Below are 137,109 nucleotides of genomic sequence, written 5' to 3' on the forward strand. Positions count from 1 at the left end.
ACGAATCAAAATGAAATTTCTTTTGCTACAAAGCATCATTGACTCTTCACATGCTATGGCAGGTCACCACAGGCCATTCTCATCTCTCCTGTCTTTAATGGTCCTGGCTTCTCGACGTATTGGACAGAGATTCTGCTTCCTCCTGGTTTAGGTTAAGTTTATCCTGCCACTCATTCATACTCTTGTTAGACTACACATTTGTAATCTCTCAGGAATTATAATACAGGCTCGTAACGCATTTGGCTTTCCACAGAAGGCCTAGAACGAGAAATGGAAGGGTGCAAATTTCTCATTTAGGCTGTCAATGCTGAAGGTACGAGCTGGGGTTCAGCTGTGCAAGATACAGCAAGCGAAGGAAATGTGGGAGAAAGATATCAAGTATGGCAGCTGTCTGTGCTGGAATAAAAAGACGACAGACTGGGGCTGTTATGTTGCTCAGTAAAGCCATTCAGTAGTCCCCAGATTGACCTGAGAGGCATGTTCCCACCCTGTGGCAAACCCCAATATAAGCCTTGCAGTTGCTTGCAGTGTGGTACTAAGGAGCCACAGAGAATGTTGCACCAGCAGCCTGAGTCTAGAAGAGAGGCAGAGGTTCTCCTTTTCTGGAAAAAATGATATATTGTTTGATCCACATTAAAATGTGTTTGTCAGGAGTAAAAATATAATTGTAAGGAACCAGAAAAAATGGAGTTGCAGTGCACTAGCCTTCACAAATCTCCTTGCCGTTTGTCCAGAAGTCTTTGGCCTCTTCCACTACCGCTGTGCATTCCAGAAATGCCGTGGTTCTGATTCAGCATTGGAAATGGAGCATTTTTTTGCTTTTCACCTGTGCCTCTCAAAGACAAAACAGAAAGAGGAGACTTTTGTAATTCCTAGGTATGCAGCCCTGTTGGGCTCTTTTAATAAAATCTAATGCACAACAGGTTTCTGTAACCTGCTACCACTAGCCAAGAGGCAAGTATTACGTACTTCAGTGTATGAAATGTGTGTGAACTATGTGTACTGCAGGTAAAGTTGATTGTTTTCAGACTAGACCAGTGCACGAGCTTCATACCAGGTCAGTCCAGCTGCATAGGAAGAAATGGTTACTGTTGCACTGTACAAATTCTGCTGTTATTATGTGGACCTTGTTGGGAAGTGAAAGAAAGAAAGTGAAAGAAAAGTCATAGGAACAGGATTAAACCATTTTTTTCCAGTATACTTGCAGCTTGTTCCTCTTAAGTTCCTTTTTGATCTAAAACAAAAGGTGGACAAGGTCCATTTCCAGATTAGCAATCTAAAATAAAATCTCAGCTGAGATTAATTTTCATGAATAAGGAAAGCTATTTTCAAGTGTGGCATTATATATATATATATTAATTTTTTAAGTAAATACTTACATTTAAAATTTTTTCTGGGGCATTACCTATGGCACTCGTCTTGGTTTTGTTCTTTGAAGTTAAAACTAGTGACCAGTTGGAAATGGGTTTAGAGCTCCCTGACTGCTGTGGAAGCAACTGGGGCAGATACTTAGGACTGAGAATTATTTAGTCTGACAAGCAATCAGGAGGATATTTTCAGAATCAAACACACTCCTAGACAGAAGGGACAGAGAGATCTAGAGAGCACATTTTTGTGGCCCTGCCCTGGTGAGCAGAGGTACCACAGCCTGATGGTGACTTTTCACCTGTCTCAGAGGCTAAATGGCCATTGTCCAGATTTCCCTGGACCACTTTATAATCAACCAGGGCAACAGAAAACCCAATTTTACATTTCTACAACAAAACAGGTTTTCAGTGAAATCCAGAGAAGGTGGGCCTGCCTCTCAGCCGCCTGAAAGCACCATCCGAATGCCACCGGGCAGACAAGGACCTGCACTATAAGTTATTCAGCAGCATCCTCATTCCTGTGGGGTTTGCTGCATGACAAAATGGGGGTGCCTTGTTCCTCCAGCTGGCTGGGAGCCTGCTCAGCAGCAGCTCACTTGCCCTAACAGAAACAGGGAAGGTTCCCTAGGGTGAGGTTGTAATGTTTCCATCTGCAAACTGCCTTGAAAAACATCCAGAAGAAAATAAGTTTGTTTTGGGCTTTTTTTTTTTTTTTTAGATGCTTCTAGGGCACAATCTGGGGCACAAAAAACAAGGGCATCCAGCCAGCTCTAAGCGCAGGCCCTCCCGAGGCCGCTGGGCAGAAGCGGTCTGGCAGCTGGACAGCTTTTGGCAGGGGGAGCAGGTAGCAGCATCTTCGTGCCATGGGGCAGCATTTTGGCTTCCACGTGGGCTTTAAAAAATAACCAGCTCTGCCACGGCATCCACGCGTGGTACGGTGCTCCAGGCTGCAGCTGGCTTTCAAGTGTTTCAAGGGTAGGGATGGAAAACGGGTCCCGCGGGTGGGTGCGCACGCCGCGCCGCCCCCCGGGGCACAGGCCGGCGCCGGGCCCGGGGCCGCGCTGCCGCCCGGGGCCGGTGTGGGGAGCGGCACCAGCGCCGTGGGGCCGCGGGCGCCAGAACCGGCAGGCGCTCACCTGTCCCCGCGCTCCCCTCCCGCTCGGGGCAGGGTGCGTGTTAAATTTCTTTTTTTTATTTTTTTTTAAAAATTATTTTTAATTCCCCCTGAGGACCGGAACAGGCGTTTTTCTCCACAAGATCTTAAGAGTCTCCCCCGCTCCTTGCCCCCGCCTCCCAGCCAGCTCCCCCCTCCCCTGAAGGGAGGCGGGGGCCGCCGTACCTGGCGCCCTCTGCCCAGGGAGGAGCGCGCCGCGCCGCCCCGGCCCCGACGCACCGACACCGGCACCGGCCGCCGAGCAGGTGGGCGCGGAGGGGGCGCAGCGCTGCGGCTGCTGGGGTTGGGGGGTGCCCGGTGCCTCCCTCCCGCCCGGCAGCCCCGGTCAGCCGGAGGCGGCGGGGAGGGCTGGGCTGGCCGACCCCGAGGGCGAGGCGTCCGCTTCCCCTCGCCGCTCGGGCCGGGGGCCGCGGTGGGAGAGGTGGCCCGAAGGCAGGAGCTGCCGCGGGGGACGGGAGGACTCCGCGGACAAACTCGCTGCCGCGGCTCCTCACCGACCCCACGGCAGCGCCCGGGCACCGCCGCGCCCAAGCCCCGCTCCCCGCGGGGGGCTCCGGCAGCGCTCCCGGCAGCGCCCGGCCCCGCTCAGCGCCCGGGCGCCGGGCCAGGGAGGGCACGGCGGCGGCGGGGATACCCAAGCCCTTGGGATGCGGTTCCTCACAGCGGCGGAGGACGCGTGGCTGCGTGTTCGGGGCAGGGTTTGCCGAGTGCTGCTCTTCTCTTTTGCCAAGTAAAGGAAAACGCGCTGTTTTCAGGCGGCGGAGGATAGGAAGAACTTTTTTTTCCTTGTTTTTGCCCTTGAAATAGATATGTTGGAATAGGTCAGCTAAGGAAAGGGAGGCTGGGTAACCATCAGAGCTACCGTGCATTAAATGCTTATGTACCTGTTACAGGGGGAAAGCTGGAGAAGAAGCTCTTAAAGGTTTAATAATAATAAACAAGGGTAAAAATTAGACTAAAATCTTGTTACTTGCGCGTCAGCCTGTTTGCACTAATACAGAGCGACAGGAGGTGTGTTGGTAGTGGGTAGCAAGAGTGGTTTTTGTTACTATTCTTAGGATGTGCTTGGGGTTTGCAAAGGCGTAACAGCGGCAGGGAATGTCACAGCCCGTGTCGCTGCCCGCGCAGGGAGGGGCGGAGGAAGGGTGTGTTTGTGTTGTTCAAGGAGTCCGGGAGTTCTAGGAATAGGAAGGACACATTAGGCCAATATGCTTTTTTTTTCATTTGTTACTGAAAGTGGAATATTACTAAGTGAGTTTTCTGAAAGGTAGCAAAATAAATCTGATTTAGGAGAGAAGACACTGAGATATACATAAAGGTTGATCATTTCAACACAGAATGGTCTTGGGACAGTCTGAATTTATGGGCTAAAATCTGCAAGTGCTTCTGCTGATTCAGACAGCGAAATATTGCTGAAATTGTGATAACAGTGATACCTGTTATTGCGCATGCTACATCAACAGAATTGTTGAACTGCTTCCTGATACAATCAGTATTTTCAGTTTCTCCATCCATATAACCAGTACAAACTCCTGTTTATTTAACAACCTGTGTTTGTATAATCATTGTTAAAAGTCTTCAGTTCACATCCTTTGCACTGAAAGGCAAACCACGGGCAAGATGATGAAGGAAACGAATACAACTTTATTCTGTGATGGCAGTCCGAGCCGGGACAGTTGTTAGGTATGTGTGCCTGGGGGTGGTTCCTGTTCATTGCTTGCACCTGTGACCCAAAACAGTGTCCCAGCTGGAATGTGCAGGTGGTGCAGATGCAGCTGCCACCCACGGCTCAGCTAGTGAGGGACATTGCCCAACGTGAGGTGGAAAGATTGAGTCTGCTTTGCCTTCAGTCACAAGCTCCCTTGTACAAGGTAATATACAAGAAGCTCAGTGTGGGACCCTTAGAAAGGTTTGTGTAAGTGTGTTTTGTTTTGCTTTGGATGTTTTGCTGGTGGTGATGGTGACAAAATGTGGATTAGATGCATAACCAGAAAGAAATTCCATGGGAGTTGATTCTTCTCCTGTAGAATATCAGGGAAAGGAGTGGGGCTTAGCAACCAACATGCAACCACTATTGATGTTACGGTGACCTTGCTCTTAAATGTTTTTAAGTATTATCTATAACATTTTATTGAGGTTGAGCCTCCACTAGGCTAAGTGGCATATGAAATAGCACGAAAGTGCAGGTGCCTGTACCAGCTTGCAATATAAGTATGAAACTTAATTTTTTTAAAAAATCAAGGATATATGTTCTATGAAGACAGGAGTGTATAAATAGTTTGATTGGCTTTGTATACAGACTTTGGTTGCTTAGGGGCAGATGCAGAGCTGAATTCATAATGTGCAATGTTAAAGTCATTACTAGTTTGGATTTATTCCTGAAAATGGTTGAGGTGCACTTGAGATTCTGATTCTATGGTTGTACTGCACTGGAAAGAGCGATGACTGTATTTATCAGACCATATAGTATAATATAAAGCAACTCTCTCTTTTTCTTCTGTTACTTCTCTCCATCATCCTCCCCAAAAGAAAATATAAATAAAGGTCATGTAGCTTTTCAGTTTCTGTTACTCTGCATCAGGAAGGGCCATGCTAGGATTCCGTATGTAATGACTACCAAATATGAATTCACAGAAAGTATTTAGGGTTTTTATTCTAAAACAGTAAATCAAAACATAGCAGTGTTGCATCTCAGTAATCATACCATAACAGTCAAGATTGTTTGTTGGATGTTGTAACAGAACGTAGCATAGATGCTAATAGATGCTCTCTATATAATACTTTAAAAGAATTTATTTAGTTTGTTTGTTTGTTTGTTGAGGTCACTATTTGGGGAAATTAATTGTCCTCTGGAAAGAAGCTCTTGAAGTGAAAGCAACATCTTAGTCATAATAATTAGAAAAATATTTGCATATTTTAAGAGGCAGATGTTAAAACCTCTAATTTACTATTGTGTATTATATCTAAAATCAATATTAGCTGATATTACATATTAAATAGTTTTAGAATATTCTATCTCCAAAAAGAAGCAGGGCAGTGAAAGGATTTGTGTTATATTTCTTTGTCTGTTTGTTAGTCATAACTCACCTAGAAGAATTGCATGATTTTTCAGAAGTATTTGCTTCTGTGGAAGCTTTTCTGTACTCAGTGACTGGGACAAGTTCTGTTCAGTTATCAAAAGTAGGTGAGATTGAGCTAGCTCAGTTTAGCTCTCTTAACCTTGACTTCCATTAAGTTACTGATCTGGGATGTGTGTGAGCATCTTCTGGGGTATTTTGTAGATTATTTTTTACCATTTTATTTTATATTATGTGGGTATTTTGTGCCATTCATTTTAAGGTCTAATAAATGAGATCACAGGTGAAAACATGAAGCAGATAATTGCTTTAGGAAAATCATACAAGGCTCTGTTGTGCCAGAATAAAGATTCCTGGATTCTTCAGAGTATATGTAAAATTAATATCTAAATAAACATCATAATTGGATAAAATAATTTACTGGATATTATAGTCAAAAAGTCTTCAGTACTCTCCTTACACTGAGTTACTAGTGACTGCTATGCAGTTTTGAGGTATAGCTTTCTGGAATTCCTTTACCACTGTTCTTATAGATATTCCTTGATTAGTCTGTGCTCTTATGCAGAGTAGTTGCTCTCTTTGAGAGTCTGAAGCTTTCTGAAAATTGGCTTGTGGTAGCAAAACCTTAAAGGGACTTCACAGTTGCTTTTTCATCTGTGGGCATTCTGTGTCAGGATTGTCTAGTGGCTTCATTGTCAGGATGAACTGTGGTGCAAACAGTGCTGTATTTGCAAACAGTAAAAATGTTCCCTGAGGCATCCAAATCAGAGAGAAAAGTGTGTTTCTAGACAAAAAGTATTATTTTGAATATGCCCACCTTAATTTGACTTGTGAGTATCGTTGAGTGGACTCGTTCAGTATTACATATGTGACAGCTGTAAAGCTGCCTTTGGATTGCTTTGAAAGTGTGTGTAACAACTAAAGAATTTTCAGAAGGTGTGAAAGGCGTGTTTTCATGCCTTGGTTATTCAGACAACAGCTGAAATGGATTTCCTTTAGACTACCAGAAATAACCTCTCTCTCAAATAAGATCATGCACAGGGAGCCTGATACTTCTTTGCATTGACCCTGTGTCATCTTTCACCACTGTTATGAGTCAATCTATATAACCCACTGTGATGAGAAGAGGATAATTTTGTAGCCAGCCCAGGCAAAGGAGAGCAACTAAGCAGCTGTACTATAGCTACAGTGTAAGTGATAATACCAAGTGAAAAGCAGAGGAAAGCTGGACCAAGATAAAGTTCACTAAACATAAGAACAGAAAATTCAGCCTGAAAGCACTTGCTGAATCTTGATGCTGCTCTTTCAAATACCTAAGAAAACGACCTGCAGCTTCTATGTAATGGATATGCTATATCCTTCATTGACACTGTTGGCAAGTGCAATGTCTGCCTTGATAAATTAAAGCGGTGGCTAGAAATTACAGTGCTTCTGCTTGATTCGTAAGACAAGGGTAGAACGCTCCCCTTTAGATGAACAAAGTGAATGAATGGGTTTAGAGATAGCAACCCCTTTGTGGTGTTCTTTCAGGAACTAAATGCAGGTCTGTAAATGACTGCTGTACCATTTAACTTTTTCTAGTTACTGTATCATGTTTTACTCTCTTCATTGTAAGTAACAAAAAAGGAAAAAAAGAGGAGGGCAGAATATGATACCGGATCACAAGGGAGGTCTTGGGATCTTTTTTTCCTCCTTCATATCCTCTTGTTTGAAAAGGTATTATGTTATTGCTGTCCTCACTGGCATAGTTTTATGCAGTGAAAAACGTACATGCACCAGCGCTGCTGGCTGCCTATAAAACTGGCAAGTTTGAGGCTTTTGTCCGAGTCAGTCACACTTTTGTTTTATGTTCAGAAAAAAAGAAATAACACCGTATCTGTACAAAATCTATAGATCTGCTTTGTTAGTTCAGTAGACACATAAAGAAAATAGCAGAAAAGGCAAGCCAGGCTTACATATCAGGAAAATGGAGCATTTTTTAGTAAGTTACTTTCAGAGGGAATGTTTGCTCCTCTTGAGGATGTGTGAATCACTGCAGAAATATCTGTCAAATTCTGCCTAGGATTTGGACGGAAAGTTGCTTCAATCAATCAGTTGTGTGAGTGCAAACAGCTTAACACACATTAGTGATGTTACTTGTGTTACTACTTGAGTATTTTCAGAATAAAACCCTGAAGAACTGACCTCGCTTCTACTTGAAAAAAAATGAAAAATTAGTATAAAAAATAAGAGATGGATTAGTCCTTAAATTAGTAAATTGACTGAGGGAGTGGAGACTATCCCTGTAGTGTACTGCATGAGTGACAGATGTGGGGCCCGACAGGGCATCTAATGCAGGATGAAAGCCTTTTTTAGCCTTGAAATGACTAAGTAGCAAGGAAATTATGCAAAAGCGGATTGTACAAAGTATTCTTGGATCAAGTGATCATGAGTTTACATTGACTTAGCAGTAGGCGAAATGCTGCAGTGCCATGTGGGGATACCAGAGCTTGCTCTGAACAAGCTGTACCAGGAGCTGCAGAGGCCCATATAGCTGCAGGATGTGTTTACTGTGGTTGCTTTGCTGCTTTCCTCTGCCCAGACTGGTGTTTTTTCTCCAAAATTTCAGTCTGGTATCCAGCCCATCATGTGAGAGTTTGTATGCTGGCGCTAATGCTTACCAGCTCTAGTCAGGATGTATCTCCTGGTACCTCCTAGAATCACATTTCCTTTTTTTCAGAGCCGAATTGGCCTAGTTCTGCATTTCTTTTGATTTCTCTCAGTCCTAGCAACCTGTGCTGAACCCTGTGGTATCATCACACAGAGTTATTTACTTTTGCACCATGTGCAGTGTGTCTTCTCCAGGACAGACAACTCTACCTTGTAAATGAATTGTCCATTGACCAAAAACAAAGATGAAAGTGGAGAGGGGGGATGGCGAGACTGGTGAACAACTAGAAGAGAAATTTTCACAGAGGCAAGTAAAGAAAGAGAAGGGCCCAATCCAGAGTAGTAGAAGTGAAAGGCGAAATCCAAAACCAGCATAAAACTTGCCGCCAGTGTTGGTGGAAATGAGCGAGTCCTCATCTTTCTCCTGCTTATTCTGATGGTAGCTCATACTGGCTGCATTGGAAGTATTCTTGGGAGCAGACTCTAGTCTCGTTTGAAGAAAGGAAATTGCAGGAAACCACTTTGCTTCTTTGTGTCTATGATAGACACATCTCCACAAAAATCTTCTGTTGCCAGTTAGTCCCTAAAATTACCTTCCTTCTTCAGCAGGCAGCACAGTTAACTGGTTTTGGATTCCTAATGTCGGTTGCTTATTCTGTGTGTATGGGTGGGTGTCAGTCACGTTGTCCTCTTTGAATATTATGACTTTCACAAAGAATTGCAACTGAAGTGCTTTAATAGGTCAAAGGGCTGAATCTTCAATTTAGTAAAACTCGTATTGTTTCTTCTGAGAACTTTGTTTTACCAGCAATGCAGACATAGGCCTACAAATCAAAACATCTTTTGTCAGGGATTTTTAAGGGAATTAACAGTTACAAATGACTTTGTGATTTGTTGTTCTTTGTACAAAGTGAAATCATTGTCCTGTAAACAGATGTAGGTTTGGAGCTAGATATTTTGTCCATTGCCTTTAAAAACAGCTAACAATTTTATGTACAAGAAAACATATTTACACTTTGCACATAGGAATTTTTATAAATACATCAGCTATGACACTTAAGGTGCAATAAGAGCATTTTGCACTTTATTTCAGAACACGGAATTAGTTAAAATACTAAAAATGCAACATTGTGGTAGTGTAGTGAGGCTTCCTTAATAACATGGGGTCTTATATACCTTTTACTTTTAAGTATGGAAGCTTTACTCTTCAGTAAAGAACATCTAAGATGAGGTTACCAACTATGTCATTGAAATGGAGCAGCAGTTTCAACCAGATTGACAAATAAGAGCGTGGAAGTAAGGATGTATAAGCACGTTCAGAAGTTGTAGTTTAATTTGTTGGAACATCAGGGCCAGTATTTTTACCACTTGAAATAGATTTGGAAGGAATATTAAGTACTCACAGCTTACTGAAAACCAGGATCAAAGCTTCCCTTTCTTTATTTGAGGTGAGGATTTCCCTGGCGACTTATTCCTGCAGGTGACCAGACCATCACATTTTACATCCCTTGTGAAAGACAATTCTCCTTACAGCGTACAGTGACCACAATCCCTGCTGGGCCATGATACTGATAACTGTGTTGCAGGGAAAAAACAGCTTGTGTTAGATTGCCAGATTTATTTTCCTTGCATTGTCAGTATTTAACTGTGTTCCTTAAGCTGGTAGATATCAGCCCGACATGGCATGCATACAAGTTTCTGTAAATTTATATTTCCAAGATGGAAAGCTGTGAATGTTTAAAATAGGATCTCTGATGAAACATCATGTGGTTGAGAGTGAAAATTTTAGAATTATTTGAGACGCGGATTTTGAAAGTCTTGGAATCTTCTCATACCCACGTTTGCAAATTCTTTTCACTGGATTCGCATTTGAAAACAGACATTTGTTGAGCTGTGTATAGCAAATATAAAAAGCAAGTTGCTCAATACTGGCTTGTTTGAGTTTTCTATTTCGATGCTAGCTACTTAATTGGAAAGGAAAACTTTCTTCTCTTAGGGGAATTGATTAAACAACTTCAGGAATTTCTTCGGTAGAAACCATTCTCTGTACCAGTATACTTTTCAAATATGTCTCTTTATATTATATGAATGATAGTAAATAAATAAATGCGAAAACATACAATACTCTGCAGAGGCCACAAAACTTGCAAGTGTTAGCCTGAAACATCAGATTGCCTCTACTAAGAGAGCTCAAGTGCTGTTCACAGTGAAACTCTTGAGGAGTGTAAAACAGTCATCTTCAGGATGTGGCAGTGACCTTGAACTTCCACTGAGCTGCACTTTATTTATTTAGCTTAGGCAAATGATTAACTTTGCAAATGACTGTGTATCGAATTCACTATTGTTTATATATCTGGCAGTGAAATAGGCCATGTCTGACTTTGTGTGGATGATACATTTAAAGGAAACTCTTTTTATAAATTGATTCATTTGCAAAGTTATGTCTTTGTGCAAGTCCTAATTTCTTCTAACTTACCTCATTTGTCTTTGGGCTCTTTAACTTCAGGTTAGCACTATGGTCGGCATAATATATTTCTTCTTCTTCTTAGATGTTGTTCTTTTCTCTTGCCCCTTATTTAAAAGAGGATAACAAATTCTCTTATTCTACTTCCTTACAGCAATTAGTCTTCTATGGCAGATCCCCACGGAACAGAGGAAGCTACACCCTGAAACAGTCATGTGTAGGGACATGAAGTCATCTGCACAGCTTTGCCTCTGAAGGGAGGTTTGTCAAGACCTAGCACTTCGATTTCCAGCCTCAGCACTGTAGGGAACCTGGGGAGAACTCTGCCCACGGCACACATGGAAGCAAGGCGTCTTCAGATCCCTGTAATCTGTGCTAGGTCAGCCCTGGCTGGTTTGTGGTGTTATCAGGCTCCTGACAGAACAAGAGTCATGCTGGTTTTTGTAGGCAGAAAGGGGGTGCAGCCCTTAGCTGGATCAAGCCTGGTGGAAATAGTCCAAACTGGGGAGAATTTATGTTCCTTGGCTTAAATGCAGGATACTGTTACATGCTGTGAGATAATTCCACAGACTCTGTGTAGACAAATGCTGCTTAAGAGTGTTTCATCGGATATTTAATGGAGGAGAAGCCCCTGAGGTTTGTACATTTCAATGGAAAATAAAAAGCCAGATTCTGCCTTTAGTTGCAGTGACGTGAATGGTGACTGAGAGCAGAAATTTGTCTCATAAGTTGTATGCAAGCTGGGTACTGTCTGTTGGGAAATGGTGAAAGGCTGGAGTTTTCTTAGTCAGCTGTAGGGCTACACCTGTGAATGTGTTAAACTATATCTAGTAAAATAGGTATGTATATGAATGCTTCCATTTCTCATGAGCTGCAAAAGGAGGTAACAGTTTCACAGTTCTGCACTGCTCTTAAATCTCTTAAATACAGCAGAGACTGTCAAGTATTTTGTGGAGTGGTTATTTTGCAGAGAGGAAGCTGTGAGGATACTTGTAGGCTCTACCATGATTCCTCTTTGCTCTGTTTTCTAAACACAAAAAGTGATTCACACTAAAAATGGTAGAAAGAAATGTATCAGCTGGTGCTTTAAAATTACGTAGTTTGATTCTGTTATTCTTAAAATCTAAAGTGATTCATTCCAAACAGCAGCTTTTTCCAAGTCATTTCCAGTTTTATGGTAGTGACAAAAGAAAAATTGATCTGTGTAACACACATCCACTACTCTCTGTTTTTTCTCTTCTCTGATTCTTCATGTGTTGTACTGTCTTCGAAAGACCTGTGGTGTGCTTGTACCAGTGATTTCAGATGCTCTTTGGAGATGTTTGACAGGAGCAAACGGGGGCACAATTAGGCTCATTGTCTACTTTTCACATTGTGAAAGGTGAGCTTATTGATGCTGTTTCTCCTGTGTGACTTTGAAATTCTTTTAGATTGCTCTTAAAATATAAGGCTTTAAAAGCTGTAACTCAGAACAGTAGAGTTAATGGGGAAATCATATTTCATTAACTTTTAATCAGCTTTTATGTAAAAACAGAGTTTGTGTTCTACATTTTCTTTAGTTTTTAATCAGGAAATAAGACCAAGATTTCAGACAAGTTTTCCTGCACACCTATTAAATATCTACCCCAGTCTTCATTTTGAAGCAAAAAAAATATCTGTACATCTGCCCAAAGCTGAGTTACCTACCTCAGAGTGTACAGTTGCAAATGATTGCAAATCCAGTAATAACAAACCAGTTATTTTGCAGTCCTTTCTCCAAATTCATTAAAAGGGTTGCATTTTAAATTCCAGCTGTGTTGTTACATGAGTATACCACCTAAAGACATAAGGACTGTAGCCATATAAAAGAAAAAAAAATGCTACTAGCTAAGAAATAAATTTGCATATAAATGCATAATATGTGCATTTAAATAGTTGTTTTCTTCTGTCCTTTCCCCTTCCAGACATTGTTCCAAATGGAAGGCAGACCGTTCCCTGCCTTGCCTTTCCATGCCGGTTGAAGGTACTTCAGCACAGCCTTTGCAGACAGACCTGTGGTGGTTCTGCTGGGCATCAGTGTGGCAGGAGACGTGCCAGCTGCTGCCCAAAACCCACCTTGTTCCTTAGTGTGGCTCTGTGCTCCCAGCAGGACTTTGCGGTGTGTGCCCAGCACTGTGTCAGTGGCACTTTAGAAGGAGACCTTTGGGAAGCTTTTGGATCAGAGCTTGTGTCCATCTCGTGGCTGGGCAAGGTGAGACCAGATCTACATAAAAGCTTAGTCTGAGTTTACCACAGGTGAATTCAGACACAGGGCTGAGACCACTTCATGAAGAAGAAACATCTGCTTCTTCTCTGTCTTGTCTGACACTTCAAAATGAAGGTCTAGGTGAAGACTTTATTTGGGCCTTCAGAAATTTGGAGCTTGAGTTCTGTGTTGAGGACTGCACTTGCTGTTCTTACTTAAACCCAGCTGCTGTTTGAGCAAGCACTGTGAGAAGAAGCAAGGAACAGTCTGTGACACCTGAAATTACCAGTCTTAGAATTACCCTTACCAAGGGGACAAAAAAAGACCAATTGTTTTGAGACCCGAGAACAGTAATCAGTTCACTGACTGATGGGATGATTTGTAAGAAGTAAAACAGCTCAAAAAGTATAATTAGATCTTGTAAATGTACTTCTGAATTAGAATTCTTATATTTCAGAAAGCTGATGCTGAGGGGTAGGAGAAACTATTTTGCTTGGTACAAGGCAGAGTAATCTGCAGTAGAGTGCAAATGGGATCAAATGGAGAAAAGGAGAAATTAGGCTGATTTTTTTTCAGGCAATCTGAACAATGAGAACTGACTGTTAAAGAGCTTCCCAAGGGAAATAATACAAGCCACATTATTTGGGACACCTAAAATTAGACTTCAGAAAGCACTAAAAATAGATGTACAACCTTGCTTTGGTAGGGAGGTGGACTGGATTTGGGATTTTCCTTTTTTTGCAATAAATTCTGCGATTGTTGGGCCTGATTATGTTCTGTGATGTAGAAGTCAAGGGAAGATTTACATTATTTTTTGCCTGAGAAAACTGAGGCTAAACACATGGACTTCTCCCCTCCACCTCTTGACAACTTTTAAAACTATATCTTTATATTTCTGTCCCTCAGGGGTAATTCAGGCCCTGCTCTTCCAATTAGAAATATGTATATTTGGAGGAGAGGAGAAAGGGCACATGTGCCTTAAGGACCCTTCATGGCATTTCCCTCTTGTCTGGCTCTTAACAGACACTAGAACTGATCAACGTGATACTCCTTTTTTGTTTTTAATTCAGAATTTATTTAGCTTATAATGTGCAAATCCATAACTCCGGCATGTTCTGAAGCTATTGTCTGAAATTGCCAGCCATATTTTGAGTAGCAACTTGATGGGGGAGGAAGAGGCAAATGAAATACAGCCTAAATACGACCTTTAACAAAGGAATAGAGGCTTCCAAATAACGTGTTTATATATTAAAGTGTTGCAGTTGTCTTCTTTGTTTTTATTTAAATACCAACCACATAACTGAGATAGGTGCAGTGATACAAAAGAGGTTCTCGTACCGAGTTTGACATATTAAAATGTGTAGATTGTGCAGTTATGACCAAATTTTAAGAGCTAATTTTTTTATTGAAGATGCCTACCTTTATCTACATCCAGTCTTTCTTTGCTATCAGTGTCTCCTTGTGTTAATGACAGCACTCCTTCTTCCAAAGCTCGCTTGAACAGATAGAACCCTTACATGGAAAATGTTTATTCACTGTGTAGGTATTAGATGTGATCACCTTGACACTGTAACAGTACCGGTATAAAAAACCATAAGAATTCGTCTGTGTGCACAAAAGCATGCCAAGGTTGGGACACTTAGCTTCTGAATTTGTGATAGGAGACAAACGAAGGCAGAATTTTCTGAAAGATAGTTCATTTGTAGAGGATTCAAAACAGCATGGGAAGAAAGCTATAGGGCGTCTCCAATGTTTAATTCAAAGGTTGTGGATTATAGCCCCCCAAAGTACATTCTTCTCCTGTGTCACTGGACCAGAGGATTCTGGATGAGGGAATGGGATACATGGTGAACACTGCCTATGCATGGAATTTTGGGTTGTAGGTGGCCACAAGTGGTCTCAAGTTGTGCCAGGGAGGTTCAGATTAGATATTAGGGAAAAATTCTTCATGGAAAGGGTTGTCAAACACTGGAACAGGCTGCCCAGGGAAGTGGTGGAGTCACCATCCCTGGAGGTGTTTAAAAGATGTACAGATGTGGTTCTTAGGGATGTGACTTAGTGCCAGAGTAAGGTTATGGTTGGATTTGATGATCTTGAGGTCTCTTCCAACAAAAATGATTCTATGATTCTGGTCCTGGGACTTAGGCTGCATCACTTGGAGGAATAGATGCTGGGGCTGGGACTAGTGAGAGAGGCAGACAGAAAAGAGGAGACTGAGGGTGACCTCATCATGGTCTACAATTTCCTCACAAAGGGAGGAGGGGCAGGTGCTGATCTCTTCTCTCTGGCATCCAGTGATAGGACCCGAGGGAATGGCAGGAAAATGTGCCAGAGGAGGTTTAGGTTGGACATCAGGGAAAGGTTCTTCCCCCAGAGGGTGGTGGAGCACTGGAACAGACTCCCCAGGGAGGTGTCACGGCCCCAAGCCTGACAGTGTTCAAGAAGAGACTGGACAACACCCTCAGACACATGGTGTGAACTGTGGGGTTGTCATATGCACGGACAGGAGTTGGACTCGATGATCCTTGTGGGTCCCTTCCAGCTCAGGACATTCTATGATTCCGTGAATGGTCTGCATTTCAGATGCAAGACTGACTTCTAAATACCAAGAGCTGATCCCATTTCCTTTCTCCCGCTGCCGCTCGCCCCCAGTGTGCTTCACCTCCTGCTGCCGTGCATATGATCTGCCACAGATGCGTGGGTTGCATTTTTTTTTTTTTTTCTAATTTGACTAAAGGCATATTTTTCCAATCTAAATCCTTAATGAAGACAAAAGGCCTGTATTGCAGGGTAGGAAGATACTAACCCGAAACATATTATTAGCAGGGAAGACTCATTCTCCTTATGTCCAGGTTTTTTAATGACTTAATTGAGGAAAAGAGAGAGCTTGAGATAACAGCTTTTTGCACAGGGAACACTGAGGGTGGAATGGTGGAGATGCTGTAATGCCAGCTTTCTTGGAAAGCTTCATTAAGCCGTTATTGAAGTGATTGTGACCAATTCTGTCACAGATCCAGAGTGCTTTGATGTGGTAGGCCTTTGCATAGCAATCTCTCAGGGGAGAAAGCAAATGTTGCAGAAGCTCTGCGTAGTTAATTTTTTGATCGGTCTCCCATAAAGTGTTTTACAAGATACAGCTGAAGGAAAATACTCAGATATTATCTGGATATTGTTCACTGACACTTGGTATGAAGTGGACAAAGCTGTATGTACCTTTTAACTTCATTGCCTCTTCTAATCTACCCCATCTAAGTATTCCCCCAAAGATTGTAACTTGCCACATTTCTGTCTTGTCCTCTCTCCTGAAGCCTTCCAGATTGAATAGTCTCATTTCTTCTGCTTACACAGGTGATTCTTAAATTATTTGACCAAAAGGTTTCAGGCAGTTGGAAAAGCATAAACAGGGTAACTGCTTTTAAAAAAGAAGGAAAGAATTAGGGGACTAGGGCCTGGGAACTGTGGTCCTTTCAACTTAACATAAATGTCTAGAAAAACATCAAAATGAGTAAGATGTTTCTAAATGCTTAGAGGAGAAACGAAAATAAATTATCATCTACAGAGATGTATAAAGAGCAAATGTGTCAAATCAGGGTAATTTCCTGCTAAGATAAAGCCTTATAGAAAAGAAAGAAATAGCAGATGACGTTTTGTGTTATGGTAGGGCTTTTGACGCCATTTTGCATGACATTGTAAAGAGTCTCTGAAGACAGTCATGATGCGATGGACCTAAAACTAGATGTAAACCCATGTTTAGAGCATTTCTTCAATACATGAAATGCTTGGTCCTTATATGCTGCCCTTTGGTAACAGAACTATGTTTAATGAAACTTTAATTTGTAGAATGATTTCTTCATTTATTCAATCTTTTTTTTTTTTTTTTTCCTTTGGTAGCATTGGAGCAAGTCCAGTGAATGTTAGAGAGTCCCTTACTCCGTCTTTAGAGCAGCAAAACTCTGGCTTAAAGTCAATGGAGTTTTTGTCCCAGCAGGAGTGTGTGTACCTGTGGTTGCCTGTGAATTGCATTTCAGGGCTATGGGGCTGGACTGAGGCAAGGCATAATAGTTAAAGCTGGCCTGGCTGGCATCGATGCATTCGGTATTCATGGCATTTGGCCAGATCTGTGAGCTTGCTCTTTAGATGAATGTTGTCATCGGAGAACTATAATGAGGCTGCTCGTTCTGCAGTTTTGGAAGCAGCACAGTATAAAAGTCTTCAGTCTGCTGAGAGCTAGAAATTTGGCTGATCTTCAGCTCACAGTGTATAAACACGTTCCTCCTTTTCTTTTTTTTCCCCAGTTTTCTTTCTCCTCCCTTCCTTCTCCTCAAGGACATAGACTTTGGTTATATTTTTGATAACTGCGTGGAGCTAGAAATCGGAACGGATGCCTGTGCCACCGCCGCCAGCACCACCTCCTCCTCCACCGCCTCCTCTGCCTTCTGGAGGGCCCCCTCCACCACCACCTCTGGTAAGATTGACTTTTCATCTCCATTAGCAAAAGCTTAGCTATAGTAGCCAGCTCAGTCCCCCAGAATTTTGGTGTGGATATTCATAGCGAATATCTACTTGTTTTGCTGGCTTTTGTCCTTCTGTTCATTAGATCTGTCATCTCCAAAGTGGGATGTGTGTGATCATCCTTTGGGTTGCAAGAAGAAAATACTAGAACTTTGGTCATACATGCGTATTATTTATAAATAAGTAAATATAAGTATATTGGGATGCATGCTCAAAATTTTTTTTATTGCTAGGGGTGCAGGATCAGAAGGTTTGGAGATAATTGCATTAGGGTGCATGTGGTGAGAATTTAGCATTTGTGAATATTTCTCCAGCCACAGGGAACTCATTTTTGTATTGGTAATGTGCAGGTGGTAAGTGTTAATTTCTTCATCCTCTTTCTTACAGCTTCTGTTAAGACGCACAGTGTTCAGTGGTAGGTGTTGCTCTTTCTAGCATATGCTGTCTTCCTGGGGATACAGCACAATGTGCTTTTATACATGTGCAGGAACAACTACGGCTTCTAACAGATGATTACTCTGTGTGTCATGAAGCAGAACGTGCGCCCTGCCAGTATGTTTGCAAGAAGAGGAGGATGCTCTGAGTGAAGTTCAGGGTATTGCGTTTTCATACCTTCACAATCAATTATTGTACTTATGGTAAAACATGTGTAAGTCATTCCTTGTGTTCTGCAATTATTTGTTCATAGCCTGTTTCTGCACTGAAACTCTTAGACTGTTTTTGAAATAGTGAAACCTGGCAGGGTTGTGTTCAAAACATAAAATCTCTCCTGACTTTTTTTTTTCTGTCACTGCTGTAATTATTTGCAGTGTATGTTAGTCCCTGTAGTAAAACAGTATGTGGTACTTTAAATGTACTTCAGATTATTATTCTTTTTAAGAACTTTATTTCTCCCTTGCATTCTCTGGCATCTTTGCCTGTTTTGTTCCCATGTATGTCTGTAGATTTTGTTTGATAATGTTCTTATATTATCTTCCTTGAGGAGAAGGCTTCCTTGCCTGTTTCTCTCTGCTACTTTGCAGGCTGAACCATTTTGTAAAACTCCCTGTGAACTGTGGAGATGAAGAAGAGGAAGACACAGACAGCACATTAAATCAGCAGTGCTTCATTCCTTTTTTCATTCTGTTTTACCTTTGGGCACCATGAGCACTGTTTTCAATTAGCAGCTCTTCTGGATTGGTGCACAATTGGTGAGATACTATAATTAATGGGCTGAATTTTGTGAGCAACTTAATGCCCACAATGGCAGTTCAAGTCAACAGAAGCTGCAAGTGTTCTTATCCTAATACATTTAGTTCAGTAAATATCTAGAGATATTTTTAGACTTCTCTAATGTACGTCAATTGTAAAAGACTTGAGAAAGCTAAGAGTACCCCAAAAGACCAGTATGAACAAGTTCGGCTTTTTGTTTCCCCTCCTTTTCTGATGACTAGAACCACTACTATGACAGGGTTTTGATGCAAGGGGGCATATGCTGTATTTCTTTATTTTAGTTAGATCATTCTATTTCAAATGTCATCTTCTGTGTGTAAGACATAGAGAATTTAGGGTCAGTTTTATCTTGGTGATAGGATACAAACTAAGCATACTTCTAATTTAATGTCTGATATTACAGCCTTACTTTTAAAGAGCGTTGACACTGAAAAGAGCACATGAACCAGCATAAAGAAAATAATGTGACAGAACACTGAGGTTTTTTGTAACAGCAAAAGGATCTTTCCCTGTCCAAACTGAATCAGAGAGGGCCAGCTTTGAGAGATCTGTAGTCTCCCTGGTGAGTTCAGCAGAAATGCAATGTAAGAGTCAGCTCTCCAGTTGGTGCCAAGTTGCAGAGTAAAATCTTATAATTGGGGAACCCATGGAAACTTGCTACAGACCCCGTTTTCTTTTTCTAGGAAGCTATTTTCTGGTACTTGGCATCTGTCTTTTACAGCTGCTAAACTGCCCAGCTGTTGTTACAGCTGCTAAATCTGCAGTTGGAGGATGGAAGAAGAAAAATTCTAACAGGCACGTAGGTTTAAGGAAAACCTTTAAAGCAAATAAGTTTTATTTGAGCAACACCTGGAAACATTCCAAAGTAAACAGCACTGTGATTTTTATTATACTGATATAATTAAATCAGAGTAACATTTACATGTTAGCAATTAAAAGTTGGGTTTTAATTTTGCTATTGATGTGCAGGCAATCCACTAGTTTAATTTACTTGATTTATGTTAGAAGAGAAATGTCTGTGCGTAGGTTGAGGTTTTAGAATCCTGTCATTTTGCATTATGCCATTGCATGGGTACCATGGACTTCTCTTTCTTTTCTAATTATATGCAAAATAGCTGTATTTTCCTCTTGTTTTCATTGTTAAGAGATTTTTGGCAGAAGTATTCACCACATTATCTTTTTTTTGGCAAATTTTCTTAGTGAATATGATGAGCCATGGTCCCAAATGATTTTGAGCTCCTTACTTCATTGAAATCCTGAGTACAGTTAGCACCTGACTCTTTTGTACTGTGAACTCCCTCTTAAGGCAGAAGAAATGTAGGTTCTTTCCTACTGTTTTCAAAGATTTTGGATTTGCAGATATTCTGTAAGTATTTGTACTGAATTCTGCTCACAAAAGTTGTTGCAAGGCAATAGTAAAGTGATTTGGAGATGGTACTTCAGACATGTTAGGAGCCACCTGTGCCCAACAGCTGAAAAGCTACTGGCTGTTAGAGCTTACTTAAAAGAAAACAAAGTGGATTTTTCAGGAGGGAATGGTAGGGTATCTGTGATAGCAGATGTAGGTGGCTGAGTCAAAATGTAAATATAGTTAATTGGATGAATTGAGCATGTCTTCCAGTGCCTGCCTTCTGGGGATCTAGAGAAAGATGAGACGGATGAGTAGGCAGCATAAAACTGTGCCCCAATCTATTTCCTGGTACTGGCTTACGGAATTCAAATCTTTTTCTCTTTCCCCCTCCACCATCGTAGAGGAAACTTAGCAAGGTGGCATTAGTTTGTTTGTCCTAAAGCTCTTTCAGTTTTATAGGCATATGTGCATCACATGGGTAGGTTTTTTCATAGGTCTTTGTTGGTTTGTGGGGGTTCTGGGAGGGGCTGGGATGGTGGTGGTTTTGTATTTGGTTTTTTTTAAAGCTTTCTGGTCCTGAAAAATTTCTTTTTATTCCCCCTCTACTTCTTTTATCTCTTTTGCCCTTTAATTTATCATATGAGGTATTCTGGTTAGTTTTGGTTGTCATATTTCCAGGAGTAGATACCACCACTGAGAGTGACTGAAAGTTTCTCTGCTTAATCTCCCAAGAGAGGTTCAAGAGAAAATTTGGCTTTGATAAACCATGTTCACTTTTTACATGCAACGGAGGTTGTTCACTGCTGTGCAGCCTTTGTCTGTATATTTGAATTCCTAATGTTATGATCAGTCATCACCTATTAAAAATGTTAACATTGAAGGAAGTGTGGATGTGTAGCAGCCCTGCTGGGTTGTGCCTTATTCAGAGAAGATGTTTGTTTAATGATTCATATGTTTTTGGAGTTTAAGGAAATACTTCTATTCTCTTTAGACTTGTTCTTATTAAAGTCTTAGCATAGAAATTAACCCCCCAAAACCATAATGGATCAAATTACTAAAGCCAGTAGAGTAGCACCAGGAGTTTATTTTTCCTTATTGGTGTACTGAAAACTAGGAGAGCAGGAGAAGAAAGAAATATCCTTATTTTGGTGTGGAAAAATGTGAAACTTGAAATAATGCTCAATGCTGGACTGGCATGTAGATTAACCTTACTGATCACTGCATTATTATTTGGTTTAAAAAATATAATTTGTTGTAGATAAACAAATTTATGTGTTTACTAAGTTTGTTATTCTGACTGGATTTCCTTTTTGTAACAAAAATTCAGAAGAGCAATTCCTCATGGAATAACACTGTGATAAACGCATAATTTACACAGAGGGAGGATTTCCAATGTCAAGGAAAACATCAGCTGATAGTTTTCTTTGGGGGGATGTTTTTTTTTTCCCCTCCTTCATACAGTTCTCAGAGTGAAAACCTTGTGGAGCTGTTTTCCCCAACCTTCCCAAGAAATTCAGAGCGCTACAGTGCTTATCTGAAGTTGTGTGGGAGTTGGTTTTTCTCCTGTGACATTTAGTACTACTGTTCTTCGGCAAGAGAAAAAAAAACGTATATACAACAGCTTGCTGAAAATCCTGATGATTTATGGTATTTTGATTTGGTCTTAACCAGATATAATATGAGAAAGAGAATGTGTGCATATAAGTGTGTTTATGCATTAATGTGTGTACATCTGCTAATTATTTATTGTAAAAATGAAGGTAATTTCTTGGGTGAGCAATAGGCTGACAGGCCAGGCTTAAAGGGTTCTAGTAAATGGGGTTATGTCAGGCTGGCAACCAGTCGCTAGTGGGGTTCCACTGGGATCCATCTTAGGGCCAACGCTCTTCGATGTCTTTATAAATGACTTAAACTCAGGACTTGCGGGGTTGCTTAGTAAGTTCACTGATGACACAAAACTGGGAAGAGCTGTCGACACCCTGGAGGGCAGAGAGGCCCTGCAGAGAGATCTGGACAAATTGGAGAAGAGGGCAATCACCAACCGCATGAAGTTTAACATGGCAAGTGCCGGATTTTGCACCTGGGACATGCTGACCCTGGCTGTACATACAGACTGGGGGGTGAGATGCTGGAAAGCAGCTCTTGCGCAGAGGGATCTGGGGGTTCTGCTCGACAGCAAGTTGAACGTGAGCCAACAGTGTCCTGGCAGCCAAGAGGGCAACCGTGTCCTGGGTACATCAAGCACAGCATCGCCGGCCGGGCGAGGGAGGTGATTGTCCCGCTCTGCTCTGCACTGGTGCAGCCTCACCTGGAGCACTGGGTGCAGGTCTGGGCACCACAGGGTAAAAAAGATATAAAGCTACTGGAGAGTGTCCAGAAGATGGCTACGAAATTGGTAAAGGGTCTGGGGGTCATCGTGGCTACAGCTTCCTCACAAGGGGAACTTTTCTCTTTAGCGACCAGTGATAGAACCCAAGGGAATGGCAGGAAGATGTGCCAGGGGAGGTTTAGGTTGGACATTAGGGAAAGGTTCTTCCCGCAGTGGGTGGTGGAGCACTGGAACAGGCTCCCCAGGGAGGTGTCACAGCCCCAAGCCTGACAGTGTTCAAGAAGTGACTGGACAACGCCCTCAGACACATGGTGTGAACTGTGGGGTTGTCCTGTGCAGGGACAGGAGTTGGACTCAATGATCCTTATGGGTTCCTTCCAACTCAGGATATTCTACGATTCTAAGTTTCCATTCAGGCCCCTAGGCATGCATGCATAACACTGAAAGCTTAACAGGATCATGCATAGTGCCAATTACAAGATATTTAGGAATGTGTTTACTAAAATTTTAGGCGAGCTGTGAGTAAGATCAGATATAATACTTTGTCATGAAGTTCCTAGGTCAGGAGATACTAAATCATAGTATTTATTGCAGCTAGGGAAAACATTTTGGAGCCGAGTGTAGGCTTGGTTACCTTGTTGATGACTGGCCATCATCCAGACTGTGCTGAGGGCTGGGCAAGATGCAGCTGAAATTTTGGAGAATACTTTGTTCCAGCCAAAATAAAGGAACTGATTTTTAGTGTTTTAATAATGTATCACATCTCATACCTGTGTGCTTTCATAAAGAAGTGAGCAGCAATTATGTAGAGAAGATGCTGTGTCTTTGTGTGGTTTATTTGTCTTCATTTTCAGATAGTGGAAAATGTGGGATTGCACAGCTATAGCATCTCAAAGCATCGCTGCTGCAGTCTTATGTTCATGTAGTCAACAAATACAGAAAGGGTAAGTGGGAGCTATGAAAAGTGGGGAAGGTGTAAAGAAAGCATAGTACTAGGTTGGCATTGCTCCATGTGTTTAATGTGGACAGGGGCATGTACTGCAGATATTCATATGTGCTAATCTTGAATTCTTTACTTGAGATCTCTTAGGTCACCACTTCTAATGTATTTGGGTGGCAAGTTCTGTTTTGCAGGTTTCTTCATAATGTTGTGTGTCGTCTGAATGGAACACAAAGCATTTAATTTTTTTTTCTTGCTGTCTATTTTTCATCTGTATAATGTATAAAGTATGGAGACTGCAGCATGTCGCAGAGGTACCAGATGTAAAGATCAAGCCCAGGTACTAGAAGCAGCCTAGCTGCAGAGAGCTCAGAGGTTAATCTACCATTCTAATCAGAAGCTAATACTGCCCTGAAAATCACTACGCCATCTGTAGTGTATGCAGTGGCTACATATTAAATTCCATCCCTCAGTTAATCTTACACTTGTAGCCTTTTAATCAAAAGAGAACTCAGAATTATAGCAATACTTGAGTTGGACTTCTCTGCGTGGCTGGAAGGTGACATTGCAAGAAATGTTAGTTTCTTACTATCCTCCTATGTTGGGCTGACCATAATTTTCATGGATGCTAAAATGCATAACAGGTAACTGGGTAGGAGAAATGGCACAGCATTCTTAGAACAGGGCAAGATTAAATTGTGATACACATAGGTTGCCATATGTTGAATATTTTGTTATCACTACTCATAGTAGCCCTCGTCATTCTGGGAACCCTGCTGTGGTAGAGAGAGAGAACAAACAGCAGTGGTGTCACTGGCTCCCATGGCAGCACTTTCAGCCTTGGGCCGTTTGACACTTTCATTGCAATGCCACGGCCTCAAGTTTTCTTCTTTATGTAAGAATTTTCACTTATGTTTTCACCGATGCAGAGGAAATCCTGGGAATTTGAATCCCCAAAATTTAGAAATCAGAATGTGAAGTTCAAAATTATGTTTGAATGTAGTCTCAGGGTATTTTGGTATCTGACTTTTGATCTTTCTGAACTGCTGAGAAAAAAATTTTAGAGCAGTTTTGATTTTATACTCCCTCCATTTTGGTGGCTACTGTTACTGCATATTTTCTTTTAGTGAAAGAACAGCCAGAATTTATGTTGAAAATGTGGATGTCAGTAAGCTAAATACACACAGAAAAGCTAAATGGCTCAGCAGGTATAAATCACCATATTGATTCCCTTGCATTTTTGCATTCAGGTACAGAAATGTAGGAACCCACACTGGAAAAATTTAAGTATAGCCTTTTGAATGAGCCCACTGCTCCGTTTGTAGCAGGAGCAATTGAACCTTTAAGTATAGAAGATTTTACATTGTCTGATGGAGTGGTGCTAACACAAAATGAAGAGGGTTTTATTGGGTGCAGTGGCGTTGATCACTGGTGGTGTTTGGAATGAGCACTGCAATAGAGACGTAGAAAACAATAACTCCTGCTGTGCTATTTTTTCTCTTTTGTTCCCTGCTGCTGTGTCTGCTGGTACACTTCGAGTGGGTAGATGCTCGTGCAGAGCAGGCACCATCTCTGCTAATGCTGAAACGCCTCATTATTTGGGACTAAGGCCAGGACAAGGCGGTGGCTGAAAGGCCGGGAAGAAATCTGTAACAATAGATCAGCCTTGCTAGAAGCTGAGCAACAAGGCTGGTGTGGACAAGGCCTATCTAAGGACACACATTGCTCGATGACCTTCTCAACCCGGCAGGTTCAGATTGCAGAACTTTGTGCGATGGAGACTGAGATCATGGTTAATCATTATTGAGCTGGGTGTAGATGGAATCGTGAAATGCTGGTCCTGTCATTCTCTTGAAACAATGACTTTGTTAGTTGCCAGGAAGCTATTTGGCATGTCCCCTTATGTGAGTTCCCTCAAAAAAAGAAAAAAGAAAAAAAAAAAAAAGGTTGGCTGGAGAGTGACCCCCTCACATGGGAAGCGTTTGCAGCTCAGCTTGCTAGAAGGCTGAGAGATTGCTGTGTAAACCAAGTGCCAGGAGTTAATTCATTTCATCCTGTGCTACACAGCAGAAACACGAGAAGCGGCCCTGATCTTGCAATTGACTGTGCAGGTGGAGTCTTGCACCGTGGCAAGGTTTCCCATTATTAAAAAGCTTTAAATCAGAGATCAGGGCTCTATTGTGAATAGATGAACCAAAACTCATACATACCAGATCTCACAAGCTTCTGTATAACCGAACTGTTTAGAATACTTAAAATAAGTCATGTGCTTTGCTGTTGAGACTAGTTGGATTTTTTTCCTTAAGCTGGAAGGGGAGTTTGTTTTGTTTTATTTTGCATTTGACCATGCATGAGTGAAACCACACCTGATGCACATTTAAATGCAAGAATGATGACAATTGTACTTCTATTTGTGACTTGCTGGAAACTGGATTTATTTTATTATTTTAATAAGCTCCTGGTTTTTGTTGCAATTGCATTTCTTGGCACAGTCACAGGAGAGACTTTAGCTGCCTGTCTGAGAATTCTTTGTAAGAGCAATGCTCCTGCCTGCTGGGCAAACTGCTTCTGCTGCAAATACACAATTGTGAATTCTTGGCATAATTCTAAACTAGTAAAAGTGGATTGTTCTTGGGAAAACAAGTTCCTCTGGCATTTCATATTTCATGTGAGGCTACAAATGCATAGATGACTTTTATACTCCTCTACTATGTCAAGGAAGCTATACTTGTTAGCTTACACTGAGGTTTCTGGTCATCTTCCTTATTCTACCTTGTTCCAAAACAACCTCATTCTTTTAGTTAAAAATTATGACATTGTAGTCTGTTTGAACATTCTGGCATCTTACTGGCAATATTTCTTTTTCTGTTAGTTTCTGGTTTTGAAAAGGATGCAGAGTTGAATTCGTGTAAATACAGTAGTCCTGATGCTTAACAGGGATCTCCTTAGGGAACCCTTGTGGTCAGCAGCTCGCAGTTGAGCGGAAGGATGCTATGGAGTAAGTTGCTTGTGAGCAGGTCTCCTCTGTTCTTAGTCCACTCTTTTTCATCAGCAGTGTTCCCAGAAGGGTATGTTAGCAGGACGTTGCCCCTTATGGCCCCTTACTCCGTGTCTGTGCCCTTCAAGACTGCTGTAAGCACCAAGCCCGTGCCTGGCATTCCTTCAAGAGAGCAGGAGCTTTATGGCTGGATGAGCACCCAGTCGTCGTCTCTCCCTCTGTGCCCTCCTACTTGGAGAGCCTTGCTATGCCATATGGGCAATGAGAACACCCATCATCCTTCCTCAGATGATTTACCAACCCCAAACAAGCTGTGTCTTCCTCTCGATATTCTTAGCTATCTCTGGCATGACGCACATACAGCATTACACAGCTCTCCTCACCTTTATTGTCCTCTTCCCCGAACAATCCATATTTGTCTACACCAGAATCCCAGTTATTGTTAATATAGTGTTTGGGGGGGTTGTTATATTTCCAGTTGTTCTGGCTCTTCCTTGATGCTTTGCGTGTCCTTGAAGTAAGGTTTAGATATCTCAGTTGTCTCTCACTGTTGACGGACTGTTTCTTTGGCCAGACTTGGCACTGCCACGTCACTGACTGCGTTGCGTATGTACCTATTACTGCTTTTGCCATGTCTGCTGTTCTACATGCTGGTTTGAATTGTCCATTGCCATGCTTGTAGACTTCTGCATTTCTTAATTTACGTTTAGTCTCTGAACCATGTCAAATTGAATGTCAGAGAAGGCCAGGACTGGCTCGGGAACTCTTGTTTTCATTAATGTGTGTCTCTGTGACCAAGCGTCCCTTTTTCTAGAGCTCTCTGTTCATCTTTCCTTATCTTGCTGCGACATCTTCCCTTTCCTTCAAAGCCAAAGCTGAAATGTTGCACGCTGCAGTGGTGAAGATCCCCGGCCTCGGCCCTTCTCTGTGCAGGTTTGGCTGAGCATGGCAGAGAAAAATAATAAAAAAAATCAAGGACTTGTTAAGGGGTGTCCTCAAACTCTTCTTTTACTAAAATATATGCCGTGTCTGCCTTCTGCCAGTATCTGTGCTTGGTCTCTGCCTTGAATAATTTTTTTTTAATCTAGGGGGAAAAAATGGGGCATGGGAGAGTGGAAGGGTGATTGACATCAGATTCACAGAAATAAATGAAACTGTCAGCAAAAGAGAGAGCTCTCTTTCTGCCCATAATAAAATACTGCATGTCGAATTGATTGGTGGATTTTTATTTTTATTGTTATTTGTCTCGCCAAATAGCTAATTAGGGATAAGCTAAATGTATTTTGACTTCTTTTTTGTTTTATTTTTTTAATCTAGTTCAGATAAATACATTTTTCTACAGTGCTGTATTTCCTATAAAAAGTGACCAGGAAAGGGAATCCACTGTGATGACACAATTCATTACATGTTAGGAATATAAATACTCAATACTATGAGTTTTCTGAAATAAAATAGAATGTAGTGCCTTTGGATGGAATTGTGCTTTATTTTATCTTTCTTATGGCTCCTACCTATTGCAAAGCTGCAGTACTGGATCCTCTTTTCCCATCAGCTGATGGGTTTATTGTGAAACAAAGGTCTGTGACTGCCTGGCTACTGGGATTGTGCAGGCAGCTGGAGGTACATTTTTGCTACAAGAAGATCTACACTATCCTGAAGTAGTTTGCAAATTCAGTAAAGAGTATATTTAAAAATCAGAGTAAATATAACCCATTTATGGGACAGTGTCTGCATCCACTATGATCTGAACTAGCTGCCCAGAGTCCAAAGGATTTCTCCTTTTCTGTGCTACTATGAACTTTTTCAAATGCCTGGTGCTTTCTGCATTTACATCATTTTGATCTCTGAGCACATACACCTCGTAAATATTTTAAGTATCATAGGAGCCCAGAGGGTAGGTTGATGCTCCCATCTGTCTTGCAAGATGTAAAGTGACTTTCCCAAGGTGATGCAAGTATTGCAGCAGTCATGCTCCCAGAAACAAAGCTCATTGCCGTGGATATCAATCGACTTTCTTTAAAAAAAGTCCCTCTGATCTTAATTTGTCTGATACAACTCAGTTTAGGGTGTTACGATTGTGATTATTCAGGGATGAAACTTGCGTGGTCCATATGTTCAGTGTACACAGAGTTGTTCTGTCAAACAAAACTATTCACAGAACTCAGAACTGGAAGAAATTGTTAGGAACCACTGGCTGCCTCCCCGCTGCAAGGTGTGCTGCTGTCAGCAAGTAGCTCTGTAGGGGCTCAACCACTTGTGCTTCACAAAAAGCACCAGAGAGGATCCAGCCTTGATCTGAAAACCAAGAAGTCGATGATGTGCTGCTGTCCGCAGCCCTTTGCAGGGGAGACTGGTCACTCTGGCTGCTCCTATACTTGCTGCTTTCCAGTCGGAGCTTGTCTGGCTGTGTCTTACATTAACTCACCAAATGGCTATCTCTGCTGGATCAACAGATCCCAAGTCCTCACCATCATGTCCCTTTGAAGTTTCGCGCTTTGGGGCTGATGGACCAGCCTGAGCCGCTAAAGTCTGGACTGTTTCCTCCAGCTTTCTGAATACCACTTTGGCTCTCTTCCTGTGCATCTCCAGTTTTTCGATATCATTTTAAAGATCTGAAGACAAGAACTGAACTTGTAACTCCATTTTTGCTAATATTATTTTTTCTGAAAGGATAAAATATATCAGAGGGGTGTGTTATCCTTCCTTGCCACGGCACTGTGTTAGGAGGTCTGGCACACTTGCCCATGCACTGTCACTGCTGAGGCCCATGGCTGGCCAGGCTTGTGGCATTCCGGATGCAGGCTTTCATTTCAGAGGTGTGGCCAGAACTTTTCATCTGGTCATTTTCGGTTTTACATTTGACATTTGTATATTGTGCATATTTTTTTTTTCCCTCCACCCAGCTGTAGGGGAGTGTGTTTTAGTTTGTTGTCCTTTCCAAATGGCTTCAAGCTGCAGTGATTTGGATCTCTCTGTGTAACCGTGCTGTCCTCATTCATTTCTCTGCCAGTCTGAGTTATCACCTGCAGATTTTGAAATGTTTATTTCCACCACTGATGATTTACACTCTGGAACATCACTCTAAATATTGTGATTTGATGGTATTTTCCTGTTTACAGGTACTTTGGAGACCTGTCAGGCAGCTCAAACAGTGACCTATACCTTACTGAATGGCATAGCTGAGGATGTAATTTAGGATGCTGAAAACAAAAGTAGTAGAGTTTGGTGAGATGAAAAGGGAGTAGATCTCTTATGTACAGGCCGTTTACATGTGTGGTTTGTTCCGTTCTGTTTCCAAGTATGCATTGAATGTGCTATTCTTTATGTCCAAAATAGTAGCAGAATAGCCTGATGGTTACTAAGGTAATGAGAACCTACTGTTCTCTTACCGATGCATGTAAATAAAGTATGGAATTTAATTTCACTCTGTGTTACCTGAGGCAGTTCTGGCATCTGATAAATGATCTTCACATTCTTCTCCGCTTCCCTTCTGATTTTCATTGAAAAATTGAGATGTTTCTCTTTTTGTAAATAAATGAGGCTGCCCTGCAAATAGAGAGAAGAAGGTAGCCCAAGAATTACATCCTTTGTCATGCAGCCTTTTTTCCTCCATGACTCAAAATATATTTGCTTTTCTGCTTAAATGCTTCTACTTCATGTGATCGGAATTGAAGATTTAACACCCACATGACTTCCTCTTTTCTTTTTCCCTTGATATGCAACTTATGTTCATTATCTGTTCTTGTGCTATGGATCACAGGCATAGCATGCAGGCAAATGCCAGATTAATTTCTTAAACAAAGGAAGGAAACTTCCTTTTTGATTGTGTATTGAAAAGCAATATGGTAAAAATACAAATTTGCGAACACAGTAACACCAGTAGATGAGTGAGTGAGATACTTACCAGATGACATGATCCTTGACAAGAATTGTCACCGCCTTGGGAGTGCAGGCAACAAACAAGAAATCCGAAGGAGCTCTGACCACTGTGCAACCAGGCAACACTACACCCCAGACCATCTTGACTTTGTAATGGAAAAAGAGAATCCGTATCAAGCTACTCAGCAGCTCATCAATCACCTGAATCCACCAGGCTGGGCATGGGAAATCGTATCTGTCTCTTACATACAGGAGGAGGAAGGAGAAACAGCTGGGGCACGGGATGGAGTTGTGCTTGAAGTAAGGGGATCTATCGCAGGAGAAAGGCAGCAGGTTATGCTGAATTATGGGCCTGCAGAATAATGTTCCTGATTTTTTTTGTTTTTTTTTTTTTGCTATAAATTGTGAACAAATTAATATCTTAGCCATGTTAAAGCGATATCAAATCATGGGTACTACCAAATGTAAGTTGCCATGAGTGGGATATTTTAGTGTAACAGCCATTTGGATATCAAGACTTTATATTCCAGTAGCCTACCTGCTCAGAGAAGGAGGTGGGGGGGATGAAGTGGACAGCTGGCATAATATACGGATATTTGAACCCGGAAACGAAAAGACAGCTGCTGGATCTAATTTTAAACATAGTCTTGATCAGATCCCTCTAGATCCTGGTTGTCCTGCTACAGCAAAGTCATTAGTGGGAGTAGAGAGGAGTGAAATTCAAGATACTGTTAAAAAGCTTTCCTGAGAAGGGGAGTCATCCTTGTTCCAGTTATGGTATTTCCATTTCTCACAGTAAGTATTTAAAGAAAATGTGAGTGGAAGCAGCGTCTGGCTGGTACATGGTCTAACGCTGCTCCCACAGGCGGCTTTTCTGCGTTGTCCTAATGCTGTCCTGAAAGCACAGGGGCAGGCAGCGCTGTTTCCAGTTAGGAAACCGTGTATTCAAAGTGGGGTTTTTGTAATATTTAAAATAATATGTGGCTATAGTATCGGTCACCAGATGATAATTCCGAGGTTTTACATCAGGTGTCAGGAATGCATTAGAAGGGATCGGGAGTGCCACCTAGTGAGGCTCTGCAAATTTAGCTTGCCTTTTTTGTTGTTGTTTTTGTTTGTTTGTTGGTTTGGTTTTTAGCAAGTACAAAAATAACAAGTAGTATGGCACCAGTGTAATTCTTCATTTAGGATTAGCAAGCTAAGATATTTTATTAATTCAGCAGCTGGTTAAGTATTTTCAAGCGTCTGTTTTGCTTTCAGAATGCTATTACCAAGTTGAGAATTTTTGGTTCAAAGTGTGACAGTATTGTTCTGCTTTATTTTAACTATGATGCTAAACTTAAGGGCTGTGGAAACATTCCTGTATTTATTCTCTTTAGGAACTTAGCTAACCCACTGGAATTTGCAGTAGCTGTGGACACATGCAGCACACTGCTCCTCTGATGTGAAGATTCCCCTCTGCTAGACCGCTCCATTAACCACATGACAAGTTTAGAAATAACAGCTTTGCTGGTTTTTATCCACTTCAGGAAAGAGAAACGTCCAGACTTTTTAAAGATTTTTTTTTTTTTTAATAATAGGAAACTTGATGAAATAAGAATAAAAAATTAAGATATAGGGTTTTTTGTTTTGTTACAAAACTTTAAACAACAACCTGACTTTACATTTACAGACCTTGAATAGGCTAGAAAAGTTACTAAAATATAATTGTATTCTTCTAAAAACAGCCTCCTGTGATCACATTCAAATATAAGTGCAGTATGTAATTAACTGTCTTCTTTTCCTAAGGCAACGTGGGTAAAACAGAAATACGTTTATTCTAAGGTGGGATATAAGATCTGTGTTGTAAAGCATTGCAAATAGCATGAAAACAGAGAGGCGGTCGGAGCTGGAGTTGTGGGGCAGAGAAATGGCCAAGCAAGAGGTCATGTTTCATTTAAGCGTGTCTCCTGATTTCCTTTCAAAAGTATTAGCACAGCCAGTGTTAGATTTGTGTTATATTTAAACTTTCAGCTTTCCTTCCTCCTATGCAACTGAACGTTGTTCTTGCTGATTCAACTCAAAGGCTTTGAAATGACAGCTGCCAAGGATGGTTTCTTTCAAGTCTTCTATCTCATGTTTGCTTATGTGTCCTTTCTAAGCATGTATTTTTATCCGTAGCTTCCATCTAATATTCTTATTGTCAACAGGGAAGTTCAGAGCTGCCAAAGTTGCGAAAGGAAGACCAAAAAGCACGGAACGCGCTGTTAGCTGATATCCAGCAGGGAACTCGCTTAAGAAAAGTGACTCAAATCAATGACCGCAGCGCACCACAGATCGAAAGTGAGTGTGTGCTCCTGGGCCCTGAGTGAGCTGTGCTGAAGCCTCAGTTGCAAGGATCAGCTGGACAGTTTTCAAGCTGAAGGGCAGGTTTAAAGTTCAGCAAAGGTCTGCACCTTCATACAGCTTTAGGATGTGGAGAGGAGACACTTTCTAAACTTGCATCCTGCTGTAAGATCAGTAACTATTAACACTTCACTATTATTAACACTATTAAGTCTATAACTGGATAGCACCTTAACAGGCATTTCCTTGTCCAAAAAAAAAAATCACAACTGAGACTCCTTGAGAGTTTCTCAATGAAATAATTGTTTAAGTGGAAATTGTTGGCTCTGGCAGAAGAATTGTTCTTTACTAGATAAAAAGAACAAAAAATGCCAAAACCATCTGGAAGCATAAATTTCCTGTTGTCTAACACAACTTGTGGTTGGTGTCATTATGGATGTGAGATTAAGAAGCACCAGAGGGTGCTGTGCTCCAAGATCTGGATCAGAAATTGTGTGAACGGTAACTTCCCTTGCTGAGCCTGCCTAAAGAGGGAAAAGTCTGCTCTTGGCTATGTTTGTTGGTGCCAGGTCTTAGCAGTCTGAGTGCAAGAATGAAATTACTTTCTGATATACCCTGGTTTTTTGTTCTTTTTAACAGAACCCAAGGAAACTAACAGAGATGGAGTTAATCAAGCCATTAATAAAGGCAGCTCTCAGCAGTCTCTGGGAGGTTTATTTGCTGGTGGCTTCCCTGTTCTCAGACCAGCGGGCCAGAGGGACGTACCGGGTAAGGGCTTCGTTTCTATGGAAGAATCACTGGAGGGAACTGTGGTTTGGGATAAACGCACTTTTGGTTTAGCTTTAGTGTTTCAGTTTTTTAATTGCTTTTTACCGGACCCTTAGTTCATCATGTGACCATGGAGGGCTCAATTAATAATGTGCTTGAAGTAATCTTTCTAGATGTCAGGTGCCTTATTCGTTAAAATATAAATAACAAGCTATCTCTACACTGGATAGGAATGAGATTGAATAGATTGTGCAGAGTTTTAATGGAGACTTTTTGCATTAGTTTAATGAAAACTTTTAATTGTGCCTTGAATATTGAAATCTGAGCTTATCAACTTCAGCATAAATGGCATAGAAGTCATATTTCCTTCCCTCCGTTAGTGTGCATTTCTGCAGTATTACAGGCTTGTGTGTTACTTTTAAAGATTCATATTTAAGATTTTTGCTCTCTGGATTTGATAAGTACGGTTTTGATCCAGAAAGGTAATTTATTGACCTGAAAAAGAAGGCTATTGTTGCTTCACAAAGACAGGAGGAAGGCATGTGTGGGAGCCCCTGCTGCTGCTTTCACCTCACGAAGGGCCACCATCAGTGAGGGGTGACTATTTTAGAGTCACAGCAATGCCCTCCGGTGCTGTTGGGCAGCTGGTGACTGCTCAGGCAGCACAGAGCAAAGTGGGCATTTGCAGGGAAAGATGCAACTTGGCTCGACCCGCAGGGTTTTTTCGTGGAAGACGAGCCCATAATGCACAACTCGGCTCTTGATAGGGCTGCCTCACAGCTTCCGCTGCGGTAGCTACTTTGGGTTGTTCTAAAACTATGACTATGTGAATACAGAATGAGATGCCTTTTTTTGACATCTTGCTTTGTGAAAAATCCTTGACATTTGCTCAGGAAAATACATTTTGTAAGGTCAAGCATCTGAGCATTTGCAGTTGAAAAGGAAACATTTGAACCTGTACCTTCGGGAAAGCCTTTGAGGCGCTACTTTTAAGAACTTGGCTTTTATCCATGGGATTGAGCTTTATGTAATGTTGTGTGAATTTTTTAGTCTTAAACAAGTCCTTAACTTCAAGGATGCAAGTTGATGCGTGTCCATCTACTTGTGTTCTTCGAGGCCTTTTCACTAGGACTCTCGATTCCTCCAAGCAGACAGCTCATCGACGTTCAGCGGGCTGTACTAGGCAGGTGGGGCTGGTATGAAGGACCTCAGGCCTTTGCAGAAAAGCGCTTTCTCCTTGAACTGTTTCATTTCAACTGAGGAACAGGGATCAGGGTCTCTCAGCGGGTCATCATGTAACTAATCAGTCCCCAGTGCCCACTGCAACACATCACCTCCCAAGCCCTGTTACACCAGGGGGAACCTGTTGGATATGAGATGGTTTTGGAGAGTTAATCACTCAGAGTAACCACTGGGGAGGGGACAATGAAGAGCTGGCTCCTTGCGCTCTTCTGTCTGATGAGCGGGAACCAAACCCTGACGTATAACGTGTGATACCTGTTTTTCAGCTGGGAGGCCTGGGCAGCTTCCAGGGGTCCGAGCAGCAGGTCCCAAGCCCTCAGCCCCACCGACCTCCAGCGCCGCCAAGGCGAGCAGTAACCCCTCGCACCCGGCCGAAGGCCCAAGGGCAGCGGCCCCACCGGAGCCCCCCAGCACCTCCCGAGCCGGAGCCAGCCCGGGGCGGCCCAGCCTGCCCGCCCCCCCGCCGCCGCCTCCGGCCCCCAGCAAACCTTCCCTCGCCTTCCCCCCTCCTCCCCCTCTCCCCCCTGCAGCCGAGCGCCCTCCCAAGGGGGTGTCCCCCAGCGCTGCTCCTCCGCCCCCGCTCCCTCCTCCTCAGGCTGACAAACCCACCAAGTTTCAAGCAGGAGCTTCACACTCGCCCCCTCCTCCTCCTCCCCCTCCCCTGCCCCTCGCCCCCCCCTGCGCGTTTCCCGGCAGGACAGCGGATTTCCCTGCTGCTGCCTCTCCCTCTGAAGGAAGGGACTGTCCCCCTCCCACGCCGCCACCCCCACCTCCTCCTCCGCCACACATACGTCCCCTGACCTTCCCCAGCAGGCTCTTCTTGCCGCCCTCCCTAGCCTTCGGCAGTGCCGACGTGCCCCCTCCGCTGCCCCCCAAGTCCCCCCACTTGCTGTCGCAGCTCCACAAGCCCAGCAGTATCCAGTCCCTGCCGCTGCCCCCCACCCCCGGCCTCCCCCAGCCCACGGCAGCGGTGGCGGAGACCAGGAGGAAGAGAGCCGGCCGAGGGGCAGGTGAGAGCCGCACCTGGAAGGAGGGATGGTTTCTTCTCCCTTTGGCTAGCGGGGAAATAGCACTGGTGGCCAGAGAGTGTGGAGGGGTGGGGATGGAGAGGGCAAGTAGCAGCAGGGTGAAGTCCATCATCTGGAGTACCTGTAGGTCGCGTGGCACATAAGGGGCATGCGAGACGTCAGGCTCTTCGTAGCACTGGACACGCACACCATATAGTTTAATCTGTGATTCTGGGAAGCAACATGCTGATCAGCAACATTTTAGGACCGCTGGGCTGTTGCTTTTATGTTGGCATTGACTGAGCTCAGGAGCCGTTTCCTACCAGTCTCAGGTAGGGCAGCCGAGTCTGCCAGATCTGCAGCTGCTCGAGTTCCAATGACAGAACCCAAGGGAATGGCAGGAAAATGTGGCAGGGGAGGTTTAGGTTGGACATTAGGAGAAGGTTCTTCCCCGAGGGGGTGGTGGAGCACTGGAACAGGCTCCCCGGGGAGGTGTCACGGCCCCAAGCCTGACAGTGTTCAAGAAGAGACTGGACAAGGCCCTCAGACACAGGTGTGAACTGTGGGGTTGTCATATGCACGGACAGGAGTTGGACTCAATGATCCTTGTGGGTCCCTTCCAACTTAGGACATTCTATGATTCTAAGTGTCAGCCTACCCATGACATCCCTCCACTGCTGCACCCGTGCAGTCTGGAGCAATATTGGCAATGGCTGGAAATGTTACAGGAGAGACTAAAGCAAAGATGGGGCAGTGAGCAAAGGCAAGTATGGATGCAGCCCTCTGCTTTTCCACAGAGTGGCCAGCACCTCCTGCGATCGAGGTGGTAGGGTCAAAAAAGGCTTCTCTGACTGCTTGGGAAATGGGGATATTAGCTAGTGTTTCCTTGAGCAGATGGTAGAAGGAACTTTTTTCTGACTGATATAATGAAGTTGTTAAAAAAAATCTGTGTGGGTTTGAGAAATGGAGACAGCTACTTAATAAGGAGCATCTGAAGAGAATGTTCTGTACCCTGTATTTTAGCAGCCACATGTCAAGAGAAAGATTAGTGGTTCCCTTTGACAGCCATGGGAAAGGCCATATAAGTACAGCACATCAGGTGCTTTGTGATGGTGATTAGTGCTGCTCAGGAACTGTCTGATTCAGAGTGGCTCAGCTTTTGAGGTTTCCATAAAATTAGCCTGCCTTTCTCTTGGTTATCCAGGGGGAGAAGCAGTTTTGAGAGGCTGGTAACTTGGAGACCTTGGGCTCCCTGTGCTTCACACAGTTCCTGTGGTAGGTCTGCCCACATGTAAACTTCAAAGGCTCTTGCAGCTCCTCAGTGAAATGCACAAGAATGATGGTAATTCCACTGCATAGCTGCCAAAGTGTCAGGAAATTAATTTCTTTTAGCAATGATACCATCTAGCATGGTCGTTTCTGGTTTTTTCTTAAACAAAATGCTTGTTCTTGTGAAAGTGGAAGGATAGTCTCCCCCTCCAGACTGGGCCAAAGCCATGCTTCAGAATGTCAGACTTCCCTAGAACTAGAAATAGCAAGCCCCAGCGAACACCAATAGTGACTTAAAAGTAATACTTAATGCTATAAATCCATGGTCAGGCTTGATGAACAGCAGCTGTGAAGTACTCCAAAGTAGCAAAGTTTGCCCTAAATCCTGCATTCCTTCTACACTCCCACTTTTGTGCAAAGCGTACTGTTGAGTTTGGCAAGTCACGATGTTTATCTTTTTAAGGACCCGGTGCTGGGAAGCTCGTCACTCCTCCACAGCCACCAGCAAGATCACCAACAACTGAGCTTACGAGCAAGTCTGGAGTCTCAGCCTGGGCTACAGCTCATGACCCCTACCCACCACTTAAAAATGGAAACATGCACATCATTGGTAAAATAACCTAAATTAGGTCTCTCAGCCTTAGTTAATGATTTTAGTACAAAAGCCTGTGTGTGTCTCAGACCTCAAAAAGTCATTTGAGACCTTATCATGGCAATAACATGGTAGTATAACTAGACCCATTAGAAACATTTTTTGTTCAACCTTATATAATGATAGAAAATTAAGGCATTTTCACAAAAGTGTTGAATCATCCAGTAGACAAAAGAGCATGCACTACCTGCAAAATTATTTAAGGATGTGAAAATTTGCTATAGGGTGTTTAAATCACTGTTCTTAAAACCAGTTTATGGACATTTAGTAGCTTTAGTCCTATAAAGCAAAGATTGGTAAGAATTACTTCTGTGGTCTGATGAATTGGCCATTCATTCTTGCTTATAGCTAAATGGCTTGAAAACCACCCAGGAATACCTCCATTACCACAACTTCATCAATGCAGAAAACTGGAACGGCAGCCAGAAGCTTCACTTCAGTTAGCAGCAGGCAGTGTTTGCAATTAAGCCAGAAAACTTGGATGGCTCACAGAAGTACTCATCAAGATTGTTTATATGGAGTGAGCCGCTATCAATTCCAGGGGAAAACAAGTCAGCATTTTTAATTGAAATTACTTGCGGCAATCTTTACTTTTTTTTTTTTCTCTCTCTCTAGTAGTGACAAATGTTTTTCTTTTAAGTATCTCTCTGACAAATGTTTATTTCCCTGAAACTTCCCAGATGACTTTGAATCTAAATTTACTTTCCATTCTGTGGAAGATTTCCCCCCACCTGATGAATTCAAGCCATTTCAGAAAATATATCCCAGCAAGATAGCTAGAGGTAAGTGTGTAAACAGGAGAAGCTCTGATAATGATCCAATAGGATTAAAAACAGAGAGTGAAAATAAAGAACAGAAACCTGCATTAATGTGAAGAACTAGGCTGCAGGAATAAGCAGAGAGGGATGGGATTTGTTACAGTGGTTGCAGGGACCAAAGATACAGTGAAAAGCACTTAATTACTGTTAAGTCTTAGTAGCTAAAAATAAAACTATGTGGTTTAACATGCAGTCTGTGTTCTTCAGATTGTTGAATTTGCAGAGCTCTTGATGTTAAAAACAGACAGGCAGCTACTGAGTTGTTTTCTTGTTCATGAACTTGTGAAATCACAAAAGAGGGGTGATTCGATCCATGTCTTCCATCATGTGTTTTGACTTAAATCCTATGCTTGGTGTTTTACAGATCCCTCTAAAAATCCTCCATTAAGAACACATGTAAGATGAGAAGAGTCTTCTGATGCTCTGTGGATTTGGTATTAAAAAAGAAGAACATCAAGATAATGTATAAACCAGAAGAGGTCCCTAATACAGTGATAAGAGATTATATTTGAATTGCAAGTGCTGCAATGTTAACATTTTTATAAACTGGGAAAGTGCTGTAAATGATACTTTTTGAATTGGCCTACAAACCACAGGAATGCTAGCACAGGCCTTTAAATTATTGTATGTAGGTGGATAATTTTTAAGCAAAGCAGCATAAAATCTGAATTCTTTGTAGTGTTGAAACAATGCTCATTCATCATGCTGACAGATGTTACCTCAGAATACTTTTTGCATTACATGCCTATAGTTCATTTTTCCCCTTCCATCATCATTTTCAAGTATTTTGGAAATACTCCACTTGTTATTCAGAAATTTTTCAATTAACTACGAGAAACTAACATGATACCTTTAGTCTCTCTGTATGTTTCTTCACTTCTATTCTGCCTCTCCTCAGATTGCAACAGAATGGCACTTTCATGAACAGATGGGCCCACAATCATTTTCTCATTAAGCATGAAGAGGAAAGACCTGACAAGGAGCTGCATCTGCTGTTGAGCCCACCTCCTATTGATTACAGATCCTTATAGGATAGTGTCTGAAGAAGCTCAGCTGGGTAGAATGGTCATGGACTTGACAAAAGGCAACAGAACTTTTCCAGACTGGAGGAAAACACAGTTGTTCTACTGTAAGAAAAAAAAATTGTGTGTGAATGCACATGCCACAAATTATGTATGTAAGGGCATGTGTCCTGTATTTTTTTGCTGGCAGAGTGGATATTCACCACTTGTGTGACAGACTGTCTTTACCTAGCAATTAGGAGGCTTCTGGATGAGGGGTCCAACACCTATACTCTAAACAGGCAACTACAGCTACAATTGTTAACTCATAGCAACAGGGAAGATTCATTGTCCAAAACACACCATGTGGAACAAGCAGTCCCCAAAGTTGTTGTTCCCTTTAATAGAGATGGTTGAAAAAAAGTAACAACCTAGCGGCAAACAAGACTTGAGATTCTGCTTTTAATATGCAGCCTAGAGTAATGTCTTCAGATCACAGATGTTCAGATCTGTTCATAAGATGTCCATTTTCCACCAAGAATTACCCTTATTTTTGTGCATTTCACAGCATGAGAAGGAATGCTGCCAGCAAGATTGAGGGAGGGGATCCTTCCCCTCTGCTCTGTACTGATGAGGCCACACCTGGGGTACTGTGTCCAGTTCTGGGCTTCCCGGAACAAGAGAGACACGGACATGCTGGAGAGGGTCCAACAAAGATCCAACAAGATGATGAAGGGACTGCAGCATCTCTCCTATGAGGAAAGGCTGAGAGAGCTGGGACTGTTCAGCCTGGAGAAGAGAAGGCTCAGAGAGAATCTCATCAATGTGCATAAATACCTGAAGGGAGGGTATAAAGATGGAGCCAGGGTCTTTTCAGCAGTATTCAGTGACATGACCAGTGGCAATGGGCACCAACTGAAACAGAGGAGGCTCTGTCTGAACATCAGGAAGCACCTTTTTCCTGTGAGGGTGACCAAGCACTGGCACAGGTTGCCCAGGGTCATTGTGGAGTCTCACTCCTTAGAGATACTAAAAAGCCATCTGACATAGTCCTGGGCGACTGGTTCTAGGTGGCCCTGCTTGAGTGGTGAGGTTGGACTTTCAGCCATCCCTTCCAATCTCAATCACTCTCTGGTTCCCCTTCTCACAGCTCTCCTGGGTTCCTGCACTTGGGTCACAACAATCCCATGCAATGCTACAGGCTTGGGGAAGAGTAGCTGGAAAGCTGCTTAGTGGAAAAGAATCTGAGGGTGCTGATCAACAGCCAGCTGAATATGAGCCAGCAGTGTGCCCAGGTGGCCAAAAAGGCCAACAGCATCCTGGCTTATATCAGCAATAGTGTGGCCAGCAGGACTAGGGAAGTGATCATCCGCCTGTACTTGGCACTGGTGAGGCCACAACTTGAATTCAATTCAGTTTTGAGCTCCTCGCTGTAAGAAAGACATTGATGTGGTGGAGTGTCCAAAGAAAAGCAACAAAGCTGGTGAAGGGGTCTAGAGAACAAGTCTGATGAGGAGCGGCTGAGCAAACTGGGGCTGTTTAGCCTGGAGAAAAGGAGGCTGAGGGGAGACCTGATCGCTGCCTACAGCTACCTGAAAGGAGGTTGTAACAAGGTGGATGTGGGTCTCTTCTCCCAAGTAACAAGTGATAGAACAAGAAGAAATGGCCTCAAGTTGCACCAGGGGAGGTTTAGATTAGATATTAGGAAAAATTTCTTCCCCAAAAGGCTTGTCAAATATTGGAACAGGCAGCTCAGGGAACTGGTTAAGTCAACATCTTTGAAGATGTTTAAAAGACGTGTTGAAGTAGCACTTAGGGACATGGTTCAGGGGTGGACTCGACAGTGTTAGGTTAACAGTTGAACACAATGACCTTAAAGGTCTTTTCCAACCTAAATAATTCTATGATTCTTGAAAAAGGACAGTGGTGTTCCAGGGTGAGTCTGGTTCTAACAGCCAGGCTATTTACAGTTACAGCATTAATTTATATAATTGCCATAAATTCCCCTCAGCTGCAGCTATAGTAACAGTATAGATCACAGGTGAAGACCTTTCCCCACGGCCATGCCTTTGAACAAAACTATTTGGAAAAGACAGGTAACTGCATCTTTACATATCTCTGCTTTTCTCTTAGTTCTTGCAACAGCTCGGTTACACTGCAAGTCCTGCTCCTACACACATGCTCATGGTGTGGCGTGGTGTAAGGGTAAGAAGCTCGTCACCAGGAGGACTCTAAGAAAGCGTCAGTCCTTTTCTAGCCTATTATGATACCTTGCTGTACACCATGTGAAAAGAAAAAAATGAGTGATACTTTGAACAGTAATTATTGTCACTGTCATTATTATAGTTACTTGATAAATATGCATGAATATAGTAATAAGCAGGGGTCAGCATATACATTGCATCACAAACACCTGGAAAAGTTTAATACTGCTTTGAAGAATATTTTGCTATAGTACTATTAAAGGTGACTTATTGTTGGTTCTTATGTGTTCTGGAACTTGTGTACTGCTCTCTAATATGTACCTTCATAAGGATTTTAAACCTACTTAATGATAGACTACCTGCCAGAAGATATCTGAAGGAGAAAAAAAAATACTCCTGTTTTTTATGATGATTGGAGGTATTTTAGAAGCAAATGACATCTTTCAGAGATTAAATTAGAAAGCCTGTGCGTATTTGCAAGCGTTGGTGAAATGCTGTCTCCCTATGTACTGGATTATTGTTCAAGATCCATTGAGGCTTCTGATATTTCCATTACCTGGAAATACAGAATCACACTGGCTGTCACTCAGGGGCAGCTGGTCCCACTATGTCCTTCCACTCAGCCACAGCTGCACTCAAGACCACTGGAACTTTTAAGGCCATAGAGGATTCATGATTACACTCCAGCATGTTGCTGTACCACAGCATTATTTTTTTCTAAATGCACTACACAGCTGAAGCAAAAGCAACATCCTATTAGAAAATTACTACCTGGATCACTGCGCTCAAAACAATTTATTAGTTCTGTCATATAAACAGTTCCAAATAAGGACATAAATTCCCACAAGATAATTGCAAATGTTGGTTTGCTCTTTCTTAAGAAACAGGCAAATAAGATATATTATGGTTTCAGCAGGAACACTCTCTTCTTTCATCTTGCCTCCCTCCCAACTCAAAGGTTAGAGATCCAAGTTGTGCAAAAGAGCTGTGTTAAGTGGTATATCCTAATTTTGGCCCTCTCGATGGGGCAATCATTTTATCCCCGTTCTGCCCTTGTTCACAAATATCCAGCTACTCCTATCAGGATGCAAAGTGCTCAGCAAGCAACAGCTTGCAGAAGCAGTTCAACACGGTACGCGTTAAGTGTACTCTGACTAGGAGTATTTTCATTCGAAGTACCCTTTCATTCCAAAAGTGGATTTTATGGGAAATCTTCAGTTGTGGGCAGTCAGCAAAAGCACACTGCTGCTTCAGCTGGCTTCATCCAACACAATACCCTCTGAAATGAAGTGGGCTCCTAGGCTAGGTAGGCAGAAGCTAAGTTTTAGGGTTTACTTGCCTACTTTCTCCTTCCCTTGTCTCCATTTTCAGGATACCCATGCACAGGAGCTGTTTCTGTAGTAGAGAGCATGGGAGGAGTTTGTTGTGAACAGGAAGATGATTAGGTAGGCCATAAGAAAAAATACTTTCACAATTTCATAAAAAAAATTCTGAGGATGCAGTGTGCCAACATGGCAATGACTACTTCCCTAATGCACAACTCTTACCGTTTCTAGGTGAGGTGTTGCTGACTTCTAAGGAGCTTTTATTTCCTCAATAGAAAAGCCCATGGTTCTTCACCATGCCCTTCCCTAAGCAGCGAAGGATTTTAAGTCCATATGCTAACTTCTAATTATTAAAACCAGGGACTTCTTGTCTGAACCTCCTGTTAAAAAAACCTCAGCCATCTTCACATGACGCAGGAAGCAGTGTTTACTGGTTTAATTCTTGAAGGGCTTGCCCCATCTCACTTCTGCAAGAAGAAAGTACATGAAAAGCAGGTCTGTCTGTAAAGACTGTCAAGGAAGGGAAGCATGCTGCAGAACTGCACTTAGTATCAGGAAGCATAAGACAACCATTTCTAAGCCTAACCAGTTGGATTGCCACACCCACCAGTAACTCACTGGTACATGATTCATCAGCCACGTATGCTCACCACGGAGTACTAGGAAGTGTTCAGCAGTACAAAGGCAGGAAGATGGTGAATAGTCAGTACTGATCAATGTCCAGCATCTATTCTCTCCAAAAAAAAAAAAAAATCCAAATTTGTAGCTTGTATATAAACATGGCACCTCATTGCATCTTAAGAGCCAATAGGTTATGTACAGATGCCTTAGGCTTCCAGGCTGGCTCTGTGTTTTAGCAGTCAGTACTAGAGCGGCAGCCACCTGCATCACAAACACACAAGCATCCGTAAGTTGGGTGCAGGTGAAAGCAAAACTTAACTTGGAGGACCTAGTTTCTGGTCTTTTGTACAGGTGTGAGGTCAGATGCTGAGTGACTGTAACCAAATATGCCAGTTTGAGGTCAGTACAGCAAGATCAAGAACCAGGACTTACCTTCCTGCCCCCCCCAAAAAGTGGGATTTCAACTCTACTTTCTTTGTATGAATTAGCTAGAAGAGAAAAATGTGAGTCAGCCTTGCTGTGAGCCTAGTCCTGAGCAATAGAGGAAAAAACAGATTGTTTTCAATGAAGATATGGCGGTTATCCTGATGAAGTTAATCTTTAATTGGTTGCCCAACATACATATTTAAACATTCTGTACTAAATTAGCCAGCATGCACACAGTAATCGGACCAGTCAGTGACTTTCTCCTTTCACTATATACATACACAAACAGAAACACCACAAGATTGGACAAAAGAAAGCAATTTGTTAACCTGATACAGCTAGCAAGTAACCTTTTTTTTCCTCTAGAAATGTTTCTCCTGCAAATTCACAAGTGTGAAGACTTTCGTTCAAGGCTTGAAGAACTTTGCAGTCTTCCAGTGAAAAGGCTAACAAGAGCCACTGTAGCTGAAACGAGATAAAATTAGTTTAAAATCCATTCCAAGCAACAGTGAAATTGTGAAATTAAAAAAAAAAAAAGCTTGCAATGGAGCATAGGGGAAAAGGGACCTTGGAGACAATCTGAGTAGATGCACTGAGGTAGAAAGGTGGCTTTGGACATGATTCTGAACACCCTTAGCTTGGTGTAAAAGAGAAGGAGGAAGATCAGAATCAGATCAACATTTCACATTCACTGATCCACGATACCAGAAACCCAGTATCTAAAGAACCGAAGTGCTTGCTTACTTTATTTGAAGAACTTCAGTTCTGTGTCAACACAGTCATAGAAAAGATCCACTACTTCAGCAGGATCCAGAACCTCTGTACGAGAAAGGATATCTTCCATTGCTTCTAAGCCTTGTTTTTCAAGGTCTAACATAATCCTCATCAGTTTCTGGCCTTTATCCTAAAGGCATGAAACAACCAAACTGAATTAATCAGCAAACAGGCTCATTAAAGCATTTTACTGTTCTCTTCTGTTATGGAGCTCTTTTAAAGTATTTTTAAAAATGAGAAAGCCTTTGACCATCGAAAAAACTATAATATTAACAGAAGTAGTTTGTACGTAAAAAGGCTAAAAGGAACAGTGCTGGACACTTTATGCATTAAGAAAAATAACCAAGAGGAGTTGCTAAGTTTAAAGCAGAGAAGGAAGATGGAGTGAAAGATGGACCGAGGAAAACAGTATAAGGCAACAAATAGGAAAGAGGTCAAGCAACTTCTTATGCCTGTAAACCCACAAACAGAACTGTATGAGAAGACCAGAAGCCCTGGAGATTGTACAGATCATGGTATGTACACATGTATCCCTCGGATCATCACCTGCAAGATGATGATTAGATCTGAAGTGAAATGTAATATAACAGCAGTAAGACTCCAGATCCCAGGGAAGGCTTTGAGTGTCATTTTGACTGACTTTTATTCATGTTTCTGGGCAGGAAATTCACTCTTGAAGAAGCTTTTTTTTTTTTTTTTTTAATCCAGATGTAATTTAGAGTTTCCTATAATTGTGTTGGGGTTTGTTTGTTTGTTTGTGGTTTTGTGTTATTTGTTTGGTTTTTAATGGAGAAGTGTTGCTTGGTTTCTTTGCAGCTACCAAAATTGAATTCCAGAAGGAAAGACATTTTGAATGAGTGAGGGTTCTGAGCTTTGCAGGATTTGTATAAGCATTTGTGCAGAAAGAGCAGAGCACCTGCACATTGAGTCAATGTTACCACAGAGGCGACAGATTTTAAATTAAACCATTCCGAAGGATTAAAACCCACACCTAGCCAAAACTGCATTTAAAGAAAGCTTGTACTAGCAAAGGTTACCATGGTTTCCTTAATCACTAAAGGATAAGTCTGAATGCCGTTATGATCTTCTCAAGACTGACCTATGCAAACACGCACAGAGGAAAACGCAGAAAAGCAAGTCCTTTGTGGAAGCTCAATGTGACTATGTGAGTCTTCCACAAATTGCCAAAAATAGCCATGCCAGCATGACTGGCATGCCCTGTTGATCTCTCCCCTTCTGTCTTTCTTCCTTTTAACCAGTTGTCTAGTTTACTGCTGTAGTTGTAATTACAAATGTCAAAGAACACTTGTTGAACTACTTGCACTATTACAGCGGAAGTTATATCTCCATCAGTTGGAAAAGCTATGTAGAATAATCCTCTTTCTACCTTTACTTATTCCAAAATTTATTCCCATTCAACACTTCAGGTTTTTACACTGGAAGTTTTTCAGCTCTCAAATACTTGTTGCATAGCATTGGAAAATGTCCTTTCTTCTCTCCTGGCATTTTCAGTTATTTCTTATGAATTAATAGAAATGCAATAAACTGAGACTTGCAAAACTGTCATGTGCAAATTATTCCTTAAAAAAACCCCAACCCTCAAACTCTGCAGTTCTCAGTCCAGCACTTAATTTAAAGTACAACATTCCTGCCACCATCCTATCATATAATTCTGATACCACATTGCACTAGCATCTAGTGTTCAATAATCACTTTAAAAGATTATATACACAATGAGGATTGAACAAGCTAAACAGCTTGTTGGTTTGACTTTTAAACTTTGTAAAAGTCATGAAGCAGAGCAACACACTCAGGATCACCAAAAAAACCTATGCAGAATAGTTTGCCCTTCAGAGGGCACCATTATTCAAGCTAAACTTGCAAGAATTCTAAGGACACTCAGCAAATGCCTATTAAAAATTATTATTCTGATAGCATAGAGAAATGTTAAGCCAGAACAGGCTGTATGGTTTTTGGGTTTTTTTTTCAGTGAGTGACTCTGAGGTCCATTATGGAGATAGGAATCTACATTTACCTCTTGAATTCCCAGTCCCATGGCTCTCACCTGATCATTCTCAAGGAGAGATCGGGCCCATTCATGTGCCTTGTACAATTCATGCCTGCGATCAGGTTTCTCCTGGAATCGAGGTATCTTTTTAGCAGGATCATCATTGCCGAAAGAAGGAGACTGTACTTTTGGTACTAATTTTACATCCTCAACAAAAATAAAGGGTTTAAATATGGACCTGAAAGAAATGAGAATTACTGCTTGCAGTAATACAAGATTTTTTAATATGTTATTCAAATGTTCACCAGGCTATTTTAAAATGACAGATACAGAACAGCATAGGTGGTTCATCTACACTAGGCACAGACTGGGTCAGAGAGTTGGTACTGGTCACAAGCAAAACAAATCTATGTGCTTTAAAAGAGTTGGATTTGCCAGTTATCATAAAACTTCATCACCCTTTTTACATCTAGGCTTCTTTGGTCTCCTTAATGCCCATTCTGCCACTTCTTCAGAAAAGTAGCACTGTATTTTCCTAAGTTTCTTTTTTTTTTTTTTTTTTTTTTAACAAACCTGAGCATTCAGCCTCACATCAGTTTTTTCTCCTCTGTTCACACTGCCATCTCTCCTCCTCCTCCCAGATTTAATATTCATTAAAATCACAAACAGACACTTGTGTGGAGCAGGGAAGATTACACACCTTGCTCAATATAGGAGAATTTGGCACATAACCAGCAGCACTTTAAAATTTTATATCAAGTGGAAGAAAAAAAGACATAACTACCAATATTGTGACACTTCTCAATTTCAACACTTGAGTTTGGATCTAAACTCCAGAGAGAGAGAGAGAGAACAAAACCCCAGCAAACCAGGATCTTAATTCCTGGAAATCTGAGAGCAGGTATTGGCAAGTGCATGGAGAAACCACCTTCTTTCCCTTCAGCTACACAACAAAATAGCACCCTTCATTCTGCAGTAAAGAGGCTGCCAGAAGTGCAAGACTTCTGCAAAATGTGATTAATAACCACTGTCTGCAGACAGTCAGCAGGTTCATTGCTGCTACCCTTTCCATCACTGTCATGAAGTCTTGGTAAGAGTTTATGTGACTCACTAGCTTAAAATAATGTTTTTTTAATGCCTTAGAGTATAAAATAGAGCAAGAAAGGCCTCTAAACAAGGGGGTTTACAGCTAGACTTTCCACCTTTAAAAAGAATAGAAATCCCACCAAAACAATTTGAAGCTTTGCTCCTTTTTATCTCAAAGGATTTGCAACAAGTCAAATAAAAGCTTTGGGGAGCAAGCTCAAACTCCATACTTAACCCTGAAGGTTTGAGCTGCATAATGCAAGGTAGGTGGAAAGTCCCTTTGGCATGGAAGACTTCTGTAGCCCTTGGCAGAACCTAATGCTGACTACTACTCTTCTTACAGGAATGACTATCAGCTGTTTTCTTCTCCCCATAACCTCTTTACCTCAATGCAAGTGGCAGATCTCCTGAATAACTGCAAGTGGTTTAGTTTAATTTCTGTGAATCCCAGGTGGATTCTGTTTAAAACACAAGATAATTAATTAGTTCTTTGATGATTTGGCTCATGAGTTCCCTTATCTCCTCTGCTGCTTTCAACTAGGGAAAACATCATTTAAACCAACTAGAAATTGTCCCTCCAATAAAAAAAAACAATACTTGGGATACCTGGGAGTGGCAGATGTTTTGGTCTGTTAACATTTTGATGTCATATAAGGCTACCTATAGTACACGCCCCCTCTTTGCTAGTTAGACACTTCATTTGTTTCAGTTTTGCACCCACCTGTTCAAGAGAAGCTACTAAAATGGTCCACAACCTCATTATCTCAACAAGAACCAACAAGAACCCACGGGAGAGCAACTACGCTGGAGTAGTAGTTCCTGGGTCCTCCCCAAACTGCATTTACTCTGAAGCTCTGAATTTAGGCAAAGTTCCAGATCTGGCCTTTCAGCCCAGTGGTGCCCATTTAGAATTGCAGCGAGACAGTTCAGTAACACAGGATTGTCAGACTGCACACCAACAACTACTGATTGCATTTCTGGTTAGAACATGCTCTTGAAGCACGTTCCAACTTGGGTAGCAGGGTTTATTTGATATCTTTTGACCCATCATCTACTCTGCACCCAGGGAACTCCAATGCTGTGGCTTACCTTGAAGGGTCTGGCGTGCCAGTGAAGTAATGAATGCAGGGAAAACTAGAGTCCTGAGGAAGAACAGACACTATGCTAGCTGTAGTAAGGAAAGATTCAGAGTCCACGCAGACACCGCTATCCTTGTCACGCAGGACATCAATCATCACTTGTGCAGAAATGTCACCTACATGGAGTGGGGGGAAAAAATTTCTGAGTGTTCAATGGCTTGGACCCCAAGGTAAGGATTTTAGCCTGAATGGGCTTTGGCCTAATATGATCAGTGACACTCAGTACGGGCATGTCACAAATCCCAGTTAACACTTTCTATTTAAACAATGTAAACCCAGAATGAATTTTCCTAGCTAGTAAAAGAGAACAGCAAGAAGCATTAATTAGGCATCACAATTGCTAGGTGGGGAGAAGTGTCATTAAAAAGGCATTATTCAGGAAGAAAGCCATCATGTCTGTAATACTGCTTTAGCAACCACTACGAACAGACTACTTACATAAACCCACCCATTTTCCTCCAAGAAGCTGCCTCTACCAAAGTCTGGGCAGATTGGGAGCACCCTGATCTCCCACTTCTCATCGATTTCCATTAGCTCTCAGTCGAAAACCTGAAACATCATCTCAAGTTCACAGGGTGTCACAGCAGCAGACACTGAGATATTTCTCCAAACCGGTGTCCACAAGAATCCCTGGTTCTTAGTCTGTTTCTTGCCTGTGTCTTATCACAGCTTTCACCCCACAGCACCCCGTGTTTTCTTGCATTACTCCCTTGGCAGGTAGGGCTTCTTCCCCACCAACTTCTCAAACACTTCTATGCACAGGTGCCTCAATACACCAGGAGACATGGAAAGATCCAGCAGTCTGAAAGATTTGCTGCCACAGCCATCTGACTGTAGGGGCCTTGAGGCTTTTTACCCTGTTTCCTCCAAAATAAAACCTACCCTGAAAATAAGCCCTAGCACGATTTTTCAGGATTTTTGAGGATGCTCAAAATATAATTCCTACTCCAAAAAAAAAAGCCCTAGTTACAGTTCATTAAAAAGTCAATTTAAATAGTGTCCAGGCAGCTATGTAAAAAAGTAAAATTAATTGGCAATAGAATGCAGCAGGACAGATGTGACAGAATGTGATGATATGACTATATTTGAATAAATGTTGATTTTTTTGTTCAAGAATAAATGTAGATTGTTGTTCATGGAAAAATAAGACATGCCCTGAAAACTAGCCCTAACGCATCTGTTGGAGCAAAAATTAATATAAGACCCTGTCTTATTTTCAGGGAAGCAAGCTAGTGCTATAATCCAGGTTTATTAAGACCTTTCACCTATGGTCCTCAAGGATTACTGTATCTGCCTCTCAGACACATACCACACTTCATGTAATTCTATACCCTTAGCAGGAACTCTGCATTGCAATAAATATTTCACCTCTACACTCTTCTTGACATTTGCCAACATGTGAAAATGCTAACATCCTAGTAAATTCATATCTGTGGTAAAGGGCTTTTTATAAAAGGATAATTTGTACCATTTTTCACACATGAAAGAGCAGATACGTGTCAGCCATGCGCTGCTGCAAGCTGGTAATTTCAGAGCTATTTTGGCCAGCTGCTGTGAACTTAAGTCATTAATCAATTTTGGACTGGAAATAAACCTTCCTTTGACTGAAGGCAATTGGCATGTTGTCTGTCCTGTTAACTGTGTTTGGCTGGACAATGAAAAAGGGACTTCAGTTTGCAACTGACTATCATTGCTCCTCCTTAAACTATGGTCTCAATTCCTTCCCCAAAAGCCTAAGCGAACCTCCCAAAATGTAGAATCCATTGAGCTCAAACTTTCCTATGTAAATCCATTTTTTTTAATACTGTAATTTTAGTATTAGGCCACTATAATTACACCAAAGCACAAATGTAGCAGCACATCATGCACATCAGAACAACAGTGAAGAAAGTCTTTTTTTTTTTTTTTTTTGCAATCCTGTTTCAAAACCTTAAACTTGAGGGGGACATTAAGGGATTCATCCTTAGTTGTGGCAAGTTTAGGGACAGTCTTCAGTTCTGGTCTTCCTTTCCACACTGTTTACATGTAGAGGCATTCTCCTCAGTCACATGTAGTTCTGGACAGAATGCCTGAAAGGAAGCAGTAATGACCAAAAATCCCACTGCATACACAGAAAGATGGTTCAACACTTACCACCTTGTTTTTCTAGGCTCTCCCTGCCAGAACAGCAGGCTAAATGGTCATCAGCAAGAGAGAACACTTCAGAAAAATTGAAGTCTGAGTCTCCGTTCCACCAGCCTTGACTTCTCACGTAATTCCTTAATTCAGGATGCTCAGCATCAATTTTTGTAGTTAATGAAAGCTGATTGCAAATGCATTTCACTCCCTCTGTAGAAAAAGCCACATATTAGAAGCAAGCATTAATACAGTTTTTCTGGGAGAAGCCAGAAGGACAATGTAATTTCAATTAGGAAACAAATTAAACCGTTGGTTAGGATGTACATTTGGCATGACTCCCTAACCACACTTGCACAGAATCACCAGTCACTGCAGGCTGCAGAGCTCAATTCTCTGTGCCCTACTTAGGTTTTTACACTGCCTTGTGATTAATAGTGTTATTTAGTCAGAATACCAGTTTCACAATCCATACCTCATACATTCTGACCATGAAATAACAGTGGTCTCCATGGCACCTGCCACATCTTTTCTCCAGTGGTGTATTCCAAGGTCTGACTTGATTTCAAAACACAGGGTGTTTCAAAAAGATGGACCTGATTTGAAATCACTGTCTCCCTGCAATTGGGTCCATCTTTCTGAAACACCCTGTATATTTCAGCAAAGCTGCATTTAATTTAATGACCCTTCTTTGCCCATCAAAACTGAAAATTTATTTTGGAAAATGTTTTTAAAAGCTTACCAATTGCTTTAAGCTTTTCAGTCGAAAAACAGTTTTATTGTAAGCTGCCAGATAGGCTTAAATTTAACTTCATTTTTAATTTTAAATTCTAAAATGGCATGAAGTAAAAAGAAAGCATAAGTAACCTTCAAAGAATATGAAAGAGTTTTTAAATTTGCTTTTCTCAAAAATACCGCAGTGCTTATATCCATATATCTACAGCATGACTAACAGTGGCTGCTGCAGATACTCCTCAGAGAGAATAAAGCTAATGCATTGGAAGCCAGATAAGAGCCGATAAAATAAATCTCTACACAGGTTCTGGAATTTGGCACAGACTCTTTCTTAAACAGAAACCAAAGCAGTATTTGTGAAAATTATCAACACTGCCTTCCATAAAAGTAACCTGGCTTTTGTAATGCCTCGTGTGCAATTTAAATGAGTAACAACTTACAGGAGGAAGTTCTGTGCATCAGTCTGCAGAAGAGTCACTGTCATTCAGTTCTGACTTACACTGGGTCACTGACAGCTTGTTCTGATTCACACTTTCAAACAGCATATCTTTTAGGGAATTTTCTTGGGTGTTACAAATATTTATGTTCGTATCAAGCCAGGTAAGCCACTGTCTAAGAGTTCTTTAAATATTACTATTTTACACGAGTTACTAAATGTATTTCATGGCTTTGATCCCCCTCAAAAAATGAAAATTTATCAAGAAAATAAATTTTTCCACTCAGACTGAAGAACAGTAACAAGGATTTTAAAGTGTTTATTCTTAAATTACTGTCAAAGAGTTGCTTGATAAACACTCACTATAAGCTTTACAGAACTGCAGCAGGAATATTAGGAACAGAAAAACTCTGAAAACAGAGTCGAGAAACAAAAATTGCCTTCGCACGGGGGAATGCCACATTTTTCCTGTTTTAGCAGCATTTGTGCATACATTTGAAGCTGAAGAGGCATGCTTATGGTTGTAAAAAAAGAAAATAACTCCCTGAACAAAGTATGATATAGTTCTTGCACAGCCAGCAGCCTCTCCTCCTGGCAGCCTCGGCAGGCTGCAGGAGATGGAAACTGCTCTATCTGCGGCTCACAGCGACCTCCTGAAGAGAAATGCGCTGCAGTATCATTTCAAAGAGCTGCAAGCAGCAGATGAAGGCAACAGTTTATTTGCTGGGAAGAAGGGCATGAAGGTTACGTATTGCTGATGCAGCTAAAAAGCCTAAAAACCACTGTTCTTCAACTATCAGCCAGGTAGGGCAAGAGAAGAAGGCAGGCTGGCACTCCATAATTCTAAGGACCTCAGAAGCCAGCTGCTTTCCAGAACTTGGGTTTTATCAGGACAGCAGGATCAGTCTTCCCTCCTCTCTATTTGGTATCTGATTGTGCTAGAAAATGTCCTCCATCTTGTAGGTATCCTTTAAAATGCAAGCTTTGCTTGGGCAAACACCATCCCTGCTAAGGTAAGCTGATTCACATTTGATGGCGTGAACTGACAATAGGCCGGCACACAGCCTTGCACAGCCTGGTGTCATTTCTTTGCTTTGGTATTTTCAACAAAGTTAAACCTCCCTCATCCCCATATCTGCTCTCTACTTCCTTTCAGTAAAAGCAAAATCAAAAGAATTAAATGGATCTATCATAGCTCAAAGCATGGATGATAAAAATCCTCATAGATTATCTGTATTTTTAATTCATTCAAATGGGAGTAAAATTTTAAAGCTCTACTCTTATGAAAATTAAAAAAAATCTTCAAAAATAAAAAAACAACAGAGAAGAAATAAAATATATGCCTTTGTCTATTGTATTATATTAAGGCAGCACATATTTGCCAGCCAAGTTTTAACTAAGTTCAGCCACCAAGCCAGTGAAATCTAGAAGTTAGTTTGGCAGCTCTGGCTTCACACATACAGAAAAAGAAACCATCAACAAGTTTCAAGAGCAGTACTGTTTTGCAAAGTCAGACAAGAAATGGGGATACGAGGGGACTGTATCTATTGCAGTAAAGCAACCAGCAGCAGCCCATTCAATTTACCACCTAACACAAGCCCTTTTCTCAAAGCTATCAATTCTTATCCTTCCCTCTTCATATTTTAGATCTGTAAGTAACAATTTGGGCATTAACTCCATCAAAAAGATACTTGGCACATTCCAAACAGTAAATAAATCTGGGAAAATACAGCATTTACCAAAGATAAAAATTCAAGCATGATGGTTATTACATAGTTTATGTATACTGGTCACAATCTCCTGCTTCACAGAAAATGCTAAGTTACATCTGCCAATGCAAATCAACATTTTTAAAAAATAAGAGTAGTACAAATATAGAAGTAGGTGAAAAATCAATGATTTCATCAAACACTTGCATAAACTAGTCATTTATCTAAACTCAGTAACTTTAAGAGCAATTCTTCCAAGACAATTATTTACAGCTGTTTATAATAAGAGAGGTTTGCTGTGAGCAATAAACTGACCTGTGATTTTTTCTGCTGCCCAGTACTTTCCAGAAGTCTCCAGTATCCAGGCTTCACTTCTATCCACAATCAAAAATGCACTTTGGAAAGTATGGCAGGAGCTCCCATCTTCATAATAATTTCCACCTTGTCCATGCTTTTCCAACAGAGCCACTATCACATCCAATGCTTCCTTAGCTGTTGCACCTCTTTCTAGGCCAAGTCTATCAGAAAAGGGCAAAACACAGATTCAGACAGACATGTAGCGGTGAGGTCTCCATAAGTTATTCATTTTAAACATCAGCACTGATCTGGTTTTCAAATACCAAAGTGTGAGGTATGCCAAGCATAAGAATTCTTGCTTTTAAGAGTTATTAGAATTACAGGATGAGATATTAAATTATTTCATTTGTTTTAAGTCTTTATTCTCTACACAGGTTCTCTACTCTCAAGCTTATAATAGCTGGTTTTGAGTTTTTTTTTTTTTAAAAAAAAATAATCCAATTACCAACCAATGGCCTCAACTGCACTGTAAATGTGTAATAGTCTCAGGCAGAATAAATTTGAAGAACAACTTGCAAGGGTCTTTTAAAAGTTACAGCTGTATGTAAGTTCACTTTTCTGTACAGAAGAGTGGGAAATTGCAAATTAATATTACCAGAGATCAAAAAAAGGAAGGAGCATTCAGTATTTCAATTGAGTATTCAGTATTTCCATCTCTCTACAACCTCTCTTTCCCAATGCTTCCAACATTTAATTGGCCATGGAAGTCAGATGTATGTTATTCTTTGATGCATATTGCCTGCTGTAGATAGAAGCATTTGTGCAGAGTCATGCTTCAGTGTTTCTGCAGAGGCTTGCCCCCCAAAAACATTTAACAATTAAACACCAGATACAGCTTTGTCTGCACTAAGAGTAACGACATGATTTTAAAAGAAGGTTTGAGCAAAGCAAGGGTATTTTAGGGAAAAGAAAACTGAGGCACAAGAAGAGGTTTTACAAAGCTCTAGAGAATGACAGCATCCTGCCTTGAATAAATGAGATGAGAGAATCCCTTGCCATAATTTACAGCCCTAACCAAGTCAACAATGAAAGCAGTAACCACAAGAGTCCCAATCAGACCTGCAAATGATTCCGCTGGTTCCAAAATTCAGTTACTGGTAATGATGAAATGCAGTATTTCAAACAACAGCATATCCATGCCTCCATCCTTTGAGAGAGCTATCTGGATCAGCCCTAAATTTCTCGGTTATGTCACCTTAATATTTTCCTATGTATTTATCTTTCTCTAATAGCTCTACAGACAAAGTCATTTTGACTGACGGATAGTTCCAAGAAATTCACCTTTTTAAATCTAAGTACTATGCTAGCTCTTTCCATTTCCCTGGAAATCTCATGACAAGAAAACACTAATATGTCTTTTCTAAAAGTACAGTACATAAATCAGGTTCTAATTATTTGAATACAAATTTGCTGATCTAAATATTTTTCAACCTAATCTCTGCACTGGGCCTGCTTCCTTAAATGGCTGGCCACTATTAGTCTTGCTTTAGGTTGAATTTTCAAAAGCAGTGTTTCCATCTCTCTCAGCAGCATCCATTTATCACTTAATGACAAAAGGAGAGCCAACTAGAATTTTAGTTAGTTACTATTTTGGGAGACTGTTTGTCCCCCATCACCTTCTAGCTTTGCATTTATAAAGTCTTTCCTTCTCATATGTTTCTCTTATTAGCTGAAACTTGTTTTGCATTGTTGTCTCCATTTATAGTCCCTAGGCATTTGTGTTATTCCTTCATTATTTTCATCACTGGTACAATTACTTTTTCAGAGCAATACAGAGATGCCAGTCTTCGCACATACCATAGACATCATCTAAAAGCCAGTCCAAGAGCACATTTTATTTATTCCCTAAGAACAACCCCAAGAGCTGTCACAATGAATGAGCTGACTACTACCTTGGTGAACATTTAGTCACTAGATTCAGTGATTATCCACCCCTTGTCTCCAGTTTATGACCATTAGCTTGTGATTAGATCAAAACCTGCCATAACATCACACTAAAACTTTTAGTAACATCTCCCTGAAATTCTCCTTCTGAGATGGATATAGTCTCAGCTTTCTCTATCAAAACTACAGCAGAGATTCAGGCCAAAGAAGCATCTTTTAGATCATTGTTTTGCACATCTCCAATGTTACATTTACTTCCATCTAACAAAGGGCTAGGCACTGGTTTTTGTTTGGATGCTCCTGTCAGTCACAAGGGGCAGCAAAAAGCAAAGCAAAAATTCCACCCTACACAACAACCACACAGCTCATCTCCACAGAACTGTAAGTCTTGCCAGTTATCTCGGCATCAACGTCCTGGGCAACTGCAGCATAACCCTCCCACTAACACATTTCAGAGTTCCTTGCAAGGAAAGCTGTAAGAAAAGTTTTGAGTAATTTGACCCCCAGATGAGAGCTTGAATTATTCATTAAGGAAATTTCAGTGACTTAGTACAATCCACTGCCTCAGTACCTCCAATATGCTATCGCAGCATAATATAACCTTGTCAAAACAACATTATCTTAAGCTTTTCAACTTCACGTATCAGTTAAAGATGCGGACTTTCCGAATGAAATAACTAACAAACATGATCATGACATTCTACTTTATTCAGTTTTGATGTCTCCAAGGAAAGAAATCGTTAAACAAATTAATACCATTTTAAAGAGCATTCTTGACTCCTGGCCAAGATTGGTGTCTCTGTGTGGCTCTGAAAAAGTGGTTGCACCAGCGATGAAAAGAATGAAGAAATAATACAAACATATAGGGATTAAAAGACAACAATGCAAAAATAATTGCATATTTTACAAGTTTCTTCATATATGCCTTTTGCATTATATTATTCCAATAAATCCTGAGTGATAGAATTAGTCTGTCCTGCAGATAGGTAAAAACAGGCAGAGCTGGTGCCAGCTACTTCATTGCTGCTATATGATGGATCTTGTACTTGATGGCTCTCTATTCTGTGAGGTGATCCAAAACATACGCTTAATGCAACTGGCCAAGTCTTCACCGTAAGAGAAAGAATCATTTTGGCTGGAACAAGAGAGGTTGTCTTCAACACATTCCTAGTTCTCCTTGCCTCAGGCACTCTCTGCATTCAAAATAAGGAGAATTTCTTCTGTAGATAAGAAGGAAGAGATGGAAGGTAATATCTACAGGTGATGATCACTGGTACTTTATGACGAGTTTCTTGTTACATTGATATCTCCCGATTTGCTAGTCTGGGTAAATCAGTATTTTGAGACTGCAGTAACAGTGACCAAAATCAGTAGAGCACTGCATCTAAACCAATGGTTTGTTAAAGTTTCAAAAGAATGCTAGTAGGAGGAAAAAAATAAAGGTGGAGCTTGGAAAGTCACTTAACGTATTGTTTTCTTGACGAAAGCTTGTCCTACATTGTCTTAAAAGAGCTCCCAAGTCTATACAGTCTCCCTTGATGCAATTAAAGTTACTAGTCCTCCTAGGTACAGCTTCTCCACAGATTCCTTCAGTAATACAGTGTTTAGAGAAAATACCAAACAGAAACATAACCCAGACTCCCTCATGATTTCCTCATTGGTCAGATTCTACAGATCTCTGATCATATTTCTCATTTCTACTGCATTGTCTCCAACTGGCTCATATTCCTCTTGATTTATGGTAGCTAGAACCAGATACTGTGTTTCTGTAGAGACATCATGAGAGAACATTTACAATTACAGTTTCAGGCAGCTATACACCTAACAACAATTTCTTCTCATGCTTCCTAGCTTGCTTATGAGAATAACTCCTTAGGTTTTAATGTCCTCTTAAGAAACAAGGTATCCATTTCCTATCCTCTATCCATAAAATTTGTTAACACGCTACAGGAGTAAAGTAGAAAGGTTGGACAGGATTTTTCTTGAATAACAGTTACTATTACACATTTATCAACTCCTTCATATTTAAGTGGGGTTTTTTCCCCTTCAGGAGCTGAGGTTGAGCTGATCTATCACCACAACTCTTTATAATTCAATTAAGCATAGCCACAACATTTTACCTTTTCCAGTCACCCAGAACCTCTCCCATCTTTCACTAGTTCTCAAGAAAAATGAGAATTCACCTGAAATTGGTTTAGCCTGCTCAGTAAGTATACTAGGGCAAATTCCAGCAGGATCACTTGGTCTAATATTGATGTGCTTAAATAAGCAGTTGTTGTCCTGTTCCATCTTCAACTAAATTGAGTACTTTTGCTGCCTGTCTCTTTGCAAGAAGTTTGCACCATTTTCTCTTGTTCTTTCATTTTCAGCTTTCTTCCCCCACCCAACTCTCCTTTAAATTCTCTTCACTACAAGATCAGCCTGCAGGTTGAGATTTACAGTGCAGCACAAGCCTTTTAGGCAGTCAGCCTTCAATGAACAGACTTACAGGAGTTTGTTTGTCAGCATTTAAATAAGGGCAATGGTTTGCATTGGAATGCATGGGCTGAAGTGAGGCATAGTAGACTGTTTATGCCTACAGTTGGCTATAAGCCCAGGATAAGCTTTTTAGGTCAGAGTAGGCTGTTCTAAAGTGGGGTAGAATGAAGGGCACAACAGCCATCTGATGTTACAAATTAGCAGTTCCTTACTAAAAATGTAATCATTTCTCTTATTCTGTCAGAATAGTCACTGCTAGACCATGGGGTAGGTAGACGAGGTTTAGTGAACCCACCTTATATTGGTACATACTTGGTAGCCAAATTCAGATTCCAAATGTTGTGTTAACTCAGCTGTGTCTGGAGATCTGCCTAGACAGATCTCCTAATTCAAACACCACAAAGCTGTTACCCAGGACCACCATCATCTAAACCTTTGGTGTTTGAAAGGCTGGTCACAGCTCGGCAAGGCACCCACCTCACAAGATCCATTCCAAGCAAGGCTTCAGATTCAGAAGCTGGTTCTCTAGTCACGATGGCTTCATTAGCTACACAGACTCCGTGCTCGTTAGCTCCCATTTCTGCCCCCCAAAGCCAGGAGGGCCTGCTCAGCACAACAGCATGAGTCTTCGGCACCTGATCAATCTCAATATATGTGCACTGCAGAGAGAGCAGGAAGAGAAAAAGCAAAACAATTGCAAGCACTTTATCTAATGCTTCAATGTACAGATAGGACACGTTATTTTTTAAAAAGTCCATGTCTTGCTTATGAGATGGGAATTTTTTTAAACATTTCACTGTCATGTTTGAACTTTTACATCCTTATATTGCAAAGGTCTGGGAAAACACATCTTTCTTGATAGTTGCAGGCTTCAAAGAGTCAAGCAGAACTCAAGTGCTAGAATCAGTGGAAAGCAGCAGTAGACAGACTGTACTTTCCAGTAAAGAAACACAGATTATGTTTGTACATAGTAACAACATCAAACCATTCCACCATCTCACCAAAGCACAATCTCCAGTACTTCATTAAGTACATGGTGTAACAATGGTAACTGGACAAAGTACATTAGGAGGCTTCTCCCTCTGCCTTGCTGCCTCCCGTGCAGCTGCTACCAGGACTGAGACTGCTGGTAGGGGGGGGAAAAAAAAAAAAAAAAAAATATCAAGACTTGAAGAGATTTAGTGGAATGCTTTGATGAACAGTCACAAGAAATAAAAAACCCCAGACATTGTTTTTGCTTAAACCTGACATTTCTGCTATTTAAAATGGTCTACTGTAATCAGAGGTTTGTGGATGTATTCTGACAAGTCAAAAATACAAAGGCAGGCTGCAGAGGAGTCATTGAAACTGCAAGAAAGAAAGAAATTATATGTTATCTTTCAAATATTCTTACTTTTCTCTTGCTCTAGGACTTAAAAACAAGCACTGTTTTCCCAGACAGCATGGAAGAGAGCTTGATCCCTCATTAGATCATTGGCTTGTACAAGCCAAAGGAACGGGCTTTACATTTTGCTACTGAGGTCATGGTAAGTTCTTCAAGGATCTAACTCCACAGAATTTTCTTTTGAAGAAACTGAAGCTTTCTGTGGTATTTACGAAACAGTTCTTAGTGTCCAACATTCCTCTCGTAACATCTTCCTTGCAGGAAGTAATCTGCAACATTTTTCTGGAGGAATATTTGGTCAGCGAGCAGGATGAGCAGAATAGACTTGGAAACTGAAAGTTATTTGCCATGAAAATAAATGCTGTGTCTACATTAAAGGCTAAAGCCAAATGAATCAGTCCAAGATTATTAGCGGTAAGAAATTATTTTTTTCCTAACCTGTCTTTCCCCCTCTAAGGATTACACAGCATGATCATCTTGAGTCTCCAGTCTTGAGCAATGATTTCTACAGTGCTAGTTAGTCTAGCATGCAATGAAAATGTATAACAGACCGTCTTTAACTAGAAATGACATTTTTAGAGTCCTTCACTCTGACCATGCAAGGACACAAGAAATGAGCTTTCCACCTTCATTAGGAATCATGTGCGAACAGGTCAAACTGTCATCTTTCTATAAAACCAGGCAAATTATAGGTGAAGTAAGATGATTTCTCATGAAGGACACATGATAAAAAAAGGGAGCAGTAGGGAACTCATTCATTCTAAGGAATTAAAAATAAAGTAGGAAAATGCTTCGCTTTTCCCTTCTACTGTGTGCTTAATTTTGATTTTTGGCTTAGGCAATAAGACCCCATCAGGGACTTATCTGCTGTATTTGTTGGAGAAAATCCCTAATATTTGACCAAGCTGTTCGACCAAATCACTGATACAGTGATTCTGCAGAGGCAGATTCCTCATCTATTGAGGTGCAATGACATCTGGCACTGGCCAGGAGCTAAGATCTGACTAATAAAAACACTTTATACAGTTCACCCTTTGTTTTGTTTTCTAACCAAGCCACGTCAGAGCAGACATTTCTTAGCAAGACTCCCCCTTCTCCATCTGAGCTGTCAGAAAGCAAATATCATTTTTGACATTCTGTGCAAATTTTTTTCAGAGCTTTAGGTCAGTGCTGTTTGGATAAGCACTTAATGCATGTGTGTGAGTGAACAGAGAATAACTGTATTTCCTGGATGTGCAAAGGAGAAGCTGCTGCTGCTGCAGCAGCAAAAGGCGAAGCACCTTCCAACGTTACATGTGAAGACGTGACCAGAGCAGCTGTCAGGAGACAGGTCTGCAGCCAGGCAGACACCAAGCCCTGCACAGCACAAGTCTTGGCTCCCTGCCTCTCACAGGTACTCAACTATCTGGATCCATCCTGCAGTCAGCCTGGACACAAACCTTCTCAATTCTGCAGCAGAAAGCAAAACCTAGATGCAGTGTGAAGGAGACTCAGTACTTGATAAACCCCCACTTGCACAGCATTCCCTGGCTGAATAGCCCTATTATACAAGCTTGCTTACACTGACACTTTGATTTTCTAGAAGGAAAAATGATGAAAACACTCTGAAAAGTGATAGTTAGGCTAAAAAAAATGCTGACTGCATTTTCTCTGCAAAACATATTCTGGCTATCCTTGCTACCAAACACTTATTACTTGGGGCCTCATTCCAAAATCAAGCATTTCCAGAGCTGCTATTCACTATAAAGATTTCGTTGTCAACGGCAGCAGTTGAGAAAGGGGAAAGAGGAAATTTTTTGCTCCTGCTTGAAAGATCCAGAGCATTCTGGGGAAAAAAAAAAAAAGTGCTTTTGCTTTCTAACTATGCAATCAGAGGCCAGAAAACATCCAGAGGTCTCTCTATGCACCTCAGACTACAGCTGCCACCTTCTCTATTGCTTCTTTACATTCTCCAACCTAACAAGTGAACATGGACCATATTTTCACATGGTTATTTTCAGCTTCAATACAGTAACTCACATGCATAGACAATGTTCAAGCTTTATTTAAATAAATTGCCTTAGAAGACCAAAGTAACAGAAAACCATTCCAATCTGATAGTAGCTCACAGGCCTGGTAAAGCTACCACTGACTTGATTATCATTCAACAATCCTTTGCCATGGTTATTGATAACGATGAAGAAATCTTGATGAGATTTTACCTTCCCATTAGAATTATTTATTCCAGTAAGCAGAAAAGTAGGCACTCAATAGGACTGATTTATTAAGGCCATAGGTTATTAATTTTAAACATAAACCTCTTGCTCTTCATAACACACACACACACTTAACATCAGAAAACTCTTTTCCAGTTAAAATAACATCCTCATACAGAAAACAGAGTAACTGGGCTATCCACCTGTAACCAAGACGTATCAATCTTAAAGGTAGGTCAACTAAATCCAGTCATTGAATTTGCATTGCTACCTGTTCCACAGAAATCAGAATGTATGTTTATGACAGCTCAGACATAGAAGGAAATAGTGGGGGAAAGACAATACCATCCACCAAAAAAACTCAGTGGCCACTAGATCTCAAGAGACAAGGGCTCAGATGATGACAAGATTTCAAAAGCAAGCAAAACCCACAAAACTCTCTGTCTCCTCTCCTGCACCCCACTGATCTGGCAAATCCCTCCAGCACAACAGCATAGCAGCCTGTTCTACCAAGAGCCGTGCCAAACCAGGCAATGACAAATAAAATAGACATAAGGCAGTGCTGAGATTCTGCTCGCTACTGATCCTGTCTTTAAAATTCCTGAAGCATCCAGCCTCAGCATTTCCTAACACTAACATTTTTCTTTTGAGTATGAATGCTAAAAAAAGAATACTGATACATTTGGTGGCAAAGGCTGCGAGTGAGTGGTGTCAGGCTCCATTGATTTGCCAGAACTCAGCCCTGAAAGCAGCATAACTGGCACCATGCCCTGTGACAGTAAATTCCCATCAGGAAATATAAAAGGAAAGAACATAGATTTCACATACAAGAGAGGGAGCCAACAACTTTAAAGAGAATTGAGCAGGCTGGAAACTAATGACGTTTCTTTTATTTCACTTACAGCATCAAGAAAAGAATCTTATCAAGACAGTTCTAAGTATAGCACAAAGCACAAATGTACCTCCCACCCTAGCTAGGGCATGCAGCTATGTTGGAGGTATTCCAAAACCAGACACGACAGTCATAAGCACAAGAGATTTCTTCTTTCATTAATGAAAAGAAACTATTGTGCAGCCTCTACTGTAGTCAAGTCATTATGAAATATCAATGAAATCACATAGGCTTCAGCCCTGGATAACAAATGCAATAGTCAGGGAATGCTTTAGAAAGAAATTATATTTGAAGAAGGGCCATAAGATTCTAGATTACAGAAGAGATTCCCCCACACCACCCCCTCATCATATCTGGGCTCTAACTTGGCATTAACTCTTTGCTTAACTGCTTCAAGCACTGTCATAGCACATATTTGAAAATGGGCAAAATATCTGTACTACTGTGGTAACTTGAGAAGTTGTACCATGGCTGCTTTTAACCCCTTCTAAATGAGAGGATGGCAAAAAATGTGATGAGGCAGTCTCACAGACTGCTGCCTCTCTGTCCATCAATACGAGACTGACAGCCTGGTTGGAACTGTCTGGAGAAGCAATTGCACAGGTGACAAGGGCTACCTGAGTCCTCTCACCATGGTGGAGGACTGGAAAGCTAGAACATGGTTGTTCAAGAAAGCACTTCAGACCATCTCCTGTGGATCTGTCTAGTAGAATGTGTTTTACAGATAATTCTTCTGCTGCTTAGGAACAAATGCAATAGAGCTCAAAGGAGCGGAAATAAACATTCTCTGAAAAGTATGAAAGCAGTAGCACGCAATACAGAAGATATGGCAAGCTGATGCTGTACCACTGCTTGCTTATGCACTAAGCAGCACTAAGTATACAGTGAAAGACACCTGGACAACTTTACAACACCCATTAAGCAGGGTCATGGTATCTTCTATGAGCAGCAGAGAGGACAACTGTGCACCAGGATAAATCTAGCCTAGGTACATCTCCAGTAGTCAGCCCTAGTTCTGGCAGTCCCGTACTCAAACCAGAATGGTGAACAGAAGTCTCTCCAGTGGTAGGATGAACCCTCAGGTGGCTGGCTTTCAAAAGTACACTATGCTATCAATAGTACTTGTATCCCTATGTTGTAGCCAGATATAAGCAGCAGCATTACTAAGTATACGCATACAGAACAAAACCAATTTCTGCCACAGGAGAATGCTGCTTCTTCATATGAAGAACAGGCTTTTTTCCATAGTGCACTTTACATGAGCTTCTGTATTTGCATATTGTTCCTAGCTGTTTCTATTCATTGAAACCAATAACTGTAAAATTCGAATCTGTATGCCACTGATCTCTAGCAGTGTCATTTATCTTGAAGACCAAGGATGATAAGATTTTATTCTAGAAATCAATTAGAGAAGCTAGAAAAAGCCAAACAGTTCCCCTGTCAAAAAGCAGAACTACTCATCCTCTGACCTACTCTATCAAGCCACAAAGGAGATTCAGGCATGTGAGCCACAGTATGGAGATGTGCTCAACAAAATGAAATATAAAATTCTTTAAACAAATGAAATATCACAAAGTGCAGCAAGGCACCCAAGGCTGAGAACACTCTCTGGAGACACTATATGTCAGAGTTGACTTGGCAGTCAAGAATTCACCTCTTGTTTTTTAAGTTACAAATCAAGCAGTCTCCCAGGTGATGAGCAAAAGTAAAACTGAAATTCAATTTTTTTAAATGGTAAGAATCAGGTTTCAAAGAAGTTACAAAAACCCCATCATGGAGATATCCTTGGAACTCCCAGATATCCTAGGACAGATTTCTTTGCTTGGTCACTTTGAAATGCCTGCTCATACATCTGTTTTGTCACAAGTAAACAGCTTGGGTCAAGACAGGACAGCTTGCAGTTTTTTGCCCCACATAATTCCACACTCTCCCTCCTTTTCCTCTCTGTTCCAACTGAAAAAAAAAAAAAGAAAAAAAGAAAAAAAAAAAGAAAAGAGATTAAGGAAAAAAATAGTTCAAGCTAACCAGGTTCGTTTTGGTAGCAGAAGGAACAAACAAACAGTAGTCCTGCAGTGAAAACAGAGGCTCTGAGAGGGCAGAAACATCCAGGAGATTATGGCTTCTACCTCTAAACTGCTGCTGGCTCGTGCATTGTGTTGGAAAGCAAAGTCAAACACATTTGTTCTGCAATGGAGCAGAACAGAGAAAAAGCTCACACTAGCCAGGCAATAAACTCTGTTGAAGGCAGAAACCACTTTCTCTCTTTATTAGTTGCTGTCTGCCTGCAGAGTGCCTCTCCTCCATCTCTGTGCAAAGTCTAAAGGTCAACTTAAACAAGGTGGCTTGAGGTGAGCCATCGGACTGCCCCATCATGAGACAGGCTGCTTACACAGCCAGGTATCAGGTCTCAGTTGAGAGGCAAGAAAAAGCAACTTCCTAAACTATCTCAGAATTGCAAGCCTTTAGACTACAACCTTTTTTATCTACATAGAGTAAACGAAAAGTTTCATCATGGGCACAAACACTAGTGTTTCATCAAGGTTTCCTGCCAGTCAGCACTTACCCATGGAGTGGGAGTGCCCAGGTCCCAGCTCCCAGCTGCAGTAAAATGACTGTAAGTTTGGCACTGTCAGTCTAATCTGGAGGCTTCCCAGAGAGCAAGTTGTCAGCAGATTCAGCTACCGCTTGGCTTCTCTTACCAGCTCCCAAACATCTTAGCCCCAGATATAATGCAGATGACCCAAACCACAGGCATAAGAAGGAATCAAAATACACCAGAACTAAACTGCATCACTGGCATAATGCCTGGCGATTGCGTTACAAATACCAGAATGAAGATACCTCCAGGTAATACAAAGCCAATTTTAATACAGTCAAAGTCTACCTTCCAAGCTTTATAGGTATCTTGCAAAACCAGAGAGCCCTCAGTTCGATCCAGACGAATTTTTGTGCCTGCAGTGCCCAGACCAATGCACAGCAAAAAATCTTACCACTCCTCTCAAAACTCAGAGCAGGAGGAGGTGGGGCAGTATCTTTAAAAAAAAAAAAAAAGGAAAAAAAAAAAGAGAGAGAAAAACAAACAAGAAAAACAACTAAGGCATAACTGTGGCACAAAGTTTTAGAGAACACAAAATTCCTCCTACCCCACAGAGGGCTGGCTTTAAGCCCAGAAGAGTGTTTAATACTAACATATTAGAAAAATTGTGCACATTCCATAATTTGATAGACTTTGTTGTAGACCATCCTTTCTGTTTTCCCCCTTTCACTTTTCCCTTCATAAGAAGTTGCATGCGATTAAGATAAAAGAGCTTTTACAGCTCTACACTGAAGCAAGCAACCATGACTATTTTCAAATCACAGAAAACAGATCAAATTAGAAGAAATGGAGGCTGATTTGAAAAAAAAAATCCACCTGGAAATCTATCTTAAAAATAAGACAGAGAAGCTTGCATCTTAAAACTCATTTGACAAGAATTCTCACTAACACATGAAAAATTCTTAAAATCCACAGTGGGGGGGGAAAAGAACACACTTTTAGTAGAGGAATTCAAAAAAGAACCCTATTTATGCTTAAGGCAGCAGTATTTCCCTTGCACGCACAAGCTTATGAGACTGACCACTACAACAAGGAGGAGATGCTGATTAGCATCTGCCGCTGCAAAATTACAATGCAAGACAAGGACAAACTTTAGAGAAAGTTGTCACACAGAGAACAGACCTTTATGAAAAGCCCCATTGTTCAGGGTCTTGGGAACCTGCTGACACAGAGGGAAGGAATTATGTTGATGAGTTAGCTGCAGGGTTACTTGTCTGGTAGATTGAACCACAAAGATCAAGCTCCAAATGGCTTGCAGTATTTGCTGAATTCCCTTGTTTAAGGCCCTGCCACAAACTAGCTGATAGCTATATAGCACAGCCTGCCTGATTCCTGTAGGGCGATAATCTACCTGAACTTCTGCACCATTTTTGGCAACACTGTGCATTACCACATTTGCACAAGCACCACAGAACATAGTAGGATACAGACTTTCTGAGAGAGTCTTATAAAACAACCCATGTCGTTAGTGTGTTGAAAATCACCTCTTAACAGAAGTTTGGAATGTGAGTGACAGTCACACAGGAGTAATCAAAATTGGATACACACTGGATTACGTTACCTGCAAAGAATACATTATAAAGAAAAGCAAGTCCACCATCACTGCCCAGTGAAGGTAACAAATCATGTATCTAATATAAGAAACCAATGCAAATGTACAATACGGAATGGAGAGAAAAGCTGTTTGTTTGGCAAAAAAAGAAACACCACTAGAATGATAAAATGGAATATTTAGTCTCAGGCACAAAGGATTACTGACTTAGAAAAGCAGTAGCATGAAATTGGTGAACCATATTTTTCTATTTGCAAAATATCATACGTTTAATTTTCTCAGACCTCTTTAGTTAGTTTTCTAAAATGCAACAGAAGGAAAGCTGTAGCAAAAAAAACCCCACCTAACGATAACTGAACTGTTGGCATTTTCCACAACTTTTAAAGAAAAAAGTAATAACCCTGAATATGTCAAAGGCTACATCTAGAAGCTTTGACATTCCTCTTCACTCCCCCTATTACCTAAACATCTCTGATAACTCAGTAAGTTTGCTTAAAAGGTGGATATCGTGTTGCATGCCTGCTACTTTAAAAACACAAAGCAGATGAACTCAAGCCCTTCCTTAAAGCTTTTATTAACTTTTAGAGGTACCACTAACAGTTCACAAGGAATCAACACAATTTGCTCAAGCTCTGCCTTTAGGTAAGTACGCATTTGTTGTAAAACAAGAGTAGTCTTAGACACATCCCTACAGTAGGAGAAATACATACAATTCAGCTTATTAGCAAAAACGGAAGATCTTACTTCTCTTCTTCTATCCCAGAGAGTTAGCATGTTCGAAATTGCAAACTTCTTATTCACTAGTGTCTTTAAGTTCATAAAACATGAAAATCTAGAAGCAAATTTAGCAGCCTAAAACATGGATTGTAGAGATTTTATTGATTCAGTTAATCTTTCACAATTCTCATAGAAAAGGGTCTTATTATGATACTTTTTAAAGACCTTTGAAGTGGCCAGTTTGTAAAGAAAATGTTTTAAAAGCGTTGTTTCTAACGAGAATTATTCTAGAACATTGATATTTTCTAGACTTGTCTGAACACATGCTCTCTCTCTCTGGAGATGGAAAAAAACCCTTGAACTTTAAAGAAAAACTAACAACTAAATCTATGGTTAGGTCTGTCCAAAGGAGAGCAGATAAAGGGCTGTGAGAAGCTGCCAGACAGCCTTAAGACCCAAAAAACCAATTATCTTGTTTTAACCAGCTTAGTGCCGAGTGTGACAAAGATACAGTGATAAGTGATTGCTTGCACTACACCCAAAGTAACTGAAGATGTTTTTATTGTGGGCTGGGAGGAAAGAGGAAGAATTTCAGTAAACATCTAAACATCTGGAGCCTGTATGTTTCTGTACACCACTGTAGTTGTAAAACCTCAGGCTAGCTAATGAAGAGTTATGCAGTAGCACAGACTAGCAGAAACCAAAGTGCCCATCTAATTAGGGCTTAAGCCTCTCAGCCCACTCCAATCCCTTGTCTAAAAGTGCACCTTCACCACATTGCAACAAACTTTAATTCAAAAAAAAAAAGATTCAGCATTTAAAGGGCAGGCTTGCAGATACTGGTTAGCAGAATAAATCTACAAACTGTAGTGTGCTACGCAAAGGGACTGTGCTCCCTGCTTCCAGAAGGACTGGCAAAAGAGACCAATTTATTACTGAATTCTACAAAAGGCATTAAACTGGTTAATCATGGGATGGGAGAGGGATCATAATAGATTATATATGGCTTAATTATACCCTTGAACAAATTAGAACAATCTTATAAAAGAATAAGATACAAGGCAAAGAGACCAAAAGAATCAACTGCTCTAATATTAAGTTCTTACAAAGTATTCTCCTTTCAGGACACAAACACTCCAGAGCAGCTTTTGGAAGTTCTTCTTCCACAATAACAGAACTTTTTTTTTTTTTTTTTCATTTCCAGTTCTATGAATAGAAGCTTATTTAAAAAAACCCCACCTGCTCTTAAGTTTTCTTCTTGTCTTATTGTCACACTTGCATTCTGTATACTAGTACAGGTCTACAACAGTGCTCCCAATACAGCATTGCAACTGTCAGCAATTAGTGGTTTTGGACAGGGGAAGAGCACTTCTTTATACCCAAGATTAAACCATTTAATAATGTATGAGTTGTACCAGATATTGGTAGCAACAGGAATCAAGAGAACATTAACCGTTAGGAAGAACAGCAACAAATCCTCCAAAACGTCGAAATTGTCCTACTTAAAAGACAGAATTAAAACCAGCACTGGCCTTAGGATCTCTTCTGGAGAAGCGACAATTATATCTATAAAGGACCAGCCTGGTGCAGAACATCTAGTGTCCTCAGCCTTCTGCACAGCCACAGGGACAGGAGGAAGCTGAATGCAGGGAACCTCACAGCTCCTGCTTTACAGTTCCCAGCCAGAGCAAGAAACTGTGGACTCTAAAAGCTCCTGACAGTGCAGATCAGGCTCTCTGTCCTCTGCTAAAAAGGCTATCCCCACCAGCCCTTGTCTTTCCTTCTGCTGTCTCACACTCTTCATTCTACCTTTGCTGCACACTTTCCCTTCTTCCTGTCTTCTTGTTTCACTTGTCCCCTTGTTTCACCCTTCCACATCTCCTTATCCTTTCATTTGTCCTGTCATTCAAGTGAAGCTGCAGTTAACAGACTATAACTAAAGTTACTTCCAGCAGGGTTCCTTTCAACCTGCATCCATGGCATCAACATCTAGCTTCAGGACTCCACATCCGGCCTGGATTCAGAGAGAAGCCACAGCACTGAAAACTGACCATGATGCAGGTGCCTCAGCTGCAGAACATGTCATCAAAGCCAACTGTAGGTACAAGAGCTATGCTTGGCTTACAAAGCTTATGCTCTTGCTTTCCTCATCTCACATTCCCTTATTAAAGCACAAGTTCTTTGAGGCAGAGATTTCTGGGTACCTGTTTTGCAACATGCCTAGCATAGTCAGGCCCCCCTACAACTGTCAACAACCATGAATGAAAACAATTCATATGGCAAATGACAAACCCTGAAAAATTGCTTCTAGTTCCAGTTAGCCAGGATATTTTTCCCTTAAAAGGAAAACGAAAGTGACAGGCTACACAGTGCGGGAATCCGAGATGTGAACAGTTCAGCCTGTCTGCTGGAGAAAGTACAGATCACAGATTTTTTTTCTCAATTAAACAAAAAAGTTACATTCTGAGTTTCACTTTTAGAACTTTCGAAAATCTTGTCTCCTCTCTGCTCAAGAAATATTTGAGTGAGGGGAACAAGAACTCTACAATCTGACAAGAAAACAAGACAGCATTCATTACTTCCAATAATTGTTATTTCTCACAGTTTGAATGTAACAATTCACCCTTACCTCAACTTTGCTTCCCGGTTCATGATCTGCGGCAGCAAAGTAGACCACTTCCTGCACTTCATCCCTTGGCCGTGCAGAGTTCTTTCCAAACACCACCAGGCCATCTTTAGAACATGGAGGAAAGGCTACAAAACAGTAACTTGGGGGAGCTGCAGCCATCCTGGAAAGAAGGAGTAAAAAAAAATAGAAGCAGGGTTTGCTGAACTCCTGATTGTGTGCATTAGACAATCATTCAGTCTACCGCTATTTGTTGTAGCTAAGAGACAATGCATTCCCACTATCAGTTGATTGTGCAGTGATAATGGAAGAACAGGTCAGCTTACCTGGATTTAATAAAAAGAATTACAATCATTTTCAGACATTTTTCACCCAAGCCTTGTGAGGCCATAAAGAAGAGGAATAAAGGCAAGATGACTGTACCTTTATGACTCTACTTAGTCCCCACAGAAAGGAAAAAAAATATATATTCTGCACCAGAGTTGTTCGGGAACATATGACCTAGATGTATTCTGCTGACTCAGACAAGTGCAGAGACAGAATAATTTTAAATCATTTACTCTCTCTGCTCCCATGCAGTTTAAAATCTTTCAAAAGGAAAGAGAAAACATGTCTGAGGGATTTCAAAGTGAAGACAATGGTGTAACTAGAAACAGAACAAAGATAGATACAATTATATAAAAAACTGTCCATCAATTTATCTACTCAGATTAGAGGGAGACTGAAGCACTAATTGCACTTTATTTCCTCTGTGGTTTGTCTGCATTGCTGCTCTTGCTTAAAGTTAATTGATTGCAGTTTATTTGTTTATGCAGGCTAATGTGAATAGTCTTTAAAGTAAGTGTTTGCAATGACGATATATTAATAAAAAATGTAAACGGTTTCAGGACTATGACACTACTATAGGTGGTCTTCTGTACATGCCATATCTGACATTTTTCCCACCATTCAGAGAAACTTCTGTCACATACACCTACGAAAGAAAAAGGAAGTTTATTGCTTCTTAAAATAGCACTCAACACAAATGTTTGAGATTTCTTCATAGATCTTATTGTTGCATCACAAATTCCAGCCCCACAAATGAACAAATATGTTCCCTTTCTCCCTTCATGATATCCTGAAAACCTAAAAATATCTGCACACATTTGGACTCCTTAGAAACAACCACTACAATCAAAAGTTTTCCCTCAAAAGCTGCTAGTTTATTTGAAAGACAATGCTGTGGGTGGGGGGGTGTGCAAGGCTGGTTTTGATCATTAACTTGGACATCTTTCAAACCATTCAAATTTGACTTTTTATTTTTTTTTTAAAGCAGTACCATTTGAGCACACGCTTCTCACACAATAGCAGGCTTTGAATATTAAACCAAAGAAAGAATGCCTTTTGGATAAAGGCTATAACCCATAAAGTGATAATTGTTTGTGAAGAAAATCCTTAAGGGTTTGCCTATAGATTATGAACAGGTCACACTGATGCTCGACCTTGCAAAAAAACTTCAAGAGAACGTGTATTAAAGGTGTCCTCTACCAACAAAATGTGCAGTGATGAATTGTCTAGGGAACTCATACGACCTTTTAATTTAGGCAAGATTATACACAAGAATAATCAGCCAGTTGAGTTGTGTATGCCTTAGGAAACAAACCAACCCCTTTATACAAGCCCGGGTTTGACCAGTGAGAAAGGTGTAAGCTGGAATGACTTCAGCTGATAAAATACACCCAGCAGAGGACACCTACCTGCAGACTTGCATATTGTGCCAGTAAGTCTCTGTACATTACTGGTTCTAGATGAGTGTTTTGCAGACAGACACCAAGACAAAGCCCCACTTCAATTGCCAATTATCACTTGCAAGTCACGAGAGCATTAGTGATTAAACTGAAATACACCATGCAGAGCATTGCCCAAGCTTCATCACTAATGAAACCATTTAGTATTTTGTTATGAATTATTCTGACTACGTACATTTATTTTGCCTTGTTGGTGATGTCAACATAACTGCTTTCCAGCACCCTAAGAGTTCATATCTACCTTCGGGTAAGTCATCATTTAGTGCTCTAAATTTGTCTTCTGATGCCTTGCCAGACCAGCCAAAATCTTGAATAACTTGTAAGCTTACTGTGGATCTCAGTGTTCAAAATAAATATTTTCTTTATCCTAAACACAAACTAAATGGATTTATTTAAAATACATAAGGCAGCAGAAAGATCCTAGACATCCAACAGCCTAGAAAGAAAGGTTGAAGTGATACACAGTACTAATTTCTTCACATCAAGTTCTTCAACTTGCATACCAAACATATTGACAGGTGGGCTTAAAAAGATGGGAAGGAATGCTTCAGCACTGTGCTACTGAATGAATCGAGAGGTACGTGAGGCAGACTTTTACATACCTACAGACTGAGTCTTAAGTCCTCCTTGGAACAAAGCAGGCTCATTTGTATTTGTGAGGTTTTTGATTCTTCCCTTTAAATATATCAACAGCTACTGAACGAAAAACAAATTGCCATTTTGGTACCACTTTTAAAACATGAAAGTGTGAGTAAACTACTCAATAACTAGAGTTCACTTGAACACACACTGTATTTTATACAGGGGGGTATATAACAGTTCAACACTGCAAGCTGAACGTTACAAGCTTGTGCTGAAAACATGATTCTTGTGAGAATTGGCACGGGGATTGTAAATTGCATTTCTAGAGAAGGAAGCTAGCTAGCAGTCTACTACAGTTTAAATCTACTTAGTTTGCTAGGTAGTAATTTTTCCTAGAACCTTATTTGGTTCATTTTAAATATGGCAAGGATGGCATTTTCTCAGATACACCCACAACCTATGTTTGTTCAGAACACCACTGAACTTTGTCTTCCTCCATCATGTAACTAAAGCAGTCTGTTAACAGCTGCCTAAGCAGGACTTTTCTACTTGACTACTTCATTTTCCTTTTTTCTTGATTCAACTTCAGGTTGTCCTCATTCTCATTTTCACGCATTTGCCACCTCTTTGCCCTCTCACTAGATACCATCCTGACTCTACACCATACAGCATCTATGGGAGGAACAGAATACTCCTCCTTCACAGTATCTCTGACACATCGCATTAACTTACAAAACCACCTACTGTTAATCCCTAGTCTTTTTTTTTTTTCCCCACAAATCATCTGCTCCTTCAATGACAGGCAATCCTGAAAACCTTAGAAAACACTGGAAATGACTGCAAATACATCTCAAGGAACACCTTGTTGCACATTCACAGCCAGTTTTTTACCATGGAGCACATTAGCATACAGGCCTGATTTTCTCAACAGATCATACCTCACACCTACATTTTGGTGTAGACAGAGGTAAACCTACACTGTATGTCAACAGGCCCTAGATTTCATTGCAGAATGTTACACTTATGGATGGGCCACCACAAGTTAAGAAAAACAGAGACCATACAGCCTGTTATAGGCTATACCCAAAACCACTCAGGCTATGAAAGCACTAGAAATAGACAAAAAGCTGTACGTCATGCTATGCCACTACATAATAACTGCTGCAGTTTTGTGCAGTTAACAGGCATCACACTTGGGTGACCTAGAATCACGGTGGGCACAAAGACTGGAAAAGCTGTTCTAAGCAACAGTCACAAGGTAATATACTCCACTTGCTATCTTTTTATTTGACAAAAATGTTCTACAGCACAGATGCAATATTGCATATGGTCATATTTTTTACAGAGTCTCCTGGTTACTATGGTACTCAGCTTAATTTGTGTTCTGACACTATGAAAAAGCTTTGTTTAACAAGTTCCTTTATTAAGATCTTCTCTCATTGTGATAAATTTCATGTAGAGACTGTCAAACCAAATTAATTCTATGAACAAATCACCATTACAGTCAATGGTAAAACAGATGAGCTCTTAAGTACTTTGATGCAGAAAGAAAGGAATAACATCTACCGTGCAATGTCTGGCTCCAAACATCACAATGTGAAGCAAAAGGTATGACAATTTTCAGGCTTTATAGACACGTCTGAACATCCCTATACTCCTGAAATAGAGTGAACAAGTTGTTGCCTACCTCCACCTCAAGAAAATGAACCCATAAATCTTGACATACATAAAAAAGCGATCTTGAGGTTGAAAATATCAAGATGCGGAACATTTCACTCTACAGTATTTTCCATTTCACAGTATGAGGATCTTACACATAACGTGTGTTAAGAAGGGCCATGAATTCTAATTGGAACAACGTGCACTATTCACGTCAAAATTTGTCCACTATCAGACTTTCAAGGGTCGTCAACGAGGACTAAAACTGCTATTCTTTAAGTCTATATATAAAGGTTGTGACAATCTAATGAAAGCTTCATTTAGATGTCATTTTTCACTTATAAAAGAAAGGAATAGACAAGTAATACTGTTATAGGAACTGGCACATGGGACAGATTGCAGTATCCCATCCTCCTCTCACGAACACACGACTGTCAGAGACTGAAGCCACGCTCCTAGGAAAACAGGGCCAGGCATCAATTATTCAAGTGTGTCTCGGAGCCTTGCTCCTGACTCAGGAAAACTGAATTAGCGATGTACCCACAACAAAGCACTCCGAGCTTTGCAAGTCAGAGTCCAAACTAGAGAAAGGAAGATTTTGATACTGACTTGCTCAAGACTTGTTGTTGTTGTTTTCCAGAATAACCCTGTACTGCTTCTCTGAAAGCTGCGATTTGGTACTGAAATAATCCTTTCTAAATTTCAAGAATTTGACTGCTACAATAAAATTACTTCTCAGAAAGATAACTTCAGCCTCCCATATCAAATAGATAAACTCTTTTCAAGTCAACTTATTTTCCTTGTTTGTGAAAATACCTTGAAGACATTAAGCACAAAGTAATTATAAGTTTTACAGAGTTACAAACTACATGAAAGCTGGGTTGCCATCAGTAGCTTTCATAGCTGCTATGTGTTATTTATTTAAAAAAATACTAAAAGCAAAAATCCAATATTATGAACTATTAGGTTTTGAAGCTCTTCTAATAACTTATTGTTCAAGCAATTCCAAAGCTTATTTCTAAAACTGTAAAACTGCTTTTGGCAATAGCAAGTTCTTTTCTGTCTTTCATTTCAATTGGAAAACCAAACAATAGGCTTATAATGAAAGTGCAGCACTCACTAGGAAGCAGTGGGCAATAAAAAAGGATTAGTGTGAGAAAACAGGGTCCAAAAATGGGTTTGTCTTGAAATTTAACTCATGCTTAGTGAACTGAACCAATATTTGCGCTTCGCACTTTTAAAATTGCTGCTAACTCAACGCCCTGCAACTTTTTCTCTAGAAAAGTTAAAGATGCCCCTAAAGTAACATGCAAAACCCCTTTGGTTTTAATATAAGCTTGGTTAGCTGAGGTTTCTGAAATGTCAATTAAGATTTATTGTTAATGTTAATTAAGATTTACACCAAATGAAAAAATTCTGAAGTAGCTATGCCTATGTGTAGAGCTCCTCCTTTCCTGACAAGGCACCATTTTGGACCTGTTAAGTGATGCACATGTACAAACAGTCCTGCCCTTAATACTCTGCAAAATTTTTGTTTTCTGCACCAATACAGCCTCTTGCCTAAAAATTTAATAATACCCAATCACCATCACGTAAAGCAATACCAGACCAGTAAAAGACATTACGTGAGATGTCAGCTACCACCATTACAGCTCCTCTTCATAAGAAATCAACACTTAAGTAGCCGTTAAGGAAGAAAAGTTCAGTGAGACCAAGTCGGCAGCACTGACAACAGAAAAGCATTCACCTCATGTTACTATGAGCAGAATTTACCTGTAAAATTTGCCTTATATTGATATGATTTGATTCATGATTTTGGCAAAACTTCAGCTTGATCAAGTCAAACCTTCACCTAGAAGCATAATTGCTGCATTCATTCCTCAGCATAGCTATGCTAGGAAGTCTTCCAGGATGTATGGAACCATGAAAACACTTTGCTTTCATTCAGCTTAGTGAGGTTGCATAGATACATCACACAAACTCATCTTTCAAATGTTTTCTAAGTTTGTCTTCAATAGTTTTGTTGGTGTAACTGTTGAGCTTTCTGAAACAACGACATAACCAAAGTGTTGTACAAGCAAAAGTCTAAAGCTCTCCTAACTCTCAGTTTTTCAAGCCCATCTGTGATTGTCCTAGATAACCTATAGTTAATGCTGGTGACAATCAACATCATGTTTTCAAAACGTGTTGGTGTCCACAAAACCAAGGGTGGGAGGGTTAACACTGAGGTTTCATCTCAAACATCCACAGCAGTTTGCTCAGAACACTAGTGTTACTGATCATATAGCCTAATTTTTCCACCCTCACTTGCATGGTTTCTTCAAATTAAAGCTGATCTGGAACAGGTGCTTCGAGTACTAGAAACAGAGAGGCTGCTAAATTCCTTGCTGGTATGTTCTGAGTGCATCCTGGCGATTAGGAGGGCAAGGAAGCTGGTGAGGGGTCTAGAGCACAAGTCTGATGAGGAGCAGCTGAGGGAACTGGGGCTGTTCAGCCTGGAGAAAAGGAGGCTGAGGGGAGACCTTATCGCTCCCTACAGCTACCTGAAAGGAGGTTGTACCACGGAGGGTGTTGGTCTCTTCTCCCAAGTAGCAAGTGATAGGACAAGAGGAAATGGCCCCAAGTTGTGTCAGGGGAGGTTCAGATTGGATGTTAGGAAAAATTTCTTCACAGAAAGGGTTGTCAGGCATTGGAAGAGGCTGTCCAGAGAAGTGGTGGAGTCACCATCCCTGGAGGTGTTTAAAAGACGCATAGGTGAGGTTCTTAGGGACATGGGTTAGTGCTAGAGTTAGGTTAGGTTAATGGTTGGACTCAATGATCCTGAGGGTGTCTTCCAACCAAAATGATTCTATGATGACAGCATTTTCTTTAATATTTATATTACAAAAGAGATTTGAGCTGTTTTTGAAGTCCAGAGAGCACATTAAACCTTTTTACAAAAACACTCAACTTGTTTCTCTGTATTAAAGGATGACTGTTCCTCACTATATTTTTGGCTTTTACAAAACAGAAACCCAGCTGTGCTAATACTTCTGAACTATTTCAATAATGCTTAAAGAATTCAATAAATCTGTTTTCATTGCTACCAGAAAGGCTAAGTGACCTAACCTGCAAGAAACATTTACAATGAAAAACAGGGCATCTGAACAAGGATCCTCAGATTTGGATCAAGACTGTGTCAGTAAGAAGGGAAAAATATATCGAACAGGACACACATCATTTATTCTTAACTCTTCCATATTTTTAATGTGGCAGGTGAAAGGTCAGATACAACTATGAAAACTTTGTTCAGGGTTTAGTTGTTGGGTTTGACCCTGTATTTTAACTTTCAAATTAAGATGTTTCCTGTGCCTGAAACAATCTTGTATTTCCATTTACAAATCAAGCTTCATGTCTTATGCACATAGAGACATGTGATCTCTGCATCCTGCAGAAAAGCAATGTTTCCAAAAACAGAAATGAAAAGCATAATTCATTCAGCTGCAGGCACAGAACAAAGACAGCAAACTGAAAGGCACAATAATATATTGTTCCCATCTTAGGAAACACTGAAAGGTTATTTTTTTTAATTGACAATTTGGACAGTTTTAATGTACGACTTATCAGGAGAGGGGAAGGTTGCATTTATTAAGAATTTAGAAAGCAGAGACTGTTCCTGAATAGAAAGCACAAAACCATGTCAGACCTCCATGTCTCTACAGTTTGGACATTTCATTATTAGACCTTACTCAAGCTGTTTGACTCTTTCCTTACCACCAATGGATGATGATACCAATTTACCACTTGAAGGTGCCACACTCAACTTTGATTGACTCTGTCCGTCTAAGTTGTGTCTGAGCAGACATCTAATAGGAGTTATCAACAGCTGAAACTTAGCAAGCCATACTCAACTCTTCTCTCTCTCCTTTTTTCTGTGTATTAACAACATGCTGAAAATTTCTTAAGAATTTGCTCAAAATGAGCAACATCTCAAATTTCTATTCAGAGATTTGGGATGGATGGTCATTTTCTCCAGTAAATTTACTTTTATTTTTGAATTACAAGAAGTAGCAATTCCCTACATAGGCATCAAATCAAGTTGTACTTCAAAGCTTTCCTAAGCAGTACACCCTCTTTGGTCACTTAACAGAGCAAATGCATAATAGGCCTGGAAGGAACCGAAAATATTTCTGCTGCTGTATGTGGGAAAATTTGGAATATTCTTGGCAACAGCTGCCAGATTTCTTAAGACTGTCTAACAAATTAGATACTGGCCATCAAATGAGCAGGGTAAAACTCTTCTGCATTTAAAGTCCTAACAAATGGTAAGATATCAGCCGTTAAAAAAGTTTACAGTCCCTTGACCCATTGGTTCTATTTTTATTGTCTAATACATCCTTGTCCAACCTTTCAAAGTACGCATCTTTGAAAAGAAGATAGGATCTTATTTTATGCCTCAAGTAATCTGAACTATGTTAATGAAAACATAGCTCTATTGGGGAAAAAAAAAAAAAAAATCAGGGTCAGTCATCCAGAAGACAACAGATTTCAACCTCATTTCCATCACAGGCTGTGCATACAGGGCAAATTCTTTATTTATACAGACTTTTCACTGAGTGGATGTCACTGCACTTAATTAAGTCTCCAAGCAGCGACAGAACTCTATTCCTTTTATAGCTGCAATACCAGCCTGCAGTCTAAGTGATTTTTCTAACACTCACTCTCCATTTTGTACAGGAGCACCTGCTTTTCCTGCTTCTGTCACTGAGGCAGAGAACCTTGTCGGGAGCTGCTGGCATTTAAAGCATCTTTGTACAACACACAGCTTCATAATGAAAAGTTGCAAACTGCTGCATAATACTTAACCATGCAGCTTTTCCTCCTTGCAAAGAGCCAGCACAATCCAGTTTGGCGGTTCAGTTGGGTCTTGACTGTCCACCTCCACATACAACCAGCTAATGCACCCTGACTGGTAGTCATTTCAAGTTAGCAACATGATTATGTTAGCAAGGGGTAAAACAAAAAGCAAAGTATCTCATTGGAAATCTCTGTTTAGTTTAAAATATTACTTAAACCAACAGCAAATGTAGCAATACTAGCAACAGAGTTTTGTAAACGTCAGGATGTAACACAACATAGTGTGGCAGAAACCAGCAATTCGGGTACCTCACAGGGAGGCAGGTGTGTAGGTAGCAATTCTGTGCAATTCCTCAATCTGCTTAATTTAGAGAAAGAGAAGGCCAATACACTATAGGAACAATGTCCATCTCCACAACTCTTCAAGTCCATAATAAATAAAGAAATTCTTTCTGGAGGCTTCTAGCATAAACTAGTACACTTTCCCACACGCAAGCTTCATAAAGCATCCATGGCTGACAACTTTTGAAGAGGAGGGTAGAAAGCCACATTCAGTACCCTTGACCAAAAAATACCAAATGCAGTAAGAGTAAACAAATGGAGCTTAAGATATGCCCTATTTTACTAGGAAAAAACGTCACAAATGTCTTCCAAAAAAGGGAGTTACCATAAAAAACTCAAACTCTAAGCATCAGAAATACTTTTCTGGGGCAGACAAAGCCTACTCACATCAATACACAACTTCCATCCCCATTTGCCTCCATACAATACCTGTCTTTTTAGACTGTCTATATATGCTCTGGGATCTAAACTGGTTGGTAAAATTCACAGCACTATAAATGTTTTACATTAACTTCAGTCTTGATTCACCTCAAAGCAGTGGAAGTCGTGTGTTCACAGAGATCAACTTCCTAAATATGTATGACTGGGGATTTGAGATTTCTTTTTGTTTGGCTGGAGGCATTAGGGTGCATATTACAAACAAACCAGCATGCTTAGAGATTCTTTAAATCCCTAATTCTATAACAGCTTTAGACCAATAGTTGAAACGGTAATAGTCTACAACCAATGAGTCACTCACTCCACTTCCCACGAATTCATGTATCTTCTAAACTACTGAGTAAATTTAGCATACACAGATAGTTTGCATCACAGAATTTACCAGGTGTACTGCCGCACAAGCACTTCTCTTGGATTACTAAAGTTTCATATCTTACAGGTATGGATGGCTTTACTCAGTTCTAAGGATATTTTTCACAGGGACAGATTTATACATATGTGCACTCATAGGATCTGGGCACTAACAAAGGTGTCTTCTGTTTGAGATGCTGGTTTAATTTTTTTTTTTTTTTTTTTGCCTCTAATTACCAGTACTGGAGAAAATGTATTAAAAAAAAAAGAAGTAGGTTAATCATAGCCTCTAGTATTATTACAGTAGCACAAACAGAGATCTCAGGTTTGCAGACTCTTGCAGGAGGGTATGTCTTCTCATCAACCTGCTCAAGTAAATGAAACCATCACGTATCTACCTGAGCGTAACAGTATGCTTAGAAACGCACATGAAGGCACCTAGATTTCAAGGTGACTAGACGAAAAGGCACCTTCAGAAAAAAAATTTTAAAAATGAGGGTACACAACCCACACCGGGTTCTTAAAGAGCAGAAGGGAAAGCAGCGGCTAATACAATACAGGGAACAGCCAGGGAGGACAGAGATCGGGGAGCCTTGCTTCAAACTGGAAGGCACAGCGGGGACGGCGTCTGCCGATGCCAGCCCCGAGCACCAAGTCCCCCCCCGGCCCCGGGCTCCCCACCCGCACCACCGGGGCCCAGCTCCCGCCGGGCTCGCCGGCCCCGCGGGCCGGGGGAGGCCTGCGGGGCAGCCATGTTCCGCGGTGCCCGCAGCCCCCGCCCAGGGCGGCGCGGTGCCTCCCGCCGCCGCGGGAGCAGGTGCGCGGAGGCGCCGGGGGACAGCGCGGCCGGGGCACAGCGCCCGCACCGACTCCGGGAAACCGGCTCTGTGCCACCCTCCTCGCCGACCCCCTCTCTCCCTCCCTTTCTCCCTCCCTCACCGCTGCCCGCTGTTAACGGGGCGAGCCCCGCCGGGCAGGTTGCTGCCCGCAGCCCCCGTACCCTTCCCCTCCCCGCCGCGCAGTACCGCACCAGCCTGGCCCCGGGGAGATGCCGCCCTGCCGCGCAGCGTTACCGGCGCCGTTACCGCACCTCAGCGCCTCCCGCTCCGCTCAGCCCGGCGGCGGCGGCCCCTGCCGGTGGGAGCAGGCGCGGCGCACGCAGCCGCTGCCGAACCGCTCCGCGCGGCGAGTCCCGGCCGGTGCGGCGGCGGAGGGCGCGGCGGTGCTGCGGCTCCCGCCACGCGTGGATCAGCGGCTCCCGCCACGCGTGGATCAGCGCCTCGGCCGGCCCCAGTGCCCCCCACTCCGGCCCTCTGGGACCGCCCGCTCCCGGCGGTTCACAGCGGAGCTGGCTGGCTGCCCTGTTGGCACGACGCCTTCTCTCAGAGCCGTTCCGGCCCTTGCCCGGAGTCTTCCCGACACACTTTGTCAGCGGGGACACCGGTCCTGGCTCCTGGTAGCCGCCCTCAGCCCTCAGGGCGAGAGGTGGTGGCCGCCGGTGCCTTTCCAGCGCAGAGCCACAGAGATGATGAAGGGAGTGGAGCATCTCCCTCATGAGGAAAGGCTGAGGGAGCTGGGGCTCTTTAGCTTGGAGAAGAGGAGACTGAGGGGTGACCTCATTAATGTTTATAAATATGTAAAGGGTGAGTGTCACGAGGATGGAGCCAGGCTCTTCTCGGTGACAACCAATGATAGGACAAGGGGTAATGGGTGCAAACTGGAACACACGGGGTTCCACTTAAATATGAGAAGAAACTTCTTCACAGTGAGGGTGACAGAGCCTGGAACAGGCTGCCCAGGGAGGTTGTGGATTCTCCTTCTCTGGAGACATTCAAACCCGCCTGGACGCCTTCCTGTGTAACCTCATCTGGGTGTTCCTGCTCCGGCAGAAGGATTGGACTGGATGATCTTTCGAGGTCCTTTCCAATCCCCAGCATTCTGTGATTCTTACGTGGGTGTGTGTACCCCCAAAGGCCACACCGAGGCAGAGGCCACTAATGCATGAGGATGTGAAAAGCGCCAAGAAGAGCTGTCCATGTTCCCCACGCGTGGTGGAGAGTGGTGTGTGTGTCATCCCTCCACCCCTTTTGGAGACCAATAAATGCTCCCCGCACTTGAAGTGTTGGAAGTGAAGGGGCTCATGTGTTCGGTTTTAGTTATATAGTTGGATGGATAACTTGAGTTCCTCTGTCTCACACACAGGACAAGTCTAGAAAGTGAATCAGGTAATTTAAAATGTGGCTGCCTCATTAACCAGTCAAACCACCAGATAAGGAGTCCACCAGATTTTGCAAAGCTGAGAGGATGACCTCGCGATCAGGGTCTTCTCCACTGGCTGCGTGCGAAGCATCACGGCGGCTGCTGCGCCTCCAGTGACTGAACCCCTGGGGACCTCTCAGCTCTTTGGGTGCAAGAGCACCAGCACCGCGTGGCACCGACTGTCCCTCTCAGCCCCCGTGTATAGCACAGCGTGCCTTGGCCATGCTCTGTTTGCCAAACCCACCCAAATGGGGCTGTCTCATGCATTATCCTCAACACGCAACCTGCGCCTCCACAGAGAGCTGAAAATCATTCCACTGCTAGGTGTGACCATGCAGGTGCATGGCTACCCAGTTAAACAGCTCTGGTTTGGGAAAACAAACATGGTGTGCTGGCGTGAGGCAGCACCTTTGCGTTTCTATCTCAGTCTTAAAGGACAGGAACCTTGCTGCCTGCTCCACCAATGCCTGCCCCAGAGCAGATGCTTGGTGTGGACAGGGGACTGACAGGTGTGTTGAAGAAGGCAAGATTAAAAGGAAGCCAGAGAGGAGGTCGGAAAGTCGAGGATGAGCCAGCAGGCAGAGCAAAGAGCTTTTAAAACTAGAGCGTTCCAGCGTAAGAGCAGGAAAAAAGCAAGGGTGTTATGTTGGTGCAACCTGGGGAGCTGTTGCTCATTTCACAGGTTTTAATGTTTTTTGCCAGCAGAACTAATTACCTGAAAGTCCCCTGACAGCATGTCCTCCATAGTGCTGCACAACTTGGTGGTGGGAGTTTGGTTCCTGAGGATATTTGCATTTCTTCCTATTTCTCTTCAGGAGCCTAACTCGTTAACATGAGCCAAGCCAGCCTAACATGTCTGCAGAATCAACTGACACAAAAAGCACAGGACTACTAGTCCAAATTTCAGTTAGTACTACATGTTGTGCACTCCGGCAACATAGGAATCCAGAGACTTAAATATCACACTGCTTATTAGATCAGCAGATCTATTTTCGTAATCTGGCAAAAGAAAAACAATAAGCCGGACAAAATCTGCATGTGGAACCCTACATTAAAAGAAAATTTAGAAGGCGGCATCTGCACTTTTTCAGCATGTATCAGTTACCCGAATAGGGACTAATTTATAAATCGTTATTTAGACTAGAAATAGATTAGAAAGCAGGGCCGATCATTAGCAACATGGAGCCCTTTTTACTCAAGGATCTTCCATTACGTATTTTAAGCAAGACTTTTGTTTTCCTCTGCTATCAGTTTGCTGTCGTCAGAATTGCGGTTCAATGTGTTTTGCAAGAGAAAAAAGACTAGCTATCTCCTGCTTAAAATAACTAACTGAAAGGTGATGTGAATGACTGAAAAGCTGAGGAATTTATACCAATTTATTTCTAAGAGTTTCAGTTGAACAAACAAGCCAAATTCCTCGCTCTGGAGCTACATCAAGGAAGAACTGTGTCATAGGCAGCTTGCTTCTTAGAATCAGAAAGCCGATGAAAAGAGCAGGTGCAATTTAAAAGGGAGTTTAAATTATATCCTATAACACACCACTTACATTACCCCTATTATGCTCACTTAGATGACTAAGTCTGTTCTCTAATTGCACTGGAGATTATTATGGCTGAGTATAATCTACCTAAGAATTATTAGACTGTCTGCAGAATGATTATATACTGGCAACGAAGAAATCTTTGAGGCTTCCTTTTTGTGTAAGCTGTCATAAACTGTGAAAAGCAGCAAGGATGAGCAGTTAGAGCACGGTCCTGCGATTCAAGAGAGCCTGGGGTGTATGTTGGTCTGTCATAAGCTTGCTGCTTGGCTTTGGATAAATCTTGTAAACTTGTGGCAATTAAATTACCTCATACATGAAATGGGGAGAACATTTACTCACAGCTGCATCTTTGAAATCTTTGAATGGAGATTGCTGTGTAAAGAGAAAATACAACATTATAATAATTAGGACAAAGCCACAATGCTGTCTATTGATTATTTGCTCTTCATATTTAATAACATAACAGCAGAATTTATGGATATTAAAAAAATACTTTTTTCTCCCGTAAGAGTTGAGTTTCCAATGGGATGCAATATCAAAGGAGAGTGGGAAGGACACACCTTTAGAAAAGTGAATTTCAAAGAACCTTTGTTCCATATTTTATCTATGAAAGGAAGAGGCCAAAAGGCAAACACAGCAACATATAGCTTAAGTTAGTTTATTTTTGTTCTTCTTTAAAGACCTCCTTAGTTGGAGATCAAAACCTATTCAGCAGAGCTAGTACCCAAAATTCTCAAAGACATTGCAGCACTAAACTTTGATTCATCATTTCCAAAATACTTTCCTCTGCAAATTCAAGACAGCAGCCATGCAGGCATGTCACCAATGGAACTAGTTTTCTCAACAAATGGTGTTTAGAAGGAGAGAAGCTGGCTTAATGCAGACTGTAAAAAAGAACATCTAACTGTTGAAATTACATTAAAAATGTACTATGATAGATTTTGGTGAAAAGGTAGTGCAGCCAAGAAAGCCCTTTTGTTGGTATTCATTTTTGTTATTTCAAGTCACCATCTTTGTCTTGTTCTCTCTGGTGGGGCACTGATTTTGAGTACATAAAAATCAGAGGAACTGGGGTGGTATAGAAGAAACGTACCTGGTTGCTGCTAAGTCAAAATTCTAAACCTATACTCATAAGTGCATCCCACTAAAGTTAAACGATTACTCTTACAGCGAGTTACAGGAGCAAAAAACTTCTTACATACAGAAGAGTTAGTAACGTTGAAAAACCCCAGGAGCCCCAAGGTAATAATTACACCATAGGCCAGTAAATTCAACTGATGTCATAGAACAGATCTAAAGAGCAAAAAGTGTCAGTGGTACTTGGGTGTTCTGAGTTTTTTTATATAGTCAGGAGAGTGGAGCAGAGAGTTGAGAGCACTTCTCCCAGACTACAGTTGGCTTCACTCACAACAAAAAAGAGGGTGGCAGGTGCAATATTCTGATGTGAAGCAAAGTTGTCACCTGCTGGGCTCAGTGAATGTTCAAAACAAAAACGATGTGAGAAATCCTGGCTGCAGCCCTTTTATCCAATTATACCATTGAAGACTGATCTATGTCAATGGCTGCAGCTGTACATGAGATGTCATTGTAGGCACAATGGCAGGCTTAGATGCCAGGCTCTTACTCATGCACCGCAGAAAGTGATCCATTTCTCCATTGCACGAGCGACATAACAGAGCACAACTGCTTAGCCAGTGTCACAGGGACAGAAGACAGTGAGCCACAAGGACTCTCATGCTACAGTTACCCTCAGTGTCTAGAAACCTGTCAGCTATGGCACTGAACCACACAACTAAGCTGCTGCGTTGTCCATTCAGAAAGGTTGCTTTTTTCTGGAGTAATGATTTATCAAAAAAAATATCAGTCTCTTGCTTTGTTTTCATAAATTTTATCATTTTCCTTGTTTTAATTTATGATAACCTGTGACAGGATACTTATTTTTATAACTCTAAAAAGTATTGCAAGACACATTTATTATTATTGGCTTACAAAGTCCATGAGCCTGAAGCTTTTTTAGTGTGTTAGAACATCACCTGTAACAATGAAGCTAAAATACTTGACAATAGCTTAAGACTCATAATTATATGAGGGTAGAAGAAGGACATCTGTCATCCTAAGAAGATAAGCCAGTAATGAAAACAAGGTAGCATAAAAACCAGATACAACATCATTACTTTCTTATGCAATGATCCTGTTTAATCTTCATGTATATTTCCATTCTTATGATGCTGCCTGTACAGAAATGTGCTATATAGTTACTCTTATTACAATTATATTAAAATTCAAGTTTTTCTGAGCTTAGCATTATTCATAAAATTGCAACAGCTTGAACAAAAATCCGTAAAATAAAAAGAGTTCTGGTGTTAGGCAGGTGATACAGGAGTTCACCAAAGTGACTGCATACCTGAAGCAGCTTTACGTTGTATTTTAGTGTGTCATGTCTGAATAATCTACATGTAAATTGCTGCATATTAAATCACAGCACTTAGAGAAAAGATGGGACAGTAACACAAGGGACGACAAATGCCACTACATGGTTTCTCAGACATCTGGTGCAGTGCAAATAACATTCCATCAGGGGAGGTGCAGTCTTCTGGTTAGTTACCAGAGCAACAGGTTTGCTGAGTACACTTAAAAAGTTATGCATGTGTCAGCAACCTTTTTGCTCCTCCCATACACATCATATGCTGGGGGCTGTGACCAGTGGCATGTCCTTGCTAGGCTATATATATTTTTACTGTAGCATTTTCCATTATTATTCTTTTCAGGGGAATTCAAACTTGGACAGTCTTTTTTTTATTATTATTATGTGTGTGGGTTTTTTGTTTGTTTCTCTGTTTTGGTTTGGGGGCTTTTTTGTTTGTGTTCTGTTTAGTTGGTTTTTTGCTTTGTTTCTTTTTGGGTTTTTTTAATGCTACTTTAAAGATTCCAGACTCCCCAAATAAACCTCAATCATTAAGTCATTTTTCTCATACACAGAAGTGGTAGATAGCTGTAAGTGAGAAGGAACCTCTGATAACAGAAATACTTTAGACTTAAATAAGAGAGACGTAAACCAAAGAAGTCTTTTTGGTCCCTATGCTTCCAAAACGATTTTTAAAAGTATCCACAACTGGGTATCTCTTTCGCATAAAAGAGCCTGCATTTGCCTAAAAGGCCTTGCCCATAATGTACAACTGAAAAATAGTAGTTAATAGGAGATAGGAAAAATAACCATGTTGGTTGCCTGTTATTCCTTGTGTACATATTTTATTAATAACAAAGAAGTGTCAACAGTAAGTTACCCAGGAGTTTTTACACTTCTTTATATTGGCTGTGTGTATTGGCCAAGAAAAACTGGATGATTTGGAGAGCTGTTCCCCTGCCTTTCTATTTTCTCTCCTATTTTCTCCCACCCGGCACGAGGGCCGCTGGTGTTTTCTCCAAGCCTGCCCTTCGATTTACCCCCAAGCAGAACTGCAACCACATGTGCCTGTGGTGCCCACCCAAGAAGCGAGGTGTGGAGGTTCAAAGCCAGCAGAGGTCTGGCAAAGCTTCTTAATTAATGTCCTGGTGCAACCCCAGCAGCCTGCCTTCACACAGCCCCTCTGCTGCACGCATGGCTGGCTGCAGCTGTGAAAGGGTGCCACAGGGAGCTGGGTTTGGCCCAGGTTAGCAATAACAAGGTCTGGTACCAAATGAATAGGAGCGTTGGCCATTTCTGCTCCACGTGCGCTCCTGCTGCACTTTGTGTTCATGTGTCAGCTGCAAGATGAGCACCATGTGTCTGGGAGCTTTCCTTCAGACCGAGTTTTGCAGAAGCAGAGCATTGAATTATTTCAGAGTGCAAGTCTACATCGCGACGTCTGTGTGACCACGTTAAACCCAGGTTTTAACCCAACTAATAACAGCGACAATAGCAATGAGGACATGACAGCACATAAGAGCTGGAATACTAGATGCAAATTCTTATTATACCTTCCGTTAAAAGGAAGGAACATCACCAGTCTTACCTCTTTAAGTACTGTGGTCAGCATTGCCAAGAGTAAAATCCAGCAGGACATAATTTTCTTTAAGCTACGATTAGTCCATTAGCTATAGCCATATTATTTCCATACCCTGAGATGGACACAGGGTCACTAAGAACATTTTGCTTTGTATTTATGGAAAGAAAACTTGTTCTCTAAAGACATATTCCAGTGGATTAGAGAGAGCAGAGCTAAGCTGTGCTGTTTACTCCAAGAGAGACAGCGGGGCAAGCACGCAAAATAGGTATTAGCTAGTTCACTCTTCAGAGAAAGAGGCAGAGGAGGAAACATCAGCTGCTTTAAAGAAATTTCAAGCGTAATAAAATGTAAAATGACAGGATTGATTTAATGCTTTCAGTCTGATTCCCGGATGAGGAATCAATTATCCTGCATCATTAAATCTCCTTAAGCAGGTCATAACAGAAACTAGAAATTAGAAGTGTTGTATCTAATACGAAGAGCAGTTCTTAATGGTAGTTAGCATCAGCCTCCCATTTTTTTAGAGGAAAACATAACTGGGATTTGGGGAGCTCTGAAGAGTTGGCTCCACTAGATTTCTGCAGTCAGATCCTAACATTTTAAAAGTAGATTTGTTTGTTCTTTACCTATTGAAGATGCAGAGCAGTTAGAAATAAAAAAAAATCATAAAAAAAAAAATCCCTGGGGACAAACTCCATTCCTTCATCAGGAACAGAGCCTTCAGAAACCTTGCACAAAATTAATTACCTGACATGTTTCGAATTATCCTCCATCTTCATGACAAATTTCTCAGCTAAACCAAGCTCCTACTTTTTTTAACATCATTAAAGAGAACAGAAATACTGCACAGCTCCTACCTGGATGCAACCCCTAGTTAAACCAGCCTGCTTTTGGAACAGAACCTCCTAGAAGGAAGAAATGTAATACAGGAGGAGGCTCCATCTGAATCCCCTCCAGGCTGGCAGAGCCGATAATGAAGGTCCTTGTCCCTGTAACAGATATATAGCTTCCTACTGAACTTTGCAATTACAGTTCTTACATGAAACTGTTGACATAATCAAGCACAAGCATGGAAACAGAAGCAGGATAGCTAAAGAAAGATCCTTATTTTGTTAGAGAGCTGTTTTCCTATGTACCAGGAGAAAACTAGGGCACAGAATGTAAACATTATGATTAATGTTCAAGAAAAACTAAAATTAGCTGGGATTATACAAATATAAGCAGGTTTGTTGGTTGTTGTTTTTTATTTCCTGCTACCACAAACAATTCAGTGCTTAAGATATCTAATGGTGGGGGTTTTTTTGCGGATTTTTTTTAAAAAGCTCTATAATGAGGCTGATGTATTTTTTTTAAAGCAGCAGTCAAATGCAATACTCGTATTCTGAATATTCTTTAATGGACCATGGAAGTATGAATTTAAACTTTGTTGTAAGAGTAAAAATCCATATACACACTGGCTGAAGCAGTGATTTGTAATCAAAGTCAGATGAGGAACCAGCCTCATAATTTGCAGTACCTACATCAGTGGCTGCCGGTGTTCTTTCTGCCAAGCAAGCAGGTGCCAAAGAATCTGGGAAACAAAATCTGTTGCCTTTCTAACATCACTCTGTGTACTTCCACTCTCTCTCACATTTCCCCTACCTTTGCTCCTTTTCCTGGAATGACTCAAAGCAATGAGCTGTCCCCATCCTGCTGATGCTCACCTGCCATCTGAAACTGGGATTTCTGGGTCAAGGGATAGACCACCTCATGTGTAACAGCGGAAGTGATGTGGTGTAGGGAGCACATACAACAAAGACAATTGTAAATTAAAGGCTGACCTGTACCACCTATTTTTACACTGAAGTACTCAGGGAACACACTGGATCGTTTTCGTTCTAAATGTCATGAAGAAGAAACTACGGTAGCAGTTTCTTCAATATGTACTTAACACTGCAATTCTATGATTCTGTCACATACAGTACTCAGCAAAACACCTCTAGTGGGGATGTTGCTGGCAGCACAAGGACATTAGGAACTAAAAAGCAAAGATTTAAGACCTGATAGAGCAATTTCTTCATTTTCAACACAGCTTGCCTTGTCAGTTGATCTCAAGAAGAAAGCTTAAAAAAACCATTTCAGACTATAAGCACCATTCCTGAAGCTTTGCCAAAAGCTTTCTTGTGTCATTGCATTGCATATCAAGAATTTTCAGATAAAATGAGCTCTGAAGGCTGCTTTGGTACCTACAGAAGGCAACAACTCCCACTGTAATTGCTGGATAGCAGCTCTGAATGACAGGTTGCCATTCTAAAAACCATCAGTACATATTTTCCTATATAACCACAAAACAGCAAGAAATGTGTGAAGAAGGCTATAAGCTGCAGGCACAATGATCTGGTACGTGCTCATGATGCTGTTTTGAGCCTTCTTTACTTTTTCAAGTACTGCATTTCACAGACAAGCAGCAAGGATTTGTTTCTTCAGGGGAAACACACGTTGCACTTTGCATGTAAGCCAGACAAAATGTTGCTGAGTGCCACTGAAGCTCCAATATTCCTTCTCTCCGTGGAGAACAGGGAGCTGCCTCTGCCGGTAGTAGCTGGCTCCTGCCGGCACTGCAGCAGCACACCCTGGGGATTAATAGGCAGATGCAATTGAGGTTAAGACAGGCAGTGCTATTTCAGCCTAAGAAATCCCTTCATCTTCACATGACGACTTTAACGATAGCAAATAGTAATAAAGCTGAAGTGGCTTCTCAAATCTGCTGCTGATTCTGCACTTTTGAAACTTCTTATTTCATTTCAATTTCATAAATGTAACACAGCTACCAAGAAAAGCACTAAGAACAAACCCCATCCACTCATCTGGCATAAACCTCTATACACCAAATAAAGCATCTTGGTCTTGCAGCTTTAATGCTGTGCTGGCATTAAGCAATTAACTATCCAACACGTTCACTGAAAGTTATTTTTATGAAGTGCTTTAAAAATCTAAGTGGAAGTTAACGCATATGTACATTTCACAGCATTCACTGACTCCAGACTCCTATTTAATACAAAGGAAACAACAGTTGGCCCTTACTAAAGGCACACACTGGCACCTCATTATTTAAGCTTAACTTCTTATATATTGGGTCAGTAATCTGGGCCAAGTTTTATTTCATGCTTTTATGTTTTCATTGCCCAGCCAGATATTTAGAGAACATGCTGAACACTGCAAATAATAATCTAAAACCCTGACCGACCCAATGCAGGTCTCAGTTCGGGCAGCACACATGCACACAGTTTTTCCCTTTTGGGTGGTTGGGTACCTGCTGGTTCCCACATCCCAGGCAAGATTGTCTTAAGGGCCAACTTCATATCCTATCAGCCCTCCTCCATCTTGGCTGTGCTAATTGTCTACGCTCCCCATCTAGTCAGTGGAGAAAGACAGGAAAACATTTGATAAAGGATCTGTCCCAATACAACGTGAACAATACACATGTGATGAATTGCCCCCTCATGCTCTGGTGACTGTAGGGGAAAACAAGACGCCCAGCACAGCTTCATTTTCATACGTGACAAGAAAAAAAATCAAGATGAAAAATCACAACCAATAAGAAGAGCTAAATAGGTAATGATTATTCATTATTTCCTCACAATACAAGAATTAGGACAGGTAACAAGACAAAAAAAAAAAAAGAGAAGTATTTTCCTAGACTATTCTACTGGGAAATTCACTGCCATAGAACATTAGGGAGCAAAAGTATAAATGGTTCAAGAAAACTAGATGGCATGATATATGAAAAAGACCTCAAGGTTACCAAAAACAAAATATGTGGCTACAATTCCATATCGCATAGGCCATCAGCCACAAAATGCCAGATGCTGGAAGGAAAAAAAAAAACAAACCACAACCAGACCAAACAACCCCACCACTGCATACCTTCACTTACACATTTTTTCCCCAGAACAGTCACTATTGAGAGGAAGCTGCAATGTCCATATGAAGCTGAACTCTGTTTAATGAATCAGTCTTCTAATACTTACTTGCAACACTAGGTGGCAGGGAAAAACATGTAGCTCATCTACAGCACTGAGTACCTTAAATATAGTCTTCCTTGGCAATAAAGATTAGTGCAATGCAGCAATCTCAATTTCCTATAACTGGATTTGCTTTGTGTCCCTACATAGACTTGAGCAACATTTTTCAAGTTTGCATTCAGAGACCTGTATCTAAGTGGTACCAGAATACAGGCTGATTCCTTCCCTGAGGTACCTTGTCCTTTCACTTAAGAAACCATGGACAACGGCAAAATGCTTTTTCCTCTCCAGAAACCAGTCAAACACAAAATGGAGTCAGAATCCTCGTGGCCTCTACCTCTGTAAAGATACAGCATGTGTCTCATGCCTCTGTTTTTCTAAAAAGTTATTTAAAATTCACATCACTTGTGTGCTACTGCAAAGGGGCAATGACGAAACAAGTTGTACAACTCGGACAGCTGCAAAGCAGGCAAGCCTCTGCAAATTGTTCTTCAGGCCATACTGATTTCTCCTGTCAGTGTGCTCTTCCCCTTCTGCAAAGGGGAGAAACTTCAGACTTGGAAGATTTTGCTCAAGAATTCCCTCAAAACTTGAGAGGAGGAAGGTATGATGTTTCTTCATGAATGCAAGCTCTGTGTTTCAAAACAAATAAGTGTGTGTGTAAAGGACACTACCTCTGCACTGCAGCATAACTTGCTCTTTTCCAAATTACCAACATTTTCTAGAGTGTTGTTGACATTAAAAGTCTGACATTTACCTCCTATTTCTTCACATAATTTAAAGAAAAATGCAGACAATTATTGGCATGGTTGGTAGCACTCTCCCTTTAGAGAAGTAAAATCAGTACAGGGTAGTAATTCTTCTCATTCAGCTTTGTATCAGTTTCTCAGCTGTAGGAAGAGATGCTGATGCCTTCTAGTACATCTTTAAAAAATCTGCAGAAAAAAAAGCAAGGTCAGCACACTGCTTTTCAAGCAGTGACACACAAGAAGGAAGGTCAAGTAATTAAGCCACAGACTAGAAGTTATACATAAAGGAGTCATTGAAAGTGATCTTAACACACAAACAAATCACAGAAAGGCACTGAACTGGATTTTGATTTTCACAATGTTTGGTAACTGCAAAGTTTGTTTCATTTCTGAAAAATAAATTAATACAAAGTTTAAAAAACACTGATGTACAAGCCTTTGCTGCATAAAAGGAAGTACATTTTCATACTTTAAAATAGTTTAAAACATTTGTACATAACGAACAGAAATTCTCTTTCATATAAACAGTGTTTCTTTGCCAACAGCAGCTGTCAACTCCAAAACACAGAATTAAGATGACAAGAGAACCAGACAGCCTAAGTCAATGCCATTTGTGTCAAAAAAATTATGCCACCCTTTTCTACAGCTCATCGTGCTTGTACGTAAATTCCCTTGCAGATATAAACCCATCACTGTCTTCATCTTCTTTATCAAATATATCTTCAACCAAAGCATCGTGCTGGGTGTCATTTACTACTGCTCCATGTTTTTCAAATTCTTTCTTCAAGTAAATTTTCACCTAGTAGAAAAAAGGTGAGAGTTAATATTTTTAGGCTTATGAAAGAATTGATTACTGTAGCGTAAGAGAGGGCCACTGTGTTCAAGATGGTAGTATTAGACAATAGACAACGTCCTTCCTATGCTACTGCCAGAATAATACTTGTCTGACTGATTCCGCAGCCCCACTCAGCGACGAAAGACTCTTTAGTAAATATAAGTGACAATAAAACTAGCAATTCAGTTGCCATACCTTTATGGTATCTCACTGAAAAATAAGCCAGTAAAACCTTTCATCTGATGTTTATACAGTAAAGTATAAACAGCTAGGCAGAGGTTATTAGCTACTAATTGGTCAGAGAGCCAAACAGCTTTTTCACATCCCAGCACTTTGACAAGCCAGTAGATGTAAAGAGCCATCCCAAAAACATACAGAAATCTGCCCACAATCTCAGTGTTTGCTACTCTAGTAGGAGCTACATTAATAAAGATTTATTTCTTGACATCTCAAAATTTTGAAGGACAAAGATTCAAGGTAGCTTTTAAACAGACTAGTGGAACAGTTATTTACACAAAGCTAGTTACTAATGGTGAGCAGTGTTTTGAACAATTTCAGATTATTGTTCCTGAGTTTAAGGTTTAACTATTGAAATCCAAAGTGTTCTAAATTGCAGAGCCTTCTGCAGGAACATCAATACCAACATACCCACCTGTTAAACAGATACCACTTGTATAACAAGGACTGTAACAATAGACTGTTAACTGCAAGAAATGGGCCATGTTTCAAGTGTGTTTTATTCATTTCACATTCTGATATTTGTTAGGGTCATTGCTTACATTTCTAATACACAGACATTGGATACACTGACACTGTCTGTCTGATGTACAGTGTAACAGATTAGTCTTTTGGGTCTAGCAAACTGTACCAGCCCCAAATCAAACAGAACTCAGTGGTTTATCTTAACTTCTCATGGATGACTTTTTGCACATTGGAAAAGCAGAAGACTGAAAATAAGAGGCAAACAGAAGGTAAATAATGCTGAATACATGTCCTTCAGACAGTGAATACTGTGAAACAGGACTGCCCTACAGCAGGATTTCCAATTCCAATTTATTAGTCGCCAACTAACTCAAAGGCCTGAAGCCTGGTTCTATTTCTAAGATGTTTTACTTCAAGTCTCCCATAAGCGTGGGGCACACATGGGTCACATGCCTATGCCCCGGCTTTTCAAGGCTGCTTTTGAGCCTGCAGTCCAGCAGTTCCGCTGGGATCCAAGGCTCAGAATGGTGCACAGATGTGCAAATTTGGCTTAGTTTTACTGAAAAAAACCCCAAACAAACAAACAAAAAACCCCAAAACTATTTTTAAGTTGTAAGAAAGTATGCAAGCCAAAGCCACACAAGAACGGCAAAGCACAGATAGGAGCTTAATTGCTGAGCCAGGAACAGTAGTTCAAGAGCATTCAGTGGGAAAGATACCAACACAAAGAGGCATAAAACTCCAAAGGCAAAAAAAAAGCAGAGAACTGGAAAGCAGCAACATTAAAAGTCATCTCCAGGGAAGAACAGAGACTTGCCCTTCCCCACATGACTAACGATCACCTGGCTAGCAGTGACTTTTTGGGTGTCTTTCCATTACCGATGAGCACATCAGTTCAGTAGTTACGCTAAGGACTCGTTAGTCCTAGCTATCTGTACTGTGCATTGCCCAATAAATAATTGGTTTAAAACACTCTTAAATAGCATATATTCTGCTTGGAAAGTTGCTCCGTGCACAGTAGTAGGTAAAATCTAACTTGTGTGTAGATACTTCCCTAACAGGGTCAAGTTAAGCTTATCTTTCCCTTTCTGCTATCCCATCCTGTTAGGTTTGCTCACAAGAAGGGCAACCCACTCACCTCTTGCTTGGACAGTTTCCAGTCATCATTAAGATCCATCTCTTGGAATGACTCATGAGACCTTGGTCCATTCCTAATTTCTAGAAGGTCAATATTGAAAATCAGTGTGCTCTCAGGTGGAATTTTTCCTGCCCAAAATGGTAAACATGGAGAGAAGTCAACTATTCAGTGCCATACAAAAGCCATATGCATCATAACAATGTTCCAGTAATCCTGCAATTTGAAGTAACAAGGATAAACATCTGTAACAGGGATAAATGTAACTATTTCAGACTGTAGCCTGCACCCTGAGCAGCCCTTACAGCACATACGCAACTTTAAATGCAACTAGTTTTGTTGGGAGACTAGTGCGTGCTGATGTGAGCTTGTGTTCAGCAATCATCATCACAGGTTTATCAGATAACAGTGTTGAATCTTTTTTTGATGGCCAGAGACAGTGGAAAACGGTGAGGGAGACTGTACAGCCAGCCAGGTGGCCACTGCTGCAACATATAGCTAAGACTGACTGACAGAGTAGCAAAAAGGGAGAGTTCAGTCTCCCAATTCCCTCCACTTCCAACTGACACCTTATACCTGCTATTCTGCCACTGGAAGGAACTATCCTTGCAGAGGAAGACAGGAGGTCAGCAGTGCCATCGGTAACCCCATAGCCACCTCTGAACTGCTGCACAAAGCTCTGAGCTATTTCCAAACACACAGCAGAAAAGAAGTATATAAACCTGCTGAAAAGACATGTTTTGGCATCATGCCTTTTTTGATGCAGGTGAACAGACTGATAATTTCCTAACAGCGCCAAAGACTTCCCCCTCACGCCACCACTCTTCGAGTATTTCAATCTATCAGGCATTGGCTTTTACAGTGATGTGCTATGCCTTCATGCTGATGGCTAAAGCTACTGACAAAGACCTTTTAGCACATCACTCTGCTCCTTATATAGAGACAGGCTGAATAGGACCAAATACATTTCTATATTGGATGGCAGCACCCCAAAATATATTCCTGTGCCTTGAGAAGACTGGGAAAAAAAACCAAATCCACTTCTACTGTTTTGGAGCTATGGTGTTAAATATACCCTGAGCTGCAACAAACAGGCTTGTAGATTTCTGGGATGAATAAATGTGTAGAAACTTCTGGAAACATAGGGCACAGTGGCCTGGTTAGAGTTTGAAACACAGTTAATTTTTTCTGAGTGTTACAAAAAAAGGCATCTGCCTCATCATTCAAGTTGGACAGCAAGTGAGGTGAGACATTAGTGAAATGAAAGCATGAAGAAAATTGAATAATTCTGTCTTGAAGGGCATCATTTGATAACAGCAACATAATTATGTTCACATACTTCAAAGTTTTCCTAAAGCAAGTAATTTCTTACAGCAGTTAGCAGTGTTTACGTGTTCAACCTCCTTGCACTAAGCACAGAGGTGAGGTTTGCAAGTCTTTGAAGAACAACTACAGTGTTTTACATATTAATTAAGGCAATTAGACCTGTGATGACTATGTGAGCACTGCAGCATTTAATATCTTTTTGTGGAAAAATCTACAGTTGTGTCCTGCATACAGTCAACTAACTGACCACCATGAGTTTCCTATTCTCTGCTAGAAACATTACTTCTAACATTCTCTTGAACCCCAAACCAAGACTTCTAGAAAAACAAGTTTTAAAAGAATACTTTCAAGAAAGGAGAGTATGGAGTATGCTGTATGTATGGAATACTACTTAGCCTGTGTTCAGCTCTACTTGCCAGAAGATAGAGACATGTAAACACTCTTCACTCCTAAAACAGTCTCAGATTAATAGGAGAGGCCAGTAGCAGGAAGGATTATTATGTTCCAAGGCATTTATCCTTTCTGTTTTGAAACCTTGCATTACCTTAGGTCATTTGTGATAACTGTTGTCATGACAAGATATTCCTAATAATTGCTCAAAAAAATTAACTAAAACAAACCCCATAAAGCAGAGAAAGTAACCTTCCTGCATCATACAGCCTGTCACTCATTTAACTGCAAATTCCAAATCTGGCCCTCCTATTAAAATAAGAATCTGAAAATGTTTGAAAGGAAAACCCCCAAACACCATCAGTAGTAGACAGGTTAAGAAAGCACTACAAACAATGCTTTTATTTGTCTGTACACCATTCAATACATTTTCAGTAGATGCCAACATGACTGCCCAGGTACCTGCATATCTTACTGTGGATAACAGGGACCGCTGCACAAATTGAAAATGGCTAAAAGAGCAAAAGAATAAGTTGTCATGGAGAAATAAATGGTAACTGATCACTGTATCAGCCAAGAACTGGTTGGGCAGCAGCACAGGTAGTTTCTTAGGGCTCTAAAAGAAACCTGCAAGCAATAATGAGGCTTGCACATGCACATTCATGAAGTAGTACCACAAACACAGATGGAACAGCCAAAAAGGCAACTGTTACCTAAGCAACCACTTCCAGCTTGACTATAAAAAGCAGGAGAGGAAAAAAAGAAAAAGCAGGGCACTGTTGAGCACAGCACTAACAGAGAAGCCACTCAGAATATACAGCACAGCAGCTACCATCAATTTTTTTGCTGTATTCACCATGTAACCACTTAATGGTTATTTCTGCAGAAAACAAATTTGTGAGAAAAAGCACCTGGCTCCATCAATTTTTCTCATTTAATGGAATCAGCCTGGAAAGCTTACTAACTTCTTAAGCCAGGAATAGCAGTAAAATACAGAGATTAAAAACTATTACAGTAAGGGAAAGGCTTCAGGAGTTTTACCTTTTCCTTCTTTTCCATATGCAAGGGCTGGTGGAATAGTTAGCTTCCGCTTCTCTCCCACACACATGTCCTTCAAACCCCTGTCCCAGCCTTTGATAGCTTCTCTTATGCCAAGTGTAAACCACATAGGTTGACCATTGTTATGCTTGTGACTGGAAAATAATGGAATAGAACACTTAGGCTTTAGACAGCAAGTTCGATAAAAGGCACGTGGAACAGATGGAATATGCTCCTAGCATTGATACATAATTAAAAACACACCACTATTTGACACCTTGGCATTTCTTAAATGAAAGACATAGACTTTTAAAATAGTTAAAACTTATGCTTTGCATGACAATGTCCCTTAAGAAGTGGGAAGAAATAGGAGAACATCTACATGGTGTGTTTATGACAACACTGAGCAACCTGGATCACCACTTGCACTTCCCTGATCACTTGTTTCCACTTTGAAACTGATCAGATGAGAAAGGCATTTCTACTTAAAAATCTACATTTAAGGCCATGCATATTCTTTGGTAAGTTGCAAATCAAAAATTAGTTTGGTCATGATTACAATATACTTTATAACATGCTTAGAAGAATCAGCCACATCTACTCCAAAAAAGCCACTAGGAAAAAAACAATCAAACAAATCCACCACCAACAAAAAGAAATTTAAAAACCCCTACATAACAGATAGTCTAGAAAAACAGAAACGAATGCATGCAAAAGTTTGAAGTTTAGAACAGACTGACAAGCCCCTTTTCCAACTTAACTAGGTGGCACACCAGGACAGGACCACTAGTCACGGAGGAAAGGTGCTTAGAAAGAAAACAGAACACTTACAGAAGTTAGTCAGCAGCAAAAACTTAGGGTGTCACTAGAACTCCTTTTAGAGAGGCAGGTTAACTACAAGAGAAAATTAGTGAGATTTTAGTTTAAACCATCTGCAAGGACATAAACATGCAAAACATCGTCTTTTAAAGTATGTTTCACAAAAGTAGACTTCAAACATAGCCTACAGATACTTGAGCATTTTGCTGTCTCCCACTATTAACACTTCGCTGGTGTTTTACAGGAAAGGCAACATTAGCAAGTCATTGCAGGCTCTCAGCAGACTCCCTCGAATTTCTGGCTCTTCCTCCCTACTTGCATTACTGTGGCTCTGGTATGTTGATTTGTCTGCTGGGGGAAGGTGAGGAATATGCCGTTTCAGTAATGAAAAGCTGTCATTGTGCTGCCAGTAGTGGAAGAATATATATAACTTTTTTTTTTTTAAATTAGAGGCAGACTTCTCCCCTAGCAGTTTGCTTTAGAAACCAGACAGAAATTCGTGCACAGCAGACTTATTAAACTGCTGAGATCATACACTAAAACCTGTGTCTAAATTGCAGAAGAAGAGGCATAACATGCTCATCTTTTAACAAATGCCACATGGCTCCACTTCATACAAACCATAAAGCAAAAGCTAAACAAGATTTCTTTTATAGCCTCGATCTGGCAAAGAGAAAGAAGGTAGACTTTACTGTTGGTGTTAATCTTAAACGGCATTGTGAGTCAGTGCTTCCTAAACTAAGTATAAAGGCAAACCAAACTTTATGAAAATCGGTGGCTGTGGAAAGGGTCTTACTACCAAGTTTGTGCACCTTTACTTAAGCTATTTTAATTCAATGACAAATAGCATCTAGGGCATGCTATGAACACGCATGCATTGCTTTTGTTTCCTTGCACACAGGTAAATGAAAGTTTTGGGAGGCATGGGTAACCTGCTCTCAACAAAACACTCTCCGCAGAGCTATTTTGCAGATGGATTGCAGGCCACTGCGAGTCCAGATTCAGGAAAGCACTGCCAGAACGGGTCACCTACATTAAAATACACATAGAATCACAGAATAGTTTGGGTTGAAAGGAACCTTCAAGAGTCATCTAGTCCAACCCCCCTGCAATGAGCAGGGGCATCTTCAACTAGATCAGGTTGCTCAGAGCCCCATCCAGCCTGGCCTTGGATGTTTCCAGGGATGGGGCACCTACCACCTCTCTGGGCAACCTGTACACATAAAGATATACATAGAGAAATATATACATATATTTTTTTCCCCGCTCAACCTCACCCACCCGGCCGCTCGAGGGCGATCTACTTACGTGGAGTGAAACATGGAGCCATCCCTCTCCAAATAGCCCTCGTAATGCACCAGCATCATGTCCCCCCACTTGGTCTTCCTGTGGCAGATGAACGGCTTCTGCAGCACCTCCACCTTCACGTCAGCCGCGGGGATCAGCGCCGCGGCCGCGCAGCCCAGCGCCGCGCCCAGCAGGGCGACCCGCAGCGCCGCCGCCATCGCCGCCCCACAGCCAGGGGCTCCCGCCTCACCGCCGCCGGGCCGCCATCCCGCGCCCCCCGCCTACGGCGGCTCCCAGGGCCGGGCCCGCTGTGCGGCCGCTCTCGCCCGCCCAGCAACGTGGCAGGGGCCCTCACAGCTGGCAGCCCCCGGCTTCCAACGGCCCGGGACGGAGGGTGCGCCTTCTGATTGGCTCGCCTCAGAGCGAGCCCAGTAGAAGCAGCCGCCCATTGGGGCACGTCCCTGTCCGTCCTTCAGCTTGTCCAATCGGCAGCAGAGTTCCGTGGGAGGGGCGCTGAGTGAAGGGGATGGGCGGGGCTCAGGCGCTCCAGGAAGCGGACGCTAGCGAGCGGGGGAGCCCCGCGGAGCGCTCGCACAATAGAGCCGGCTCCTGCCGGCCGCCGATTGGGCGATGCTGTCACCAAAGGCGCATTTTAATTGGCTGAGGAAGGCCACCGGGTCGGGCGCGCTGTCCCCGCACCCCTCCTTTCCTCGGTCGGTCACGTGGTTTGCGATTCCTAGAGCTGTTTACGCTCCCGTAGCGCTGCGGCGCCGTTTTTCGGGTGCGCCTCAGCGGCGCGTCCTGCGCTAGGAGCGTGGCGGCGGTGGGCAGGCGCGGCGGCGGGGGCCGGGCCGGGCCGGGCGGGCGGTGCCCCGCGATGGCCCTGGGTGCCGGCGGCGCGGCGGGGCGCGGGGCGTGGCGGCGGCGGCGGCGGCGGCGGGCGGTGTGACTCCGCCGGGGGGCGGCCACGCTGCATGGGGGCGGGGGTCGGCTGCCATGGAGGGGGTGCTGTACAAGTGGACCAACTACCTGAGCGGTGAGTCGCTGCCCGTCCTCAGCCCCTGCGCGGGGCGGCTTCCCTAGCGGGGCGGATGCCATCATCATCTTATATATATATTTATACAAGTGTATATATAGGCGTGTATTTGCTGAGTCTGGACCAGCGCTGCCCCCTGGCCCCGCCGTGCAGGGGACCAGCCCCAGCTCACCCTGGAATTCCAGCTGCGCTGCCACATTGTCACCGTCCGGCGCTGGAGGAGGCGTTTAGCCCGCCCGTGGGTGTCAGCGCTCGCCCGGGGCGGCCTTTGCCCTCCCGGGGGTGGCGGGTTGGGGTTTGGGCTTGTTTGGGGTGCGTTAGGTCATACTTGCCAGCGAACTTCCCCGTTCCGTACACACCCGTGAAACTTTTATTGCTTTTATTGAGTCGCTTCGGGGAGTGGGGGGAATCCCAGAGCTGGGAGGAAAAGGCGTCGGCATTAAGTCACGCTTGGGGGATTTGGATGAAAATGCATTAAAAAAAAAAGCGAGGCGGGGTGGGGGTGCTGTCCTGCTAGCACTAGGCCTAGATTTGAGTTTTTGGGGGTGTTCCCATGCCATAGGACGCTTGACTTCTATAGCACTGGAAGCAGCTATGGGTTTCCTCAGCAGAGGCTGAAGGTGGTGGGGTCAGAAACGCTGCAGGGGTGGGGAGGGACCCGTGCCACCCGTGTTTCTGCGGGGTGCCCGCTGCCAGACGCGCTGGAGTTGGGGGTGGCTTGTCATTTGCGGTGCGTGGATGGGGTCTTGCCTGGTGCAAACCTCGCCGTGGTTTTTTGAAACAGTTTGGAAACTGGATGATCGGAGAAGAATATCCACGACCTTGACATTGCCAGGTGCAAGTTTTGCTGGAGAGTGCAGGCAGGAGGGCTGCCTTCCTGCTTTAATGTTTTTGGAGAGGCTGGAACAGCTGCACCTCTCTGGTTAATTGAGAACGAGTAGGAAATCAGGATTAAACAAAGAAAAAGCTGAAGCAGGGGATGAATTTGTGTGGCAAGGGGGCAGGGGAAGAGTGGTGCATGAGGCTGGATTTATTGGTGTGCTGGAAGATTGCTGCGGCTTTTCCCCTTTAGGCAATAGGTGCTCTGAGAGGGCAATCGAAATCTGTCAGGTCTCAGTGAACAGAGATGGATCTATATTTTTTTTTAATGATTTCTGAATGCTCTTGAATTATGGCATGTGTGGCAGTAGGAGCAGCCATGCTTGGCTTTTCCATTTGGATTGTAGAACTCAGGCAGTGTTATTAGTCCTTTCCCCATAATAAAAACGTCCATGGTTCAGTTGATCTAAAGTGTTATGTGCTTGGGTTTTTTTGCATTGCCTAAATGCTGGGATATATTTGGAACCCTTGTGCTTGAGCTCCAGGGAGTGAGTGCCTGTGGGAACCACTGTGTGTGTAGATGACTTACCGGGGTTTGGCATTGTAGCGTTTGTGCCTGAGTGTGGATGTGGTAGGATCAGCTGAACTTGTATTCTGTTTTGGTGGTAAGATGAAAACTAAGAACCAGAAATATTCCAGTTCCATCTTTTTTTTTTTGTTGTTTATTTGTTTTGCTAGCCACATTGTTGTGCACTTTCAACCAAATGACCCTTCATGAAGAAAGATGACACTTTGCAAACTTAAATCTAAGTGAATACAGACTGAAGGAATTGCTTTTCCTTGGATGCACAAGATTTTCCCCAGCTGAAAACTAGATGAGTTTTTGTTCTCAATAGAGGAAAAAAATCAGTGATGGAGGATTGAAGCATGTTTCTGATTTCTTTGCTGAAACTTGACTCTATTAGTCAGTGTGGTGCTCAAGGTCACCCCATGCCTTCTCTTAGGTTGTAGAAGGCCTGTCTGGTGTGTGTTTGAGAATGGTAAACTTGCTGTTCTACAAGCTAACTAGGCTTACATGTGCTTTCTTCTGGAATAAAATGAACACTTCCTGCCCTGAAACCATTAAGTTATAAATTTATGCGATGATGCAAAAAAAGAAAAAATCGTGCTGGAATGTGGCATTTATCATAGCAGCAGTACAGAACTGGGGAATGAGAGACAGGAAAGACGCCTTTTGGGGATTAAGGGCAGCAAGAGGGTTCAACAGGTCATCCAGAACAGTACTCCTGTCACTTTTCTGCTTTTCCTCTTGCTCAAGGTTAACTACTCTGGTGCTACATGGTGTAAATGATGTACACAAAACATCGGGAAAATGTCTCTCATCTTTTGTGTGTCTGTGTTAGTAACACAGTGCTGATGTAAACAGACACTGCAGGCATCTTACACACTTTTCGCCTCCTAATAAGGATCACACCTTTGTTTCACACAGAGAAGAGAGAAAATGTGCACCAAAGAATAAGCTGAAAGCTGTAGGAAAGGGGAACTGCTTTCCCTTCTTGCTGTGAGAGAGGAGCTGATGGAGTTTGTTGGTAATTGAGTCTTTTCTGGGGATTTTGGTTGTGTAACATCTTCTGTCATTGCCATCATGAGAGATCAAGTCCACATCAACCTATTTCCTCCTGGCTCTTGGGCAGGGAGCTAGATCTCTATTGCAAATTACATAGTTATTGGCAGCAAGAACATTTCAGAAGTAGGAAACAAGCTTGGCTTTCCGTGGGCAAAGGGCAAAGAAAGCACAACATGATTGCCAGCAACTGAAAGACAGATTAGCTTGCCTTACTGCTCAAACAAGTTATCTTGTTTTATGATAAATGCTCTTGTTTGCTTTATATAGATTAGGATAAACTGAATTAGTGTTACTTGGTTTCTGCTCAGAGATAGGGTTTTTCTTCTGGTGCTGATCCTGTGCTCATGTTATAGTTTCTGTATGCAGTGGTTCCAGTGCTGCGTCTGAAACCCCTGAGCTTAGATAGCTGAGATTTTTTCTCTTCCCTAATGCAATGGCCAGCAGATAGTGACTTCTCAATGTGATATTTTTGTTCAAGTGAAGTGTGCCAACTTTGGATCAGATATGCATACACACGGGTCTAGCCTATGAAAATCCACTTGGGATCTTGTGTTTGCAATAAGTGTGTCCTGAGATTGCTCTCGTCTGTGCTTCCCTCGCCAAATTGGTTAAAACCTTAAGGGAGCAGGGAACTTTGGAAGCAGAATTATTGCTCATGTATAAAGTGCGATGGCACTTTTTCACTTGAGCAAATATATGATGCCTCTGCAAACTTCAAATTATTAAACCTCAGAACCCAGAGCTGGGTGACTTAAATCACACAGGCGTGTAAATTGGCTTCAGCTGAGTCTACAGTCAAAGCGTACAACTTGATCTTAAAAAATTCCTAGATTTCATCCTTTGCCAAAACTCTAACATTAACATTCCTTGGTAAAGATTGTGGAGGCTAGGAATGGGCTTACGGCATGGATAAAGAGAGTATAACATTTGTTTCAGTACTGTTTGTGGTAGCAAGCAGTTGGGGTGATAAAAGCGTCACCCTATACCTTCGCTATAGCTCCTCAGTGTGTCATGCTGCCGCTGCCTGTGGTCGTGGCTGAGCATAAAGGATCTGGTGTGGGCAGCATCAGCTGGATCCTGGCTGCAGGTTTGTAGCGAGGCTGAGCTCAACCTGGGGTGGTGCTGCTTGCAGAGTGGAGAAAGGAGAGAGCAGAGGCAGACTGCACATGAAGGCTGCTCTTTGCTCTTTGGAAACTGTCTCCCGCAGGTCTCTGCGACTGAACTCAAGCTGCAGTTTGCGCTCTTTGTTAAACATACCTTGTGATTAATAAAATACATTTCTTTAGTCTTTGGAGATTGCCTTGTAAAAATCATCTGCAATTTTGATTTCTCAACAGGTTTGTAGAATGAGTAAGCTATTGCTTGCCCACAGGGAAACAGAGTGTGAAACTGGGGAATGCTTTCTTTTGTTGGTGTGTATGAGAGCTTGGCACTTTCAAGTTTGGGGTTTTTTTTCTGCTGAAATTCAATTCAGTTCAGATCTTCAGCATAGGCACGGCTTACCTTGGATCAGTGGCCACTGGCAGGATTGCCTCTTAACTCTGGAAGAGGTGATGTTTATTAGCTCCTGGCTTGGGGATTAAAGGCATCTTTGTCATTAGAAAGAAAAACGCCAACAGCCTCCACGACTTGCCTGGTATTCATTATATGCTCCATAAAATAGCTTTGATCACTTTTCTTCACAAAGATAAGCTTTTCCTGATATTTAAATATTCACTTCCTTAATTGTGCTGAGTAACTCTAACCCTAACGCATCATCCTTGATGCATGACACCCTTGCATTCATGCCATCGCTAGTGATGCTGCATCATACCACATACTGTAGTTAGTCCTCCCCATCTTCCTGTGTCTAGTCATGCACTCTTATTTTATTGTTGTGCTCTAAGTTCTTTTCAGTTTATCCTGAGACGCCAAGACCAAGCAGTACATTTTAGCTTTCACATAGAACTTTAAATTACTCTTGTCTCTAATGATTCAGAATTCCTTAACAAACTTGGGGGGGAGCTCAAGAAAATGTGAAAGAAATAGTTTTTATAGCTTGAATCTGGATGCACATGATACTGCTTTGTTTTGTGAGTTTAATTAAATAAATCTGACCTTTTAGGATATCAGGCACATAGACTTCCATTTGATAGCAAGCTCTGGAAATAAGGTACTCTCTCCCCAGGGAGGAAGTAATCAAAAACTTCACACTTAGATAAACATTTGGTTCTAAAAAGCTTTTGTTTATAGTTTTTTCCCTTCTTTTTAGCCTCTGGGTATAGTCCAAGTTCTGATTGTATAGGATGAGAAGTCTGGTTTTTGTGGAGGTGGACCTAGACAGCTGAGGTTTCTGTTGCCTTCAGAGCAATGGTCTGCTCAGTATTACAGACTGTGGCTGCTCTCAGAGACCAGGTGTTGGTTTAGATGAGTGGCTGAGTCTCACCTAGTTCTGGCTGCACTTTTCACCCAGGATGCTTCAGGGACTAGATAGTTCATTCTCTTTGGATTTTGCATAATTATGTTTGTGTGGTTTGACCTTCTTTCTCAAGTCTCTCCTCCCTTCTCTCCTGTTTTTCTTCACGCTTGCTTTTGTCATACCTTTTTGGAATTGAGTAATGTGCTTGCAGCAGAAAAGTTTGATGAGGCTGCAGGAATGCAAATCTGTGTCCCGTCTCTCCTCTGTTATAGGTGTTAGAGTGATGCTGCAGAGCCGGCACGGCGCAGCGTTCCCTGCCAGGTATGCTGCAGTACCGGTGCCTCTGCATTCAGTCCCGCACTGAAATAAATGAGTGAGCGCAGGGAATGGCTGGGTAAGGACAGAAATGAAAGGTGTTGCAGAATTATGGTGAAGTGATACCATCAGGTGGTATCTGTATGTGTTTACATAAATTAATTGAGTCGGTCTGGCCTGATAATCACCCCAGGGGTCAGAGAGAGGAGCAAATAGTTTGCTGGGGCTGTGAAGTATACACAGAGGAGGGAAACTCCTGGGAGCTTTGAATGACTTGAATTAGTGTGTCTGGGCAGTGGCCTGGATTATTGAACTTTTGCCTCCATCACTCGCCATGATCCTTTCTCTGCCCTTCATGCTTTCACTGTGTCCCCTTCAAAAATGCCTGACTGCTTGGTACATTGCTCTCTCCATGCCTTGGGTGGTCACTGGCATAAAACTGTTTGCAAACAAACCCAGTTGTCCTGTGTCCTTTTTCAGTGCTGCTAGAACTGCCCTAACTGTTGCGATTGAAATGAGGGTGGATTTTATGGGACCTCTGCAAGAAAAATTGTCTGGGAGAGGGTCACTGTGTTAAAGCCAGTTCCAGCTGTTGATATTTTCACTGAAACCTTTAGTGTACCTCAAACAAGTGCTTTACAGAGTGGTACCATTGTTGACGTGCTAAATCTGTTAACTTTGTTACCTTTAGGGGCTTTCAGTATTGATTCCTGCTGTTAATGTGCACATAATCAGAGTAAAATTGCAATGTGGGAATTTCTAGAAGCCGCTCTGTAGATGAGACAATGACAGCTCAGAGAGGCTTGAATTGTCACACACTCTTGTCTGTCTGCTGTCCCTCATGGATATAGACTGTGGATTTTTATCTTTACAAATTGTTTCACTACAGAATTGAGGCTGCAAAATGTGTTCCAGTGCCTGGGATTGCCCTTCCCAAAATGCTGGATTGCCTTAGGAGGCTGAATGGAAAAAGCAGGGAGCAGTTTTGGGTGCAAATTGCTTGTGTCAGGGTAACCCTTTGACTGTATTACTTCTGTTCATTGTATGAGTAAAAAGGGGGGAAGTGTCAAGATTGGTCTGTGTAAGATACGCTTTTGCTAAACGCTTTTCCTGGCTAGAAACTGACAGCATTGTCACGGATGAGTGAAGCATGACACACGTGGCCGCAGCCAGTTGTTAAGAACTAGATTGTGAGGTTTGGTGTGGGTGCCCAATAGTTGAGATTGCGGACTCTCTGGGATCTTGAAAACGAGTGTTTAGTCCATTTGTGACATGGAGATTTCTGTAGCCTTAATTCCTCAGGGAAATCCTCTTTCTTCAGACGTTAGTGCTTTAAGACCAGCACTGATCCTTCTGGGCCAGTATGAAACATCAGTGTCGTATAGGTGAGGAAAGGCAGGCAGCTCAGTGCAGAAGTCAAGTTCTTCTCAGGACGATCCATGGCAGCTCAGCAGTCTTCTTTCCAAGCTGGAAATAAGATCTCTTGACTTGGTCCTGTGTTTTGGCTGTTAGATGGATCCTTGAAGTGCAAAATATGACTTTCCTTATAACTGGAAGGCAGGTCTTTTGCGGTCACGGTTGCATGAGGGCAGGGTGGTACGTTCTGGCCAACAGCTGCTACCTGAACAACCAGGAGCAGGCTGGGCTTTAGCAGAGGTGCGAACCTGATGTCATTCATAGACTTGCATCAGCACTGGCAACTGGGGAAGGACGTATATTGGATTTTCTCCTTTTTTTTTGTGTGTGTGTGGTTTTTTGTTTTGTTGTTTGTTTGTTTATTTTGCGAGACACCAGTCCTGCCTTGGTCCAGTTTAAGCTGAATTTTCCTGAGCAGCTCTTGTCCTGCTATCAGTCATTGACACGGCACTGGGCAGAAGCTGTGATTCATCTGCCCTTGGCTGCTGGGAGGTAAAGCGGTAGGTGGTGGTTTGGTGAACACACGCACAGCTTACTTTGCTTAAGAAGGAGTGAAAAGATGGATATTGCTTGTCCTTGCTGTGAGATGTCTCTGACTATCAGAGCAACCACACAGAAAAGCAGGGATCTGCCCCTGCTCTGTCACCGCGCTGTGGGCTGCAGCCAAGTCCTGGGTCTTAACCGTGAGATTAGCAGTAGGGATGTGATGAAGGCTTTAATTCCTCCTATTAGGCGGATGTTGCCATAACGTGGAAATTTCAGAATTATCTCCCATCTGCACTAAAAACCTGAATTAAGGTCAAAGAAGTCCAAGGACTATCTATTGCATAAGTTTTAATAAAAACTTACATTGAAGCTCAAGAAATTAATAAGCACAAAACATTACATTATTCTAGTGGAAAGCAAGCAATAATAAAAATCTGGGTGTCTGGCCTTGGTGCCTTTTAGAAATGCAACTCAAACTGGTATCTCTTAATTGCAGCTTGTTTTCCAGGTCATCGGTTTGACTTCTTGAGTATGTAATTCTCTCAGATGGTTTGGCTTTGTGGATGTCTAACATGATCTACATGTCTTCAAATGTTTTTGTTTTATTTTGGTTTTGTTTTTTTCTTCGGGCTTGGGTCTTTGGAGTGAATGCTGTCTAGAGTCTGAGTTGAGCAACACTGAAGTTTGAATTATGTCCAAATTTCAACTGTGTTATCAAGAAATGTCAAGTTTGCTCAGTGATAGCTGCATCCAGACTTCCTGAAGTGTAGGGAGGGAAGTAGGCCGTTCTTTCAGCCCAAGGAAACTTCTGGAGAAATGCTGAATCCTTAGTAGGCACAGACTGCTTAAATGTCTTTTTCTGTAGTGGACAATATAAGATCTTCCAGGTACTGCAGGTACTAACTTTTAAGTTTTACACAGGAGTGCAATATGTATTAGGACCTTAACCAATGTCTATGAAGTTGTGTGGAATCTCTTCACTGTCTTCTATGACTGAGACCTTAAGCTACTACTCACTTTTATGGTGCTTTGCATTTTACTGTCTCTTTTTTTTTTTTTTTTTTTAATTTCCCAGCAAGGTCAATTTTTACTGTTAATAGCTCTGTCCCTCTAAGGTGGCCTGTGGAAGTATGAGCTATGTTTTGTCCTGCCTGTGCACCGCCAGTATAAATGACCTCCACTAAATTATTCTTCAGAGTTGTGTTAGTGCTGGCACCTGTAAGACCTCAAAAGGTTCAGCTTTAACTTTATATCATATAATCATTTTGGTTGGAAAAGAACTTTCAGATCATTGAGTTATATCTCAGGTGAGGTCTGAATGCTCAGTTCCAGAAACTGCAATACTCCCAGGAGAGTCTATGGGGCGAGAATAAAACTTAATAAGCCCAAGACTTGTGTTTATGGAAGTGTCTTTTTTCTTTTTCTTTTTTTTTCTTTTTCTTTTTTTTCGTTTTTTTCCCCTGCTCTTTGCTTGTCTGCAAATGTGAAGCTCCTGTAATTGCAGTTCGTATCCCTGTTGCACTGCCCATGATTTGTCAGCCACATGCTATTTTTAGCTGGTTGTTTAGGATAACCTCCTCATGGCTGCTGACTCAGTGTCAGTGAGTACCAGGTGGTTAGTGCATCTTCTGACAGAACCTTGCTTGATTTCGTTGGTTTTTTTTTTTTTTTTTAATTGGTTTCCTTTTACAAAAATGTATTTTTATTAGTGTAACAATTCTATTCAGGAAACATATACTGTCCTAGTTAACAATTGTCTATCATTGTCTTTTTAGTACACATCTAATAAAGAAGAGTTAGGTTTTGCAAAGGAAGACAGATAGTTGCTGCTTCCCCCTCAGCAAAAAAGACCTAGAGCCAAAAAATCCAACCAAAGAAAAACCTCAACGAAATATATTGACCAACAACGTATTTTTAACCAGCCTCTGAAGTGATGGAGGCAGAGTGCTTTGTATGTTGGCTAATCGATCACACAGCTTTTGATTGATGGAATGCAATTTGGTGAGCGTCAGATGCAACAGTAAGCTGTAGGACCATGGCCGAAATGATTCATGTGCAGCAGCAGGATCTCCAGACTGAATTAGAGGCTCATATTGACTGTGGTGCTGTGCATTATTTAAAGGATCGGTTCTGTGCCATTGAGTGTCTGAAGCAATTAACTGCTTCTGTTTGCTGAACAATCACGTCCTTTTTTTGTGAGTTCCTCCATATCAATAGTGACTTTTAGGATAGTTTCTTTATTTTGGTGGCAAGACAAATAAAAATCAGTCTGGCTGTTTTTTCTTTTTTTTTTTTTTAATTCTCATTCTTGTGATTTTTTCCCTTCATATAAAGAAGGACTGAGAGTACTTTGCCATTTATAATGTTTTTATATTCTTCTAGGAAATAATGGAAGAGCTCTGGAAGAGTGTGAAAAAGGATTTATGTTTAATTTGTTTTCCAGCCACCTCCAAGGTTCAGCAATCTGCAGACCAGGTTGGCCTAGATGCTGTGGTATCGCTTGTTTAAAAAAGCAACCAACCAAAAAAAAATCCAAACCATACTTGGAAAGCCTGTGGCTTTCGGGCTTTCTAACCTTAAACTGAGTTGGGCTTGGCTTCAGCAGTAGCCTAGGGAATTGGTCCCTAGCTGGTAGGGAGCAGTCATTCCTCCAACGTGATGTTGGCCCAAGCCCGGCCTAGGCTCCTGCAGTGCTGGTGGCCAGAGCCCCGGCGTGGAGGACAGCAGAATTGAGGCCTCTCTGCAAAAATGCGTAGGAGCAACGTGACCCACATGGTCTTGGAAAAGTGTTTTTCCCAGAGATGATTTGCTGGCACAGTGTGGGAGCTTCGGTATCTCGCTCCCTTGGTCCTTGCCCAGGAAGCTTGTTGCAGCTCAGTAATGAAAGCTGCTTTCCTCCGGTGACATTGCTGCCTCGTTTCTTCTTAAGTTAATGAGCTCGTAGTTTTTAATTAGACATAAATGATGGCTGTCCTGTCTTGTTTGTTTGTATCTTTTTCATACTGCTGTAGTACTTCCAAAAGAAGAACACAAAAGGGGTAATTTACTTCTGAAGCTGGGCAACAGGGTGGGCAAAAATGGTGCCCAGAACTATTGGTTTTGGTGTAGCCTGATGTTTTGTTTATTTTCAGGGAAGGTATCCAGACATGCAAGTCATTAATTCAAGATTACTTTTTATGTGGGCAGCATGAAAATTTAAGAGGTATTGAGAACTGCTTTGCTGAAAGATGGTGCTCAGAAATCAACACGTCTGCCTCTGTTCCCTCCTTCCCTTGATTTTTAGGAGTTTCTTGCCCATTGCTTTTCAGGAGAGTTTGGCTAGCCTTTGCCACAAGGGAGGAACACGTGTAAGGCAAGACAGCTGAGGTGGTTTTTGGAAAGGGTGAAGAAGTGGGTTGAGGAGTGATGGAAGGAGTTGAGGGGTGTTGGACTGAAAAGGTGGTTTTGCAAGAGAGAGTGAGTCAGCGATGCCATGTTAGCAAAACTACTGAAAATGACATGTGACATCGCAGGAACGTACCGCTGAGTTCCAGCTGCCTGCAGAAAGGACATGTAGCTACCAGCAAGTAGGGCTTGTGGTGTACAACCTCCAGGGCTGTCCACAGATCTTACTGCTTCAAAGGGTTTGATTTTCCTGGGGAAACTGGGAATCTTTGGGGTCTTATTTGCAGTGAGTCCTGAATAAGAGAGGTGGTGGAATTTCTGGGAGAGAAGTAACTGAGAAATGCAGTTTTGTTTTTCAGGCTGGCAACCTCGGTGGTTTCTTCTCTGTGGTGGCATCCTGTCCTATTATGACTCTCAGGAAGATGCCTGGAAGGGTTGTAAGGGAAGCATCCAAATGGCCGTGTGTGAAATTCAAGGTAAGTAAGATACAGCAACACTAGGGCTATTTGGTGGCTTGATTTCTTTGGTATGTATTTGCAGTAACTCAGTAACTTGATCTATATGCCAGTTTTTATTCTAGAGTATTTCGAAAATGTTAAGAGAGCTTCAGGCCTCTAATATAATGGTTATTCCACAGGCAGGTGGGTCACTGTTTTTCATGAGCCATGGTGGAACCTCACACAGCTTCAAATGACTTTCCATAAGCATAAAGTTGAAGCTAGAAATATGAATAATAAGCTTCAGTACTAGGTCCACTCACTCATATTGGATCACTTGCCACATCTTTGAGGTTCAGTTATGGGCTAGAAACCTGAGAGAGAGGCTTGCCAGAAGAGAATGCCCTTTCCATGAAGACTTGCAGATGATACTATACTGATCACAAAACCCCTTTCATGGCCTTTTGTCCCACAGCTGTACACGTGTGTGTCCTGTCTATTCCCTAACTCAGAAAAGAAGTCATAAAATGGCAACAGGGGAAGGTGGGGGCTGTAGATTCCTCCTCTTTCATTATTGTTTGACCTGCCACCTAACATATATATCTAGTTATTCAGCTGGGCTGGGAAGGGCTGAAGGACTGGTCTGAAATCTGTGTTGCTTCCAGTTCATCCTGCAGATAACACGCGAATGGACCTGATCATCCCAGGGGAGCAATACTTCTATCTGAAGGCAAGAAATGCAGTTGAAAGGCAAAAGTGGCTGGTTGCGCTAGGAACTGCCAAAGCCTGTCTGACCGACAGCAGGACACAGAAGGAAAAAGGCAAGAACACCCTTTTGCTGGCACATACTATTTGCTTTGTATTTTCCCATCCTTACCCTAGTAGATGTACACACAAAGATGACAAAATCCATTCCTGAACACCATGTCCGACTTGTGCTTCAGGTTTTTGGTGCTGCTAAAAGCCAGGCTGTGTGGGAACTCTAGCTAGAAATCTCAGGTGTTAGCTCTCAGTGCAGGGATTTGAAAACTTGGCTTTTCCTTAGAATATACTATGTATAAATCATTTGAAAACCCTGTGCTGATGGGTTCTGTAAGTACAAGGAGTGAGTAGCTCCTGGCTGCGGGTCACTGGGATGCAGACTGTGCATGAAGGTGAGACACTCACCTTGTGTGACTGTCTTAGTATGATGACCTCACCTCTCATGCCTGTGGCTCTTGAGCTTTGGAGTTCCTCAGACCCTTTCCTTCCATGTTCTAACTGGACTGTCCTGTGTACTTCAACAATCCCTTGGCAATTAAAATGAAGGTTTGCAATTGGTTTTAAATGTGCATACTAGTATTCGGAAACTGAAATCTGATCATGGTCAGGCTATGAAAATTAATTCACTGACCTCTTTGCTTTCATCAACAATCTCACTTTCACCCCAGTGAAGACCCCTCTTGCTTACAAGTGTGTTATTCATGAGTCAGTGTGAGACCTCATGCCTTAACCATGTGTAACCTCAGCACAGTGACTATGCAGAAGATGGGAAAACAGCAAATTATTGTTAATATATTTGTGATCCTGAGCAAATGCACTTCCTTTCCCTTAGGTGAGGGATCGCTTCTCCTCTTAGCGTTATGTGTATTGTCACTGGGCTTTGCATCTGCTGGTTCAAACTGAGTCAGAACTGAGTATAAGATGCTACTGTAGGGCCCTACACAAAGTGGGGATCTGATGCTCAGTTTCTAGGAGCAGAACAAAGTTATATCTGTAAACTGACATACAGTAGCACAGGGTGAAAAGCTACTGATGTATTTGCAGAACTAAACAGTGCCAGTCTTATTAACAGAAATTAATTTATTCTGTAATTCTAGGACTCTAATATAAAAAAAATTACTTCTGAAAAATCTCACATTGACTGTTAGCCATATCTGGATTAGTCTGCTCAGTTCTGCACTCTCTAGTACAAGAAACATATGGACATACTGGAGTGAGTCCAGCAAAGGGCCACTAAGATGATTAAAGGGAATATCTGAGAGGAGAGCATAAAAAAAGAATGGAGCCAGATTCTTCTCAGTGAACGGACAAGAGGAAATGGGCATAAATTTAAATACCAGCAACTCCATCGAGACATAAGCAGAAGTGTTTATATTGTGAGGATGAGAGGGCACTGAAACAGGTTGCACAGAGAAGTGTGGAGTCTTCATCTTTGGTAATGTTCAAAACCTAACGACATTGCCCTGGGCGACATGCTCTGGCAGACCCTGCTTTGAACAGGGGAGTCGGATCAGTTGGTCTCCAGAGGTTCCTTCCAACCTCAATCATTTTATGATTCAAGGATATGTATTAAATTAATTCCTATGTATTGGACAGGTTGCATCTTTTCCCTCCAGTGGTTTCTACCCAGAATCCTGGTCTTTTAAGTCACAGTGTAACTGTTTGCACTTTAAACTACTTAGTGAAAGCAAGTAAGGGTTTTGTCCTATTTAAAAGGCCAAATAAAGTCAAGTGGTGTGTACGTGCTTTTTCTCTGTGTCCTAAGTCTAGGAACATACTGTTCCTGTCTATGATGGCAAATAGCGAAACAGTATTTTACCTGTCAGGAGCATAATTTCTGGCAAATCCAGCTCATCTTTTTGAGTTGATAGGAAATGTTTTGAAATAAAGAAGTATTGATTGGATTGGATAATACTATTTCAGCAACTTTCCAAAATCATATATTGCAAGATGGATACAATAAATGTAACTCTTTTTTTGTTTCACTTTTAGAGTTCACTGAAAACACAGAAGCCTTGAAGACTAAAATGTCTGAACTTAGACTGTACTGTAACCTCCTTGTTCAGCAAGTGCATAAAACGAAGGGAGCCAGCATTTCTGGGGTATCAGAACCAGAGGTACAGCGCTATTTTTGGTGTAGACCACATATGTCAAGACTTGAGCATTGTGAATTCTTCTGGTTAGCCAATGTAGTGTTCACTCACAGCTAATTAATATTGTACCCTCTTTCTGCAGAGATCCTATGGGAAATAATGTACCCACATAACAGCTCTTGTTTAAATGCAGTAACACTGTATTGTTGCAAATAACTTTCCCTGTGTTGGGGTAGCAAGTAGTGAGATGAGATGATATCTATGATCCAGATAATAACATCTCTGTAGCTGACCATGTGTATATAGTGGATCAAAAAAGCAAAGGATTTTTTATAAAAAGATAACTTACAAGAAGTGCACATTTTTCTGCCCTGAGTCATTAATATTCTGCTCAGAAAAACACTTCTCAGCCAAACCCCTTAAAAGGTCAAGAGACAATGCAGACCACAAAAAAGCAAGATTGCTAGAAAGAACTGCATGATTAGCCTCACTTAAGTTTCAAACCTTGCAAATCTTCCTGACCAAAGAAACCTCATTTAAGAGGGGTCTCCTAATGACAATGATCTGCCCCTTGCTTTGAGAGAGAAATGTGTGAAGAAGGATGCACATCCCTTGCTGGAGAAGCTGGTGTGAAGTTCCAGGATGCCTCTCACTGGAGAGATGGGTCATCAAGTGTAGGACAGGCGGGCAGAACACCCGAGGGTTAATAATTTGTATGTCCAAACCATCTCCGTAAAGATATCCGATAAAACTGTTTATGGTGGATTAACAGCCAGTGCAGAAGCACGATGTAGTGTATAAATGACTGAAAGGTGCTGTTGGAACTTGCAGCTCACAGGTTTTGACAACAAATAAGTGATGTGATGTTTATCCAGCTCATAGTTTATGCTTCTGAGGCAAAACTCGCTTTCCCTGATCTTATCGCTATTTAACTGGAAAGATTTAATGCTAAAAGCATTTCAGGATCAATAACTGCACTTTGCAGAGATGAAGAGTATTGTGGTAATGTGATACTTCATTCTGTCTGTTTTTTGAATTGTAATAATTTTTTGTTCATGGGGTTTTTGAAATTATCTGCAGATCATTCCGATCCCATTTAATTTGTTTACTTTTCATTTCTCCTGCCAGTGGTGTCATCTGGAATGCCATTGTTGAATACACCAAGGCTTAGTATTTAATGCACCTTTAACACCAGAGATAAGTAACTAGAAGGCATTGCTTTCAAAACGCAAGCATACTGGGCTTTTTGTAGTGAGAAGCTGGCAAGAGTGGTGATGTTGTGAGGGGGCATAGCCCCAGGAATACATGATGCCACTTCTCTGAGCAGCTGACACATTGCGTTTTAATGCATGTTAAACAGAAATCATGAATGTAGCAGCTGTGGGCTTTGTAGACATTTGTTGCTCAAAGTTGTTCTTCTGTGTTGAGTCCTTGTATTCCCATTGGTTTCTTCCCACAGAGCGGAATTGATATGGGAGCTCTGTTAAAATCAACCTGTGACACCTTCCTGAAGACTCTTGAAGAATGTATGCAGATTGCAAATACTGCTTTCACTTCTGAGTTGTTGCATCAGACCCCGCCTGGATCTCCACATTTAGCAGTTCTCAGAACGAACAAGGTAATGGCCACTATCCTTTTCTCTCAGTCTCGGCATAGCTGGTAAGGCACCCTTTTGTGAAGCAGCACTTTTAGAAGCAGGGAATGCATTTTTACCCATTTTATAGCTAGTAATCCTCCACTGGACATACTCTGCTATTACTTGTGGTTTGCAAGTAAGATAGGGCCATTTTTTTATAATAATAAGCAGTGACCAATCTTTTAACTTCTAATGACAGATGAAAGTTATTAAGCATTAACTTTCAGGGCCTGCTCCAGCTGCAGGCTGTGGTGTTTCTAAATACCCCGAGTGTATGTCAAGTTGGTCCATTGCGGGAGCTCACAGCAATTATTACTCTCCTAAGCTACTGCAGCATCGGATCTGTGGTAATACGTCACCAGGAGCTGATGAGCTTATCTTTTTAATGACAAAGGCACTTTATGGGATCCTGAATCCGCAACTACATACACAAAACTGGAGCATCTCTAGCAAACAGCAGATTAAGCTGTATGTAGGAAGGCAGATGTGTCACTGCATCAAGCAGTGAGGTTATTTCACCATACCTGGTATCTGGCCTCATGTTTCTTCTGGTTTTTCATAATTTTTTTTCATAAGTGAAGAAAACATCATTGCAAAGAAAACTCACTGCCTTGTTTCTTTTCCATATGCTATACTGTGTCTCACTTGCCACTTGCTAGCTAGCTTCTAAAAGAAGTCTCCTGGATTTTGTTTTTTTCTTTTCAATATTTTAACAGTGTAATAACGTAGCACTATTTTCCTATCTGTCTGTATACTGCCTCCAGGTCAGAGAATTAGTGAGTGTATGCTTAGCTTTTCAGCTTTTTTGCTAACTCCAGCTTGAGTTTAATGAAATGTGAAGCTTCAGAAGCATGATACAGTCTTCTTGCTTTAAAGAATATTCCCCCTCCCCACTTATCTTGCAGGTAAAGCACTCTGTCTTGTCTAGTCACACCTCAACAGAAAGGTATAATAAAAGTTTATATTGTCAATGTCTTTCTAATCTGGTTTTGGTAGTGTCTGTTCTTTCCATATTTTTACTCTAATATTACTAGTACTGGATGCAGGCAGAGTTCTGTTGCTCTGAGCTGTGTACTTGGAAGCAGACACAACAAAAGGGAGCTGGCTCACCCCACTTCATGTCTCTTCTTTATCAGCCCTCTCCCTTTTATTTTTCTCAGACACCCACTTGATGACCTAGTGGTCAGTTGCCAGCCAGTTCTCTCCCACTTTATTGCTCTTTCCTGCATTTTAGGTTCTGCTCCATAAACTCATAAAATTGTTGACGGAGAGAAGGCTATAATTTGTATAGCAGATGGCAAGGGTATATATTTTAAAGTACTAATGAGGGGATATTCTTATAGGTACAATACCTACCTGTGATTTTCTTTTTCGTGATCAATTGTATTTTTTTGATTGTGTCTCTCTTTAGTAAAGGTCCTTGTAAATATATTTAAACTCTGCAAACTGAACTTGAATTGTTAATCCTATGTGCTCCAAAGAGCTGCCTGGTTCCTTTCATTATTTTAGACAAGTTCTTTTGCTCAGAGCAGCCTGTGACAGCCTATAATTTCTGTCAGCTATTTTTCTCTTATTGTTATTTGTGTGTTTTCAGAGGAAGAAGCTTACCAAGCAATGTTTTATACACTAACCAGTATTCTTTCCCTTTCTTCAGGCAGATGGAATTGAACCCCTGTGAAAATGGCTCTGTAAAAGCAGAAATTAGCCATCAAGAGCAAACTCTTATTAAAAATCTGGAATGTTTAAACCTGGAGACAAATGAGGGGAGAAGTGATGTTTCTGTTGAAGATCACATGGCAGAGGGTTTGGCAGGTAAACAAATGCACCATCTTTTATCCAGCATCGTTAGTCTCTAAGTGTAAATGGAGGGATGTGTAGGGCGCCTGTGAGAGGGCTGATATGTTGCTTCCCAAGAGAGGGAATGTCTTTGTATTTTAGTCTGATATCTGCCTGTTGTCAAGTCTTCCCAGCGTAGCTCCTGCCCTTGTTGATAGCTAACTTGGGACTGAATGGGGAAGGAAATTAAAAATTCTTTTTTGGACAAGTGGAGGCTCCTCTAAATGCTGATTGACGTGCATAACAATACAGCCTGACAGAGCTCGGGCTCGACTTGCGCTGTGGACAGACACATTGTTCCCATAGGCCCTCGCTGGGAATGCCTGCACCTCTGCTGGTGTGTAGGGCTGCGCTGTCAGAAAGGGGACACTGATGCTTTGTGTGCCTGTCTTGGAGGGGCTGACCTTGTAGTCATTCTTGATGGTTTTGACAAATCTTTATGGAAAATTAACACTTTTTCTGCAACTAAGAGAATACTAGAAAGCACCTTATTTCTTCCATGACCTGAGCAATAGCATGAAACTTAGATTTGTGTGGCACTTCAGTAAAACACTGTTGAACTAATTCAGTATAAAATTCCATCCAACATAGCTATATTGTTAAGGACTGCTGAGCTTAATTTGAGTAAGTCTGTACAAATAATGTATGATTTCTGCTCGTCCTGTTGAATGGACTGTATTGTTCTCAAACAGCAGCTTTCTCTGCCTGGTCACCATTCCAAAACATACCTGTGCAGTCAGCGAATCAGTTGAGGGTTTTAAGCCCAAGTTAATGATCAAGTTGATTTTGTTCTTACATGGGTTCTCTTTGGAGTTTTTCCCAATTCTGTAACTGGTGTTGTGTAGTGTGATAAGTCCTTGCAGAATAACGTGCATTCAGGGGCACTTGTGTAGTGCTTTGTTTATTTCACACGGATGCACTTGACCCCGAAGAAGAAATAGAACTGACCACAGCAGGGAAGAGGCAGCTGGATCTTTTTCTGGGAAGCTTTAAAGATATTGATATGAACTGGGGAGAACATAGCAACCTTTGATGTCATAGCAGTACCCATCTAAGCAGCCAATTTACTTATGAGAAGGAGCAAATAAGTCACTATTGTTCTTTTGCTTTTGAAAATGCATTGTGCCACTTTATCAGCACTGGTGAAGTTACAGCCACGTGAGAAGTGAACTTTCTTTCAGGGAGATGAGTCTGCTCCTTGCTGCACCCAGTCACTTCTTCAACGTTCTTCTCTCATATTGGTGTCCTTGCTGAGGATGTGTGGGTTCACCTGCACTGGAGCCTGGTGCTCAGTCTGTCTGATTAAAAAGAAATGGGGAAGAGACTGGTTGAAATGTGGTCTGAACAGTCAACAGCAGGGGAACTGCGGTGAGAGTCATGTTGCTGGCAGGGAGAGCTTTTAAACTTGCGTGATCCAGATATCCAAGTGCCTTCCTTCAAATAGAAAGCATCTTGTTGAACAGGAATAACAGTATGGGTATGTGGCTGGTTTATTTTTCTATTTTTGTTTTTCTTCTGTTCCCTATAAATGTAAGGCATTAAAGAAAATGGAGAGAACAACCTGCAAGCTGTAAAAAGCTCTGGTGCCCACAAGCTGCTGCAGTCAGAAACGAATTCTTTAAGTGGATTGACTCTGTGTGAGGAAGACAGAAATGAAGATGATTCTCCTACCTTCTTCAGTGTCATGAGCAATAGGTAGTACAGATTTCAATTAAAAGGATTATTGAAACTTTGTTAAGCCTTTAATTGACTCATTTTTAAGAGTCTTCTGCCTATAAAGCTTTATTTGCTGAGATTATTCAACAAGACTGGATATAGCCCAGTAATTGAAGAAGATAGCCTTTGTAGAATTAGCTGTACAGAGTGGAGTGGGAGGTTTTTTCCTTGTTTGTAATTGCAGACCTTGCTTGCACACCACCAAATGTGTATTTCTGCAGTCATTTAACCTAATAAAACAAAAGCTATCTTGGTGGTTCCTTGTCTATAAATTTTACATCTGTGCAAATGAAGTGGGCATGAAATGTAATTTTGCCTTTAGAAGTTGCACAAAAGGAATTGTTAATTTAACAATCTTTTCTGCTTGTCCTGGACACCAGGTTCAGCGATATTGAGCTTCGGGAAGAGGAGGGCATACCAACAGAGGAGTTTCTGGAGTCATGTTATGCAATTGTGCCTGTTCTGGGTAAGCAGCTCCTCCTTCTTTTCTTCTGACTCCTTTTGACTGTTGCCAGCTGCGAGAAAAGGTGGAGCTGTTGGCTTGGAGAATGAGTTTCTTCATTAAAGTGATGTAACAGAAACAGTTCCTATCAGCGGAATCAATTTGACTGGTACCAGAAGATGTTTCTTACTTCGCCTTATGGAAGATCCACTCTCATTTAGATGGGACCCATGTACACGCTGTCTGGAAATTTATAGGTCTGTCTGGAACAGCAATTTCTTCCCCTCAAAAGAGCGGCATGTATACCTTACGTGCCCAGTACAGCTGACAGCATGCCATCAGCTGTACTATATGATTTTTTCCAAAGACTTCTATCTCTAGCCAATGCAGCTCCCTACCTGCTTGACCCCTGCACCTGACAGTGGATGTGGGGTCCCGGTGAGCATGAACCCTTTTGAGGACTTCCGAATTGTAGGTTGGTGTATTTTAACACTTGCACCCACTGGGGTGGATCAGTTCTACACCAAAGAAAGACTTTGGTTTATGTTATTCATTTAGTGTTCTGCTGACATTTAGAAGGATTATTAAGAGAGTAAATGAAATTAATGAAATGAAATTAATTGTTACTAAGGCATGAGGACTGGAAAAAGACCAAAAAAAAAGACTTTTTTTTTTTTTTTTTCTAGACAAGCTGGGACCAACTGTTTTTGCTCCTGTCAAAATGGATTTTGTAGGTAACATCAAGGTAACAGCTTCTTTCTAGCACCTTTTTTTGTTTGTTTGTTTTAACAAAACATCTGTTTTGGGCACTAAAGCTCAAGAGTCTTTGTTGTAGGAGTCAATAGTGGAAAGCTATTTAATATTTTATAACGTTACCATCTGTCAGATCAGAATGCTGAAATACCCCTAATTCTGTTCTTACAGTACATGCTGTGTTTAAGAAATCCAGTTGCTGTGTGAAAACTTATAAGATACTTGATTGCCAAATAAAATATCTCTTACACCTAATGAATATGACTTTGATTCTGAGCTGAATAGGTTGTAAGTCGTGATGTGATGGTGGCAATATTGACTTTAGACTGTATAACAAACGGAGGTGGGGGAAAAAATCCCTTTCTTCAACCAAGTAGGAGGAAGTTGGTGCATTAAGAAGCAGCTTCTCAGCAGGTCAGGGCAGACCCTGCAGCCTCAGTTCTTGGTCTGATAGCTCTTCCAGCTCCAAGTCTGAATGGGTTTGAAGTGCTGCTTCTGATACGAGATGTATTCATAGTGAGATTTTTCATAACTTTTCTTTCAATAAAAAAGAAGAAAAGCAAAACATATCTTCTGAGTGTATGATAAGGAGCATTGCATACATTCAGATTTATTTGGTGCTTATCTTAGTGAAGGTAGCCACTGAAAGACTGAAAATATAGCAGGAGAGAAGCATGCTATTTAAAAAAACTAAAACCTTGAATATTCGTTGTCAAGTGATAGGCAGCTTCTCCTTTAATGTAGAAGAAGAATGTGTTTATCTGCCCCTTATATATTTTTCTCTCTTCTTTTTATGAGGAGTTGTGCATAACAAACTTGGGAATAAATTAAAAAGCTTAAGCATGCTGATGACTGCTATGTGTAACTGAGAATTTGCAGCTTAGCAGTTGTCAGAAGGTGATCTTGCTTGTACCTGAAGCTTGGGGCAAATGGGACTTTGATTGGAGAGCAGGTTGAGTTAACTCCTTTCTGCTGGTGTGGAGGATGCCATGGGAACCTGAAGCATTTTGTCAGACAGAAATGGCAGGTTCCCTGTAAATCTTTGACTGAAATGTGGGGTGGTTTTTTTTTTGGTTGTGTTAACCAGATGTGTCTGGGGTGGTGCGCAGGGAAGATGTGCCCAGTGTGGCAGGGCAGCCGTGCCGTGGGGAGTGTGTGATGTGGTTGGGGATCTGTGGTATCCCTTTTGCAGGGAGGAGTTGTGATAAATAGGTCATTGTTTGGTCTTCAAAGCCTAAAGCTTTGCCTCTTGTTTTCACTCCAGAAAATAAACCAGAAATTTATAACCAACAAAGAAGAGTTTGGTACCCTCCAGAAGATAGTGCTCCATGAAGTGAATGCAGGTGTAGCACAAGTTAGAAACTCTGCTACGGAGGCTCTCTTGTGGCTGAAAAGGTAACGGCCTCGTATCTACTTACACTATGAACTGCTAAGGTGCCATGAGAATCATTAGAATCATTCCAGTTGGAAGAGACCCTCAAGATCATTGAGTTCAACCATAACCTAACTCTAGCACTAAACCATGTCCCTAAGAACCTCATCTATATGTCTTTTAAACACCTCCAGGGATGGTGACTCCACCACTTCCCTGGGCAGCCTGTTCTACTGCATCACAACCCTTTCCATGAAGAAATTTTTCCTAATACCCAATCTGAACCTTCCCTGGTGCAACTTGAAGCCATTTCCTCTCATCCTGTCACTTGCTACTTGGGAGAAGAGACCAGCACCCTCTATGCTACAACCTCCTTTCAGGTAGTTGTAGACAGAGAGGCCTTTCGCCAGCACAAGCTTGCGTACTTGGAGCGAACTGGTTACTTTACACTGGCTTCATCAATCCAAATTGGCTAGGTTCAAGATTAATGTGTTGTCTGTGGTTGTATCACTGCGACTTTGCCAAAAGGCCTGAAAAAGCGATGGCAGGCAACCTTTTTTCCCTGTAAAAGTGAAGTTACAGTGAATGGCTGTTCCGGCTGGGCCAGAACATCAGGCAGGCTGCAGCAGAAATGTTCTAGCAAAGTATGTTTCGTTGGGTTAGGAGAGAGGCTGAAGAAGGTGGCTGCATTTTTTTATTCAGATTGAAAATGGCACCTTAATTCTGAGTTTTAGTGCTCTTCTGAGTTGTATTGCAACTTTGAGGGCTTTGTTATACTTTGGATTACTTTGTTATAACCATGGTTTCTTTTTTATTTCGTGGGTTCATCCTGACAGAGGCTTAAAGTTCTTGAAAGGGTTTTTGACAGAAGTGAAGAATGGAGAAAAGAATATCCAAACAGCTTTAAGTAAGTGCCAGTTGCTTTATTCTTCATATGCTTCTGAATTTACATACTTGGCTATTTTCTTTCTTGTTGAGAATCTCTGTTTCCTTCAGTGACTAATGATGCAAGTAATTTCAAGACATAATATTTTTTTAAGTACAGTTTTTGAAAATGGCCATCTTCAGGCAGATTACTAGACATCTGGTCAATGTCGATTTAATAGCAGATAAAGATTCCTTTAATTGGCATACTTTTTGCAGAGGAGACAGTCATACCTTAGGGAAAAAAAGTGCTTTGTCTCATTCCATTTTCTCTACTGGTCTCCAGCGAGAGCGCTCCCAAATTTATAGTTGTGTTATTTTTTTTTAGTTATTTCTGAGATTGGCCGTCACTCTTTGAAATCACCTCTTTGCCAGTATGGCTGTGAATTGTTTGTATCAGTTAGGAGGGAATTCGTATTTTTTTCCAAGTACAGAATTTCTGACACTCGCCAAATCAGGGTAGTGCCCACAGCAAATATAAAACAAAATACAAACCCTGCTTAGGCTTGACATGGTTATTCCTGAGTAAGACCCTCTCTACATGCATGCAGTCTAATGTTATGATAATCCAGTGGTCTTTTAAACAGTTAAGCAGCTGCCTTATAAGATCAGTACAAATAGCTACTATGCACTATATAAGCAGCTCTTGGAAGTGGGACTGTAAATACACCGCTACCAGATGTAGATGTTAAACACCGTGGAAAGTCAAAGCACGTATTTGACCTTCTGAGTCTGAAGGCCGTAGCAGTGAATTCCTTCTTGAATTGCTTTGTGTCCATGGCAGAGACATGCTGTTGGTTTTTTCTCACTTCACCTTTGCCTTTCTCTCCATGAAAAGCTCTCCCATATCTTTATCACCAGTGCAGCTTTGGTTTGCTGTTAGAGTTTCTCGTGCTATTTGAATCTCAAGTAAAGATGGGGGTATGTGTTCTCTGTCTACAACATTGAATGTCAAGCTAGTGAAATGAAATGAAAATAAAAAATGGAATATCCACCAGATCTTATGATCTTCTGAGGAACAAACAGCTTTTTGAAGGGATTTGTCCTTAATCGGGGTTTAAACCTTAGTCAGCTTTTAAAATTCTGATGTTTTTAGTATCCCTTATATTTGCTGATAAGGCAGAGTGTAAACTTGTCGTTCCTGTTTGCTACATGATACTCTTTTTCTCTTTATTTCATTGCTCTTGTTACTGTATGCTATTCTCATAGATTTTTGCTCCTACTGTGAAGATAGAAAAGACACATTCACCAGTCATTAGACTGATATGTGAGGAGTACTTCAGAGTACAGCAAAACTTATGGCTGTTTACACTCTTCCAGAAATAACTGTCTGCAGTCTTTTGAGCAAATATCCTAAAGCAGCAAAATGTAGAGGTTCTCTTTCTTCAAGGTGAACAGCTCAGGGGAAGTCTAACACTATGTCAGATACTTAAAAATTCAGCTGAAGGGCAAGGATATGAAATGACAGCAGTGACAATCTAAGACTGGGAAAATATGTCTCAAAGACATTTGGCTTTGTGTATAGAAAGCTTAGTATATGAAAGTGAAGCTGTCTAGGAACATAACAAGGGACTTCATCAAAGGCTGCACTCAGAGGCACTCACAAGAGACATCCTGAGGCTTATTTTGATAAAGTCCCGGTGCTTTCCTTTCCAGGGACACTCAAAACTTGACCCTCGGATGCAAAGAGAGGGCTTTTGGTTAATGCCTGAGCTAACCACCTTGATTGAGCTGGCTAACCATCAGCTTGGAGGATTGTTTCACCCTGTGTATTATTTTATCAGCCTTGCACTGAACTGAGAACTAAATAGTAGGAGAAGTGTTAGGTGTGAAGCACAGCTAGTCAAATAAAAATTACATTTGCCGTCCTGTCTGTTAGAACACTTATTTGCCATGGATGAGGTGAAGGAGATTTGACAGTAGAGCTGAGACCCCGGTGCAGAAATCCCAAATCTGTCATCTCCTTTCAGTCATAACTTGAGTGCTCAGAAACAGCCATTATTTGCATCCAATGGCAAGAGTATATCCATAAATAGTCATTTCTAAGCTGTAAATTGTCTTTGTGATGCAAACTTAAAACTGCCATACATCTGTCTCTTGATTTATTTATTTTTTTCCTTTAAGACAATGCTTATGGAAAGACATTACGGCAGCACCATGGTTGGGTTGTCCGCGGAGTCTTTGCTGTAAGTATTTATCTTAGTTGCTGATAGAGCTGGGGGGTCTTGTTAATGTGATCTTGTGTGTCATTCATAAACCGTGTTAACTTTTTAAGCGTTAAAATGAATTCCTTTGTCAGACTTTCTTTTCAGGGTGAGAATGATGGTTATCACTGTGTTCAGTATTGGGTTTTCAGTGTGGAACCTTCCTTCTGGAGCCAAAACAGATTTATCGCTTTTGCATGCATATTTTTTTCATTATGTGTTTTTCCGCACAGACTGGCAGGACTATTAAATGATGAAATGAGGGATTCAGGTTGCTTTTAAGGATTGATTGGTCTTTGGATGTGAGCATTCAATAAGAATGTGTCAGCGACTCAAAGTAGAATATATTGGCCAGAGGAAATGGTTCGTTTTTGTCCAGTCTGGCAGCTCCCCCTCGTGTCTATCACTGGAAAACATAAAAGGAAAAAGGAAAGTCTCATCCAGGGAATCATGACAGAGCCTTTGACTGGGAGAAACAGAAATGTTGGGGAGAGCTTCCTAAAGAGCCTTTGAGAATGGAACTTCAGTGCTGAAGTGTGTGATGCTGGTTTGGAAGCTCCCTTAACAAACTGTATTTGGAGTTTGTATTTAATTAATTTCTAATATATGCTATTTGTACAAAATGTGATCTACAGACACTTCCTAAAAATCAGGCCTCTCTGAAGATGTCTTAAACTGGGGATCTACACAGAGATTAAAAAAAATATAATGTTAGCCTCCCTCTCATTTAAAAATCTTAACATATGCATGTACACATAAATACATTAAAGCTATGCAATCTAAGTGCATAGAGGGATGTCTTAGAGGTTTTTTGTGTCTTTAGTTCAGTTTCTTTTCCTGTTCTGTTTTACAAATCTAAAAGCTTTGATTCCTTTCCCAGTTAGCTTTAAGGGCAGCTCCAACATATGAAGACTTTGTGGCAGCTCTGTCTGTAGAGGAGTGTGAGCCTCAGGAAGAAACATTTTACAAAGGAATGCAGAGGGACCTCAACATTTACTTACCAGCCATGGAAAAGCAGCTAAATATCTTGGACACTCTCTATGAAGTACATGGTTTGGAGTCAGATGAGGTGGTATGACTACAGCAAGACGGTGTCTTAAAACTTCAGGGACTGTGTCTGTTAACCAAGATTTCTTTTGTTTTGGATTTTTTTGGACATCATTTCTGTTCATTATGTCTTTTCAGGTGGGAAGAGTGTTGTGTTTTGGGGGAAGGGTATGTATGATTTTTATTTTTTCATTGATGCTTGTTTTGTGCTTAAATGTGGAGGTACTGTTTCTCTTTGGGTCATAACTATGCCCATGATGAATGTTTTTGACAGTTTCTCTCTTGCCTGTGCACTCCCTCTTCTCTTCACCTTGTAAAAGTAACAGAGCAGAATTTGGCCTTTGCTCCCATACCTTAGGAGAGAGCTGTGCATGCAGCAGAGCAGTCGGGATGTCGTGATGGAGCTGGCTCTGGCTCTCCCGTGCCCCATGCCCACTCCCTGCCACGGCACAGGAGGTCAGAGGTAGCAAGAGTTATCGTGACCTTGGTAGCAGAAGAGAAGGCCAATTAAATGCCACCTGATAAGGTACGCAGTGAGTTTGTCCCTTAATTTGGGTTGAAAGCTTTTTAATGCAGCACATCCCCAAATATTAGAGAGATCTTCACCATAAGCATATGTGGCTGGTGGTCTGAGCTTCCCTAGGAACCAGCCTTTGAAACTGGGTGTCGTGTTCCCTGACCATGTCCCAGTATGTGCCACGTTCTCCCTGTCGGCTCCTGCCAGTGGACCACAAGAAATTCACTGGCACAAACTGGCAAAGCCCAGCTAATTGCAATAGGGCTTTACACAAGCAATTGAAGATCATGTCCATCATCCTGGTTTGTTAAGGTTTTGGTGGGTTTTACTATTTTGGGTTTAGAGTTTTCTTAAATTCACACAAAAATGTAATTTTGAATTGAATATGGCTAGCAGTTTAAAAAGCAGATTTTACTAAAGTCAGTCCTAGGCTGACATTATGGGCAGAGACTTCATGAAAGTGGACATGAAATGAGTGAAGCATTGGGGAAGCTAGAATTTGTCATGGAGCCATTACACATTGGGCCAATTACAAACCTTAAAATCCTAAATTATGTAGAAGTGACTGGAAATGAAGAAAATAAAATTTGCCCTTTTCTCCATTTTGCTGATACAGATAAAAATGTGCTCTTAACACTGCTGCTATTAAAAATAATAAAGAAGTCCTTTTAGCTAGTGATATGGTTAGGGACAAAATTCCTAGTCGTGCTGATGTCTAGAAGGCTGTCTGTGAATTATTGACTGCCCTTTCAAGGCATAAGTGGGTCTCTCAGTGGTGACCTGCAGCTTCAGATGGCTTTGTGCAAAGAGTTGAGTTTAACTCATGTGCAGGAGGAGAGCAGAGTGTGCTAATGAGGTACTTAGAATTAGTAAATCTTCGTAAATACAGGAGAAGTTTCAGTGTCACCATACTGACAGGAGAAGTACTGGCTTTTACTAGGCTAAAAACCACGTTGTCAATAAAATGAATGTAATACAGACCTGCTGCCCTGCATCGCTCTGTGACGGGAGCCTCTCTGCACACCAAATACTTGATTCTTTCTGAAGAGCCCAGCATTGTGAGCTTTAAGAAAAGCATGTGATGCTTGAAGAAATGACCAAACATCACACTTGGTGTATAAAGCAAGATACCAGAACTGTAATTAGATACCTAAACAGTGTGACTTTCTTGTTCTTGTCATCTTCTCCGAGTTGTGCCTGTCTGTAGTTCCTACATACACCAAGAAGAATCAGAAGGATGTGGGGGTTTTAGTCTTTTGGATTTTCTTAATTTAAGTAGTATATATTTATGTCTAAGTACAGAGTAAAAACTTTTGGCCAAAGTTCCTTTCAATTATTTCACTACTCGCAGTGCTAAAAATCAAGTAGAGAGCCTTTGGGATTTCGCCATCTTCTTCTAAGCATGAATGCAAAGAAACCACCCCTGCCATGGCTTCCTCAGGGTTTTCAGCTATTATGTGGGAAACTTTGCTGCAATAGTTCTTAGCTGGATGCTCTGGGAAGGTAATGGAGACCACATTTCCACAAAGTATGGGGTATGCGGGGAGAGCAGGAAGAGACCCCTTTTCTCTAGAAATTAACTGTGAGATCATGATGAAAATTGGCTTCCCTTTTTGCTCTAAGCTTTTCCAGTAGCAGGAAAGCATATTCAGCACTTAAAGTCTTGGAGGTATTTTGGGGGGGTTGTGGTTTTGTTTTGGTTTGGTTTTTTAACTAGTGAGAGAACCACTGGTTTGTTAGTAGCGCGTCAGACCCAAGGTTTGATGCAAAAAGTAAGTAGGCTTTATTTTGTAAGCAGAGAACTTAACAACTTCATCAGGCCATTAGCTTCATTAGTTACTAACTTCTACCGTTCTTCTTTCTTCTAACAAATAGAGAGTGGTCCACATGGCATATTCTCTAATCAGCATGGCATCCTGCCTCAAAGCAGGCTTTCTTGCCTTGGTCTGCTCTGTAAAGTTGGTCATTCTGAGAATGTTCTTAGGAGACCATGGCTTCAGATCTATTGAACAACAAGACCTGTGTGCTTGTTGTTCAATAGGGGACTTGTAGAGCAGGAACTGAGCAAGGTCTCCTTGCCTTCTAAACTTGTACTTCACCATGCGCTGCTTCTGCAGGGTGTTGAGCACTTCTAAGGCAAACGCATGCCACCTTTCCAGCCAAACCACCACTGGGAAAGAAACCCGTGCAGCATGTTGCCAAGCTTAGCTCCCAGTTATACCTATAAGGATGCAACAGACCAGATGACCAAGTGGAAGCAAATGCACTGCAAGACGATTCCCTTCTTTCTTTCTTTTCTGTGGCGTCAGTTTGGCAAGCAGAGAGGAATGATTTTGATTTTAATAAATGTAGAGAGCAAGCCTTCAAATTTAGAATTGGAGAGGAGGTTGGTGGGTTTTGTTTGATATGTTTGGTTCATTGATCAGTTGGGGTTATTTTGTAATTTTAATGACTGATATTTATGAACAACTGACCTGCATACTGGTAGAGGTCCACGTGGCTCTCGGAGAACAGCACCCTTGCTCTACATACTTTACATGAACTGCTTTGGTTTCTCAGACTGCACTAGTCTAAAGTTTTGCATCCTTTTCCTTTAGAAATGCTTTCGGCTGTTTCCTTCAATGTCTAACAGTTGCATATTCTCAGGGATTTTTCTTAGCCATGGCAAAATAAGAGTAATCACAGCCTTACCCCAGGGGACTAAGGCTGCTTTTTGTGAAATTAGTATAGCTGAGCGTAGAACTCTGATACAGCACATGACACTCACAGTGTCTGTCCAGTGCGCAACTTTGCTGAGACATGGTAAATCCCAAAGCAATCTGATAGAAGTGCTATCTAGTACTGAATAATGGCTGTCAGCATATTTGAATAGAGATCATACACACATCTTTTAATATAGTGCCATTGGCATTAGACCAGAGCTCTGAAATAATTCCAGTCAAGTTCTGCTTAGTAATGGGAGGCTTTTATTTATTTTATTTATGTTGTTGTTATTTTTTTAAAAACAAACTATGTTCTGGGGCCCCCTCTGCTATTTTAAGACACCATACTCAGTTGCATATTGAAGTTCTGTGACATTACAATTGTAGAATATGAACTGGATACTCAAGTGCTTTAGTGTAAACTGAAGGAGTCACTGAAACATCCCATCTTGACACTTTTGTACTATGGGTCTCCCTTTAACAGATGCACTTAAAGTTAAGGGCCTTATACCTTCACTTACAAACTTTTTGTAAAGGATCATCAAGACTTATGTTACAACTGTTTGCTTTAAAAATGTTTCGTAGTTTGAAAAGTGTCACTTGGTTGGCTGGACATAGAAAAAGTATGCCCAAAACGTGCTCCTGTTGTTGGCAGCGTGCTTTGGCAAAGGGGTGCGGACCATTATAGAAAACAGTGTCCATATGCTGGACCTTCTAACCCTTTCTTTTCATTATCACTTCAGCTTTTGTGAAAAGCTTTAGGGAACCTTCAGCTGCCTTTCAGACACCAGAAAACATAATTAACACATTCCTACCTGGCTGTCTTTCTCTCTTCCCCCACCCGGTCCCTACCCCTTCATTTCCTCCCGTTCTCATCTGCTTTGCTACCAGAACTGTTGCTGTCAAGTCGAAGCATCTTTCCATAAGAGTGCAAAGTGGGAAGTTTTGTAAGTGATACAAATGTAAACTTGGAAAATCAGACCTGAATTCTTTGTCAGGCAACCAAACGTACAGTCAGATGGAGAATGTGCTGCTTTTCTCTGAAGTTTCTCCCCCATTTGACATATTTTGCCAAGAAGACCACACCACTTTGAACTTTACATTTCACCAACGAAATTTAAATTAGGACACTTCAGACTTGGCAGTTCTACCTCTTACGAGTGAAAGCACGGGAATTTTTTTTTTTAATTACCTATGTCTCTTCTCTTGCCTGTATAGTACAGGTAACAAAACAAGAAGAGAAGAATGGTGGGAATAACTGAGTTTATGCCTCTTTGCTACTTTCCGTAGCCCCTTGGTGAACAAACTCTGCAAACTACTGCATGCTCCAAGCAACATAAAATCACCCTTGTGCAGAAGGGTTTTCACAGTGCACTTACTGGCTCAGAGCAAGCCCAGGCAGTAGCTGATCCTGCTCACAGTTCACACAAGGATTTAAGCACTTGCTTTGAAGTTAGAACATAGGCATATGCTTCACTTAAACACGTGCACCGGCCCACTGGCATGCAGTTCTTCAAAATGTAGTCTTTAACTATTGTTTGTAATATCCCTTTCTTGGTATAGGATTTCTGTCCCCCAGATACTCCAGGTATGCTAGAAGTGTGGTGTTGTTTGGTTTTTTTTTAATACGTGAAACTTCCGTGTTTTCATATCCTGATTTCTGCTTAGCACTTAAGTTTATTAACTTTATTTTGCATTGCAGCATTCATGGGGTCCGAAATTTATTAATTCCTTTATTTAAAGCTGTCTTGAAAGTTTGAGATTTGTATCTACTTGAAACTAAACAAGTAAATTGCATTCCAGAATATGGTGACTAAACCAAAAACCAAAGCAGCTTGCTTTTGTGGTTTCCTTGCCTATTTTCGTTTTTCAAGCAAATTTTGGGCATACATTTTATCAATGTCAAGCTGAGCTTCCTGCAAGCCTTACTTATACATTCTAAAACACATTACATACATACTGAAATACATCTAAAGATGAAGAGAAGGTATATTGCCTTACACTTTAAATTTTCTTAATTCTAGGGGCTCATTCTTGCCCCCAAAATCACCTCTTCCAGTGTAAGCATTGCATAAATTGTACCATCATAAGCAGTTCAGTCTGAAATATGTACTTTGGAGTTTCCAGTCTGCATCATCCCTCAAATCATACAGCGTCTGTCTCTTCTTTTGGAGCATTGTTAAGACCTTTGTCAGACTTTTATATTATTTCATTACAATAAACTTATTTTAAATAAGCATGTTTTAAAATCTTGCTTTCTCTTTGCATGGATTTTGTTTCTTTTATTACAACAGAGGGCCTAAAGTGCTCTTCAGGAATGCATCTGTTCTAGGTACTGTGTGAACAGTCAAAAACAGTATGTTTCTGGTTCACAGAAACCGCCTGTCTGTATCTTTGTATGAAGAATGTTAACACACATGGAGCCTGTTTTGATTACAAGAATAAAAGCTGTGTTTGGCATGTGCTTGTGGTTCCTTGGCCAGTGTAAATGTGTGAAGACTGTAGCTAGAAAAGCCAGCCCGGCAGTGTGAGAGGAATTTGTATTTTAAAACTGCATGTATTATTTGTCCTTCTTTTACCTGGGCTTGAATCTCTTCTATACAGGTTTTGAAGACTTCAGAAATTCCTGTGTGGTCATCTTGAGAGGCAGATGAAGCCTAGTGCTCCTTAATTAACGTGGGTGTAACGTCTCCCTTTTTCTCCCCCGCTTTCTCTCTCCGTATAAACACAGCACAGACCTGAGGGCAGAACTGTGATACGCGATTGTCTTCCTCTAGCAAGGGCAAGTCCCTCTGCTAAATGGCAACATCTAGGTGGAGATCTGTGAAGTGGCAGAGGCTTCTTCCCGGCTGGAGATGAGCAGATGAGACCGGGCCCCTGCCTGTGCCTCGCCAGCCCTGTGGCAGGGGGAGGATGTGTGTATCCTGGTGCAGCAACAGCAGCGCTGCTGGGCTGGAGCTGGCTGTCTCCTGGGGGATACAGGAGACCCTCAACCCTTCTCATTGCAGTAAGAGTGTCCAGAGCATCAGCCCCAGACGCAGCATCCCTCTGTCTAACCTGCTGGGGCTGAGCTGGCAGATAGCTGGCACGTGGGTGAGGGAAGAATGGTTTAGAAAGCCTTCCAGGGCGGAGATCACATCTCTCTTTCACAACTACAGGGCTTTGTTCGTCTTCTCTCCTTCCAAGCAGGTTGTCAGTCATGAGACCCTGGTAGTTCCAGCCAAATAACAACAGCCGTGTCACTAATGCTTTTAGATGTCCCCCTGAGACACTGTCTTGGCCCTGTTCTTTTGGCCTGTGGAAATAAGTTGGCAGGTGGGTGAGCCTGGGTGCCCATGGCACGAGCTGTTATTACAGCCATGGTGCAGATTGCTTTGGTGGCTGTCCTGAAGTGTCAGCTGTGCCACAATGAGCTGCCTTGCCCAGGTCACTCCTTTCCCTGGCAGCTCCTCTGAAGCCATCCTGTTACGTGTCGCGGTTAGACGGGGCTGCTGCTGGGGCAGAGCTCTGTCCTACACAAGAGCTGGCACTTCTGGTGTTGGTATCTACACTGTGTTACGCTGTATTAGACACCTGTAGCTCTTCACACCAAAACAAAGAGGATGTATGCAGAGAAATTGAAAGTGGTGCAGAGTCAATCAAAACTTCACTTGCAGTGTTACAATGAAGTTTCCTTTCCTTGTTTGAAAACACAAGGCACTGTTCTAGCAGGAAGATGAGATTTCAGCTTTCCATCTGACCATGCAATAAACAAATTGAACCATTTTCACCAGAGAAGTAGCAACTTGCAACTTGCTGCAGCCATGCAGACAACTTCTATCCGTTGGCATTTTTGGACGAGAGGAGGAGGAAGAATGTGATGGGGTCCATCATGCATCGCAGTGTCCCACAGACCTGCCCCATAACTGTCAGTACTTTGGTAAAACCCCTAAGCTAATGCCTCGAAGCCCAGCTTTTAACCGTGAGCTGCAATATTGATTTGCCAACCAGCACTGCAGTGTCCTATTTTACAGCTGAAACACGTCCATGAGCAAAGGAGAACAGAACATGGTGGCTGTGGCAAGAGGTCTGTGGCTGTGCAGAGAGACTTTGCACGAGTCGTTAGTCACCTCTGTAAAATGCTCTGCCCTCCTAAATAGCCAAACGCAAACCAGCAGCACAGCAAAGACATGTTCTAATGGAAATCCCATGCATGAAAAGATACCTCCCACCAAGTGTCTCCTCACTGCAGCTTCCACTGGTTTAAAAAATGCAAATCTGTTGGCATTACAGGATTCCAGTTAAACTGCAGGAAGAGCCCCAGCTAAAGCTTTCACAGTTTGTGATGTTTATTAGTAAAGGTCATGGGCTGTGATGTTGGCTGCTAAATTCCTGTCCCCACAGGAATCTAGATCCGTGGTTCAAAATAAAAAATGATGTGCTGAACATGTAGGGTTCATAGGAACACACAGGTGCTGCTGTTAAAATGGGAAGCTCGAAGGGTACACATTAAAGATTCAGCAATGACCAAAATATCCATAAATGTTTTATTTCTTAGGGTTCCCCTGTATGGAAAAAGACTATCTTTTCTGGATTTAAGGGGGAAAGGCAATGCAAGCTCCCAGCACCAAAGCTTTGACCTATGCAACCAGGCAGAGTGAAACCTTTACTGGGTTGGTTTCTTTCTAGCCCAGCTGGAAACCTTGCTATGCTGAGGGCCTTGTGGGGCTGGCCTGCAGTTTTGCTGCCCTACAGGAAGTATAAAGCTATTGAAATGCAGAATATGGTACCATAATTCAATGCTACAGCCTTGATGGAGCACAAGTTTTGAACACTGGTTCAACGTGATTATGCAAAGCTGTTCCTTGAATCAGAACTATGAAAAGAAATTTTCTTTATCATTTGGGAACTGGTAGAACAAGTGTCAAGCACAAGTACTACGACTGACGCTTCCAGATGTTGGTGTATCCAAGATTGTCTGTCCATCTGGAAGATTTCATCCAAGATGTTACCATGTATTTTTTCCTAATATTTCAATATATTGATGCAAATATATTTCTTAATTAACAGATATTTATTCCTCTCCTGTGTCTAACACAGATTTTAGATTTGCTTCTTGTGAGTTATCATTAAAAAAACACATCAACCTTCGAAAGCTTCCAGCTTCCCTTCCCTGCCCCATGAGGGGATGGTTCCCAGAGAAGCTGCAGTGACGGCAGTGCTGGCTCAACCCCCAGTTTTGGGGACTAAGAAAAAAGGCTTTTCCAAGTTTCATTGTGTTCTTGCATTCCCCTAACCTTCACCTTTTGCCAGCCTGTATTACTTTGCTGGTGTTCTGTTACGCAAGGTCTGGTAAAATTTCTGCAGGATCTTTTGCTGTTTATCCACCACTTAGCGAGGCATCACCATTAGTGCAGGAATTTCACCTGCAGCAGGAGGAGCTGAAATTGGTGGTACTTGTGTCCTTCCAGAGCTGTCAATCAAGGAGTCACTGAGAAGCTGCTTCCCTGTCAGGGCCCCCAACGGGTCCGGTGCCAACCAGCAGCATTTGTCCGCTTTTTAAGTGTGTATCTCACCGCTTTCAGCAAGATGCACTGGTGTGTGGCCTGCAGTGATGCCAAAAGAGAACAGGTCACTGTTTTCTCAAAATCAGACAGATCTGAGACTTCAAAATGCATTTTGCATCAATTTATCTTCGTACCATGGCTCCTGCTCCAGCTATGGCTTTCCGCCAAAATAATTTCCAATCAATTTAGCATCTGTTTCCAGTGTTGGTATCGCCAGCTCATCTGTAGCCTTCAGAGACCAGACGTGCCTCACATAGTTTCCTATAGGTCACAGTTTTCCACTTGCTTTCTTGCTCAGCAGCTGGTACCCAGCGTCCTTGCTGCAGGCGAGGGGCAGCTCGGTGCCGTGCAGCCCGCGCAGCCGCTGCTGCGTCGCCACCGCTCGCCTGCCCCACTTTCTCCCCACCGTGACATTTGAGCTGTGGTCTCATGTATTCCACACTCACCGAGCCCAAGGCTCCACGTCCCATGCATCAAAGAAGAACCAGCTTTCCCAAAACGAACAAAAGGAGAAGCTTTGCCCCACTGGCAGGATGCATCTGTGTGTGCAGCAGGGAGCTGCGATGTCTCCATGAGACCTCTGAGCCCTGTGGCGGCTGGGAGAGCTTTCTTGCCAAAATCACAGTGGGAGACCCTTGTCAAGAGCAAGAGGCATACTCTCCCACACAGAGCTTCATTCTGCTGCCCCAACCCTTGTGTTGAGTCACCACCAGTCCTGCCTCATCAGATGCACCAGTCCCAGGCACAGGGACTTTCTTGCAGGTGCTTGTCTGTAAGGAGTTGTCCCCTTGTTGGGGACGTGCTGAATGTCCCAGTCGCACATTGGATCCTGCCAGGGCATCTCACAGTTTGTTTTCTTCAATCTGGCTTTTAAAATTCACCTCCTCCCCCAGTCTTTCAAGGAATTGTGTTCTCTCACCTTTAATTTACAGCACACTGTCAGTGTATACTCACTGCTACTTTTACTTGCCTCACACTTCATCAGTTGCCTTGAACAGGCTGCTCTCTGCAGGGGCTCGAACCAGCCCCTGGGTGGAAGCTGAGGAAAACCCTGGA

The 137,109-nt window shown here is 41.7% G+C and overlaps 4 protein-coding genes across 6 annotated transcripts; 2 read left to right on the forward strand and 2 right to left on the reverse strand.

Annotated features, from left to right (window-relative positions):
• The first annotated feature begins 2,717 nt into the window (after window positions 1-2,717).
• Window positions 2,718-41,765, forward strand: WIPF3 (WAS/WASL interacting protein family member 3). 2 transcript variants are annotated; one of them, XM_065629991.1, is made up of 8 exons: window positions 2,718-2,786; window positions 17,251-17,420; window positions 32,366-32,498; window positions 33,141-33,269; window positions 34,778-35,521; window positions 37,251-37,397; window positions 38,120-38,221; window positions 38,622-41,765. In XM_065629991.1, exons 2-8 carry the CDS (start codon window positions 17,337-17,339, stop codon window positions 38,660-38,662), a joined length of 1,380 nt encoding a protein of 459 aa, XP_065486063.1. In that variant the 5' UTR covers window positions 2,718-2,786; window positions 17,251-17,336; the 3' UTR covers window positions 38,663-41,765. The 2 variants fall into 2 exon arrangements, with proteins under 2 accessions (XP_065486063.1, XP_065486064.1); XM_065629992.1 differs by lacking the exons at window positions 2,718-2,786; window positions 17,251-17,420 and adding an exon at window positions 30,831-30,971.
• Window positions 41,766-43,995: 2,230 nt separating this feature from the next.
• On the reverse strand, window positions 43,996-81,683 carry SCRN1 (secernin 1). Of its 2 annotated transcripts, none has more exons than XM_065628885.1 (9): window positions 81,603-81,683; window positions 70,521-70,680; window positions 59,033-59,214; window positions 54,152-54,354; window positions 50,975-51,169; window positions 48,792-48,957; window positions 46,674-46,854; window positions 44,579-44,738; window positions 43,996-44,299 (listed from the first exon to the last, which is right to left on the reverse strand). In XM_065628885.1, the coding sequence occupies exons 2-8, from the start codon at window positions 70,677-70,679 to the stop codon at window positions 44,580-44,582; spliced, it is 1,245 nt and encodes a 414-aa protein (XP_065484957.1). In that variant the 5' UTR covers window position 70,680; window positions 81,603-81,683; the 3' UTR covers window positions 43,996-44,299; window position 44,579. The 2 variants fall into 2 exon arrangements, with proteins under 2 accessions (XP_065484957.1, XP_065484959.1); XM_065628887.1 differs by lacking the exon at window positions 81,603-81,683 and adding an exon at window positions 81,543-81,592.
• Window positions 81,684-91,772: 10,089 nt separating this feature from the next.
• On the reverse strand, window positions 91,773-100,964 carry FKBP14 (FKBP prolyl isomerase 14). Its single transcript, XM_065629023.1, has 4 exons — window positions 100,607-100,964; window positions 98,483-98,634; window positions 95,729-95,856; window positions 91,773-93,852 (listed from the first exon to the last, which is right to left on the reverse strand). The coding sequence occupies exons 1-4, from the start codon at window positions 100,801-100,803 to the stop codon at window positions 93,694-93,696; spliced, it is 636 nt and encodes a 211-aa protein (XP_065485095.1). The 5' UTR covers window positions 100,804-100,964; the 3' UTR covers window positions 91,773-93,693.
• A 609-nt stretch (window positions 100,965-101,573) lies between these two features.
• On the forward strand, window positions 101,574-132,735 carry PLEKHA8 (pleckstrin homology domain containing A8). The gene is made up of 14 exons (XM_065629906.1): window positions 101,574-101,621; window positions 112,426-112,542; window positions 113,169-113,324; window positions 115,258-115,382; window positions 116,818-116,976; window positions 117,900-117,940; window positions 118,649-118,806; window positions 120,366-120,525; window positions 120,927-121,012; window positions 121,675-121,733; window positions 123,006-123,136; window positions 123,950-124,020; window positions 126,162-126,223; window positions 127,122-132,735. The coding sequence occupies exons 1-14, from the start codon at window positions 101,582-101,584 to the stop codon at window positions 127,317-127,319; spliced, it is 1,563 nt and encodes a 520-aa protein (XP_065485978.1). The 5' UTR covers window positions 101,574-101,581; the 3' UTR covers window positions 127,320-132,735.
• Window positions 132,736-137,109: the final 4,374 nt, after the last annotated feature.

Source organism: Caloenas nicobarica, chromosome 2 (genome assembly GCF_036013445.1).
Source record: "Caloenas nicobarica isolate bCalNic1 chromosome 2, bCalNic1.hap1, whole genome shotgun sequence".
Classification (NCBI taxonomy): Eukaryota; Metazoa; Chordata; class Aves; order Columbiformes; family Columbidae; genus Caloenas; species Caloenas nicobarica.

Bases quoted from the DNA above. Each gene is read 5' to 3' on its own strand.
- FKBP14 (XM_065629023.1), bottom strand. From the start codon at position 100,803: ATGGCGGCGGCGCTGCGGGTCGCCCTGCTGGGCGCGGCGCTGGGCTGC. The intron at 95,857-98,482 runs GTAAAACTCCTG...CATTTTGGGCAG, and splicing joins ATATGGAAAAGAAGGAAAAG to GAAAAATTCCACCTGAGAGC. The intron at 93,853-95,728 runs GTGAGTGGGTTG...TTTTTCTACTAG, and splicing joins GGAAACTGTCCAAGCAAGAG to GTGAAAATTTACTTGAAGAA.
- PLEKHA8 (XM_065629906.1), top strand. From the start codon at position 101,582: ATGGAGGGGGTGCTGTACAAGTGGACCAACTACCTGAGCG. The intron at 123,137-123,949 runs GTAACGGCCTCG...TCATCCTGACAG, and splicing joins GCTCTCTTGTGGCTGAAAAG to AGGCTTAAAGTTCTTGAAAG. The intron at 126,224-127,121 runs GTAAGTATTTAT...TTCCTTTCCCAG, and splicing joins TTGTCCGCGGAGTCTTTGCT to TTAGCTTTAAGGGCAGCTCC.
- SCRN1 (XM_065628885.1), bottom strand. From the start codon at position 70,679: ATGGCTGCAGCTCCCCCAAGTTACTGTTTTGTAGCCTTTCCTCCATGT. The intron at 48,958-50,974 runs GTAAGTGTTGAA...CACTCCATGTAG, and splicing joins GAGCCTAGAAAAACAAGGTG to GTGACATTTCTGCACAAGTG. The intron at 46,855-48,791 runs GTAAGCCACAGC...CATTTCTTTCAG, and splicing joins GGCACGCCAGACCCTTCAAG to GTCCATATTTAAACCCTTTA.
- WIPF3 (XM_065629991.1), top strand. From the start codon at position 17,337: ATGCCTGTGCCACCGCCGCCAGCACCACCTCCTCCTCCACCGCCTCCT. The intron at 33,270-34,777 runs GTAAGGGCTTCG...CCTGTTTTTCAG, and splicing joins GGGCCAGAGGGACGTACCGG to CTGGGAGGCCTGGGCAGCTT. The intron at 37,398-38,119 runs GTAAAATAACCT...GAAACTTCCCAG, and splicing joins TGGAAACATGCACATCATTG to ATGACTTTGAATCTAAATTT.